General features: G+C 37.4%; 2 protein-coding genes across 2 annotated transcripts; both read left to right on the top strand.

Annotated features, from left to right (window-relative positions):
• The first annotated feature begins 11523 nt into the window (after positions 1–11523).
• sntg2 (syntrophin, gamma 2) lies at positions 11524–92836 on the top strand. The gene is made up of 17 exons (XM_062440682.1): positions 11524–11592; positions 31849–31986; positions 32085–32141; positions 32299–32356; positions 34005–34048; positions 34807–34848; positions 35932–36019; positions 38071–38165; positions 50607–50731; positions 61599–61728; positions 63663–63701; positions 65410–65526; positions 70443–70514; positions 70822–71031; positions 91663–91755; positions 92320–92430; positions 92708–92836. Exons 1-17 carry the CDS (start codon positions 11524–11526, stop codon positions 92834–92836), a joined length of 1617 nt encoding a protein of 538 aa, XP_062296666.1.
• A 6224-nt stretch (positions 92837–99060) lies between these two features.
• tpo (thyroid peroxidase) lies at positions 99061–123591 on the top strand. Its single transcript, XM_062439790.1, has 12 exons — positions 99061–99197; positions 99310–99470; positions 99728–99857; positions 100502–100631; positions 101467–101667; positions 102250–102741; positions 110418–110676; positions 112515–112685; positions 113939–114176; positions 114341–114549; positions 114665–114838; positions 123530–123591. The coding sequence occupies exons 1-12, from the start codon at positions 99061–99063 to the stop codon at positions 123589–123591; spliced, it is 2364 nt and encodes a 787-aa protein (XP_062295774.1).
• Positions 123592–131399: the final 7808 nt, after the last annotated feature.

Genomic DNA, 131399 nt, shown 5'->3' with positions numbered 1-131399 from the left:
TGAGATTGGGGCACAGAATGAAATTTAATTAGCTAATTATAATATGGGAGAGGTGGCATTTAAAGCAGCCTGGAGGGGAATGCTGGATAATGGTTGAGTGTTTTATCTGCAGAATTCAGCATTTCAATAAAAGGCTTTTAAACTCTAAAGAGAACCTGATATTAGTTGAGCTTTTGACAGTTTCCTATACTGTGTGCAGTTTTTAAGAAAGATGCACGTTTTCTCTTTCCAGGATGGAAGTGTTTATTAGCAGGGAGCTGACAGTGTATAAAAACAGAACAGGCAGCATATAATTAAGAAAACCTAAACATCTTCCTCTAAACCAAAATGTGCCCAAAGGACACAGTGAGTCAATAAAAAATCGTAGTGAAACAGCCAGAGAAAAGGCTTCACTGTTTTATTAAGGAGCCACTTTTTAATACGACCATTTATAAAGAATTTATAAGCTGTGTCTTTATTGGCATGAATAAATCTACTATGCTTAAGATCAGTTATAAGCTGCTAATTAGAGCTTTGGGCTCGCCAAGTCAGGAACAAGAATCTAAAGCCATGCTGAGCAACTCTGTGAGACTATATTTAGACACAGATATTTCACTTAAAACCACAAATACCACCTGCTGGTGACATTAGTGGAAACCTCAGGTGGTCACCAAGGCGATTCAGATTCATTGTCTGGGAACCACACATATTAAATTTTTTGCCAGTCCAGGTAGTAAAGGTTAAGATGTTTAAAAAAAATCCCAAATAAAAACAAAATGTTGACTTAAACGCTGTAGAAGAAAATCATCAGTGCCGTAGGATAGGATACCAAATTTCATGCCAATTCGTTCAACAGCTGTGAAGACATTTCAATAAAAAACAGAAATGTCCACCTGCTGCTGATGCACTAGAGAAACAGTCAGGGGATCATGAGAAAGTATAAGGATTCATTCTCCGGGGATCATTATTGTCTCTTCACAATGTATGGCAGTTAATGATTGAGATGTGTCAGCCTGACTGACATTTACATTTACATTTATTCATTTGGCAGACGCTTTTGGCCAAAGCAACGTACAAATGAGGTACAAGCTTGAGTAGATGAAGGAGAAGCCTTTGAGAATAAATGTCTTGCACTTAATTCCACGTTCCACCTGACACAAGAGACACATGACCTGCAGCTGTAATCGTTATATGTGCCTATAGCTTTTTAATTCATAGAATGTATTTTTCTATAAAAAAACAAAAAACTCTTTATTAATGACTTATCAACATTCTTAACTGCAGACTTAATGGTGTATGCGAGAAACCTAGGAGCTTTACCAAGCTTCATATTACCAAATAGAGAAGAAAAACATACACATCTGCTTTATAACTAATCTAATAAGCATTAGTGCTGGGTATTGTTTAAAAAATTACAATACCAGTACCAATCCAAGTATCCTTAAAGTGATACAGATACCAATTGAGTACTTCACTTGATACCCATCATATGAATAGAAGTATTAAACTGCATAAAATGCCACCACTCCTCCACATCATTAGATTTTTACACTAATGCATTTTGAAAGTTCTCCAATTATTCATTTTTAATAATCGATATAGCCAATGGTTATTACATATAAACCCTTTATAATGGCTGCTCTGTTATAAGTGGTGCCACAAGTTTCTTACTTTTTGTTCTTTTAGTTTTAATATGACATTACCCATTTCCCTGACTTTATTTTAAACATCTTTAATTATATTTCATCACACACAATTGAGAATATTCAATGATTTTTCATGTTAAGATGAACAAAGATACCAGCTGAATCTGGAGCTGACAGCAATAGATTAAGACAAAAACACACTGCTCAGGAAAAGAAGAGCAAAGGTTCAAAGGTATTAACCCCTCATTTAAAACATCAAGGTGAGTGATTCTAATTGTTACCGATTCATTCTTTACTTATGAATATTCTACAAAAACACTATTCTCTTCCTCTGCACAGCTCCACTCAGCCCAAAATACATCCACACAAGAAGCATTCATCACGTTTCTTCTATTACCTTAACAAACCTGAAGATTTCAGCTTTTACTGTCGTTCCAGAAAATTCCATTTGAGGGAAGAATATTTTTCATATCTAATTATCACCCTCATATGAAAGTCCTCATTAGCCTAATGATGCAGAAGAAAAGAGCAAAAACATGACACCTTTAAGAATGTTTGAAACCTCTTCAAAGCTGTCTTCTAAGCCTTGCCCTACAGAGCAAATGTGCCCAAGTGGGACAATAAAGACTGAACTGCATTAAATTGAATACCACAGAGCGCCGGTATGATGTACAGCAACTAAACTGCCTTAATACAAATGAGTAGATGGAGATTTGAGCTACTTTTTGATTGAGGTTCTAATTGCTTGTTCCACTTCATCAGCTTTACCTTTATTTTAATAATTTGATGTAAGAACATGGCTGAAATGTTGAAAGGAGAAGCTGCTAGTTAGTATAATAATCTCAATGTGGCCTTTTTTTCCTAGTGTTCAGTCAGTGATTCTCTGTTTGAGCTGTGAAATTCTGCCTCACACAGTAGACAGAAATGGCTTAAAATGATTGTGTTTTATTCAAATAATGCACTATTCACCCTGAACACTGTCGAAATTTAAATATCTTTTATTATCAGTGCATGTCTATGTTTGGTTTGCAGTGGAACAAAACAAAGAAGTTGTGCAAATAATTGAATTCATGCTTATTCTACAAAGACATTCAAAAATAGCCCGGACATTGTAAGAAATAATTCATTTTTAGTGATAGTTTAAGCAGACTATTGTGTTTTAATTAGCATCAAAGGTGTTTTCAATATTTTAATCACTCATGCAGCCAGTTTAAAAGAAGAAAATTAGTCACACAGTTTTGTGCCATTGTGTTCATCACATTGAACATGGAAAACAGAAGGAAAACTAGAGAGTGTTCCTGTGACCACTGTTGCCAATATTATTAAGAGGTTTAAGGTCCATGGAACTGTAGCCAACACTTCTGGACGTGGTCACAAAAGGAAAACTGGCCCAAGATTGAACAGGAGGAATGCTCGAATGGTCGAGAAAGAACCATGGACCACTTTAATCCAGATCCAAGCTGACCGTCAAGTTTAAAGTACAATAGTTTGAAGTCGCACCATCCATCGCTGTCTGGTTGAAAATGGTAGAAGACCTATGAAGACCCCACTTCCAAGAGGGAGACAAGCCAGACTGGACTTTGCCAAAATGCATGTTGACAAGCCACAGTCCTTCTGGGAGAATGTGCTTTGGACAGATGAAACAAAATTGGAGCTTTTTGTGAAATTACACCAACCCTATATTTGCAGAAGAAAATATGAAGGCTTCAAAGAAAAGAACACTATGCCTACCGTGAAACATAGAGGAGGCTCAGTGCCTTTTTAGCCCTTGAAGACATTCCTGGTGCATCTATTTTATAATATATGCCAAAATATATATATACATATATAACCCAACCCCTCCACCCCTCCCCCTCAAAAAAATAGCCTTATAGCCAATCAAAATCCAGTCATGTTTTCCTTCTGTAGAACAAAATATGACGTGTGCTTATTGAGGCTTGATCCAACCAATATAACCAATAGTCTCATGACATCAATCCATTAATATCCTCTACTTTTAGCAGCACAAACCTAAGCTTCATTACAACATGCCCACTTTTCAACATTCAAATCAAAATCCAAAGTTATGTCCAGCCTGTCTATCCTGTTCCATTCAGAAATTCATCACAATGTGGAAGTTAGAAAGTCTCGAAATGCCATTCCATCTTACTTTAAAACAGTTTTAAACCATGTATGAGATAGTGTATTATTTGACTTAACATTTTGATATTAGGAATGTTTCACTGGACATTGTGAAACAGTGAAGAAGAGCCAATCGTCCAATCCACTGAGCTCGCTCTCTACCATGTTGAGCTCTGCCGTCAGCACTCCCTCAGTATTGGCAGACACACACTGTTTCGAAACAGTCGATTCTTTCTGGAAATTACAAGCCTGTAGGACCAGAAGGCATGTCACACCGATGACCGCTCTCACCTGTGGCACTTGTCAGACTTATCTCTAGCAGCGAGAGATAAAGTGTGTGGGTTCACCCAAACAAATCACACTCCATCACGGGAGAAACACACATGAACACACACATACGCTCTATTTTGCATTGTAGTGTACAAGAGCCAATTTCAGCAAAGGTAGCAGGGGTGCAATGAAGTCTTGCCTGAATCTCCATTTGCAAATGTCATATGTACAAGTGGATTCTATTCTCTTACCCACAGCATTAATAAAATGAAGTCAAAGATGCAGCATTAACATCTTCACACATTAGCTACGGTTTTAACCCCCAAAAACTGCTTTGCCTTTGTTTTCAGACTAATTCATCCAGACTGGTGTCTTAGTTAAACATTTCTCAAGGCACAATGTGAACTTTAGATATGTCTGCTATTTCGCAGCTTGTTCAGTGACCTAAGATTATTCCGATTTATGTAAACAGGGATGTGAGGTATTTTAGCCCTGGGACTATTTGAATTAGACACCATATGGGCCAATCATCACTTTTAAAAGGAAGATGAAAATGCAACAGGGGTGATTGTTCTTGATTAAGACAGAACATACTTATGTCTAGCTTTGGCTGTTACTGTACTATATTTTATTATGCATTTTAAATAAAGCAACACCTTAAGACTCAGCTAGAATCAGTGTTAGGTGTAGCAACATTGTTTGTCTTTGTCTTGGATTCAGGATCCTGTTGAGAACTCATTAAATGGCATAACCAGACACTGCATGGGGGGCTACAAGGCCTCACATTTAGCTTTTAAATCAGCTTTGAAGAAATTCCCCCTACGTTTTCAATGACCCCAGAGTGCATAAACAATCCCTCCTAAAATAAAAAAAAAACAAATGAATGCAGCCAGGAGATTGCTTGGTCTTAATTCTCTTAGACCTCAGTGCAGCATTTGAGATCTGATTATGAAATTTTAATCGACTCACATAAGCACTAAGGTGGGTATCTGGCTCAGCACTGAGCTGTCTTAGATCCCATCTTTCTAATAGACCTTTGTCTGTTAGACAGTACATCTATGAGCACAGAGCTCCCACTGAGCTCAATTCCAGGTCCTGTCCCTTTGTCCCTCTACAATACAAGAAACGTGTCTCTTCATTGGTATGAAGACAGTACCAATTTATACAAGCTGTCACAGCTTAGTTACCCAGACACAAAACCCACACCTGGAGTGGATGTCTGGATGGAAGAAAATACTAAAAAAAACAATCTCTCATACCTCTTGCTTAAATCATATTTGAAAAAATTGTAGTTTCAGTTCTGGCCTTTTTTTTTACCTTGTAAAGGTCACCTGTAATATGTTTTAGTAATGCCTATTTTGTGAAGGACACATACTGACTGATACAGAGTTAAAGCTAGAAGATAACAATGTTAACTTATTTATCATGGTGTTGATATTATTATATTTTTGTTGTGTTTTGGAAGTAGACATTTTTTGTCCTATATTTCTGTTTTTCCATTTTGCTGATTTCCATCATACTTTCACTGTAGAGCAATATGCTTCACTGGAGTTCTTCGTCCTTGCAGCAAATAATTTGTAGCTCATAAATGTATGTGGATAGCATTAAAAACATAAGATGCAGAAAATATGGTTAGAAAAGAAAAGATGAGCACAACAGTTGAGTCATTTATTATGTAAAGTCGCCTTTAGGAATTTATTCCAAAGTGTTGGTGTCCTGTTGGTGAAAACCTTGTACGCTTCCCTTTAAAGTTTTTATGTATTTACTGTCAGATGATTCAGTTTTTAAGGGCTGCACATTAGTAATAAGTAATATGTGCTTTTGAAGGTTATTTTGACGTAGGAAAGAGACGACAAGATAAGACAGGACAGATATATGACAAAGGTCCCAGTGCAGATTTGAATTTGGAGCAACATGAGTTCATGGTTGCAACTTAGCAGACAGACTCATCACCAGGAAGCCATCCAAATCCATCTGTACTGACAAACACATATCAATAATGAAACCAATGGGAGATGGAGGGATGATTTCCTCTGTTAGCGTCAGTTAAAATCCCGACAGCTGCCAGATGTTGGAGAGGAATTTGACTTGAGCATGAATACAAAGTTACAGTAGTGTAAAATAAATATGATCCCATGAGACTTCTGAATGGTGAAATTGCTTTGGTTTGTACTTCAGTTTGTAACTTAAGTGCACACACACACACACACACACACACACACACACACACACACACACACACACACACACACACACACACACACACACACACACACACACACACACACACAAACACACACACACATATGCACCTCTCTTTTCTGTTTCTGAAGTTCTAAAGGATTTTATTTTGATAGCTGATGGCGTTATGGGACAGGAATTGTACTTTTAAGAATGTATGCCAGAAAAGGGCCTGCTTTGATTTAGTAGTTTGGTTCAATTAAAAATGATTTGCAATATTGCAGAAAAAAAGAGAACAGAATGGAACAAGGCTTTTGTTACATCTGTCTCAAAAACCACAAATTAAAACCATCTGGGTTGAAACAAGCGTTTCCTAACACACCCTATGTCCATATGGTACTATCAAATGTATGAGGTGGTGGAACAAGATGATTGACTCAAGGCCCAAATATGAAATTCCACAAGCAAAAAATAATTTCTTAGTAATTTTCCGTCTTTGCATTTCCTTCCCATATATACTTATGGACACTATATTATGGCTATGACAAAGATTAAATGAATACTATTTCAGTTTTGAGATAAGATTTCACTGTACATTCGTGATGAATAGGATGAAAAATGTGGCCGAGAGCGAACGTAAGAATGCGAGGAAAGTAAAGGACCTTCGGCTGAACTTTAAGGAACCCTGCCCCTGTTACTGTCTGCAGAGGAATCATGCCTGCCCAATTTGAGCAGAAAAGGTTATACAGTGTGAGAAAGATAGAGGCTGAACTTACAGCTGAATTAACAGCAGCGCCCTTGATGCTGAAGCGAGGAATTCAGTCAGAAGAAGAACAAGTACTACTTTATTGATCCCTGTGGGGAAATTGATCCTCTGCATTTGATCCATCCAATACACACACACACTAGGGCAGCCGCAGTGCAGTGCCCTGGGATGAACTCCAGTTCTTTTGCCAGTGCCTTGGTCAGGAGCACTGACAGGAGCATTAACCCGAATACACATGTTGATGGTGGGAGGAAACCATACAAACACAGAAAGAACATGGCAAGGCTGGGTTTCAAACCTAGGACCTCCTTGCTTAGTGATATCCACTGAGCCACCATGCTGCCATAAAATATGAAGGGATTAAAATGTACTTATTTCTTAACAGTTGCAACTATAATCAACCCCATTTTTGGTATCGTTTCAGCTTTTACAAGTGAAAATTACAAGTCATGGTCAGCAGTTCTCCTCACCTGCTTTCTCTGGAGGAAAACTTTAATACTTCATGGACAGCGGCTTCTGCAAGATATTCCAATTTCACAATTTAGTGGGAACAAGAACACCACCAAGGGGGCGTGCTTCATAAGAATCATGGCACATAGTCAGCAGAAACTGGCCCACTACGATGTCTGAATGAGGTTAGTATCCCGAGGAAACTTGTTGTCAACATTTCTAGTGAAATATTATTTTCCTAACCAGAAGTGAAGTCTCTGGTATGTAAAACACAACCCAAGAAAAGTGAGCATTTTATGGATATTTTATAGATATATCAGAGAAAGAAAAGTCACTTTGAAGCTTTGACACAAGGTTTTCAAAGCTTCACAGAAGTTAAAGATGCAAGAGAAAGATGCAGAGCAATACGCTTCCAGCTCAGAGAGGCCGACAGTGCTTTAAAAATAACTGATTGATGGTCGAACATACGGAAGTCTTTCTTTCCACTCTGTAGAGCTGAACCCAGATGCCAGAACTAGATCATACTAAAATATCATTTTCCTTTTATGATGAGGGAATTATGAAAGTTTCCTTTCATTAAAGTTTCATCTCCTGTTTTGGTTTGAATTTGGACTCTTTCATAGATTTAAAAAGACTGAACTCAGATGCCCTCATAATTGAACGATTCACGGATTTTCTTGAATCCTTGAAATTAATAATTCTGGTAATTTACCATTAAAGTTGCTGGCAACTTGGAGGGTCTGTACAATACCACTCTGAATAAAGGAAACATGGCACTGATGAAACTAAGGTGCCTCAAAAACGTTATTCTGTATTTTGATTGTAAAATCAAATAATAATAATAATTGATCATTAATAAATATATATATATATATATATATATATATATATATATATATATATATATATATATATATATATATATATTTAAATATATATATATAAATATATATATATATATATATATACTCTATATAAACATATATATATGTATATAGTATATAGAAGTAGCCTACAGTTTACAGAATATATATTTCGACAAAATAAAATCATACATAAACACATGCATTTGTATTATCACAGTTACTCATGTTTTATACGTTGTTGGGAATAAATAACACTTTTATTATGTTCAAATTGTGAGAACTGTCTTTGGCCAATCTAGCAGTTCATTAAAACATATGCACACACAACACTAACAGTATGAATATTGCAAATATTAAAACAATACACAAAATTTAAGCTCAAACACTTTGAACTTTGTACCCTCACTTGACTAATGAAAGTGTCACTTCTTATACATTTTAAAGGAATAGCTTGAAGTTTTTGGAAATGTAATTAATAATATTTACTTTCTTGCTGCCAATTACATCAGGAAATTGATACCACTCTGTTAAATATGAGGCCACAGCTGGTTAGATTAGTTTATCTTAAAAACTGGGAACACATGGAAACAGCTAGCCAGGGTTTGCAGAGCTCATTAACTAACACGTTATATCCTCTATCTGTTTGCTTAATCCATATAAAAATCTTGCAGTGTCAAAACGTCATGTTGTGTGTTGGGCGAAAGCTTGATATCTTAATATAATATGTTAGTGGTAGAGACGCTGGTAGACCTGTGTATTGTGTTATAGTTGGACAAAGCCAGGCTAGCTGATCCCAACTGCCATAGCTTTTTACGCTAAACTAAGCTAACTGGGTGCTGGCCATAGCTCTGTATTTTATGGTACGTTCCATTTGTACTCTGAAGTCAGAATGTCCAAGTTCACAGTTGGAAATTTCAACTAAAATTCCTCCTGAAGTCGGATTTCCGACTCGGAAGGTTGGACGAATGTCACCAGCCCCCAACCTCAAAATCCAATATGGTAGCCCTGTGCATCAACAGTGTGAAAGTTGTAGTAATATCCTGTATATTAGCAGTTTTGTCCTATTTGTGTTTCATTAAATCAGTCATACACACAGCACTGTCCTACTTCTATCTGTGGTAGTGTTGCTATGCTGTTTGTAAGTGGAAAAAACAGCAAAATGCGTTTTTTTAACTGGTGCTGCTATCAATGGCTAACATGGCTAGAACTGGTTTTATTTACTTTTATGGAACTATTCAAACTCAGGTATTACGTCATTCCCAGCTCCGACTTCCAACTTCCAAAGGTAAATGGAACGCAGCACAACATACAGACATGAAAGTGGCATGAAAGCAAATAAGTGTATGTCTCAAAATGTTGTGGCCTCATTTCCTTTTGTTTTGAAAGGTTTTTAGAGTAATGCTATTGCATTTGTCCTGAAGTCCTTAACATTCATTCAAGCAGAAAATGGCCAGTACAGGAGAGCAAACAAAATCACTCGGTCAAAGCAGCAATCAAATGACTACTGGTGCTGAGAATGAGCCATTCTTAACGGCCCCTCCTGTTGCAAAAAAAATCCATGTGTGCTTTGTGTCTCTGCAGTGCTTTGTTTCAGTTGCTTGTGGTACTTAGTGGTTATTTTTGCTTTTTCCCATTTAGACACAAAGTTCACGTTACTGTGTAGAAATATATTCGACATGAGCTGTTTAATTTATTGAATGGTACATGGTACATAGATTTTTAAAATCTTTCTTTCCTTGGCCCTGACTTTTGAGCTCTCTATCAACCACTGAATTTGTTTTTACCTGTGCACCTCTGCTCTGTGCGTATAACTACAATTCAAGGTTGAGTACTGATTCCAACAAGGTCTGCCTGCTATATTTGCAGTAGCCAAAAATCAGTTGTGGATAGGTTCTGCTCAAATCCGTGACCCGTGCTATAAAAAAAAAAGTCGTCTCATCAGATTCAGCAGAAAAAAGTATCATTTCATTATGCTGTCATTTCAAACAAGATGCTGAGTGGCTGCTGAGTGGATGCCTGTTATTGTAGTGTGATGCTTAAGGAGCATTCCTGACAACCACACCTGCTCCAGTCCTCTGATGATACTTTTTCACTCTGTCTGATCATAGTGCTATGCATGAATGGCAACATACAGTATACTACACTATAGTTTTCCATCATTAACCCTCCCAGATGTGCACAAAAGCTCTAAACCAGAGTATAAAAAAATGATGATAGGCCTGCAATTCAAAGTGAAACCATCTCTCAGGCACTGCATGCTCTTTCGGTCTCTATTTATAACCCATCTACTGTATTGCTCCTGACAGTGGTGGTTATTGCAAGAGGTATCATATTCTGTGTATGAACCCTTCTGTCTATACTGCTAAAATCCAATGTAAGCCTGGTGCAGCCGGATCTGAGTCTGAAGGTTGTAGGAGTCAGACAGCACCCGTTCCCTCAGGCCAGCTTTAGTATGAGGAGTCAGTAGTAAGACACCAGCTCAGAAAAAAATCATCTCTGACCCATCACCCCCCCCACCCCACCCCCCCGCCACCCAACCCCCCCCCCCCCCCCCCCCCCCCCCCCCCCCCCCCGCCAGGAAAATGAGCAAGGCCTCAAGCACTGCCTTTAAGGCTTACACAGAAATTAATTTGTATCCATTAAGGTTGCACACTTGCAAGCCTCACCTGCACACAGAGTTAAGGGACTGGGTGTAGCTTCATATTGATTTCATGTTTTGTAGCAGTGAATGCATTTAGAGATGGTAATGTATCCCACCACTACTACATTGCCTCTACTACTGCCACTCCTAGCACCAATTACTCTCAACTGCTGTCATGACAAATAGGCCCATGTGCATAATCTATACTGGCTAAACACCACATATATGCCCTCAGAATTGAAACACCAGTGAATGGGTTAACGCGCTTTGCTTTGACGCAGGAATGGTTAATAGGAGGACAGGCAGCAGGTGGAGAGAGGCGTGCAGACTGATGAGCAGCAGAGGAGCCAGTGTGTGCAAAGCTGAGCCGTGGAGAAATAAGCAACGATTTGCCATAACTAATTTGTCCCTGCAGCCGGTGAAACACTTGTAAATTGCAGGATACAGAAAGCTTTAACAAAAGCCTGACAGAGCTTATAGGCATGGTTTCTCTGTCTGCCTCTGTCGTTGAACGGGACGCCGGCGCATAACGCTCATTGCTGGATAAATGACTTGAGAAACTCTCGTCGAAGTCAGCGGACAGAGAAAGCGGTTTGATGGGAAATGAATGTGCCCGGGAAACAGCAACCGGAGCTGATCGAGCGACCCGCCAGTCTTTTGGTTCCAACTTCGGCAAGTAAACCTGTTTTATTTAATGTGTACAATAAACTTAAACAGCTGACCAGGTCGCCTTTTTCGACCTCAATGAGATGTGTGATGTGCAGGGGTCGTTAGTAAAAGCATACACGCAGTTTTGTTCTTTGATGTGGAGGAAACGCCAAACTGCATTTAAAAAAACGCTTGTTATGTGTTCCCTCGTTTATAAATAATTGTACATACCTTGCATGCTTTGAGATAATTGTTTCCCTGAACCATTAACGGCATTTACTCAGTTCGGCATACATTGTTTACATGATGATGCTCTTACTTTAACAAATTAATAACTTTTAAACGGCGTTTCGCAGTCCGCCGTCATTCAAATAACGTTACACCGCGCAGGGCGGGGAGCAAACAACGCATATGCTTATACAAGTTTAGATAAGATTTCGTTGGAACACGGCGCCTCATTTATCATATTGTATACGCCGAATTTACCAGAAGACCACAAGTATCTATTAAAAGCTTTTTCCCCTGCTCTGCGAGTAATGTAAATTTGCCCATAAGCGAGAATATATTAAAGTGGCAGATGTGTGAATGGAGGCTGGTATGACGCTCTTTTCATACGCTGTGACGTTTGAGTAGTTGTGCTCCACAGACACAGGCTCAACATAACTTTACATTATTATTATTATTCCTAAACCTCCAATTTGAAGATTGACATTATTAATAATTATTATTATTGATTATTCTGGCTTCTGTGATCAAAATCACAGCTATTCAATAAGTAACTGATTAATTAATTGCCTGCTTGTACTGAAACTGCTTTTGTGTATATTACATTCACTATGTTTTTCATAGTCAGGCACAGACATATGAGTTGAGCTTTCCTAAAGAACTTAATGTTTAACTGGGTATTGTGGTTATGCATCATCAATAAAAACACAAATAATTTAAACCTTTTTAATATCTTACAGGCCTATAACCTTTTTAACATTTGTATTTGCTTTATGCAAGGCTGCTGAACTCAAAATGCAACATATGACATTTGTTACTGAGCATTTAATCAAGCACAGTCTAATTAACTGAGCATAACTATTTTTGATTCAGCTAAGGATTGTATACCACATTACACTTGATAATGAAGATGACAATCTACTTGCTTATCTCTTCATAGACACCTTTCATTGGCTTATCTTTTCATGTAAAGTTATGTAAAGTTCTGAATAGCTTCAGTTGAAACATGCTGTATATCCTTTTGGGCTATATATGACCCCTCATTCTCTGCATGGTACTCAGCTGTCATCTCTTATTGCTTCCACTGGACACATAGCACCTTTAATTTCATCAGTCCCCGGAGTCCCGCATTGTGTGCACTTTCCGTTCACCAAGCATTTGCTTTTAACACTGGATACGTGAGTCTCAAGGCACTCAAGTCTGCAGTCTAATTCTGCTTAGTGTGTGTTCACTTTTCACACATATCCCACTCTCTATTTACCGAAGACTGATGGCTGAAATTACACAGTAAGCAGAGTTTTCCTGTTGCAGTAGGCTTTCGCTCCGTCATGGTTATTTGTGAACAGATGGTGTGCAGTTTGAAGGTGTTAACGATGGACTTTTGCATGAAGTTTTAAAAAGAAATGCTTTAATTAGGCTTTGAGGTTAAGGTTTAAATTGCTGTTGTTGGGAATCACTGATAAATTACAGACATGGACGAAATAATTGCATTTTATTAAAAATAATACACCATTCACCATGAACAGTGTTGAAATTAAAGGCTGTTTCATTCTCAGTGCATGTCTATGTTTGGTTTGCAGTGGAACAAAGCAAAAAAGTTCATGCTTACTCTACAAAGACATTCAAAAATTATTGATACCCTTTGGAAGTTGTAAGAAATAATTAAATGGTAGTGATAGTTTAAGCAGACTTAACAGACTGTTTTAATTAGCGAAGATGTTTCCAATCTTTTAATCACTCATGCAGCCAGTTTAAAAGAAGAAAATTAGTCACACAGTTTTGTGCCATTGTGTTCATCACATTGAACATGGAAAACAGAAGGAAAACTAGGGGGAGGTCTGAAGACATTAGAAAAAAGGTAACAGCCAAGCATGGTCAATGTAAAGGTTACAAGACCATCTCCAAAAAAGCTTGATGTTCCTGTGACCACTGTTGCCAATATTATTAAGAGCTTTAAGGCCCATGGAACTGTAGCCAACACCTCTGGAGGTGGTCAGAAGAGGAAAATTGGCCCAAGATTGAACAGAAGGATTGCTGAAATGGTCAAGAAAGAACAAGGAAAACAATCCAGATCCTAGCTGATCTTCAAGTTCCAGGTACAATGGTTTCAGGTCGCACCATCCATTGCTGTCTGAATGAAAATGGCCGAAGACCTAGGAAGACCCCACTTCTGAGAGAGAGACACAAAAAAGCCAGACTGGACTTTGCCGAAATGTATGCTGACAAGCCACAGTCCTTCTGGGAGAATGTGCTTTGGACAGATGAAACAAAATTAAGGCCTTGCTGCCTCAGGCACTGGGTGCCTTGAATCTGTGCAGGGCAGAATGAAATCACAAGACTGTCAAGGCATTCTGAGTGAAACATTCAGCCCAGTGTCAGAAAGCTGTGTCTTAGTCACAGGTCACGGGTCTTCCAGCAGGATAATAACCCCAAACATACATCAAAAAGCACTCAAGAGTGGATGAGAAGAAAATGTCGGACCATTCTGAAGTGGCCTTCTATGAGAACTGATTTGAATCCTATTGAACATGTGTGCAAAGAGCTGAACCTTCAATCAAAAGCAATCAACTGTGTAAACAGGCAGTCGCTGTTACCCAATTTACACTTGGCATTAAAATGTGATGTGTATCTGGATAAAGAAAAACGTGTGAATGCAGGCGTAAATGCACTCGGGACACATGGTGATCAGAGTGAGATGGGATCGGCCAGACCACATTTGCAGGTGAAAAGGCTTGCATTGTGATCGGACCTCAATCGGGTGTAAATGCAATCTGTACATCGTGACCACAATCATAAGAAAACAATCGTCCCACTAGTTTAAAAGGTCACCTAGCTCCACCTCTTCCTGCCAGCTGAAGCAAGCCCAGTAAAAGCTACAGATCAGTGTAAACTAGAAGTCTTTGCTCACAAAAAATGGTTTGGAAATGAATAACGTCGATTCATGACAGCAATTTCCTTCACCTGGGATGCAACATGTCTGACAGATCCACCATCCAATTTGCATATTGAGATTCGATCACAAGGGGGTCACAACTGAGAAAAAAAGAATACATTTTAATACCAGGTGTAAATGCAAGGACCCATGGACCAGATGCCATTCAGATACAGACCACATGTTAATAGCAGGTGTAAATGGGGTCAGAGGCATTACAAACTGTATCATAATTTACATAAACTACAGTTTTAGGGGGACAAACAATATAAAAATGTGTTTTCAGAGTTCTCAACATGAAAATTAGTTTTAAAAAAATCTGTTTTAATTTAATGGCATGTAGCTGTTCAGTTAGCAAACACTTGCATTATAACTAGACTAAATTTCAGTTTGAACTTATGAAGAGCTTGTGCATCCAGTCCCTACAGTACAGTTGCAGATTTATCTCCAGGATACGACTCAAACTTGTTGTGTTGCAACCGTGTTTTACATTAATAATTTCTCATGTTCAGACATCAAACACTGTCAGTCTTCCAGAGTAAGTATGACAGCTTCCCCTGTAAATAGTGTTAGCAAATATGTCAAATCATACTGACATCAAAATATGCACAATGATGGAACTATATATTATTCACACATAGCCTTGCATGACTACATGAACCATTGGTAATTCTGACTTGTTGGTCTCACATCACTACAAATGGGATTAAATAGAGAAGAATACAATATGGTCATCAAGCAGTCAAACGCTGGCCTGTCCCTTTCTAAACGCATAAAAATAAGTGACATGCATGTCATATAAAATTTCCAAACCCCTGTGGTCGCATGCCTGAGGATTTCTCTTGACAGGAGCTGCACAAGCATAATTATACCCCAGTGGAGTGTGAAAGTCGATGCTTTTGTATTCAGGAAGTCAATCATATTTTAACCAAATCAGTCCTGTTGGAGCATGAACAAGTATTCTCTTTAACTTTTCATTTTCCCAGAGCTGCTCATGTAATTGGAAGGGACACAAAACAATCAGACTTTATATTCTAAAACGGAAATTTGGTTTCTTTAAAAAAAGAGGTTATATTTAGTGTCTTTCATTGCCTGCGCAATATTCAATTTTGCTCCTATCAGCAGAGTCAGGCTCTTCAAGATGAATAGTATAATTTAATGACCCTAGAGTAAGAATGCACACATGGAGCACATGTTGTTGGACTTCTGTCTGACTCAGCGTTTCCCTGCTCTGCTGTAAAATGTTTAGTAATACGGTACAAGATCATTATATAGATATTATTTCCTGTCAGGTAGCTCCACAGTTTTAGTTTAATCTCTTTATGGCATATGAACTAATGGTAAGAACTCAAGGAACCCATGAGAGTTGTGAATTGAGCCAAAGGGCAGACTCCACTCTTATATCATAAATTTGTCTTTTTCCTAAGCTTATAATTAGTCCCTGTAGGAAGTGCTAAAAGACATATATAATACAGTATTATGCCCAGTAATATTCCATTATTCAACTAACTACAAAACCAGGCATTAATTAAAGTCTTAATTAGATGATGTTTTAATTTTTAAAAATGTCAAGAGGATATGTAGTGTCATAAATCCTGACACATCAAAACAAGTCGCTCTGTCACATGTTTAGAACCTTTCTTGAAATGTTTCCTTAGCAAATAAAAGGAAAGTAGTCCTCTGCATTATTAATACCCACAGCGTTTCATTAGCATTTTTATTTAGATTCAAGGCGGGAAACTTATGCATTTTAATGTCCTATTCATTTCCAAGTGTGAGATATAAAGAAATCTGCCTTGTCCCTTCACCAGCTGATAGGGAACAGGTGTGGACCCTTCACAGTTTGACACCAGTACAAACAATGCACTAAAGGCAATTGTTGCATATCGAACTGAGATTCATCCTTGAAATGGGAATAAAACATTTTTTGGAGATATAAACAGTCCTAGATTAGTTCCTCAAATTCTACACTGGCCCCAAATTACTCCTCCCATAGTGCCGACAGGAGGACTCCCAGGCCCCATTCAAACCCAGCTCCTAACTTTCACTGTATTGTTCAAATTGCATTTGTTATTTGATTGCGTCTGCGCCCGTATTGTACGTTTGAGAGAAAGAGAAGACGACACTCGCATGTCAAAAAGCAAAGGGAATTCTTAGAAAATTTGCAGACTAGTTAGAATAATTTCCTTCTTCCAGTCGATCATCTCTCGCTCTTACCACATGCAATAATCTCACACGTGTCGAACAGATTTGGGGAAGCAGTGGCTATCACACAGTCATCCGCTGCTGTTATTTGAGCGGTAAAGCTATTTGAGACAAGCCTATTCAAACAATGAATATACAATAGAGAGGAAATACATCAAGTGGTTTTCATTCCCCACGGAGCCACTCTGAGTGGAAGATTGAACAAGGATGATTGCGGAAGATATAATATCATATTTCTGTGAGTTGTGTGCATATGAGGATACTGTATAGATCCATCTATACAGCTTATTGACCTTCCAGGATATTGACATACAGCGTTGAACTGCATACAGCAGGTTTACTGATGCATAGGGAAATTATCTACTACTATTATACAGTAAAATACCTGCAGTCATTTCAATCAGCTTTTGTGATAACTCAGTTTAGCTTGAAGAACTGAAGTCCCACATCATTACACACCTACTTGCTTTCCTTGCAAATCCCACATTTTTAATCTCTGCTCACATACATGTGTATTTCTTAATTAGTAGGTCAACACACAGCATTTTCATCAGCCACATCCTTACATAAAGAACTCTTTTTTATATAAATTATGTATTTAAAAGCAGCTATAATCAATACTTTTTATAATAATAATGTATTATTAAGTAATGTGAGAAGTGTTGCTTGTAGTGATGAACCCACAGAGAATTATCAGCGACTCTGCAGCTCCCTTCGGCTTTAAGGAGCTTAATAGTGAGGTTCAGCTCATTGTTTAGTTGTCTGGCCCCAATTTTACTGATTTGGTTCACTCTCACCGTGTTGTTTTCGACCACATCAGGCAGCAGCTTTCAGTTGGAAAAAAAGCTCTAAAAACCCCACTGTATACTACATGCTCAACAGCAAGGGCAAACAGACAAAGTTAACAAATTATTCCCGAACATAGTGGAGCATTTAGCACCTAATGAGCCAGATATTTCCCTTAGGAGTTGGTAAGAGAGCAACAACAAAGCTAAAAGAGAGTGAATATTGAATTCAGGTGTACACAACTCCAAATAAAGAATAATGTTGCTCCGTAACTGCTGCAAATAAGCAACCGTTTGCTAACAAGTATAACATATCAACTGAAGAGGTGATGATATGTCGGTGTTGTGTTCATGACTCATTTCCGCTGCCCCCAAGTGGCCAAAAAAAATCGGTTAATGTAGATTTAAAGGAACAGTTTGACATTTTGGGAAATATACTCATTTGCTTCCATGCTGAGAGTGTGATGAGAAGATTGATGCCGTTCTCCACATGAGAGTGTAAAAATCTTCTCAAGTTACTCTCGGCAAGAAAGTGCATTATTTATTTATTTGCCAAAATGTCGAATGCTTCCTTAGCACAGGTTTTTACTCATTTTTGTGTTGTACTTTCAATTTAATGTCAGAAGAAATGGATTTAAGAACAAATGAGAACAGTATGGGCTGACGAATTGGCTCGTTGAAATAATAAATGAATAATAAAAGTTATTGTACATAATTTGGAACAACTGGCTGTAAATTAGAAAGGAGTAAAGTTGGGTAATAAAAAATATCTATCTTAAGTAACTGACTCATAAGAACATCAGATCTGGTGCGTTAACTGTAACACCAGTGTTACCAGTGTAAGCCTGTGTTTATTGTACCACAGTCAGAAGCTGCTGCAGGTCTACCCAGCATGTCTGAGTCTTAAGCTCTTAATATTTTCTAAATATTTTTAAAACAGCTTGTGGAGACATGCTGCTGCATTGATTCTGATATAACTTTATAAAGAGGCACATTCATTGCAATTTAGAATAGGTCCAAGCAGAAGAAACTGAATGTCAGACAGACATTATGTCACATTTGTCTCTTTACTGCAATAAGAGTACATTCTGATTGAAAGAAGTGAAAACAGTTCTCTAAAAGTGATAATTAGGAGCGTGGTAAAGATGATGGATTATGTTCATCACTGAAGCAGTGTCTCTAGGCTGTTTTTTTTAATGGATCTTTGAAAATCCATTTATTAAAAAAACCAAAAAAAAAAACCCTTTAAATTAAAACAGATTTTTTTTTTTTTAAATCTGCGGGGCAACATTTCTCGTTGGTACAGTCGAAACTACTTATAGTGAGTTTCAGTGATCAACTGCTTATATGGATCTAAATGCTTGGGCCAGAATCATTCCTATACAAATGCTGTTTATATTATTTATTTAATTATTGACAAATCATTTTTTACTTAACTCCCATGGTACACGTATGATATGTACCTACAGGCTGTGGTATCATTATTGTCTCACAGTAACGCGACTGCATCCAGCTGGTTACCTGAGGCTGGTGCTTCGTGCTCTCTGAAATCATGAGGAAAAAAAGTCATTTTCTCTGAATGAAAAACATAGTCTCCTCGAAGCTCAAGACAAATTGCTAAAAAAAGGCTAGCAAGTTGCAGCATTGAAACATTGATTTGAAACAGCTGTACTGTCAATTACATGGTAATCTACATAAAATAAATAAATAAAATTATTATAATAATGATCTACTTATAGTGATCAATTTGACCCCAACAGACATGATCACGATAAGCGGTTTCCACTGTACTTGCAAATGGTAATAAGAGGTAACTTTCCCATAAAGAGCATGTTTGCAACTTATGAAATGTGCATGTTGGCAAAAATGCAATCTCACAGATTGCAAAAACGTATGTGCCTGCACATTTGCAGTGTAAGCCAGACGCATATTAACTATTTGCAAATAAGCTGCAGTATGTCCCTTACCCCATTACATAGCTGGTAGTTGTTATAAATACAGGAAATACTTTGTAACTCTTTGCTCCAACAGGCGGCTTTCAGCTTGGATTTGAAATATGATAAATGATAAATTGCTCAACCTTTCTAAAAGAAATCCAAATTAGGTTTGATAACTTGACATTCTTGTATAACTGTAAAGCTGCTCATCCATTTCACTGCACACACGACCCTAGGGTATTTTTTAATTGACCCCGCTCCCCCCTCCATTTATAAAAAGAAAAAAAGAGTACGAGCATAAATAGAGTGCTGGGTTTTGCTTTTCATCTTGTGTTCTACATCTCAGTCAGATTTCAGATGTTATGAAGATTTTTTTTTTTTTTAAGATCCAGATGAAAGTGCTCTGCTTGACAGAAGTAGTAATTATGACACCTGCCAACATCATACAGCACTTGTCATACATGCAGCTTATTCATTTTCCATGTGAAGAAAATGTATTGTTGTAATGCTGCAGATGAATCCAACTGTCTACCTGTTTGTCCACTAGTTAACCATAATGAGACCAACAATAGCTAAAACGACGAGTTATTAATTTGCACAATAGTTTTTCCTTGCATTTGTGTATATATGTAACTATATGTTTTTTTATACTGTACAGTTTGATATTTCAGTCCAGTAAATATTTCATATTTATTAATAGCCTAATTTTGTGTTCAGACATGCAGCTAGAGAGAATGAAGTCTATATGAATAAGGAGAGTGAAGTGATGTCTGATGTCTGGCTACGGCTCTGAGACAGTTTCACTCACAGAAACCTATGAATCATGGGCTGGATTTGTGTGAAATCCATGGTGAAGGATTTGTTCATGTTAAACTGAACTGATGGAATTTAAGTGTAATTCCCTAGAAAGGAGTGTAAATGGATTAAAGCAATATTTTAAATGTAAAGAAAAACCTTTCTATATGTGCTGTTTTGATGACTTCTCTAGAAATGGTGTCAGATCTGGATGTAAAATGTGTGCGTCTGGAGATTGAGCTCTGCCTGTGTTTGTGTGTCTTTGTGACGTGACAGTCGTGGTGCTTTTCAAGGTTATCAGTGGAAAGTTCCCTTCCACCGCAGCCAAAGTGAACTCAAATGTCAACTATCATCGGGAAAGAGACACTGAGGAGGCAGAAATGTCTGGGTTATTAAAATATGCAGGGAAAATGCTAATTCATTAAATAACGGTATGTTATTTGATTTGCGTAAATAAGTACAAGCTATTATACCACACTAGCAACTGAGAAAGTCTAAATTCTTATAGCATACAGAACAGCATCTCACATCCTAATCATCATATTAAGCTCAAGACATTAATAATATGCCACAACAGGTCTGTGCCTAAATGATTTCAAAGTGAAACTGAACAAGTGAAAGTGAAAATACATATTTTTCAGAGAAGCCTAGATGTCTGATTAAGTTTGATTTTGAAGAGTAAAACACATGGCCAGAAAAATTCTCTTAATCCACAAAAATGAGATGCGAGCCCTGTTGACATCTCTTGTGTAGCCTGTCCTTTCATTAAGTTTATTTCATTAAGCATCAACTTTACAGCATACACAAATATGCATCACGCGAGCACAATAACTTGGGCTGAAACAGTGAGTCAGTTAATTGATTAGTCAATCCACATTGATAATTGATCAGTAATTCTTATATCAGTTATCATTCCCACATGCCCAACATTTGGTGGTTCCAGCCATAGACTGTATATAAAGGTTTTCACTGAACCTAGTTTGAATCCAAGAGTTGCTGCTTATGGTCGGCGCCATCTTTTTCATTTGGAGCCAAGACTTTCTTAATAAGGAACCACTCGGCAGTGCAAACTTGGGCTAAATTGAGTTACTTTTGCAAAATGTGCATTAGCAGGGCAGGTATTGTAACAATTAAACTTACTCAAACAGTGACAACAGTCCTATTGGACACCTCCAGAGTGCATCACCAATTAGTTGTATCCATTGACAGCTGCTGCTGTTTTTAAAAATATTCTATAGACTTTATACCCTCATAAAATGTTGAAGGTATTAATCTATGAAAAATAACCCAAGCCTAGCAATAATGCGCCAGAACATGTAAAAAAAAAAATGGCTCAAGCCCCCAAACAAAGATGTAAACAATGCATGTTGCATTTTTATAATAACATCTCTAAAATGACAGTATGAAATGTGAGAAGTATTGCACGAATGAACCAACAAAGAATTATAACTCTTATAACTCTGTAGCTCCCCGCGGTTTTAAGCATCTTCATAGTGAGTTCCAACTGTTTTGGCTCATTCTCACTGCTATTATAGTGTTGTTTTCAGTGCAAAAGCTCTAAAAACCAACTTAATACTACTTTTACAACAGAAAACATAAAATATACAACTAGCTGGTGAACATAGTAGACCATTAAGAAGTTAAAGAGCCAGATATTTTCCTCAGGAGTTGATAGAGAGCAAAAACTGACCTAAAGGAGACTGAATATTGGACTTTCATTCATCAGGAGGACAGAAACATGGCTCCAAATGAATTATAATGTTGCTCCCTATAACTGTTGGATTTGAATATATGCATCAGTTTATTAACATGTTAACAACAGTTTACCTCATCAACTTAAAAAGTAATATGTCAATACTGTGTTCATAAATTATTTCTGCTGCCCCCAAGTGGTCAACAATCAGTTGTTGCAGTTTTAATATGTGATGTGCGTCAATAGCGGTAGTTTCACTGGCCTTATTATATATTTCACTGCAGCCATGTCAGATTCTCATTAAATTTCCCATCCTTCTCGTGTTGAGTCAGACCCTATACACATAAGTCTATGAAATTTATGTCCCATCTATACTGAAAATTTCAATGAATACATATAAATGAAAAGCAAGCTAAAAGCATGGTACCCTACAGTGTCTATGGTTTGGGCTGTGAAAATGAAAACATACTGTGGTTTGAACCTCAGTGCTCCTTGGGGACAGTGGTGCCTCATTTCGAGTGAAGTCACTCAAATCGTCAATAAGAATGGCTCTTAACAGCAATTTTTGACTAGGAAAAAAGCATCCTGGTAGTCATGATCCACTGAGCATACAAGAATTTTTTCCACTTCAGTTGTGCCAAGCCAAGTAAGATCTCTCTCTGCTTCACCTCTTTCAACATTGAGAAGTGTACTTTAACCATCCCATCTGAGCCACACCTGTGATACACTAGTACAAACACTTTAAACAGTTGAGATGATTGCAGCTTCTATCTCACACAATTTAGAAAAGCTAGTGTTTCAGAAAATGATGACATTTTTCTTGAACCTTGTTTCTTTGATGCATCCTGTTGTAAAAAGAAAAAAGGTTGTCTGAACTTATGCTCTTTGCTGTGGCACAGCAGTTCTGTGCTGTTTTGTGCTTAAAGCAGTAATCCTATAGATATCAATGAAATGTGGTCAGCCGGACACAATGTAAATTACAGTGTGTGGGCCAGTGGTCTGTGTTAATTATATTGCTGGCAGGCTACCTGTCTTAGAGAAGTCTTAATCACTCGAATGTCCAACAAATTTACAAATTCTTTACTTGGAGAATTTGAAAAAGACTTTCTGTGTCATCATTCTGCATTGATTGTCTCTGTGTAACACATTTACAAGGTGAATTGTACACATTGATACTAAAACAATTGACTATAACAGGACAGGCTACTGCTGCAAACACCTGTAAACCTAAAATCATGCAGCTGTGATCAGAGCCCATGATGAGGACACAGTGCAAGTGGTATTTCATAGAATTTGAACAGCATAGTAAAAAGTATCCTGTGGTGATACTTGGCTGATGTTGGAGTTTTGATGTTTGCTCAAACGGCAGGAAATGTCTTGCATTTGCACCTCTGATCATCTCATTGTGCCTGCAAACCTTTGTGTTTGTTTTGCTTCACAATGAAAACTCTACAGTGAATATCTGGAAACATTTAACTGAAAAACAACAAAATGTGTTATGTGTATGTCGCTGTGTGGATTCTAGAGACTGCAACTATTTTAATCATGAATTCAATTTACAATTTCTCAATACGTTTTGTCCGACCAACAGTGCAAAACCTTAATACATTATACAGTCAATCCTCACATTTGACAAGCTAAAAGTGGATAATATTTGCCATTTTTGCTTGACAAATTACTGAAACGATGATCGTTTTTGTATCATTTTCAGTATACAGACATGTATTCAGTGCTCAGTAATTAAGAACACATAAATGTCAAACTGTTTCTTTTAAAAAAGCTCTCAAGTGTATAATGAATAGAATCAGTTGACTTGTTTAGCTTCTTATTTTATTGATCATCTCTCCTGGATGTGCAATTTCAGCCATGTGTCATTCAGTACTGTGAATAAAAGCATCAGTTGAATGAAAAGAAACAAACTCAAAAACCCAGCCTTGGCCATGTACTATCTCTATGAATTCAGAAATCTCCACAGTGGGTGTCCTTGAGTTGTTTGCTGTTCTTTAACTAACTCAAAAACTCCTGCTGAGATATGTTCATCTTATTATACTTGAAAATAACACAACTACTCACAAAGCCCTTAGTGCCTTGTTAAATGAGTATCCCCGTCAACTTGTCAATTCTCCAAGTTAATGTTGGAATTGTTTATTACAATTTTTTTTTTTCATATTCAGTAAAGTTCAGGCGCTCTTTGAAAATCTTTTAGACTTGGAATCATTTATAATTTAAACCGCTGTCTGAAATAAATTGCAGATATCAAGTGAGCCCCTATGCAATCCTTCTGACTGATGTTGTGATCTCTGTTTGAGTCCACTTGCCTACTGTGTGTGAGGATACCTCCTAACTTAACTAATTAACTATACATGTCCACCCTGTGGCATTATTTGTACTTTTGCGATCTCTAATATTTATAGACAACCCTTTAAAATGTAGGTTTGATTTTTCTACATATATTTTTTTTATACTACAGTGACCTTGCAAATCAAATGGAACAACTTGGCAGATTTTTTCATTTCCATGAACACCTTTTTAAATTGATTTGGTCTTTATTGTAGTGAGTATAATTTTAGTTTCAGACTAACAATGTCAGCACTGTAATTTGATTGGTGCTTTATCTGTGTGGACGAGCTCTAAAAATAGTTTCTAATAGCACTTCAATTCTAAAGCCTGACAGGCAGTTAAGGGGGTTGACATTGTTAACCATTGCTTTGTCACATATGTGATTTCAGCACCCAAATATTACTCTGTGACTTATTACTTTATTGTGCTGTGATTCATAGAGAGCATATGAAGCACTGAGATCATGGGACTCTGATAGTTTGATCATTTACATCCCCACATTAGTCATGATTACTCAAAAATGTTGAATGTTATAAAAGGACAGATGCTGCCAGTACATAACCAATGCCAAATGTGCTTGAAAAAGGAGAAAATACTTTTTGTATCAACAGTTCTAGACTATACAGGACTATGACTTGCTTCAGCAGTTAGGATACCTTGGTGGTTGGCAACACTGACCATCAGATGTGTATCAACTGCTGCCATGGGAAATGCCTGGTGCCCTGAAGATTAGATGCTGTTCCCACAAATATGTCCAAAAAAGCTTACTTGAAAAACCTACCTGAACCTGATGTAAAAAAGAGACCTGAAAGGAACTGAGGGGGATTAGAACCCAAAAAGACCCAAATAGAGACACAACACCAATACTGGCAGCAACATGATGCACGTGGTCCAAAAGAGTAACAATACAAGTAGTTAATTTTTTTTTCTGTTAACACAAATTTCTCTGCTGTGATAATTAAGACGCACAATTTGATCAGAGCTGATGGTGAATCTGCTCAGATCCACTCAGGTATAAGAGATATTAAGACGCCATATCCAATATTGGGCCTGTTGTGTCTTTGGTCAGGTCTTGGATACTAGGAACAAAGAAGATTTTTCTCTAATTTCTCTAATGTACGCTCTTTTGACACTCTTGACCTTTTGACTGAAGGTGATAAAATTATTTTTTCAAAAATTCTCACTTATTGGACTTAAAAAGGCAATAAGGTGACACATCACCTTGTTTTGATGTGTCAGGTGCCATTGATGATATTCATATTGAAATCAAAACACCACTTTGACATGGTGTTAAAAAACACAATGCACATTTTAACTTCACAATGATATTGTGTAGCTGTTATATAGGATTGCATTAGAGAATTTGCAAGTGTCACTCCCCACAGTTTTAAGGTTTTAAAGTGAAAAGACACCTTTTTGACCACAGAGAGCATCATGAATATGATATGCTGTCACAAGATTTTAACTCAATTGAGCTTTGATTATAATGCCAATACATGTGATTCTGCAGTGGCTATGTGATCTGAATGCTGAAGGTATTTTTTTTCATTGGAATAAAGAATTTCTGACAGACTGCTCTAAAGGGAATATGCAACCAGCGTGTGGTTTTTAACGAGATTGTTTTATGTACAGGTGTCCCACAAGGCTGCTTTATCCCCTCTATTGTTTTCAATCTACTCTAAAGAAATGAGGTAGACAGCACCGTATTTACTAGAAATGCTGATGATCTGGCCTAGACTGGTTTATGGTCCCACATGCCTGCACAGCCACACATGAACAAGCTGGCAGAAGATAAATGATAAGCCCAAGAGCTGATACTTTATTCGAGGACATCAGTTCCCACTTCCCACACACTTTCCCATATCATTTCCTTAGTGGCTCTGTCACTAAATACTTGAAAATATGTAAGCGAACCACGATTACCATCAACACCCACTACTACTGTACATTAAAATCAAAATAAAACTCAACCCAAAGGAATGAATCTGTTTTAGGTATTTACATACAGAGTCTCACTAAAGCTCATCCTGTCAGACTAGCAATGTGATTCATCCATTGAGCCAAGCAACATTTTCATAATTTCATAATTTGTACCATTGTTTTAGCAAGTAAGGTACATTGGTTAAGGATGAATTTCCCGGAGAATATGATGGATGTCTTGCACTGGAGCACTGATATCAAATGTAATGTCACTGGATACCCCTACTTTAAAGTTGTTGAAATACATATCGGTTATAATGATGCTGCAGCAATTCTACATTGTTTTCTCCTTTTTCAAAAAACAATTTTTATGGAAATAATGTCTAAGCCTCAAAACACTGTTGAATCCCAAACTTCTTGTATATAATTTGAATTTTAAATCAATGTTTGGAATAAAACACAATAATAATACATCTGTGGAATTAATTTGTTTAAACTTAAAGCCAAATGGGGCTCCCTCTAGCCTACTGGTTAAGAAACATACCTATTAATTAAAGGTGTAGTGTGTAGGATTTAGTGGCATCTAGTGGTAAGGTTGCAGATTGCAACCAATTGAATACCCCTTCTCTTCCCCTGTGGTGGGTGGATAAAAACGTGAAATGCCATCTTCAGAGACGGTGTTTTGGTTCGTTCTTTCTGGGCTACAGTAGAAACATGGGGGGTTCTGTGGAAGAGAAGCCACTCCCTTTTATAGATATAAGGGGCTCATTCTAAGGTAATGAAAACACTTTTCTTATTTTCAGGTGATTAAACACTAATTAAAACATACAAATATTATAATCAATTTCTGTCATGTCTGTTACAGTAGATACCACTAAATTCTAAACACTGCAACTTTAAAATACTGTCGCGTATTTTTTAATAACACATTGGAATATCATTAGGTCTGCGTCTACTTAGACAGCTTGTTTCCATATAACTAATCATATTGCTTAATTTTAAACCACATTTGCAGAAAACAGTAATGTCAGTGATGTTTGATCGTAGGCAGAGCAAACAGGCCCACTAACTAACAGCCGACAGCAGCCAGCAATACAACAAAAGAGCTACAGAATCTGAGCAGCAACCCACATTAGGTTTCCAGCTAAAGTCTCCTGCTTATCTAACTAACAAACCTGAACACACATGTTGTCCTGCACCTTAGCCTGTTGAATCAACCCCCAAACAAACATCCACTGGGGGAAAGTGTACTGCCAATGTCAGTTTGCAGGCAAGGTAGCTAATTAGCTGTAAACAGCATCTAAATATACAAAATAGTATTTTGGTCAATTTAAATGCTGGTGTGGTCATTAGTCTGCAATACTACTACTGCTAACAACACTCTTTCTCTCGTTCCCCTGCTGGGAGAACAAGCCTGCCAGCTGCTGTGAACACAGATACGCCGCTCCAGTTGCTAAGATATTTCTGAGATATTTTGTACTTATCAATTATATAAAGTATTAAACAGGACAATTGACTGGGAATTTCTACAGTTATCGAGCTACAGTTAGAAAGTGTTCTGGTGCCCAAATAAACTAGCTTATGGCTGTGCGATTGGTAATGCATGTATGAATGTTATTGTGATTTACTGTTGACAAGATTAAAGAAATGTCTTCTTCCAAAGTCTGCCTCATCAATAACAATAGCACAGTGACTGTGTATTGTAGTGTCTTATTATTTAGACTTAACAGCTCTGTCACTTGACAAGAAACAATATTGGCTACATTAGAGGTTTGGCAGTGATAAAAATAAAAAGTAATTAGAGGTGAAACTTTTTTAACATTACATGCAGTCAGGGAGACTGGCTTATGTTGCCTTTGTTGACTTGAACTTGAACTTGAACTTTGTGTACCATCAAACATTGAGACTTGTTTCGTGAATGCCGTATAGCCATTGTACTCCCCAGCAGCCCAATTTCCTCAAAGCCTCCACATGAAGCCTTAATTTACAGTCTGTCCTCTTTGGCAGGAATAGAGCACAACCTTCATCTCAAAGTCTTTTTAAAGGAGAATTGGTTGATCTCACTCAGACACTGATTGTCACCTTTTCGCACCCACTCTTGACTCCTCGAGTGCAGTTGTGTGCATCCTCTTTGAAAAGGTCAATCTTCTGCTATTCTGCTGAAATGTAGATAATGCCTACGAAAAGGACAACAAACCACAACTATTTGTATTCTTGTTCTTATTCTCATAATCATTGTCTTCTTGCCTTGCCCTGCTTTATTCTAAGAATTTCATCCAGGCAGTATTAAGTATTGATCACGACGGGCAGTGTAATTTATTATACATGAAATGTATTTTTAGAACATTTTGTAGCATATCAGTATTTGTGATAACCCCCTTTTTCTTGTCAAGTAGATTTAGTGAATATATCCAATCCCAAATTTCCTCAAATAAAAAATAATTTAGCAGCTTCTGCAGGTTTATACCTGCAACAGAGAATCTAAGCACAGTGTTTTTAATGGTATCTAAAAGATAATCTGGATAACTTCAATCTACTGTAAGTGCCAAAAATCAACACATGAAAAATGTTTTGTCCTTGTGAGTTTAGAGTGATTCCCTTTCCATAACACAATAGTGATTTTCAAGCCTTTAGTATTGATTTTACGTTCTGATGCTTTAATTAATTGAAAATACCACACAAACACCATTGCTTTGTGTAAAGCATTTCAAAAAAAGAGTTCAACTAGTACAGACACTTTGGGTGCACTACTTATTATCCAGTGCTGTAGGAGGTGTTTTATAATACTTCGACCGAAAGGGAAACCTACTGAGTAAAACCTGCTACATTATCAAATGAAAGAGGGGGTGGACACAATAACTAAAATACAGAAACATATTGCAGTGAATCATATCTTTGTGAGACTTATGATGCTCATGAATTCGATTGTATTTGTGTCACCTTCATTTTGTCCACTGCTTGTAAGGGGTTTCCTCACTTCACAGTTAAGTCACTTCAATTTGTTTGGCAATTGTTTTCCCCTCAAATACAGACTCTTTTCGTCAAGGTAATTTGTTTATGTCAGATCATCCATCAATCACATAGACTCCTCTGGCTCGATGTTGATGAAGCATGGGGAAATATGTAACTCAGCCTTCAGTCCTTGAATATAGAATTTTCAAGCATATGCCAACATACCACGGGAGGGGTTGAGGATGGGACTTGGAGAGTTTTTTTTTTGTCTGTATGATATCTGAGACATGATGGACTGGATTGTGACAAGCCTTGAGGGAAGAATGCATCTCACTGCTGTGTTATGCCATTTTTACAAGTGACGGAATAGAGGAGCTATTATTAGAGGTCACAATAAAATGACTCAGAGGGCTGCATCATGTGTGAAGCCTGGTCTCTGTTGACCTATTTTTACAGGCACCTACATCGGGCCAGACTACCCTGTAATGATGCCTTTCCAATCAGGGGGAACTTGTAAACTAGGGGGTACTTCTGCAGTTATTAAAGGGCATGTGAGAAGATTGAGGAGTAGATCAATCAGTTTAAACAGACTAAGAGTTTACAGCTATGCTAGCATCTCTGTCAGGTTGTACATGGACACAGCTGTGCTTTGAGCTAAATGTAATACAACAGAAGTAATAGAAAATGTTTTACTGCTGGACACAAGAGATCTCCTATTTCACTGTAAAGTCCATTCTCAGTGTTTTTTGCACTGGAGGCTTCAAGTTACTAAATCATACTTGTCTATGTTGATTATTGACCAGAATTGCCTTCCAAACCAGTTGTGTTGTAACAATTCACACTCATAGGCCCACCCCTTTATATTAGACTTTTACTAAACATAGAGACATTTTCTACACTCAGCAGATGAATGTGGAAAAAAGCCTTCTAGTGTCAAAATCTGCACATACATCGTTCTGCACAGTGAAGCTCAAATACCCAACTGTAGGGATAAGAAGAAAAATATGTTTTTTAGTGGAGGGGAAAATTTGATAGATTACAGATTGTCCCTGTGGTTTAGGGGCTAAGACGCCAACCATGAACATCCCAGGTTCAAATACAACAATTGTTGTATTTCTTCCTTGCCTCATCTCCTTTCATCTCTCTTTATTGCCTGAAATACCCCAGCAAAAATACTAAGACTTTGTTAGATCACCGAAGTTAGAATTTATCTTAAGGACATCAAGCAAATTTTCATTATGATTCATCCAATAGTTGTTGAGACAGTTCAATAAACCGTGAATATCTGTAGAAAATGTCATGACAATCTTTCTGATAGAACCCTTGAGCGACACCACCATGCATTATGATTTAGTAAAAAAGCATTTGTGTTTAGCAGGAGCATAAACACACAAATAGGTTTACAAGTTGGCATAACAGGAGACTAAACTTTATTATATTTACTGTCACAATAACCAACAAACTACCAGTAATGATAGGCTGACTGACTGTACAGAACGACTCCCACCAACTTCCATTTTAGGCCTTTATTAGATAGTAGAAAGATGACAGGAAATGAGTAAGAGAGAGCAGCAGTAGAGATCCCTGGGCCAGATCCAAACTCAATATGTTGCGGTTCATTGAGAGAGAGTGAAACCTCGTACAGAAGTGAGCAGAGAAGTCAAAATAGATAGCTAACAGTAATGGATAGATGGTTGAAATGTCAATCCTCTGCCACTCAAAGTAATAACAGTAGCATTGCAAAATTGAACAAACTGGAAAAAAGACCATTAAAAACTGAATGGAAAACAATATTGTAACAAAACACACTATTAGCTCATAAATAGTGTTTAACCAACAAATGAACACGTTTATTACTTGACAGGTGGTTTCAGCAAAGGAGCACTGATCTATTTGGGCTGTGGGGTACAACAGACAAAAAACAGTGCTATACAATCTGAAATATGACTGGCAGCATTTTATTATTTGAAAGAACTCCATCTGGCAGTCGTTCATGTAATCTCTAAACAAAAAGTTGGGGAAATTTCAAATTAATTAGTGCCCACAAGGGTCCATTTGTTTGACTTTAGATTGTTGGCTAACATTTTTGCTGGTTGTATGTGTAGCAGTGGAAAATCACAGAAGATAATAAGCATTCAGTTTGTCGGGGGGATTGAGCTACACTGTTTTTTTTTGTTTGACAGGTATTTATTGAATCTTCACCTACTGTAGTCGTAGTGCATAGTGTAATGTCTTTGCTGTGTCCTTTTTATCTGAATTGACTGTGGTCATTCCTGCCCTCAACATCAATTTGACAAGTGGAATTGCCTGAACTTACATATGCAACCATACAAGATCTGACACAAAGGTCTACACTTTCACAATGTCAAGCAAAACCAATTAACCTAAAACTAGACTACACAAATGACACATTGAGAAAAAAGAGGATTAAAATGTTCATTGCTTACATAATTGCTCTGCTTTGCTAAATATCAATGCTCTTCTCAATTCCAACAGACAAAATCTGGAATTGCTTTGCTGTACAATGAGGAGACCAATAATACCTATGATGTCTGCCTGAAACTGACCAAAGAGGTATTAACCATACAGAAGCTGGATGTGGTTTGCATAGGAGGAAGTGAATCCCAAGTAAATGTAAGTGCGCCTGAGGTGTGCATTTTTATTCATGCCCAGAATATTGTTTCAATGTTCACAATATCCTTTTGCCAATAAGAAACTCCCACTTTCTAAAGCACAGAACTGTTGTACTCCGAAGACAGGCGACTGGCGGTCTGGGCTTAAGCATCAAAGTAAGCAGAAAAGTTTTGATTATGGAGAGACTAAAGTGGAAATGAGAAAGCTTTGGGTTGGAAAGATGGCTGTTTGTCTGAGAAAGCAGATTTAGGAGCAAATTTCACTCCTGGAATTCAACAACATTCATCCTCATCTTTCTCTCCTGCTTTTCAGGGAGGTGCAGAGCACAATGTGCCTGTGGTTATTTCAAAGATTTTTAAAGATCAAGTAGGTAAGAAAAAAATTGTATGTCACTAATGTACTGTGGATATGGAAATGGTGTTCAATGCACTGTTAAATGTCATTAATCGAGTTCAGCGTTGAAATATTAATGAAAAAATGATGAAAGTGACACTCAATGTTTTACTTGTGACATTTAAATTCCCAGTGAAAGCATTTTGAGCATTAATATTTCCTGTAGAAGCAAGTATTAATATAGGACATAATCAAAGAAAAGATTAATAAAAGTGCAAATAAATGGGGTATCAGTTTTGGGATTTTTTTTCAATGTATTTATTTTTGGAATACTTGTATTTGCTTTGTTTCCCAAAGCTAGATGACAAGATTGATACCACTCTCGTGTGTTAAATTCAAAACTGGGGTCAGGACATGTTTAGCCTAGCTTAGCATAAAGACTAGAACTGCTAGCTTGACTCTGTTGAAAGTTAAAAAATACTAATGTATAAACGACACTATATGGTTTTAGTTGTTTTTTGGGGGTATTCCTTTATGAATGCTTGTTTATCATCCACACAGCATCTCCGGCTATAGCTCAGGTTGCCAGATGCTATCAGAAAACACAGGTTATTGTTTTGGTCTCTGTACAGGCACGATTGTACCAAACCTGGCAATCTCCCTGTGATGACAAGGCTTCGGGCTGCTAAACAGTCACTGCACCCAGCTTTTGTTTGCCATTAAACTATTAAAGATAGAAACTCCCCATTAAACCACAAATTGATGTTTTTACATTTTCTGTTAAAGCAAAGAGTCAGTTTTAATTTCATTTTGGATTGTGCTAAGCTAACACTTGGCCCCCCATTCCCTGTCTTTATGCTAAGCTAGGTTAAACATGTCCCGACCCCAGCTCCATATTATAAGAACAGATTTGAGAATGGTACAAAGTCTTAATCTCACTCTTGAGAAAGAAAGAAAAAATGTTATTTCTCAAAATGTTGAAGTATTGCATTAAAATGTGCTTTATTTGTTCAACTTATGTATACCTACTAGTAGACACTGAATAAATGTTGAGCTAACTTATTTTTGTATTCATTGTTAATTGGTTGTACAGGATACAGATTATTTGCAGGCAGGGGTAGGTATCCATAATCAGTGAGCCTTTCTCTAAAAGCTGTGGAAAGACAAAAACTGTGAAGAAATCACCAAATTATATGAGTAAATGGGACCATGCTGTTTTCTGGATGGAAAAAAAACAACTTTTAATCAAGTTTATCAGTTAAATTGTAAGAACTGATGACTTCTCAGTATCTTGCTAGGATGCATTATCAGAGTGTCATGTCAGTGAACCATTGCCCTGTAATTTGTCTTTTGCTCACATCCCCCTTAATACCTTTTTTGCATACGAGAGAATCATGTCTTCATATCCTCAGGGACGTTAAGACCCTTTTTCACAGAGCTTCACAAATCTTTTCACAACAGAGGTTTCATTGTTTTCCTCCCATGCTGCTGCAAATGAGTTTATATCCTGATTAGTTTCAAATTTCATGCTTTTCTGTGTTCTTTCTCTGAGCTGTAGGATGTTGCCCGAGATTAGTCAGACAGAGACACTGATTGCTATTTCCACCACATTACCATGTATGAAATGAGCAATTATTTTCTAATGGTTTCATTAACCTCTGACACTTGACAATTGTTGCCCGCAGCTGATCAGACGGGGAAGCTATTCGTTGGGGATGCTGTGTTGCAGGTTGGTACATCAGTTCATGACTTATTTGCTTCGAGCTTGATTCAGGTCACCGCCAAGAGTGGTGACTTGTTGCATCTTAATTTAAACCCTCTCGCATTTTGATAGACTGGGATTTCATTGAGGAAATAGAAAGAGAATCTTTTTGAACTTTGAACTGCATAATTCTAATCAAATGAGTCTTTTATGTCTGTATGCTCTTTTGAGGAGATACTATTGTGGTTAAACATATATATATATATATATATATATATATATATATATATATATGTATATACATACATACATACATACATACATACATACATACATACATACACTTCACCGTCATAGATTCTGTGGTAAATTAATCAAAGAGTTACCAATAAATAATTGCACTTGTTCATTAGAATAATTGCCCAAACCCACAAGTGTCTTGTATCTAGTAATGATATTCGTTTTAATATTTTAAAAAATTAATTTGAATCTGTCTGGCAGGATCACAGGTTTATTGGATGTGCTGTATAGCTAGAATATCAAGTAGATTCATTGAGTAGCCTAGCAATATTAACATTCATATTGGAAGTTATTATGAATTATATTATGAACTGAAATGCTATTGCTTCCACCAGAATATTGCATCTATTTACATACTTTAACCCATGGCAGGAGAAGCAACAAATGAGCATAGCGTAGCTAAATTACACACTTTCTCAACAACATATTTGTTTACCTTGCCTTACTTACTTTTACTTCTCTACTCTCTCTGTTGGTTTCTTTAGGTCAATGGCATAAATGTAGAGCATTGTACTCATGAGGAAGTTGTGAGTATATGTGTAATTAACTGTTGGAAAAAAGCCAATACCCTGCTCCATTGCATCAATCCTTCTCCCAGGTTTACACAAAGTCCCACTGGTTATCAACACAGATGTGGTCCTCAGCAATCTGAGTTGTCATCTTGGCAGGAGGCTGTTTTTCTTTTGCTTTACACTGTGACAAATTGAAAAGATTGTAAAGGAGTAGATCAGTATCAAAAGCTGCTGAGGAACAGAGGGCACCAATATTTGAGTTTTATGTGGACTATTTCTTGCTCAGTTTCTCTCTACAATTTAGGCTCTGTCTTTGTCATATATTTCTTTTATTCTGTGCCACCATCCCACCTCCCACACACACATACACACACACTCTTCTCATGCCTGTCATCTCCATCTCTTCGTGCAGCCCCAAACAGCTGTTCACTATATTCACCTCCAGAACGTCAAAACACATAATGAGCAGTTTCTCTTCTGAACAAAATAAAGAGCTTTTAATGGCAGCCTGTCACACTCTCAGTACTGACAGATGCTCAGGCTAAAGTAACAAGGGCAACCACACAATACTGGAGAGAATAGCACTGGATCTGGTAGCAGATGAGCCTTAACTGTGTGAAGAAATGACCCTCCATTTTAGATGTTACATTTAAGTGTCTTGTTTCACTTAAGTGTCGCATTTGTCATTAGTATCTGTTTTCCAGGTAGTTTTAGATAGACTGAAAGATGTAATATTTCATCCTGTACACCTAACCTTATTGAATGACTCTTTGAAACTGACATTAGATAATCAGACATTCACAGTGTAATTACTTTGTAGTGTCAGCTGTCGCTTTGCTGCCGCCTGTCATGAGAGAAATGCCTGCATTCAAGTTCTGCCTTTGATTATTTTAAGTGAAACCACATCAGTCAGGCTTTAACTTATGATTAGATATTCTTCACTCGTCTCTTGTTGCATTTTGTTTGCTCAGGCAGTGTACAGCTTGACATGAATGTGGCTTGTTTCATTTATTCGAGATTAATTTGATCTCGCTGCCTCACTGACAGTCACTCTCTCTCGCTTGCTATCTCCATCTCCATCTCTCTCACTCCTGTCAGGTTCACCTCTTGCGTACCGCAGGAGATGAGGTCACCATCACTGTTCGCTACCTGCGAGAAGTTCCATCGTTTTTAAAACTGCCTCTAGGTAAGAATCCTGTTTTTTGATGCTACATAAACCCCTAATAAACATTTGTATCTAGCATTTTTACACAATAAAAGGGATATACCACATTTATGGCATTGTCTTTTTGGTCAACTTAACCTTTCATAGCTGTTCAATACATGAGTGCTTATTTCAAAGTTATAAATTGTCATGCTCAGTGGCCTGAAGCGAACAGTAATGACAGCAACACCCCGACCCACAATTCTCTGTTCCTGTACTTGCCTTCAGCAGCTTGAAGTGATGAAAACATAGACACTAAAAGCATTCATGTGGAGTAAAAGGTGAGAAACGAGGTATGTGGGTGAGAAAGTGATAGTGAGCTAGAAAATGAGAATTGGGAGCAGCTCTGAAGACAAATTGGAATTTTAGAAAGTTTGGCAATTTCAAGGAACACTTTTTTTAATAGCTGGAACTACGCTAACTTTTTGCAGTTCTTTTTACATGAGAAGTAAATGCGATGGGTGATGGCAGACTGTAAAGAGTAAACAAATATTGCACAATTTGAGGAATGTCTGGTTACCTGAAAATCACATCTTCATGTTACCAATGGTGATTATGCACAACAAGCAAATTATGTACATGTACTAACAAATGTTTTGATGAGTAACACTGAATGTTAACACATTTTTGGTTTACAACAGAGTGCTATTAAGACCTTTTAGTGTCTACAGTATTATATCTTTTTGACCCCCAAAAAGTTAATGCCTAATGACTGTTTTTAATAACATCCTACTGTTCTTCTCAATAGAACTTGATTGGGTTATCCTTAGCTTGAGTTTTTCTTTGAGCATTCTCCATGGCAACTTAGCAAACTCACTGCTTTAAATACTAATTTGTGTCTCAAATGTTCAATTAACTAGATACGATTTCTTAAAAGACATTCATTTCTTTTGATGAAGAATTTATAAATGTTCAAGTATTTTTCAATTTAGTGGAACCACAACCTGTCATTTTTACATTTAGTTTTTCTTACAAATGTAATGACATCAAATGTGTTAATTAGTGAGCTTTAGAGGTACTGGTAGGAAAAACTAGGCTATCTATTTTTTCCCCTACTTAAAGTTTTCATGTTAGACTACTGCCTCCTTCTTTAGTTGTATATTTAATGGTCTCACGTATCTCAGCAAGAAAGCTAAAAACATAAAATGTTCTTGTAAATGCTCAGCAAATGTGTAGTTAACATAGTCGGCACAAATGTGATCGGGAACGTCATCATCTGCAGTACATGGGACTCGGCTTTGGCTTCAGATGTTCACAGTTGCACAAACATCCAGACTGCTGAGCCACCAATAATTGCTGTCTTATGAATTAGTTGTAAGCAAGCACCATGTCATACAAATTATTTCAGTCTCCACCAGCAAACATAATGATCATTTTGTACAATTTACCTAATTATGAAGAGCACACAGATGTAGAGAAATAATTAATACTAATAGATGTACATGAATATTTATAACTCAGTTGACAAACCACCATATTCTCACAAATTCAAAGTGCTGTGAGAAATCCAGCCCTGATTTCTTCTGGGTTTGTTAACATTCATAGGAAGGCGTCTGTGCGGAGATGCTCAGGTTTTGCTGTAGGGTGTTTGGCCGGTGAATCGTGTTTTGTTGCCGAAGAATGAAAGGTTCAGGTCGTATTCTCACTAAAGCTGTCCTTTGTTCTACTGTGGCACAAATGACAGCAGGAGAGGCCTGGAGCTGTTTGCCACACTTTACTGAGTGTGACCGAATCAGAAAGCAGGTCCTCTTAACGCCAAGCTAGTATCATATCAAACAGCAGCATTTGTCTCTTTTGGATGCTGTCCGTGATGTACTCCATGGCTTTGAGGCAGGGCAGCAGAATAAAGGCAATAATAATTTAACACAATGCGCTGGGCCACACTCTTTGAGGTTCATGTTGAACCCTTATTGTCTTTTGTTTCTGAAGAAATGAAAATAATAGACATGATATGAAGATGGACTAAATGTTTAACTGTCATTCTTCTGAAGCCTTTTTGTAACAAACATGAAAAGTTCTCCTCTCTTTCTCAGGTTCCCCTGGGCCGTCCACTGATCACAGTCGAGTATCCTCTCCACTCTTTGACAGTGGCTTACACTTAAATGGAAATGGAAATGGAAACAACACAGTAAGAAAGATTTATTTGATACTGTATGTTGAATATTGATTAGATCGTGTTTATCTTTCATATTCCCAAATGTTAACCTAAATCAATGTCCAACAATTTTAACTAAACGTTTTATACTTTTTAAAGTAGCATTAAGTTGCTTGACCCTCTACCAACATACTATTTACAGTATATATTTCTATCTGAATTAGTACAACCTCTTATGTATTCAATACTAATTTATTTGACACATAATTTAAATATGCTTTGAACCTACAGTTCAAAGTAAGCAAAGTAGCACCTTCAGTGTGTTTTACCTCTGTGAATTGTTAGCTTCAAGATTTTTGTGCACATACAGTATCATAGAAAACCATCTAAATAGTAACAAACTGTCACTTAAGTATTACAACAGCTGCGGTTACATTTTGAAAAACAACTGAACTAAAACTTAAGTCTTGACTTATTGTGTAATCCATTCAGAGAACGTTTTCTCTTGCTCAGAGCATGTCCTGGAGTGCCTATAAGTAAAAGACTGCATTGCATATCAGGCTTTCTCCAGTAACCCCTCAAACTAGCATAGCTTTGGGAGTATTTGTTTCTACTAAACTGTTTAATTAATATTTTTTGCCATGTCTGCACAATGGCCACATATTCAACAACTGATCAGTGTGGTTTGAAAGGCTCAGGTGAAATGGCCAGCATCTCTATTTGGCTCTCCTCACCAGATACAGCTAGCAGCTGCACAGTCCTTAGACTTTGTCATTTTAATAGAAAGTGTTCGGAAATGGTTAATCTGCATCTGCACCTGGAATGGCATCGGAATCCACATAATAAAAGACAATCATAGAACAAATGTGCCAGATTGTTTTTAATTCTAGGAAGTGCTATCGTTCATGAGAAAATAATTACAATGTTCAAACAATAGAGACCCTGTGCAATCACACTGGTTTTTCTATTATTCGGTCTGATTAGACCTCCACTCAAGTGAAGCTGGGCAGGTATTTATGTTATATCCCAGAGGCCCATTTACTATTAATAATGATAAAGATAAAGTTGTCCCACCCTAATAGGTGTAACAAAACTAACAGGATAGTCAGGGAGATGTCAGAACCCGTAGAGATGTCTAATTATGCACTGGGCAACAGCTTGTGACTTTGTAACACATAACTGTAGTGTGAGATAGTGTGGCTTTTTTCAATCATGAGTAGAGTAAATGATTACAATTTGAAATATAGTAATTACATTTTAGTTACTTTGACATTTTGAGGGGTTGGCTTGTCTTACCACTGTGTGTTCATTAGACGGGTGAGTCCAGTGCATATTTACTTGGAGCATGGGCTAGATGTGTGAGGGAAGGCACTTTTCTGTGCCAAAAGAGCAGAAAACATGTTAACATGTTACACTAGGAAGATCTGATCTGATCTGAATTCAATTTAGCTGCTTCTGCTGTTTCAGGGTCCTGATATTGTAAATGTGGTTGTCATGGTTTACTGGGACACTTTAATAGAACAGAGACATTATTAATGTCAATAGTAATACCTGTGCTTTTCCTACAGTGGTGGATCTGCTGTGGAAAAAGGCCTATTGTGCCTCCAATATAACTCCATATTTTCTCTTATTTAAATTATGTGTCTTGTTAGCTGGCTCACTAACCACTTATAAACCTAGCTTTGTTCAGAGTTGGAGGGTTTTTCAACCCTTTGGCTTGATTTGGGTTCATTGAGAACAGGAAATCTGCAGGGTTGCTTGCAGTCGCCAGGGCTGAAGTTAAGCTAGCTGTTTATGATTCAGTAAATGCCTTTAAAACTGCAGATTGGCTGCATGTTAAACCTCAATGTCTCCTTTTTCCATTTCTACATGGTCAACATGGTGTTAGAAGGAACCTTTGACATAGCTGGACTGAGCACCAAAGTAAAAAAAAACAATTACCTTTGCTGAGAGATTACTTAAACCATTAATGTTTAATTAGAAAGGTAATTGAATTATATTGACTCAGTTTCACTTTGCATTGGTGGGTATCTGTAGCAAAAATACTTCCAATCAACTCTGTTCACATGCTAGCGATGCTCTGTGTTTATCATCCCAGCTAGCTCTGCAGGGCTAACCACTAGCCAGGGAGCAGCAACACTATCAGCTGCAGCCTGAGCCTCTGCCTCTCTTTGTGGACTGTGGCTCATACAAATCCGCTTTGACTTTGACATGTTATTAAATGTGAAGTAATCCATAATGTCCTCTACGCATATATGCTAGGACGGTGTTTGGCTGTCCAAAATGCATGTTCCAGGCCTGATAGCTGGCTGCTGTGCAGCTGCTCCCCTGGCTGAGGGAGGAAAATTAAACTTATCTCAGCCAAACTCTCCCTGTTGTTCTTCAACCTTTCACTGATGGCAACATAGGGTCAAAGGGCAAGGGAAGTAAACTGGGCTGTTGGCTACACTGATACAGAGGGTATTGGCGAGTTTTGTGGATGAAGTGGACAGTGTAAACAACTAATGGACTAATACATGGTAACAAGTTGTAAAACCAGTAAATTATTCTTCAATTGGTAAACTAAATTAAATCTGTCCTTTGCAAATGGTCGGGCAATAATTATATCATAATATTATATATAATAATATTATCATTTTCCAAACTTTAATTGAAGCTGTATCATGATTACGTTTGTCCTGTTTTTTTGTGTGTTATCTAAATTAATGATCTCATGCTTATTCTAATTAGAAACCAACTAAATGAATCACCGAAGACTTGTTTAATATGTGTGAATAGTTATCTTAACTAACAGTGGAACACAGTCATTTGCATTTATTAATTTAATTATTGTGTGATTTTGCATATATCATGATTACATAATATTGATATTGGGAAAAAAAACATTCATACTGATGTAATGACATTGACTTGAGCCATTTCACCCATTTTTACAAAATCATCACTCATTTTTATGCATTAGATGGCTCTCAGTTATACATTTTAAATCATGCGTTAACTCCAAACTGAATTAGTCACTAGATTATTGAATGTTGAATGTGGAGATTCCCATTTTTGTTTATTAATTTAAATCTCACAGATGAAGCGACATTATTGTGATGTGATCTGTTCACACAGTAGCAATACTGTTGTGTCATCTCATACAACCACAGAACAGTTCCATCAGTTGCTGGGTTTTTTTTTAATGAAGGAAGGGTCAAAGGAAAGACCAAGCAGCCAGAATCATAACATTAGGTTCTACGTTAGCAGTTGGATCTGCTGAGCTTGTCTCATCTTTGAGTGGTGGTGGCTGTGATTACAGCGTACAGTATACTGTAGGGAATGATAGTCGGGTGTTGTACCAGTTGTGGGTTTCTGCTGATTCCACAGAGGAATGTTTCAATCTTATTGAAACACAATGTGACACAATCAGTTCACCGTCTGTATCAACAGGACAAATTCGGCAATATCTTTCTAAAACTCATAATAAATACTCCTCATTCCTTCGTAGAAGAATGCTCAAGTACAAATGTTTTGCTTGTGCTGCAGAACCTGTAATTAAGCGTTTGGAAAGCACATACATACCGGGCTTACTGTTGCTGTATTAGTCTACTGGCCAAGCGGTGCGCACTGTGCAAGTAGATGATTGAAAAACAATGTAAATGTTTAATTTTCTACCCAAAGCTCATATTTCACAGTTTTTAATGGTAACACCTGAGAAAATTGTGTATTAATATGGTCATCTATAATGTAAAGAGTAACCATAAAGACTATCTCTAGTTCGTCATTTCATATGCATTATTCAGATAGGGCATGAATGACAGCAGGTTGCCACTTTAACCTTTTATAGGTAATCTAGATTTAAAGTGTTTTCATTTAAATTCTTGGCAGGAGCTGGAGAAGGCACAGTGTCTTTGCGCACTGGACCTTTGCATGTTTTCTTTCCATTCCCAGTTTGTTCACATGGTTTATCTGAAGAAAGAAATAGACCCAGACCCATGCCTACCTATGCCAAAACAACTAAGTTATGACTCAGTGTGACATAATAGGTCAGCTGACGCGAGCTGGATCTTAACATTTAATTCTCTTGTTGAAAACTAGGTGGCTGACAAACACAATTAACCATGCAGTGATCTCACCCTAGAAACAAAATAGCAAAAGCTGGCCTCCAGTAAAGTTTTGCTCATGCCAAGTGAGATTCTTCTTGCCTCATAAATAAGAACTATGATGCGAGTTGTGAGAATTCTTCTCAGAATAATTGCTTGTTGTGTTGTTGTTTTTTTAGTGCAGTATAAGATGTGAAATCACTTTAATGTTCATACGATAATGATGGGCCTCCAGATAAAGGTTTGCAAGAAACTAGGGCAACCCATAACTTAATTTTACTCTCAAAAGACAAAAATGACATTGCATGCCATTAAGCAACTCTGTATCACATGAAATAGTCTGTAATGTAAAAGACCATTAAACCTGAGGTTGGGTGAGGTTTGATAGGATAATTGAACTGTTCTGGATAGTTATGAAGATTACCTTCTGAACAAAGGTTATGGTTTTGTCATCTGAAAAAAATTGGTCAGGAGGGGTTTTTTTGGCACAGATTGGTAGTTTTTCCAACTCAAGTTCTGGGCACATTTGAGGCTGCACTAATCAGTATTTTTGTATTAACAGTTGATCAATACACTACATATAGTTTGAAAGGGGTTACTCATAGTGACAAAGCCTTCCAAGAATTATGCTAATATGTGTCTGCTAGATGTGTAAATACATAACTATTTGCTGTTTTAAAGTGTTAAGTTGCTAGCCAACAAAGAGAGAGGCTTTGAAACGAGCTGATGATAGAATGTTTCTTTAGACTTGCTAGAGCTTATTGTTAGACCTCCTGGGTGCGAACTCTTATATTACTTTGACAAGTTATGTTGCAGGCCAACTTCCATGCCCAAGGCTGCGATGGGGATGTTTTATTTATTTATTTATACATATTTTTTGCCAACACAACCTTGATGATGTTCCACAACATCCACTTAAAGAAAGGAGCAGAATCCCTGAGACATTTTAAGCAATCACAAAGGTCTATGAGCAATTTTCTTTGCATTGCTGGGTCCATTTTGTTATTTCAAAAGGACAATTGTTACTACAGATGGCATAATTTCAGGAATTGGAATTAAATAGGATAAGACTAGGAATCATGTCTAAAGCATTAGCAATAAATGCTTGTATGATTTCTGTGAAACTGAGGTAGAGCTTCTTTCTAGACTCACCATTTTTTATTAACAATCATGTGGGGAGAAATGACAGAGAGTAAGAGACAGCAATTTCTCTACTGACAGCAGACCCAATAAACCCGAATGCAGCGCAGCCACAAGGGGCAAGGTGAAGTAAGGTGCGTGAGGCTCCCGTTTTCTTGACAGTAGAGACATTGCTTTTCTGAGGTTCATATCACTCTCTACACCTTTTAGGTTTAACGGGTAGATGCTAACAAGGCCAGCTGAGTACATTGGGAGGTGTGCTGTGGAAATGTAGGAACAGAAGTCAAAATAGAGGAGGCAAGTTGAAAAGTACCACAAAAAGTGAATTGCTCTATGGCTTCACAAAAGAACCCCCGCACAGTGACATGACAGCAAGAACAACACCATTAGTCATTAAATGTCACTAACCAAAACATACTGTAGTAATTAGTTTTTTCTTACATTTATCATTTAGTATATGACCTATAATATATGGTATACCTGTACTAAGTGAACACCCAGGACTCACCTACAATCAAAACCTAAAAAATATTTAGTTAATGGTGTTGAAATGCAAATTTGGTTTACAGTACATTCATTCTGTCCTTGTTTGTGCCAAGCACTGTTAAACCATTAGTCATTAATAATACTAATAATGCCCTGTGCTGTATCTTTGTGGGATGGCATTGATGGTCTGTCAGTCAATCCATCACTTTCATTGATGACTAATGACTTAAGTGACTTATGATTTGGGCTGGGTATTGGCAATACCTTTTTAAGCTATCGACCGAAATAAATCGATACCAAATAGCATCAAAATATCTCCTGTCAAACAATCCCTGCAATTGACCCTTTGTGCACCCAGAGCTAGAAAATATGACTATTTGTATGGACTTCCTCACAGCCAATCAACACAAGCGTTCATCAACTTAATGCAACAATGCTACAACCCATCTGTGGTGGTGAAGTCGCGGTGAATTAGGGTTAGCATGCTTAGCAGTTCAGCAGCCAAGATGCCACCTAAACGCTCTAAAGTGTGGCTACCCTACACGCCTGTTACACTGGATAAAAGCAAGTGCACAAAATATGTAATGGGTATTGAATGAAGTACTAAATTGGTATCAGTATCACATTAAGGGTACTTGGACTGGTACTGGTTTTGTATTTTTTTAAATGATACCCAGCCCAACTTATGATCTAGTGTCAGTAGTTGGTCAAAGTTTTTGAGAGATTGGCAGAGAATTTTGTACAGACATTCAGTGTTACCAAACAATGTATCCTAATGACTTTGGAGATCTCTTAACTTTTCGTCAGCACCACAAAGAAGTCCATAGGATGAATTGGAATAATGTTGGTGAATCTGACTTTCCATTTAGCACCATTATCATATCAAAATTTCAAACTGTCCAATTATGACAGTTACCTGCACAACTACTGGCATCCCCTGCAGCCCAGCTGTACTTTGTGTTTAATGCCAGTTAGCAAATGTTAGCATGCAAACATTATACCTGCTAATCATCAGCATATTAGCATTGTCATTATAAGCATGTTAGCCTGCTATCTGCATTTAACTGAAAGCAATCTACAACAGCCTTAGAGCAACTAGTCTGGCTGTAGAGTCTTGTTGAATCTTGGATTTTCATTCTGACTGCATCTTACTGACCACAATGTTTCTTGGTTTTTGTTCCAATGGGAGATCATTTAACAGAGTTTTTTCTTCTTCAAGCACTCAAACGACATGCTTATAATTCACTAATCTTTGTCTTCAGTACAGTCTCTTGACATCAAAATGACTGATATTGTTTTTATTTTATTTTACCTTGACCCATTTACCTTATGGATTCATTTATATCCTTTCAAATAATTATGCTTGCTTCATGTCTCCTCCGGAGTATCAGTATCTGTGAAGGAGTGGCTGACTGATCTGAAAAACAACACAGTGGCTTTAGTTCCTATTTTCCAGCTCCTCAGTAGAGGCAGGTGCTTTGTCAGAGTAATCCACTCTGACAGCCTGATAGTTTTCTATTTCCTGCCACCTCACCTACTCCCTGCAGAGCTCCACTTGAGTGTTAACTAAAACATTTTGTTCTTCGCTGAGATAAATGGAGAGAAGGATGATCATTTCTTTTGAAATGTAGTAATTACTGGTGTGCAGCTGACAGGGGTCTGCATGCCCCTTGTTGTAGTTCAGCAATGATGTGCCACTTACTTTGCAAAGGTATGCAGCTTTTCTCTGCTTTTCACCCTTGACTACATTACACCCAGAGGCTATGTTAATGCTCTGGTAATATGTTCAGCCATTTTGAACTCGGGGGAAGGCAGGTGATTTGGTTTTGTGTGATGAACACGCGCCTACCTGTACTATGCATATAATGATACTGATTGTTTGGCGTTGTTTGGGGGAGTATTGGGATCTTGGGCTGACAGATAATCTTTAGCTGCAGGAATGATTCACTGTTTGATGTTGCTAAAGCGTTACTCTTTTGATCCCTAAGCTTGTAACTCATTAGATAATGTGTAATGCATCTGTTCTTCATTAAGTGTAGTGTGATTTGCATTTAAATGTGGTGCTCTTCCAGCTATCAATGCTTTTGTCATATATTTTGCTTCAAGACCTTTAGAATGAATCTTCCTGATGTACTGCCATCAATCTCCTTGGGGGGTTTCATTAAATCTTTAAATTTAAAACCTTTGAGATGCATTTGGGGGGGGGGGGGGGGAATTGAGTTTTATGCTCTCATGCCGCAATCACAATTTTGACTTTATCAATAATAATATGAAAAATACTGATTCATTCTCCCAGTGAGTTTTTTATTCTAGTTATTTATTTGGTACCTGGCGTGTGTGTGTGTGTACATGGCACCCCTTGACAAACAGCATATTTTGGTGATTTTTCATTAAAAATATATAAATACAGCCTCTGTAGAATTGGAAGAACACAATAGTTTCTGCAAACATTAAACATCATTGTGCCTTGTGCAAAACTTTGGGCACCCTAAGAGTTCTGAAGGCTCAGATTCTTTTTCACAAGGTCTCAGACCTTAATCAGCTTGTTAGGCCTGAGGCACGTCAACAGTTGTCATTAGGAAATGTCAGCTGGTGCCAGTTTCAAAGCTTTACAAATCCTCTGAGTCTTCAAACCTTGTGCAAACACTCCGCAACCATGGGTTCCTCTAAGCAGCTGCGTAAGACTCTGAAAATGAAAGTTATTGATGCCCACAATGCAGGGGAAAGCTACAAGAAGATAGCGAAGCGTTGTCAGCTTACAGTTTCCACAGTGTGAAATGTAATTAAGAGATGGCAGTTGAAGGGAACTGTAGAGGTCACGATGAGATCTGGAAGATCAAGAGAACTCCTGGAGAGAACTGCTCATATGCTGGTCAGAAAAGCAAACTAAAACCCACATTTGACTGCAAAAAACGTATAATTTCACTTTCATATGTATAGCGTCAAATCCCAACAGAAGGTATCTTAAGGCACTTTTCACATAGAACAGGTGTAGACCGTGCTCTTTAATTTAAAGAGAGCCAACATTCCCACGTGAACAAGCACTTGGCTACAGCATAAAGGAAAAACTCCCCTTTAACACGAAGAAACCTCAAGCAGAACCGGGCTCTGGCATTGTTATCTGCCTTGACCGGCTATGTTGCGATAGAAAGAGGGAAGGAGAGACTAGCAGGAGAGAGAAAAGAGAGGGAGACAGCGAAGAATATAATAACAGTGACGATGATAATAGAAGTATAATTTATAACAATAATAATGATAATAGCAGTAGGTATGGGTGTTGAGCAGGACCTTGGGAAAGGAAGATGCAGGAAGATTTAGCAGAATCAAGAGTGATGGTGATTAACTATGCAGCACTGCTTACACAGACAAGACCTTTATGGTCAGTAGAAGAAAACCTTACCTGCATCCTTCTCATCATAAAATTCAACATCAGAAGAATGCAATGCAACATCTACAGAATCCTGATGTGTTTTGGAAACAGTGCTGTGGACTGATGAAGGTAAAACAGAATTCCTTGGTCACAATCAGCAGAAGTATGTTGGAGAAAAAAAAGAGCAGCATTTCATGAAAAGAACACCTTGACAACTGTTAAGCATGGGGGTGTATCCATTATTGCTTTGAGGTTGTGTTGCAGCCAGTTGTGCAGGAAACATTGCACTTGTGGATAAAAGAATGGATTCCACTCTGAAAGCAAGCGTCTGTAAAAAAGCTGAAAAGAGGATGGCTTCTACAACATGATAATGATCCTGAATACAGTTTGAAATCCACCATGGACTACCTCAAGAGACGCAAGCTGAAGATTTTGGATTGGCCCTCACAGTCTTAATCCTCACAGACCTCACTGTCTTAAACATAATTGAACATCTGCAGGTAGATGTGCATGCAATACACCCTAGGAATATTGCAGAACTAGAAGCCTTATGAAAGGAAAAATGGGAGAAAATCAAGAATAGAAGAACAGAAAGCCTTCTAGCTACAAAAAGCATTTGCAAGCTGATATCTGCCAGAGGAGGTGTTACTTAGTACTGACGTGTAAGGTGCCCAAAGTTTTGCACATGCCAAAATGTTATTGTTTCTTTCTTTAATTTATGACATTAAAAGTATCTATACATTGTTTGCTGATAGTGTGATTTTCCATATCCAAGAGAGGCTGTGTTTTCACTTTTTTAATTAAAACATCACTAAATTATGTTATTTGTCAACAGGTTCCCAAACACCTAGACACACTTTCTCATTCAAGTGTATGGGACGGTGTGTGTAAACTTTGTTATATATCAACAAAACAGGAAAAAAATAAATCTGATGTAAACCCCTGTATTATTAACCAATTAATAATTAAGGAAGAATTAATGCACTAAACCAAATTAAACGTGTATTTGAATGTTAACTGTATTATATAAAGTAGAAAAACAGATTAACTAAAAAAACTTCTTTTTTTTTCAGCCTGGAGTTGGTATTTCCTCCCATCTCCAGTGCGAATTACACCACTGAGTTTAGTTGACCAGTTTAGGTAACTGCACATGACAGGTGATTAGATGATGCAGCGTTTCCAGCAGTTTGCTGCAGTCTACTGTCCAGATCCTGGCTGCAGGCTGTTCTAGTTATTCCTTCCAACTCTCTGGAGGACACTCTGTAATAGAATTTCAGTTTGCAGAAAACATTTGGTGAAGAAATGAAACTTCTATGAGAGAGAATTCAATTTTATTTTGCAACGATATTAAAGCAGTATTGACATTTTAGTGATCGTGACATTACATTTTCCTTTTGTAAAGCATGTCTTCACTGTAACAACTTCATTCTGTTCCAGTTATACAAAAACCGTCAAGCCACTGTCCACAAAAACCTTTATCACAAAGGAGTTTGAATGTGAGACAGCTTTTACAAGCATATAGAGACACCTAACTATTGGACTCTTTATCCACCCATTATACTCTGAGCTGTAGACTGCTAATATGGCGAAAAGAAATGGGGGCTATTACAGTATTAGTGAATGGCTGTGAAGTGAAAACCTTGAGTATTGCTATCATCAGAAAGTACTCATAAACCAGCGCACAGCTATCACAAACAAAAGAATATTCCACATCACATTAACATCTTAATTATTGCTATAAGCCAGGCATTTTTAAGCTGTTATTTTAGATTTCTCTAATGCTCATAACCACCCATGAAAAGTCAAAATGCACCTGTGTGCTTCTTCCACAGTCAGCAGCTCATACTGCAGGCTCACAGTGTTCAAAAATGTATCAAAAGGAGCTTACAGAAACAAACGGCTGCAGCGATGAATGTCATCCATCAATGACTTCTTAACACCACAACACTCACTGCTGAGATCATATCAGAACCAGATTCACTCTATCATTAATGAAAGTCAAGAGGCATTTTGTGTTGCTGTTTTTTTCCACTCCTAGTACATTTTCTCTGGACCCACTTATGTGCATGAAGTGGAGAAATACACAGTTTCTACTTGTTAATGTATCTGTATGCAACGAAGGCACACATGCTTAAGGTTTTTGTGTATTGTCAGTATTGTTAATAGGTATTACTAAATGTCACTGTTTCTATGTATATTTATTCACCTCGTTTCAAAATACATATTAATATTTAATATTATTTTGTTCTTTATAATTATATTCAGTTAAATTACTATAGTAATTACTTTTCCTGCAGACCTGAGGAAGAGAAGATTTTTTTTTGTGACAGCTGCTGTAATAAGGAGCCATTTAAATAAACAAACAATTGATTTGGTTTCTCTTTCAAACTAAATAATGAATGTTGCCTTTTTTTTTCTTTCTTTTTTTTTTTGCCTTAGCTTGGTCCGTGGCCTGATTGGCCTAAATGAAACCAGGCTTCAGCTGATAATTATTTTCACTTTCAATTAATATGCCTATAATTTTTCTGATCAATATTATAGTGTAAGAAACAATGTCAAGAAAAAAAACAAAACAGTTTGTCTTCAAATGCCTTTTTTTGTTGGACTAACAACCCACAAACCTTAGAGATATTCAATTCATGTCTGCATCTTAAATGTGATGTTCACAAGATCCAGCAAATATATTTTCTGTTTTGCCTGATAAACATTTATCAATAACCAAATTTAACTAGCCACCTAATTACACAACTTTGCTGTGGCTTAACCTTCAGCTTCCATATTGAGGCCTCCTCCTGTATAAAGAAGAGGTGAGGAAAGTTGACCAATTATAATGTTTACAACAACAAACTGTGCAGTTTCATGCAGCTGTGACTCTGAAGCAAATAACTAAAATCACTGAAGAGGAGCTGCTGTATCTGAGCCATCAACACATGGTCGACATCCTTACATAACACCAGAGTGACTGCTGTTGAGCAGGATTAAAGCAAAGATCAAAGGATTGGAGATACGCCCTTTAACTCGCTGTGCAGAAGAAGAACATAAAATACTTTAGTACATGCATACATTTGATAAATAGAGAGAAAATTACAAGTAGGAAGCAGTGGAATTCTATGAGCTTGTGTTAGAAAAAAGCCTGCATAGAGCAGAAAGGAGCTTGTGAATGTATACAGTAGCAGATTAGAATTTAGCCATTAATGGTGATACAGTAGGTGCTGGTGTTATTAGTGGGAATTCCCAGAATCACATATCTGCACATATCTGACCAGCCCATGTACAGAATTCTTTGTGCATGCAAGTGGTGCAACTGTTGCTTCCAGACCACAAACTCAGTGATCAAAGGGACTTGGTGAAAGTAGCGGGTGGCTCATTGCATTGTTCATGTATTCCACACAGGCTCCATCACCCCCTTCGCCCTCAGCTAATGAACCAAAGTATGAGAAACGCTGGCTGGATGCCGTCTGCCTGCCCTTGTTGATGGCCAGAGTCTCCAGATACAAAGCTGGCACAGATAAATTAAGGTAAGGGTAATCCAGCATGATATAATTCACCTCTGAGGTCCACAGTTCACTGAGCGCAGTTGTTGGCTTAGCAAGCACTTTTCATTTAGGCGGGAGGATGTTAATGCCAATATCTATGCACAGGCATAAACGGCTTAAAAGGTCACCGCAGCTGTGAGGCTGTGGCTCAGAAGGTGTGACTGAGAACACTGGTCCAACTTGTAAATGCATTTTTTTATTATGCCTGTCCTTTTTTATATTGATTTTTCTGTGTTTACAGTTGTTTCACAATTGTTTTTCTTTAAGCCTTTTTCAATCAGCGTTTCCCTTTTCCAAGCATGTAGGGCAAAAATAATAAACTCAAAAGATTTTACAGAAATTTCAGGCTAATGAACACTCAATTCTTCAATCATACAATTTCCTTTATTTTCCTGGACTGTACCAACTGTTTTTCATCTAATGTTTCTCATAAGTGCATTATTAGATTTTGATTGTTTTTGTCATTATTTGTCACACATTTTCACACAGCCGTCTGCTGTGGGTGTCACTTATTAAATAGTTGTTATCAAAGTCTGTCAAGAAGATATTTTTCACACCTTTACTGTGAATAATTAGCAAGTTTAGTCGTGTAATCTTTTCTGGTCTCAACCTTCCTGTGACAGCCTTGTTTTCAAACTTACAAATAAAGTTCAAGTTTGATGCCATGAGTTTAAGTGCTTGTACATATTTTCTAAAAGCCTATGAATGACTGTTTCTTGCTAATAAGGAGCTTAATGAAACATTTAATTTAATCTTTTTTTAAATTGGTTTTCATTCAAATTGGAAATTATTCACCTCATTCAGTTTCCCTTATCATTCTTTGCACTCTTTAGGGTGTGTTTAGCTGCACAACTCGAGGATTGCAGACAGGTACATAATGATAAACAAATATTGGAGCTCTGCTCTGCACATTTAATTAAAGATTCTTATTAAACTTGTTTATTGGACACCTCTTTGGGTATTATCCCATTTTAAGCTCCGGGCAGCTGCCAAAGATAAGGAAAGTTGTATAATGCTACACTGCACTGGGGATGTCCTATTCACAGGAGGGTTAAGTGTTCAGAAGGGGAGATTCTTAAATAAAAAGTCTTAAACTTGTTTGTTTGTTTGCGTGTGTGTGTCTGTCAGCTAAAGCCTGCTGAATTGTTTTACTGTGGATAATACAGTAACATTCCATGTTAATATCATTTTAGCGAATACAGGTTTCAAAGAAATACAGGATAATTGATATTTTATTATAATTTCTTTTTTTAATCTTTTTTTCTGGGAACAAGACAAGCCATCAATTGTAATCACAGATGAAAATCTGGTGTGCTAACTTTGTACAGGAAGGGTATGTGTATGACAGTTCATAAAAAGAACTGACTTTTAATAATATATATAGTACCAGTCAAAAGTTTGGACACATTTTCTTATTCAGTTTAATGGGAAGGTGTTTTGACTGGTACTGTATATTTGAATGCCTTGTGCGGTCAAATAATGGGCACCTGTACAATACAGAATATTGCTATAGAATACAATGACTCTGCAATATGTTCAACTTTGACTCTTCCAGGAGGTGTCGAAACTACTTTATGGTTATTTCTGTTGCTATAGCCTGTTGTATTGTTTAAATATTCCACTAAATGTCCTTTAGTCGGTTTTGGTGACAGTCTCTAGATTAATTCTTTCTTTTTTTTTTACCAAGTTTTCCAAGTTACATAATTGTGTAGTGTTAAAAAATAACTGGTGAGCAATGTGCAGCAACTCTGTGGCCTTGTTTATACCTGTAAGTTGTCTAATTAGATCTTTAAAAAGTCACTTATCCGTATTTTGTCATGCATGTCAATGCTGAAATTGGTATTTAGCTTACCAAAGCTACAAGTTACTAATGGTCAGTTCTATTTAATAGTAGAACACCTCTTATGACACCTTCAAATCTATTCACAATGTGTTTCCTGCACACAAGGAAATGATAAACTCAGATATCACCAGTTTTAGGCTGGAAAAAATAAGTTACAATATAGAGATTTACATTGTGAAGGTAGCTTTGAAAGTTTTTTTAGTTTAAAGTACCATAATACTATACAAATTAAATTGTTAAATTATTTCTTTGGTCATTTAAGGACCTCATGAACTTTAAGTACATTTAAAACACATGTATAGTTTGATGAATAAGTATATTGAGTAATACCATTAAAACAAGTAGTTACTTTTCTGTGCTCATTTCTACTCTTTAACAAAAACACTCATTCTTTCTTTTAAGCCAATTATTCAATTACATGATAACACTGATCAATTAAAACAAATGAAGAAGAGCCCAATTCTACAATGTTATAAATACATATAAATTTGTAAAATTGCAATAAAAAGGTGTTAATCTATAATAATCTTACAGATATCACAAGAAAAACACCTGAAGTGAAATATTTATCCATGAGGTAACATAAGTTCATATAGTTACAGTAGTAGAGTAGCAGGCTAGTATCAGCCCATTTTGCCTGCAGCACAGCTTACATCACTGACTGAGGAGTGTTCAGATACCTCAGTAGAGAGTTTCTTTATAGAAGTAGAGACACTCTTTACTTTATTTTGGAAAAAAAAGCTACGCCAGTGCAAAAAAAAAATTCTATAAGATGTGTGGTCAAATCAAATCACAAGTATTCTGAGCTTAGTCAGACTAAACCTAATTAGGAAATGCAGGAATAGCAGAGTTCAGCCAATAACGATCCCTGGAGGCAGAGAGCAAGTCAATATCATAGTTTACTCTACAAAACATTGGTGACATATCAGAATGCACAAATACAGAACTAATCAATGAGGATGCTAACAGGGGTAAACAGCAGACTTTTCTTGATATAATTATCTCCACAAGACATAATCAGACTTGGTGTTTGCTACTTTAGGTTGATCATATGATAATTTTTCTGTCTAAAGGAAACTTGTTTTTTCTCATTAACAAATACAGAAACGTCACATTAATAACTTCCTCAACTCAACTAGAACATGGCTACAAACTGTAACAGGGTTATGTCATCATACCCTGAGTGACAATTCATTTAATTTTTTAATTTTGTTGAACACAAGGTCATTACAATAAATGCAGCATGCCTTTTAAAATTAAATTATGAATGAAATGAATATAATTAATATATTTTACATTTACAAATGCTGTTAAGTAGCCATAACATTTCTTGCTTCCTCTGTCTGAGCTCTGATCAGGATGCAAATATAAGCAACACTTAACTATAACAGTGTGGAAATAAACCTCTTCAGCCGTGCAAATAATACAATTGTTGACATAAATGTGAGGTCAAGTGCATATTCGTACCATTAATCACAAATCTGATTTGCATTCTGTTTCTTAATCAGCAAAGATGCAAATGTCATGAAACCTAGTTTCCTTATTTATTTTTTTTAATTTGCATCAGAAATAAAAGTTTTACACCAGAAATACATATGGAGCCTTGAAACCAACAAGTGTACTTGTAACTATGGTAGTTACTATTTATTATAACTTAACACACAATTAATAACTAACGGTATAATTTATGATATATTCATATATGTATTTACTGCCTTTTGTCAGTTTTGAGGTTCTAGATTTGTAGTTATATTTTCTTATTTTCATGTTAAATTATTTCATAAGAAAACAGTAAAGTAAAAACTAAAGGCAGATTTCTCATTTCCCTTACTTGCAGCTCATTTTATAAAATACATATTTGATATGTTGATCCAACCATTTGCATTTACAAATATAAAGAAAGGCTAACCTTGTGGTTGAATTTCACATCATTATCCGAAGTCAGTGTTAGAAAAGAGTTGCCTTCAAAATGTCGTGACAGTTTAAACAAAATCTGAACCGTTGAAACAAGCAAGTAATGCTGTATTAGCTTACATGGGGCCTGGATTAGGTCAGGCCAGAGCAGGTTTGTGTCTGGCATTTCTTTCTGCCTTTGTACATGCCACAATGTTACTGTCAGACAGTATGATTTCTGCAAAGCTTTTTTTTATCCTTGGTCAATAAAGCCAGAGAGTTACCCTGGCACATTTACCAGCTGGGTCGTACCAGACTTTAATTATCCAACAAAACATGGTAGACTTTGTGTCACTAAGCCACCTCTACACTGAGAAATTATTCCACGCTGAATAGTTTTGGAGTTTATCATTATCACTTTCAGTTGCAGGGTAAAGCCTAAGGAGCTGCCATCAGTGTTGATCAGAAGCTGTTGTTGACTCTAATAGTGAGGTGGACTGAGGTGGACCGTGTTGTTTTTGTTGTGTGTGAAAGGTTATCCAATGTTCCTGTGATTTTTGCTGAAACATGTGCTCCTAATTGGGATGACAAACAGTTTTTCTTCAAAGTTTTTCTTCCGATTACCCAATTTAAACCCTCTTCTGGTGGGGAATTGGGGAATTGTTCTTGTATTCATGGTTAAAAGAAGAAAAGAAAAAAAGTCGGCTGAAATAAGGCCATATGTATAGCTGACAGTGAAGAAGCAGAGAGCAGACGTTGTTTCCTTTCTTTGCAAGGTGTTAAACCAGCTCCTCGGCCTGACAGTGAGGTATTCTTAGCCTTTTGTTAAAGCTGTCAAAACGGATACATTTAAAAGGAATGAAAACTTGGAAGAGCTTTGCCTAACATGCTGTGTCACTGGCTGTTGTTTAATTTAAAACTGTTCAGAAATTTGCATACAGTATTAGCCATCAGTTATATACAAATTACTTTATTAAAAAAATATGATATTACACTACCATGATCTACTTCTACGCTTCTATTTCAGCCTTGTACTATTGGTTTGATCAGTGTCGTCGGTTCAGAGTTAAACTTTCATCTACAGCGTGCATTTCCTGGTAGGAAACCAAAAGCAAACACGTTTCTCGCATTAATTATGCTGAAAACGAAAGCCCCAAAGCTTGCCTTTTTCCCCGCCTCACTAATCATTAGACATGGCACATTTTCTCTCTTGTTGCCATTCACACTAAAACTAACAGCTGGATTCCTCTAAAAAACACTTTGCCTCATATTTTCTTCATGTATCATCCTGCATGTTGATTGGGTAATATGTCTCTGCTCTGTCTCAGTGGATTTATTACTGCCTAGTCAGCGGGCAAGGCACAATAATTTGGGCCGTTGGGAACGGTGCAGATGTATGAAAGAAACACACTCTCCCTAGATCCTATCTCTCAGTGAGGATTTCTGTCCTGTTCACTGAAGGTGGAAGGGCTTTAGCAGCTCCCTCTGACTGGGGTTGTGTTTTCATGACATTGATCCGCCAGCTGCCCGTTCCTTTGATTCATCTCTGCGTTTGGAGCTCTTCATTCATTGCACTTGCTTGCATTTCCCCCATTACTGCATGGTCTCAAAGGTTTTGCATTAACTGAAAGGGTTCTAAATGATGCACTGCAGATTCTGTAGTGTCGAACGTCATTTCATCAGCTGCTCACTTTATCTCTGCATGCAGCAGTAACTGAGAGTTGTGCATATTACAGATATTCTACTTTGCAAGACAAAATGTTAAAAAAAAAACTCAACATCCATTACAGATGCTTTACAGTTGTACAAATCACAGCAGAAAGTTAATTTTTGTCAGACACACACCGATGCAGAAAGAATTTGATTCTTGTTAAATCAGAAAAACAACATTTAAGTCAACTGAAATCACCCCTAGAGAGCCACCGGGTCAGTACACAGGCAGCGGAACATAAGATTTTAACAAGCCTATTGCAGATACAGTAGGAAGTCATGTTCACCAGAGGATTTGTTAGGAATGCTGACTTTGTAACATCTAACCTTGAGGAACTGGTGCTTGTGTGAGTGAGGGAGAACAGTTTGGTTTCGAAGCTGTCTTAGATGCTTTCTATTGTTTCCCTGTGTCTATTAGACTTCACCTCACGTACAGTACCTCAACATCTCCCCGTTTCTCATGTGCACTACCTCTTGTTTAAAATTTCTCCCAGCCCTTGAAACTTTTCTCTTAATGTTGCCGATTCTCCAGTTAGGCGCTACATGAAAGCTCATCCTTGTTTAGTGCTTCTTTTTGACAACTGTCGGTGAGGCTAAATGTCTCAGCAGCATGCAAATGCACTGAAATTAAGTCAAAAAGTATCAAATTTTACAGATGAGTGTGATCTTTCTCAGATGACCTCATCAACATCCCATCAGTTGAGAAATGTAATTGCGCCAGTAAAGTAGTGCACTTAACCTCAACATGATGCCAAGTACACAATAACTCTAAACTGTAAAGAAAAGAAAAAAAAGCTTAATTCATGTCAGGACTCATGAAAGACCATGTGTTGCAAAGGTATTCATTTATAATTATGTGTCAGTAACCCATCAAGATTATGAAAGAAGCTCTTCCATGTGTAATACAAGGCTTACCATCTTACTACTACAATCTCTTTTTCAACTGTACATTACTATGTTTTAATACGATTATCAGTGTTCGACTTGTTTGTAGCATAAATAGTGAACATTAATCCAGATTAAAAACATGGGCATTATACCTGTAAAATGTACCCCTATATAAAAAGCATGTACTTTTGTGTGCTTCAAGCTGAAACATTCTTAGTTGCTGGGCAACACAATTCGTGTGTGATCTGACAACTACGTCAAGTCATAATTAAATTATAAAAAAAGAGCAGAGGAGAATAACCTGCCAAAAAAAAAAGTTTTTGCCAAGTGCCTGAAGTGTAGGAAAGCTGTCTGTGGAAAATGTACAGTCAAGCTTCTGAATGTCTGAGTGTTTGAGGCACACGTATGATCAGATATGTTCAAATGAAGATGATTTAGCCTACTCATGAACGTTCACTATGTGTTATACACATTTTTACATAATTGATTATTAATTAATTTTTGTCTTGCCAAGGAAGTGATTTTTGTTTTTAGGCAATTTAACCCGTTGCCTTACTCTGTTTTTTATGAATGGAAACAAAAGATAAATCTACATTTGTGTTATGATGTTATAAATGAAAAAAAACCTTTATGGTTATCTCAAATTTCTTTGTGATTTTCTCTTATTCACACACTGTTGAAATGCCTAATTTAATAATTGATTAGGTGAAATTGTGCGCTTTGTCATTAAATCACCCCTGAGTGCGGTGGTTGTTTATTGTTATTATTATGGCTTGTTATTGTCCATTTTAAGTATTTAGGTTACTTTAGTTATTTAAATTAACATGGGTTATCTCATTATGTGATTAATTAAATGTGTGTCTATGTGCGTGTGGGCACAGGGAGAGGAGGGGGGCGTGTGTGTGTGAGTGGGGTGTTCAGGAGCGTGGGGGGTTCAAGGTGACGGACTCACGTCTCGTCACACAAGAACAGGATGCAGATACGGGGGACCGTTTCCGCTGGGCAAAATGGCGCAAGGGCACCCACTCGTGGTCAAAGCTCCAAAACACACCCGCTCAGAAGCAAAACACGTGGCGAATGAATGAGGCTAGGATGTAGCTTAGCTTTTATTATATGTTGCCTCACCAACACCTGAGTGGTGTGGGATGTGAATATGTACACAATAGGGGTGTCACGATTCTCCAAATCCTTAATTCGATTTTATTTCAATTTTAAGGTCACGATTCGATTCGAGTCCTAGCTGTATCCTAACATTAGCATCTCTGGTGCTACAAATACCCCCATAGCGCTAATTATTGCTTTAGTGCAGACATCCCAACTCTCCCAGAGTGTCCTGCATATCGATAGCGGCTCCCTGACGTCCGCAAATTATACATATCTCCCGGAATCTGCAGCGAGCGAGCAAGAGCGCGCACTAGAGAGTGTCAGCGCGCGCACGTGTGTTTGTGTGACTATCAGTGCAGCGCATGTGAGAGCAAAGCGTCCTTATAGCTCTGTGTTGCTGCTTATTAGACCAATCACACACCCCACCGGACCGACAACCAGTTTGAGTTTGGTTGATGTGTCTCCTCTATCAGCGGTTGCCATGGCTTTAATTTACCGGCTGCAGGTTCAGGTTAGAGGACATAATGTTGACTGGCCACATTTCAACCAGGCGGGGAGTTCCGGTCCTCTGAAATGATGCCAACGCGGAAGTAACTTAAAACTGAATTCTATCAAAAGGCCACCAGGGGGCGACCGTTTTGGTGTCAAAAGATTTCCGTCTCTATACAAGTCAATGGAGAATTCACCAACCTCTCACTTGATTTATAACCTCAGTAAACCTTTTCAAAATGTGTTTATGGTCTCAATCGCTAGTTTAAAGCCTTCTTCAATGCAGTATGATGTTCATTTGTGAAATTTTGGCCTCCCTGATTTTATATTTGACGATAAAACAAGGTCTGCATAAGGGCGTGGCTACGTCGTGATTGACAGGTTGATTGGTTCACAGGTTTAGGAGGGCGCCTCTTGCTCCTCCTGATGCCCATATAAGTAGAATCCATGTTGTTTTTTTACCCGGCATGCACCGGAAATTTTCAAGATGGCACTGCCCAGATCCGAAACTATTCGCTTCCAAGCAGCAGTCCACAAACCAATGGGTGACGTCACGGATGTTACGTCCATTTTATATACAGTCTATGATTTCAAAACGTGTGTTTTTTTCCCCTCTTGACTCGCCTGCAGGACGTGACATTGGGGGCGTGGCTACATCCTTGATTCCTCCGTTGATTTCGAAGGTCGAGATCGTGAGGTTATTTCAATCGATACTCGATTTACAATCGAGATCGTGACACCCCTAGTAAACAAAGACTCAGGGAGACAAAACACAAGCTTAAGCAGCAATACAAAATAATACTAAACTAGTATTATACACACACTAATAACTGTCGCCCAGACGACAACCTCTTACTGTCCGAAGGCGAGTGGGTTTTCAAGGTCCGCTAGCGTGTGTCGGTCCGTCGGGCTAACAGCGTTGATTTTGGTTCTCTCTGGGCGGAAGAATCAACAATCTCGTGTGAATGAAACATCCACCGGCTTTTCGTGGGAATGAAATATCCACGGGCTCTTCGTGGGAATGAAACATCCTAAGGCTCTTCGTGGGACTGAAACATCCACGGGCTCTTCGTGGTAATGAAATATCCACGGGCTCTTCGTGGGAATGAAACATCCACGGGCTCTTCGTTGGAATGAAACATCCACGGGCTCTTCGTGGGAATGAATCATCCACGGTTTCAAAAACAGGGATTAATCCAGCGTTTTCTTCAACAAGCAATCATACAGTGCTAGTCGAAAGCTAACAGTGTTTCAGGATCCTTTTACTGTTACCTTTCCGTCAAACAGCTGAAATCTCCTCTCGTCCAGCGAGGTAGAGATGCTCCGGAGGTGGGGGAAGGGTCAACACGTGTTCGTACTTTCTTTCAGTCTCCCGCTTAGCGGAGGGACGAACGTCTATCCAGCGGAATGAACGATGAACGACATTGTTTACTGTGCACAACTGAGTTTTAACGGCTCGGGTGACATCAGCGGCTGGAAGTGACGTCAGGTGCCTCACAGCCAATCAGGGAAGAGAATTCTGGGAATTTGAGTTCAGCCTGACTCTACCTTAGATTAATTAGCTGCGCAGTACTTGGTAGCCTTGTCTGCCTAAATGAAAAAAACCTAGTAGGCTATTTGCAGTATATTAAATTGTTTTTGACCTAATTATTTTGCACTGAAATGACACACTCAAGTCTGTCGGCTCTGACAGCATTGCATCACGTGCACCTGTGCAATATCATAGCCTATGATTTCCGAAAATAGTACTATGTCAACTAGTGATATCAGCACAAGAATTGTTGAGGAACTAAAACATTGAAATATGCCAATTCTGATATGTTCATATAGCCTACTTAAAACAGATGGGGCAACATAAAGCAGACAAGTTAGCTTACCGTTTTTAGGTGATATGCCATGTTCAAACATCCCAACCTGCAGAAAGTCATTTCAGGGAGATCCATTCCGAGGGGGGGGGGTTACACTAGGTGTCTGTCCGGGGGCGGGGGGTGCGGTCAGTGTAATAAGCGGCAACACAGAGTTATAAGGACGCTTTGCTCTCACACACGCTGCATTTATAGTCACACAAACACACACGCGCGTGCGCTGTCACTCTTTGGTGCGCGCTCTTGGTCATTCACTCCAGATTCCGGGAGAATACGTCTCATTTGCGTGCGTCCGTTATCTATTTTTGTAAAATGCTGCCACACTGCCGATGTCTTTGACATGGTAGAGGAGGACTGACTGTAAATTAGACGCAAGAACGCAATTAAGTAAATATTCAGCAAACCACCAGGCCAAGGCCTTCTAGTACTTTATTCAATCTGTCTCCAGTGGGTTGGGCTAATCCAAAAAAAGTGAAAACAAGGGGGGTGTTCTGAAGACAGACTGTTACCTGTGAAACAGGGGTGCTCTGAAAACATCCCCATTAGCAATTAGTGCTTTCCACCTGATGAAATTAACACAGCAAAAAATCGACCAATCAGAATTTTGGTCGAGCCAGAACGTATCGACCAATAAATCGACTAGTCGACTGGGAGATTACATCCCTAATTGGTTAACTATGGCCTTAAGGCCCCACATCCCCACAGTAAAGTCCAGGCCCAACAGTACTGATGGTCATGCAAAGTGATACACGGGAACCATACGAAAACCAAATCGCAGTTGATGATTAAACAAACTCATTTTTTGACTGTACACTTTGTGAAAACAATGCCTTTGAATGGTACATTTTAGTACATTTAGTAATAGAAATACGGTAGCCAGCTGCACGGGTAAATTTTACCCGTTGGCGGTTTTAGGTATACAGGGAGTCCTTGTTGGTTCTAGTCTTAAGTAACTTGACAAGCAGAAGTAAGGAGCTGCTCCAGCTTCGCTTTGTGTGATATGCTTTCAAATCTTCTTGAGCACTTCTGTCTAATTTTGACCTCTATGTTCCTCCAGGTCCAACTGTTTTGAAGTCTTTGCCTTGGATGGAGCCAGCACCAATATTCTTCAATTTTGCACTGCAGCAGAAAGCACAGACTGGCTCCAAGCAATATCTACAAATATCAATGACTTGACACTAGAGAATGTAAGTCCATGTCTAAATATGAGAGGCTCATCCCCATGAGTCTTCATTTAAAATGAATACAAAGAGAGAAACTGTAATTTTTGCATATATGTAATAATTTAAAAATGTGAGAAAATCCAGTAACTTAAAAGGGCATAATTTAAGTAGTATTACATAACTAGGTCACTGCCTAGCAGCATTTTAAAATATGATTCCTTACATGATTGTTTACGATTGTTATTTAAAGTAATCTCAAGGGGCAGATTTTAAATTTACAATCAATAAAAAATGTAGCCCGTTTTTTCCCCCTTTTAACAACTTGTGATTTAATTGATAGCACCAACTTAATAGGAAACACAATTAAACATGTTTTAAAGATGTTTTGCCCACAGTGGTTACATGTATTTTTCCTCTTTTAATTTTTTCGGGGCTACACAGACTACAGTGTAACATGGTTTTAATAGGCCCTTCCTGACAAGCACTCATTGAGTGGCTCAGTGGCACCTCTCCCCCTCTGCTGACAAAAAGAGGCTCTCTCATACCTAATTAATGACTGCTAAGTAGTCATTCGACATGTGCACTTCTCTCTCTCATTTCCTCCTATTTCACTTTGATTATCACACTGATGATGTGATGCATTTTTGGTAAGGATGCAGACGCACCCATGCTCGTCGATTGCACAGCTGCCTTTTTTAAAAAGTGTGATTAATTCATGCTTGCATCACGTAATTAGGGACATGGAGTGTGATTGCTAAATGGCCAATCAGGATGTAATTGTGTGCCTGCTTTAAGAGAGCGGAACTTTTGTTTTAATGACCTACAATCTTTAAATAGACTCTGTGACACCCTTGGGGTCCCTCATGTGTTTTTCATCTGGATGACTGTCATCTGACATGATGAAGAATTATGTGATGCTACTTGGGTTGTTTGATGTTCTTTTGAAAAGGCATAAGCAAAAAGAATAGTACTGGTCGTTAAGGAATCCAGGTGATTCAAGGTTTCTATTTGTACCTAAATTGTAATAAGTTAGGAGGAACCACCATTCTGTGCACTCAATATCAAAATGTTTTACAATGGTTTGTACATTTTTTTCTAGCTGAGCAATTATTCGTTCGAGAGAAACTTGTACACATTTTTTTTCCAAGACATACATTAGAAGTGGTTAAAAAAAAAGTACTAGTTTCACTGATTTTTACAGGTTTTTAACCAAAAGTTTAATAGTTTTGGAACATCCTGCTGCCAGAATATATTCTCTTAACCCTTCAAATTCTCAGTAATTTTTAAAACAATGCATCACTGATTTTGGACAGTGGCAGACGAAAGCAGACTTCTAAATTCTAGCCAGCAATCATTGATTTTGCCAGCAGACATTACAACTGCTGCTGACTGATTTGATCAGCTGTAGCTACCTAATTGAGATACATAGCTAATAAAAGGTAGATTCTTGAGAAAGATTGTTGATATTTGAACTAAAGTCCCAAAGAAATACACCCGTCCTTTCATGCTTCTTCATAAACTCTGCCCCCAAATTCATGGAAGCGCATTGCCAAGGGAACGACCAAAAGAGAAATATGGCAGAATTCAGAGCTACGTGTCAACTGTAGAGTCACTTCAGTTCTTCTCACACATTATTATGAGTGAATAAATGTTTGATTTCACGTGAGTCTGTCCACACTTTCTGCCTCTCTGCGGCCTCCACACTTCTCACTCGACCTGCGTTAAGGTTCAAAAAATTTGACAGAACATTAAACATTCTTCTATCTGTATCTGCTATGCTTCTTAGACTTACCTGCAGACTTGGTCCAGGAGCAGCAATGGTTTACATTTGGTGTGATGTTGTGTGTGTTATTACTATCTCAACAATCTCATTCACAGTTGTTTTAAGGATCAATGTATATTTTGTAATGATTTTTGTAATTGAATATTTGATTGTTTTCTTTTTATTTCTCTCATAGATAAAGATAATCAATAAGTACTGCTCTTCGGATGATCAGGTATGGCAACTCTGGCCTAACTCAACAACATACCAGTACAATATATTTTTTTCAAAGCAGATTTTTGTGGCAGTTTTGTAATTCCACTCTGACAAAGAAGAACAAGACAAAAATCTCTTGCAGTATTGTCACACTTTTTTAATGCTCAGCGCATGGTACACAGAACAAAGTTAGTTTGTGGTGTGCACACAGATAAAAAATGTTCACACCATCATACATTGGAACTTTTCCCTCTTGTCAAGGCTGCTTCTCTATCTAAGGTACTGTGGCAATCTTGCCACCCTCTGATACATCATTTTAACCATGGCCTTTCTAAAGAGTGAGCACATTCTCTGCTCACATTTCCAAAGACCAAGATATCTTTTGTCACTCCATGAACCTAAAGTTGTCTCAATTCTTCTCAATGATCCAAGTGGAAATTAACATGATTACATGTGCAGTAAATGTATTCAGATGTGCAATAAACATATTCACAATTTATTATACATATAGTATGTGTAATTTTCCTTACAAGTTGCATAATTGCAACAAACACAATAGTCTGATATCACTGCAGATAGTTATAGAGAAGTACCCTAGATTCTCACTATATCATTTAAAATTAGTGGTGTAATGTCTCACTATGGCATGGATTGACATTTAACATTTAATATGATACAGATATCCATGGTGTCCAGACAATGAATACTGATGCTATTTGGTGATCCACCGCCTTTTTATCTAGCGGTATCATCAGGTCAAAATGTATTTTGTCCAATAGCCTACTTTGGTTTATGATCAGATACCAGAACATTCCCAACAGCCTCAACTGTATTTTGTATTTAGTGTATTTAGTGCAAATGTTATCATGCAAACATTTTAAACTAATATGGTGGACATTATCGACATTATACCTGAGAAACATAAACATGGTAGCGTTGTCATTGTGCGCATGTTAGCATGCTGATGTTAGCATGTTAGCTCAAAACACAGCTGTGCCAAAGTACAGCTTTACAGGGCAACTAGCATGGCTGTAGACTCTTGATAACATTGTCCCCATTAGGAGCTATCATGGACATATGCTGGTTTAGAAGTAGTTTTCAAATTGCTTCCCATGGAGATGTCTTTACAAGCTAGCTTCCAACTCCTCTGTAGGAAATGGTAAAGAGGTGTACAGAATTGCGTCATCAGCATACAACTGCAGCTGCTGTAGCAGCCCTGGACTATATGGTAATAACAAAATAAATAGTTATTCATGCCGATGAAACACTTCATTGGCATTTATCACTGAGACGACCATAGTTGTGTCATGCTTTTAATCAGTTTGAGTAAAATTTCATTCATACTCTAGGTGAGATGGTATTTTCAGAAAGAAATCAAGACAAGCATGCAGCCATTGATACATTGTTAATCGCAAGATGTAGGAGTGAATGTAGCAGATGAAGCAGTATAGTACATACAGCATTGATATGCTGCTTAGAGGAAAGCAGAGAAACTTCCCAAGTCAATCTAGGGTAGATCAAAGCTAAATTGTTGCATTGCAGCTGAGACTGCAGCACCACTACAGTGGGGTATCTTTTAAGTGTATCTTTTGGAAGCTGCCTCACTGCAGCTCTTGTTTAATGCATTTTCTCTGACAGTGCACTTTTTTAAGTACAGATTTCTATTGTGTATTATTCTCACAATTTTAAATGGTAAAATAGTGTTAATCTCACCTTTTCATCTGCAGATTGTTCACATGGGCTGGGCAAGTGAAAGCACTGAGGGCAACGCTGCTGGTCGAACTTCAGCATTCAAGTTTCTGGCACTGAGAGGACCATATTTTTATATCTTCAGAAGTCCCCCGGTAATTAATATTTGATCATTTTCTTTTTACATTTGTCCTGTATGATTTGGGGTCAGTGAAAGTGAGTGAGTTTAGTGCTGTGGCATAAGTCTGAGTGAGATCTTTATCTTTGAAACAAACAATATGAAATGATTTTGTCCAAAATCTGATGGCTGTCACACCCAAAAAACAGGTGCATGATGATTACCCTGGATTCTGCTCAGCATAAGAATGTGTTCAACGGCTTTTTGAATTTGTTTTTGCTCACTGATCTGCAATTGTGCCACACTGTGCTGCGTGGTTTGTGTTTTTTGAAAGAGGTTGGCAGCATCTCTAAAATACTGTATGCTTCAGTTATAATTGAATAAGCGAAGACAAGCATGCTGTAGCTGGTGATGAATTTGTATTTGTTGTATTTATGTCTAACTGTTAGGTGTTAGTGTAACAAGATATGTACTAGAAAGATACATATTTTTTTACAGTTAGGATGTGCTTAAGCCAGATTTGACTTTCACCATGTCTGAGGTTAAAGTATGAAATCAAGGATGAATCTTCTGTGATGTTGGGCCTCAAAGCTGCAATAATTATTTCAGCTAGCACTAAATTTAGACTGAAAAGCTGCAAAAATATTATATATTTAATATAGCATTACCTTACATTGTAACTGTAGCTATAATCAAACACATGCATTCTTCCCTTGTTGACATTAAAAATGGTATTCCTCACCATGACAATACTGATACAATACAGCAGGTGAAAGATGCAGCTTATTGGCATCATCAAAGCATGCATCCTCACAGTAATTAATGCCCTCAAGGATATTATAGTCTTCATAAAATGGATACAACACATGTAGAATACATTTTATTTGTTCTTTTAATGAGCTTAATTAGCTTGTGTAGGCTTATGCCAGTACTTTTTTTTGGATTATAGCTTCTGATGCCTTGCTTCTGTGCCAGGTGTGGAAAAGCCTGCAGGTTTTGCACAATAACATCTCAACTGACACTGAAATTCTTTTAAGGTTTAGTTTTGTCAGGAGACTTCTGAGACAGTATGTTACCTACAATATATCTATTCTATAATAAACATTGATCCAACAGATGAAATGTACATTGAAAATGAGACTTTATTGCATATTTTTTAAAGGTTTCCTCTATCCTCTTATCTGAGATAAATCAGAACACTAGCAATTTGATGGTATGTAATACAGTTCCAGTTTCAGCTCAATATGTTCCTGCCTGACTACAAGGAGTAGTAAACAAAGGATGTAGCCTTTTGTTCTGTTTGTCTGTGATATGACATAAGCTCTATTTTCCCATTAGTATAAAAAACACTACAGACCAAAATGTGCCTCTTTCATCTTCTCTGTTTTGCAAGTGTTTTTGCAGGTCAGTCACATTCACTCTGTGGACACACTCATTTGCAGTGCCAGGGTGGGGTGTGCACATAATGACTTGTTCAGTCTATCTTTTAGAGAAGGCCTGCCTTAGAGGGGTTTCGGTTAATTTTGCTTTTAATAGACTGACACCCATTAACTGGTAACTACCTGGTTAGTTTGTAAGAAAAGTTATGTTGTAGCTTTTGTTTGTGAGAGCTGTCCAGCAGTCAGTGGACAGAGCTTGTTTGTCTACCCTGGCCAGCTTGACTTTTAGTTTATCTTCCTTCACAACAATAGTATCGGCTGTTAATGGATCCCTAGTTGACATCCCTAGTTGGAAGGCTTTTGTCACCAACCCTCTCTTCTCATTTAGACTTTATAAACTTTAATAATTGGAGGAATTCACTATCTGAATGGTTTAATGTGCCTTCCAGTTCAGCATCTTCTTTGGCCTCCCTACCTGTCAAATCAGAGAATTGCACAATGATGATGAAAATGATAGGTATATATATATTTCAGACTCACCATGTCACCATGATTCAGGCTTAAGAGCCACCCCCTAAGTAGACTCTTAGCCCAGGCAGAATAGCTTGATAGCGTAAGATGGAGCTCACAGGGTCTCTCCACACTAATGTTAACACTTTGCACACACTAGGGCTCCATGATCGGCCAGACAAAAAGTAATTTTTTTTTTGGTTGTTTTCTGCCACCCGTTCCCATTGACATGCCACTGACAACAGCCTCTTTAGAGAAGATAAAATTGCTTCATCAAACCAGGATAATGCCCTTGACGTAGGTGAACATCAGTTGTGTGTCTGCTAGAAACTAGTGCATTGCATCCTGAGTTCTGTCTCCTGCAGTCTGCTAGAGTCTCTAGTAGTGGATCATAGATGAGCTCCTCTTGTGTAGCGTATTTTACGGTTGTCTGAATGACAATTCCCACATCACTGCTGTGTGTAAGATTACAGATGGTCACTCCAGTTGTTTGTTGTCTTGGCAGGGACAAGAGTCTGGTCTTGTTTAAGAACAGACTCTCAAACTGGGTTTGTGGAGGCAGTGGGCTGTCTTTCATTCTAGTAGGGGCATGACTACAGCACAGGGAGAACTGTTACTGCTGGAGATTTGTCTAACAGTAACTGCATTTTCCCTCAGTTAACAATGTTCTGTTAAAAAAGTTTAACCCGTATTCAAAACATAAAGTAACGTGCATATTCACAAAGGATGTAATCTGCTTTATAAATACTGTCTTTTCTAAACCATCATCAACCTTCTACAAAGGTCTAACATAGGGGGAACGGCCTTAATTAACCAAATATGGTTAGAGAAAGTTCCCTAAATGCTGCAGGAAATATAAGTGGTGTCTCCTTTAGGGTTAAATGAAAAATACCTTTTTGTGCCTTTTAGTTGTGGTTTAGCAAAAAAGATTTAAAAAAAAAAAATAAAAAACTTCAGCCTGGCAGTCGATAAGGGAGGCAGTATTCCTTACCTGATATAGACCAGTCACTTGGGACCAACGAATCAGTTTGACAAAGTGTTAGTGACAGAAGTCATCAGCCATACTTTTAACAGATAACATTAAACAGAATGGATTTGTTGCAGAGTGACTGGAGTCACGATTCAACAAACTGAAGGCATTATGCAGCTGGTGGGTTGTGAAATGCCAGACCTTTCCTCCGGCTTTTGTTGAAATATGGCAGTAGCCAATATCCCTTAGGTAGAGAAGACTTGTGTATTCACCAGAATTGACGCATGTGGCTTAATGACACACACCTCGGTAAACAAAAATGACTGAGTTGGTCTCAGTTAAGAAGTTAGTGTGTGTGCTTGCTGCTTATGCTGTAAGCTTCTATCACAGCCTTTTATTTGAACCTTCTGAGACTTTAAGGTAGAGCAAGGTTTATCTTGTTCAGATTTTTACTATGAAAATGTTACAGTAAAGTTTCTACTAGAGCCGCAAAGATTAGTCAATTAATCAATTAACTATTTTGATAATTAAGTTATAATTTTTTGTCTTTTTTATGTCAAATTTCTCTGATTCCAGCTTCATAACTGTGAACTTTTTCTTGCTTCTTTAGTCTTGGATGCTAGAAGGTGAAAATCTTTGGGTTGTGGACTATTGTTTGAGACAAAACGAGACATTTCAAGTTGTATCGTTGACTTTGGAAAATGGGGATGAACTTTTGACATTTCATAGAACAAACTACTAATCAAGAAAATTATTGACAGGTTAATCAAGTACAAAAAAAAAAATACTTGCAGGTTTTGTTACTATAAAGACTGGCCATGTTTACATGCATACAGAAACATTTAAATAAGAGCAATTGCTTGTTCCATTTACATGTGCACCTCTAAGAGGGCTACCTCTTCAGCATCCCTCCATAAAGACTAGGCTACAGAAAGCTCACATTCCAATGTCCCCTTCAGGGTTAGTGCAATCTGCCATCAAGTATGTGTTTTATTGGTATTTCCAAAAATGTGAAACGTGTTCCTGAGGTTTACCAACCATGTTCTACAGTGAGTTTCTACTACAGCACTCACACTTGAAGTTAAACCTTCAGTATTTCAGCAAAGATGAACGATGATTTAGCATCAACAGCGGTTGTTAGCACAGAAACGAACTATAGCTTCCTCTAAAGTGTGTTGTACATGTATGTAATTGTAACTTGGCTTCTTTCATATCCATCATTTCCATTGTGTCTGCCATTGTCATCTTCTAATGACATTGCTCTGCTTTTTTAGCTGTAATCTCATTCCCTCCTCTGTCCTGCTGTTTTTACAGCCATGTCTGAACTATCTGGAGTCACTCAGCTCGCCCACTAACTCACGTCATAGGCCCCAGCAGGATAAACTCAATACTAAAAATGAATAGCTCTGTATATCTATTCTATCTCCCAGTAAGATGTGACAGTGAGCCAGCATGCACAATTCAAACATTCATTTTATTATTTAAACCTGTGATTTTCCTGCTGTGAGATGTCCAGATGGCCTTTATGGTCAAGCTGGTGATCTTTTATCTATGATGGTCTATGATTGTAGCAGTGCTTGTTAAAGGCAGCTAAAAGAAAGAGCCTTTAAATAAACAACGATATTACACAGTTTCACCAACCCTGACAAAAGAAACTTGACTAGGATTATGCTCCAGGGCTGGATTCTTAGTAATTAACATTAGTATATATTTAAAAGTGATTTATGATTTAGGGTTTCTCACTTCTGAAACAAAATCTGGAAGAAGTCTCTCTAAAGTAAAAACAAATTGATGGGTGATCTTCAATTTAATGTGTCTGCCCTTGAGCCATGATCCTGTACATGCCCTGTTTGTTGTGTTACTCTGAGACTGTACACCATGTATACTTGTTACACTACTGGAATGTAACAAAATGGCAAATCTGTTTTGTTCAGATACTGGCAGTTATCCAGGTATTCACTAAACTTCCTGTGTAACATTCATTTGCATTCAGTATTTGGATATGGATGTGCTGCTAACAAGTGCAAAATAAAAAGAAAATTGTTTTGATGCTCGCTGCTTGCTCTTCGTCTCACCTTGATGTTTATTTCTCAGATCAGTGCCGCTGACTGGGGACAAGCTGAAACAACATATAACCTCTATGAGGTTCTTTTCAAGGTTCACAAGGTATGTTAAGAGCAGGGTGCTGTGATGTGCATGAGGGCTGTTAGAATTTGTTATCACTGCAGTTTTCAACTCAGTATAGATGGCTGCCTTTTGTAGCAGATAAAGCCGTGTTGCTGTGAGCCTACTAAACAAGGCTTTCTTGGCCTTGGGTGATATTCCTCATCCACAAACCAGATGGGATAGACTTTCATATAAATGGAGAATTAAGAAATGTACTCTATATTTCACTCACTAAATGAAGCACTAAAAATGAAGAGACAGCAAAACCTATTTCCCAAGATGTAATACTTAAAATGTTGTGTTACAGCTGTGGATGGCAGAGGACTGCTGGCTCCAGGCAAGGCTCTACTTAGGGCTGGAGCATTCACCTGAGCAGCAGGACAATGACTCTCTGTGCTTCAGTATTCTGGTCGGCCACGGCCAGAGTCATACCTTCAGGGTAGAGCTGGCCACTGACCTTGCGATCTGGGAGAAGTCATTCCAAACAGCTGTTTTCTTGGAAGTGCAGCGAATACGAGTGAGTATTTTCACATGTGATATGTTACTGAAGTAAAACTTTCTGGGTTCCACTCTGATTAAGTGGCTTTGTAAAGCAGAATAACATTTCACAACACCCTTTCCCAACCTTAAAGACGCCAAATGTGGCATTTAATGTCGGTTGCAATGGAGACCATAATCCTCATCTCCCTATCTAAAGCTGCATTGTGTGCCTTTGTTTTTTAGAGTCTGGTAGTAGATTAATCAGCATCAACAGCTCGAGATAATAGCTAATGTGCATTCTCTGCTGAATGCAAAGGCTGACAGTCTCAATAAAGAAAAAACTAAAAGCAGAGCAGTATAAGGTTATAAGTTCTTGTATATAATTGCATTAAGATGTACTGTAAGTGTTCTTATTATTGTGTCCAATCCTGCACACATTGGTTTAGTTGATATAAAATGTGTCATCCAAGTGATCCCCCAATAGCTGCTGCACAAGGGTCCATATAAAAAAATACACATACGTACAGTAGTCACAATACAATTCAATACTACTCGCACACAACTCACAGTTAAATAATGACAATAAAATGCAACACCCAACAGCTACACTCATTTAAACATTTACTTATCCGATGATGATGACATGATATCCATATGATACTTACAGTGTAACATTTGGTACAACATTAAATACAGCACAAGAAAGCATAGACAAGCGCGCCGAAAATAATTAGTACTATAATATAAAGAAAAACTATCATAATAATAATAATGACTAAAAAGCAAAAGTGGTTTAACAAAATCTAAAGTCTCTTTCCTGAGGATGGTTTTGAATATTTTAAAACTGGACACTTTTTAAATAATCTGTCAAGGGATTGAATTACTCTTGCTCAATATAAGCTGATATATGATTTTTTTTCTATACATACTTAAAGGTCTGTTTTTGTACAAAATGTATGGGGTCTTTATTGTTATTGTTTCTGATAAACACAAGTAATTGCTGCAGTAATTTCACCAGTAAACCATGAGAGACCTCCCGTGAAAAATCATGTGATCTGCTCTTCTTTAAATTGCCCAAAAACTGCTGAGTAGAATGTAACAAGGATAAAAGACAAGGACTAATTCACTCATTTTACTGTATCTTGTGTCAAATATTTGTAATAATACAATACAATTCTATTGGTTTTAGCCGCGTCTAAAACAATTTTATTATTAGTGCCACGGGTGCTACGCCCCGAGGCACTCCCCTCTGCAGTATTACTGCTGAGGGGAGTGCCTCGGAGCGAAGCCCCGAGGCATCTCTTATTCTTCACCATACTTATTAATTAGTGCCACGGGTGCTACGCTCCGAGGCATCTATTAATCTTCGCCATACTTATTATTAGTGCCACGGGTGCTACGCTCCGAGGCACTCCCCTCAGCAGTAATACTGCAGAGGGGAGTGCCTCGGGGCGAAGCCCCGAGGCATCTCTTAATATTGCTCAAACTTATTATTCTTATTCTTCCGCCAAATTTCGGCGCGTAACTCCTCCCACAGCTTTGAGAAAACCCCGACAATATATACATCAAAATGTGCGGCTCGATCGGGAGATGGGTGCTATTATTCAGAATGTCCAGAATCCAATTTTTCCCAGAGTTATTCCCAAAATACCGGGAAATTTCTCCATTGAAAATGAATGGGAATTTTTTTTTAAAACCACAAAATTTCACCTTTTTTCAGAGTCACCTAGCTCACTCATACCTGTACGTAGAAATGTGATTCAAACTTTAAAACGGAGGAAAACTTGTGCTCTCTCCAAAACACCAAACTGTTTTTACATAACATGTAAACTTTTCAAACTATGAGCAGTCAAACGAGGAGTGGAAATCACTTTTTCTTCAAAGTTAAAGTGGAAGCGTCAGTTAGCTTGAGTGTGAGAAGCAGTAAAATATGAACTTAATTTTTATTTTTAACTCGAGCTCAAGGCCAAACCGTGAAAAGGAGACAAATAATTTTTTGTCAAAATGTAGACATAGGTGTTGGGATTCATTAAATGTGACATTGACAGGCGAGGTCTGCACAAAATTTAAACGGGGGGGCCGAGACCGGCGGCAATACCTGTCTTGCTCCCCATTGACTGTAATGTAATCGTCTGTTTTTTTTCAAAAGAATCTCACTCTGTCTTCGCACTGAGCTTACGCGCTCATTTTAAGGAGTATCTGAATAAAATAAACACTGTCAGAATCTGCCGGCTTCTGTGTCTGTCACGGTGTTTTCGGTTTTTGGACAGGAGTTACGGTTTTCTCACAGTTTGCAATTGTTCGGGACCTTGTCAGAAGCCAAATTCTGAGGCATTTTGAGAATTTTTTCCAAGCAGATTCTCAAATCACCATAGCAACCGTAGAACCTCTGCTGACCTTGACAGCCTGTTGCTGGGCGGAAACTGACCTACTTTTCTGTGATTGGCTGATTCCTGTCTGTCTATTTTGTCAGTTAACCAAGCTGGCTCTCAGCAATAGCATCCATGTTTAGGGTAGAGGTGGTGACTTTGATTAACAGTTGACACTCTGTAGGGGGCGGGGCTTCCGCGGACTCGGTGGGAACGCCCACAGCTGCCATGTTTAGGGTAGAGATAGTGACTTTGATTGACAGGTGACACTGGGTAGGGGGCGGGGCTTCAGAGAATTTGGCGGGAACGCCCACAGAGACAGAGGCGGATTTTTACACAACTTTGAAGCCTAATTTCACATATTTAGCCATTTTTTTAATCATTCACATTTGGCAGGGTGGTTAACAACACACTCTTCTGTGGCATGTCAATTCAGAACACATATTTATTCTTTCTTTACAGGGACTTTAATTAGTTTAAATAAATATTATTTATGCTTAAATATGATTAACTGGAATATTGGAATTTAAATACTGGAATATTTCCAATCAATTTCCAAGAAGAATTCCAGTCATAAAAAACTATAATAAAATCTAATCTCTTAATGATAAGATTTACTTATTAATTTCATAACAGTGATGTTCCTGTCTGTGAAAAAAATGAAGTAGACTTTAATTAATTAGTTTAAATACATATTATTTATGCTTAAATATTTTATTTATTAATTTACTTAATATTTTCAGTTATGTTAAGTTGAGAATAAAGTACATTACACCTGATACTGACTAGTAAGTTGTACTTAATACTCAAAACCAGAATATGATCAGGGTGACCTTTGAACACTGGAAATAAATCGTGTACTCGTTCCGGACGCAGTCCCGTGGCACTCAAAATTTCCCTGGAATTTTCTAGTTTGTTATTATTATTTGTACAATTTGGCTGATAAAATAACATTTTTGCAGATTAGTGGACATAAGAACTTGATTAGGACGATGGGAAACAATAAATAACCATAAAATAAGGAGACAGTGACATAAATGTAACATATCCGTTTTGTTTTAGTTCGTGTTTAGTCAAGATTTCTAATGAATAATACTGTCAGCGTAAAATGTTATTTTAGATGTTGCTTTAATCAGTACTGTCCTTCCTACCAATTTAATGCTTCAACAGTGAGAAGTGTTTTCTGTTGACACAGTATGGGTTTTTTGCTGCTTTAAATTTTGCTTATTAAGGAATTAATTGCATTTAAAATTGGAAGTTGGGCAACACTGTTTTCCATAAATGTTATTGTTACTTTAAATGCCTTTAGCTTGAATAACTTAAAGAATTAGTCCTCACCTCAATGAGCCATTAAATTGCCTCTTAAGCAAATACAGTACGTTAAAAGTGTAAGGGCGATCAACTCTTGTGGAGAGTGCATTGTTAAGCATTTCTCAGTAGCTTCTGTCTCATGTCTGTCAAGAGAGTCCGCTTCCAAACCCGACACACAAATACATAATTGGAAAACTCAACAAAGGATAAATTCAGGCTTTATTTTCCTAGTTTCTGCCATCCTCATGTCAGATTTTGTTAAAAATGTCATTACTTACTTCACTATGCTTCCGTTTACTGCCCAACACACACTTACAGGGCCAGTTGAATCATAACAACACAACAAGATATCACTCCAATACTACTCTGACTGAATACTAGATGTTCTTTAAATACAGCAGGGAAATACTTCCTTGTGATAGATACAAGTAAAATATGTGTGATTTTTTTTTAAGGCTCCGTTATGACTCACCAGGCATTATAAATGTAGGAGGTACATTACAACAAGTGTAAACATTTTAAGGAATCCACATAAGTCGACAGCCTGATGTTTTCAGTATGTAATTATATTGTTACTATCAGTTGTTCTGGAGATGAAGGTGTGAATGGAAGTAGGCCTACTGCATATTTGTCTTTACCACCAGAACACAGTAGAACAGCTGACACATATAAAATAATCCTAAATAAGGATCAAGGATATTAAATGCATATTTAACAGAGTATTATATAATAACTGACATAGTGAGAACTGTTCAGCTGCCGGCAGCTATGAAAAATGAGTAATTGCACTCTGTTTTTTGGGTTGAACTGTTGTTGCCCATGTTAAGTGTACCAAACAGGAGAGCTCTGAGAAAATTGAAGCTACAAGTAGGCTTACGGTTAAAAGGCACATTTTTGCAAATGGTTAAGTCATGTCAAGTAACCACAACATCCCTGGTTCCTTTCCAGCTGGGGACTTTTGTTTCATGTTAACTAATTTCTCTCCACTTGTCTCCTGTCTGCTTCTTCACTATTGACTGTCCAATGAAGGTAAAAATGCCAATAGAATAACCTTAAAAAAGGCAAAGTTTTAACATAATCAATCATCATAGTACTAAAAGCAGCAGAAACAAGACATACAATTGTCCTTGCACCAAGAACTGATGTAATTTAAAGGCATACTATGTAGGATTTGCCGGTGTTTGCAACAAACAAAACTATCAACATGGCTTCCAACGGCCATGAAGACTTGGATACCAGACCAGGATAAACCAAAACTATTAAAAACATTCCTGAGAGGTGGGAACATTTCTGTTTAAAGAAAAACTGGACTTCTTGTACAACAGCTATGTATGTAAAGAAAGTGGAGAGCATGGCAGTATTTCTTCTCAGTTGGAAAAAATGTACCCAAACCAACTACAACCAGATGGATGGAGTCTAGATAGTTTGGTGATCCACTACCCAGAGGACATGACCAATGAAGCACGGAAGAAGAAATACAGAAGCAATCTGCTCAGAGGTGACAGAGCAGTAATCACAGACCTGTTGTTCTTTACGGAGCACCCAAAAGCTTGGCATTCCACTCTCTGTGAGCAATATAATGAACCTACAATGACTGGCAACAATGCTTTCAACAGCTATGCACAGATACTGTATCAAAATTCAACATCAATTTCTACAACGCAGGCACAGTGATTGTTTGAGGGTCTCAGACAAAGAGTTTGAAAAAGACTTCAGCAGACAGAAGACTCTGCCTTTAACAACAGCACTCACAGTTCCATCAAATTTAAACACCCAGCCTGCAGCTATGAGAGCTGCGGCTCTTAGCAGATTCACCCTCCTAGCCTTCAGCTCCCAGCACTACTGCTCCAGCATCCCATGTCCACACAGCCTCCGGCACTTCTCCATATGCCTGCTTTAACAGCTGTCACACACCCAGTGTCAGTGCAGTGCTTTTTAGGAGTGTCTCTCCCTCCTACAAGTGGAAATAATAGAATTCAAAAAGAACAAACTGAAACAATTTCACAGCTAAAAGATGAAATGGAACTTTTTAAAGAAGAAACAAATGCTGCTGCTGGACAGTTGAGAAAAAGTATGAGCGTGCTTCATATAGTTTATGAAAATTTTAGACATGAACTATGTCAGGTGAGAAAGGATATAGAGCAGAGAGACACATTTCTTATCAATCTGGAGGAGAAGCTGCTTAGGATGGAAGCAACAGAGCAGCACCCTCAAAGTCAGATTAGAGACACAGACTCACAGACTGTCCAAGGCAGGCAGGCAAAACCACAACCAGGTCTCCATAGTCCTCCACAGATTGGCCCCAGCAGCCAGGCAGCACCACAGCCCTCCAAAAGATAACACGGCCCCTCCAGCCTTACACACAGCCCCTTGCCCAGCCAGAGTAGAGCCAATCAGGAATAGGGACCAATCAGCAGCACCCTAAAACTGCAATCCTTATTGACTCCAATGGCACATTACTGGAACACAGAAAACTTTGCCCTTGTCAGAGTGTGGGGACGTTTTTGTGCCCTCATCCTGACAAAGCCCTCCAACTCCTCTGTCATGACCACCTGGGAAACACTGACAACATCATCATCCACAAAGGAACTATCGACCCATGCCATAAGGCAGAAAGGGTGTCAGAGGCCATCATCGAGGTGGCTCATAAAAGCATACAGGGAGTTTCTTAAGGCCAACATCACCATCTCTTCACTGCTGCCACAGATTGACTTCCCCTGGGACCTGATACACAACAACATAAACACAGTGATCACTTACGAGTGTGCAATACTAAACATTGTTAACATTGTCCATCACCCCACTCTGACATATGAACCACTGTATGACCACGTCCACCTGGTCTGGGATCATGTCTAGATGTTTGCTGTGGACCTGAAAAGGACAACAGTCAACAAAGAGGCCCCCAGGCCTACAGTCCACCACAGAACCACTACAGCTCAACAATGGACGCCAGCACACACCATACTGGCCAAGGGAAAAGAGACTTCTATCAGCCCAGCCTGCCAGAGTCCAGCCAATGAGAACCCAGCCTACCATAGCCCAGCCTGCTAGAGCCCAGCCAACTGGAGCCCAAACCGTCATAACCCCACTCGCTATAATTCATGCAGGCAATGGTGCCAGACCTAGAGAACCGACATTTCGAGCAGCGTACTATGCAGAAATACAGCCTTACTGTACATGGTTTAAGCCTTGCCACCCACTTAGGATGCAGCCTACCTATGTATAGGTAGGGGGCAACCATTCCAACATCAGAGAGGTGAAACAACAACAAAAAAAATATATAGGCTGTTGCCTGCTATTTAGTTCCCAATTGTACTCTGTACTTTTTGTATTTAATCACTATTGCTTCGAATTTAAAATTAAACATACCATTGTATTTGCCATTATATATGATCCATGTTTGTAATTAATTGTTAATGAAATCTGTATCTGTTAGTTCATGGAAGATTCAGGGTCTGTACTTCTCGGCTTTTGGACGGAAAAGCAGAGAATTCATATCTATCATTAAAAATTAAGGTATTGTTGTGTTATTAGAAACATGGTGACGAGACAACATAGACACCCATTGTCCCTCAAACTATAGACAGATATTACTACCATCCCTCAAACAAAAATACATACATATGCCTCAGTAAAGATTCAGGTGGCGTTATTGTGTGGTATAAAGAGGACTTATCATCTCATCTAAAAATAATTTAAAAAGCAAGACACACATCTAGCTTAAGTCAAACAAAAATATTGCAAAATGTGATAATGATCTGTGCATATGTGTGGCTTGAACAGGATGTGAGCCTGACATAGTGGGTCCTGCTGGTAACAGCCACATCTTCAGATAGCCCTCTCTACACCTCAACACCAACACCAGCCACAGACACAGTCAAGACTATGATGTGAACAAAATGGGGAAAGAGCTATTGAATATTTGTCAGCCCTTATATGTTTAATGGCAGGGTGAAACGGGATTCTTGAGGATTCTTGGGGGACTTCAGCTCTTGAGACTAGTGTAGTCGACTACGCCATCACTGACCTGTACCCCTCCCTCATCAGTACATTCGCTGTCAGACCACAGACCTTATTATCAGATCATTGCCAGATAAATGTATGTATAAAGCCAACTGCACATAAGAAAATAACAGAAGCTGAGCCTTGTAAATTACATAAAATAAATAAGCCATATAATTGGACTCCTGATGGTGAAGTTAGATTTAAAATGTTATGACTTCACCTGAATTCACTGGTATGATTAACACATTTCTCTCTGTATAGTTTCAACCAAATCAATTAAACATGGCTGTTGCAAAAATAAATCATATATTATTATAAATCAGCCATTAAATCAGGTCTCGCTCAGAACAGCTGAACTTTTAGACACTGAAAAAGCAAGAGTGCTATGGCAAGGACTGTAAAAATGATGAATGAATGATGAAAAATCAATGAAAGAAAAAAACAATACGTCAGTCCAACCAACTGTCAGTCACAAAACACAGACCTGCGGCAAGATTATGCTGAAACGCTGAGAGAATGCAAACAGATAATAAGACAAGAAAAAAGCATCATGATCAGAAAATAACAGATATTAAGGAGTCCATTGATCAAAATCAGTTCGGGGAGAGATGGAACAGCTTGAACAACAAAAACGACAACCAGACCCTACAAAATCGTAATATTTGGAAAATAATTTTTTAAAAACTATATGAGCAAATTTCATCTAACATTCTCAATCATGAACAGAAACAAATTAAGCCCTGCTTCAGTTGTTCACTTTCGTTCTTCAATCACGTATAGTTTTTGAGCTGGGATCCTATTTCATCAGTATGTTATAAAATTCTCCAGATTGGTCTAAAGGGAAACATTATGGTCCAGTTAAGTCAGTGTATGTCAGTAATAAGTGTGGAGTAAAACATAGCAACAGAACTACAGATCTCTTCGCTCTCTGGCACAAGTTCCTTTGGGACATGTCAAAATCGACTTTTGCTATTTTAACGACGGTAAAATGATGTATGCGCCAGGGTGAATGGTCCAAAAGGGTTGGAATTAAGTCCCTTCATTAATCATAGGTGTGTTTTGGGCGTAACACGCGGTAAACCAATCAATGTTATCTCCCATTCCCTTTAAAAGCCAGGAGTGCCGTCACTTTTGCCGATTGGTATTTTAATGGCGCATTTGTCAAGCAATGCATTTCGAGCATAACACATGAGTTACTTTTGCTGAAAAGAAAGTTGGCTGATGAGCTGCTAACCCGACGTGTCATTCATAAAAAGGAAGAATATGGAGATATAAGCGACCAGTCTGATGAATGTGTAAGGGTGTGTGTGGTTATACTGTAGCAACCTGGTGTCATCAGCTGATTTAATAAACAGTGAGCGGCTGTGCATAATGGCACTGCGTTCTGTGCAGCATCTCAGAGGCTGCACATTTATCAAACATATCCTACAGTATAAACAGCTGTGGATAACAGACACTGTGAGAATCACCCACATTCATTAACAGATTAATACATGATGTTCAAATGCTTTTCTTGTTGATAAAATCACCACGTGGCAGCGGAGCGGCTTTCCTCCAGAAGCAGACATGGGATCTGAGATCCATTTTCCACAAAAACACCAACAACTCACTTTTTGCTACATATTTTCGAGACTCAGCTGCACACCACACAGACACCGGGGGCTTTGTTTTTGTTTATTTATCTTTTAATTACAGTTTTAGTTCTCTTTTAAATCGTTTTGTTCAGTCATGGAGTAACAAGTTAACTCAGCAGGGTTTTAATTGTTGAAAGTATCTAAACCTGATCAATGTCATCTCAAGAATATGTGTTAAATATTGTTCAAAAACTGTTTTAATCATGTTAACCTTTTATACAGTTGTGAAGACTGTCCGCTGCAGCACTCTCCAGAAGGTGCAGAAACACCCCCCCCCCCCCCCCCCCCTTCCCAAACAAAATACACAGTAGTGGAAGGCTCATTGTCATTTAATCTGTTATTTTTACAATTAATTAAATCTGATAAACATTATGACTATCCAATATAACATCTATTTTTTAATATGTTGATGTAATACTTTTATTTTACTTTTTATTTTTGTGTGCTGCTGCCTGTCCCTGTGTGTGTAACAGGCAGAGTGTACGTTCATTGTGCACCCACCTATTAAAATCTTGATAATGCGCCCTTAAAATAACACTGAAATATGCCCCAGTGACTTCAGACCTGATTTTTGTTGGTCAGTCGCTTTTCTCTGCCTTAAAATAGCAACGCGCCACCAATGCACCTGGCCACACCTCATTTTGAGACCAACACGCCCATGGGCGCACAGACAGGAGCAAGTGCATTTGCTATTTAGAAAACGTGGGCGCAGGACGGGAAAGTGACAACTGTGTCGGTCTGAAACTATCGAAGACACATGCGTCGCGCCCGCCATCCGCTGTGCGCCGGGTGCAAGATGGGGCCCTGGGTGTCCACAGTCTAGCCATAGAGAAAGGAAGTCATAGCTACTGACTGTGAAAAGAGTCTGTGGTCACTGTATAACAGGTGAGGTAGAGGCAGAGACGCACTTCCTCTTAAAATGTGACAAATTCACAATATCGGAATTGAATATTTTAAGAAATTTGATTTGTTAATCCCAAACTTGAGAACAAAGCACAAAGCTAAAGGATTGTGAAAAGCATAAGATTTTACCAGGAGAGAGACACAATATGTGACTGCATGTCACAAAGTGAAGGACGCATAATTTAAAACATCATTGAATGTGACAAATACTTATCTTGATGTAGTCTATTGCACATATGGTTATTTTATTTTATTTATTGTTTTTGTATTATCATAATAAAAGTTTCTAGGCTTTGTCAACATTGCAGCTTTAGTGACCTACAGATTGAATGACGAGAGCAAGCGACCCTGATACAAACAAAGCAGTGACTCAGATGAATTTAATTAGTTTAATTGTTTCACAGTTGTTATGTTCTAAAGCACAAACACCCCCACAAATCAGCACAACCCTGTACAAAGGTGCTACATTGTCTGATTTTGTGTGAATACAAAGCTTCATCTTGTCTGCTGTGACCTCTCTGCTCTAGCTCAGCCCTGCTCTCAGTCAAGCATGAATTATTGAATCAATAATAAACTGTTTCTGTCCTTTTGTACTAGATACTCTGAAAGACAGTTACATGCTGTCCTTTTTTTTTACACAATAGTTTACTTAACATTTCATCCAATGCCTACAAATAGGCATTTAATGTCAAACATTATCAGCTCCATCATCCAAGATAAATGTAGAAAGCCCCCAAACATCTATCTATGTAGACTAATCAAGACTGGTTAGAGGGCTGTTAAAAAGTAATTGCTCTAATACAATACACAGAGTTATATCTGAATTATATAATATTTAATGTCAACTTCTGCCTTGTGGATCTATAAAGTCATATACTATTGGATGCCATTAAAGTTTCTATTATAGAAAGAAAGCCGCTGAAGAGTTCTACCAATATCGAAAACAATAAAAGGCTATGGAAAACCGTTTACAACCCACCTATAAAAAGAAGTTCAACTTAATAAATTCAATGTATAACAAGACATAACAACTCCCTGAAAAGAAACCTATCTACTACAGTATAAAGCTGCTTTTGCCTGTGTGTTTGTGTCACATTCAACACAGTCAGATACCAATCTAGGACTAACTCCAAAGCTTTTTTCTATCTGAGGAATATTACTTAACCAACACACATTTTACTTCAAACCGAGCGTGAGATCATTACTCATGCATTAATTTCATCCAACTTGAACTACTGCAACTCCCCTTTTAGTCAATTTTGCAACACGTCTGTAGATTGACAAGTTCTCTAGAAATGTTCATATATGGCGCTTTTCCATTATACAGTTCTAGCTCGGCTCAGTTTGGTGCCAGGCACGTCGTTTTCCATGACTTCATAGTACCTCCTCAACGTGGGCGGGGTCGTCATAGCACGGCTGCGCAAAACTGCTGTGACTTTGTTTATACACGACACAAACATATAAACAATGGAGGACATCGAGGCAATGGTGTACTTGTTGCTGTATGTGGCTTTTTGCCACAAACAAAGCAAGAGAAGAGAAACGAATCGCTGTAACACTGTTGCCGGTATTTAAAAATGCTGGGTTTGATTCTTGTGTGGGACGTCGAGCTCATGACTCTTCCAGTGACGACACTCTCTGACCAATCAGTGGCCGGCAGTCTGTTGATGTCACATTTTAGTATCAGCTCAGCTCGCTTGGAACCTCGGCAGAGCAGGTACTTAAAAAGTACCAGATACTATCCCTAATGGGAAGCAAAAGTGCTAGAACTGTATAATGGAAAAGCCCCATTATACATAAAAATAATTGTACAATTACAAATTTACATTGGGTATCCACTGTAAATAAGCTTAATCATAAATACAATTATTTTTCCTTGATGAAAACACAACTCAGGTCACTCCAAGGAATTACGTCTCTGTGTGTAATATCATCTGCTTCTCATCCATTGAGCCGTGGAAGTTTACATGTACCCACAATCACACATAATAGTCAGGAATTAAGAAAGTATGCCACATGTCAGGTCAAACTCTTCATGAAATGGCCAGCGGTGCCTTTTATAGTTTTACCCCATCCGCACCCTTTCACCCCTCAAGTGCAGCCAACCAAAGATAAAGGCTAAAAACGTTATGAAGCCTCAGGGCTTCGGTGCTCAGGACCCTTAAGTAGGGACATTTATAAATATTACAAAGCAGAGCACCTGTCAGAAGATATTTGAATCACCAGCAAAATGAAATCCTTTCCGGGTCATCATGGGAGCAAGTTATAATTAAATGGCCTTTTTAATTTTACCAGTTGTCCTTTTTAACAGTATATGTTAGTGTTATACAAATAGACAGCATGGTTGTCTCTGGCACAGGACACTAGCTGTTTAGCAAAAAGCATCAATCTAAAAGTCTTGGGAGCCATGTATAATCCCTTTATGTTCAGTGGGCTCATGTGGTCACTGTGAGTTTAGAATCATACTTCCAGCAGACTCAATTACATTCTCCAGTTAATTCTGCCGATACTAATTCCTAGGGCTTAGAAATGAAGGGGGGACCTGTATGTTTTAATAAATACACTAAATCAACTTTTACTATTGAACTAAAAGCATATAAATGAAATTAATAATATCTCTGACACTTGGTTTACCGTTGCTGCCTTTTTCTGGTGTGCAACATTTTGGGTTTTGATGTGTTTTTTAAATTTATTTATTTATTTTTTTTACACCAGTGCTCAGATTGTCTGACTGATGTTAGCAAATGAGTTTCTTTGTGTAGTTAGTTGATAAATCTCTATTCCATCTGAGAACTTACTGTTAATGTATTGCTGCTTTGATGATGGTCTGATTGGATTATCTTCATTCCATGATGCGTTAGTCATCAATGGGAGTGGTGCCTTCCAGAGTGTCAAAGTGGCGAAACAAGTACAACAGAAATCCCCTTAATAAATACAATCTTTAACATCAAGGAAGGCCTTGCTACATCTCATCCACTAAGTGGGGGACAGTCCTAAGTTTCACTGAAAAGTTTAGGGAAGCAGCTGTGCACTGCTCTGTGTCAGAGGTGAGGAATTTAACCTAACATTTACCCAACCAGTCAGTTTGTCCTCATCTTTGTAAAAAAAAAACTGAAACATACAGTTGGAAAAAACTTTTTTTTAAAACATAAATCTCATCTCAATGTGGCTTGTCCAGATTACTTTTCAAATGTGTAATGGCCTCATTGCTGCCTCCTGATGACAATGGGTGGAAAACACATTGTAACCATGGTCACTGAAAGCTGCAACCCAACTGAGATAGACATTGCACTAGAATTTACAGGGACTTCACACCAAAGGCAACATTGTTTAGAGCATGGTCAAGTCCAACTGAAGGTTCCACTAATTGAACTCTGACGGCATGCAGACCTTCACAACACATCTCCAATGGAATTGTGACATTGACTTGGGGTGGAAGTTGTTGTGGCGACAATGTTATTGTAGTGAGGAATGGTGGAAAAGTTTATTCTGTGCATCGCTGAATTTAGGGAGCTGTGTAACTCTGCACTGAGATCAGGTAAATATCAGGTAAAAATCTAAGGTAAAGCTCAAAGATGGAGATACCAGATTAGATATTGTAATTGTTTACATTCCATTATAGTCTGTAGTGTCCTAGAAAAAGCTTCAAGGGTAAGGATAAAATGGGTGAATATGCAAATTTACATTGGGTTAACATCCTCATCAGTGAGCTGCACATAGCCTTTTCCTAAAGCTTTTCAAAGGGAAGTAAGGTATTTCTTCAACTTGTATGAGAAAAAAATAATTACCCAGTAATTATTATCACTATCACTGCTCAAAAATATAAAAAAATAAAAGGCAGTTTCTAGTTCACGTGCATGCTGTGAGTGAGAACAATGTTAACTGAAAATATTCCACCTGTGACCACAACACAGTGCAGTAGCGCACTGTCATTATAACAAGAAGAGTCACTGAACAAAATATTTAATTCATGTGTTGACTTAGTAGCTACACTTACAAAATCAGAACACGTTGTATTTCCCTGTTCAAGGCTGCTTGTGGCTAAGCAGTGTATACTGTGATTTTCATAAGCGCTATGGCACAAACGAACCAGGGTTGTATACTGATTTTATGATGGGGCATTTCACAATGCTTTGTTAATACTCTATATGCAGTCATTTAGAAAAATGATCTCAAACAGTTTCCCACAGCACAGGACTCATGAGAGGCCTTCAACATATAATTTATGTTTCCATAGACTTATCATAGCAATGAAAGCTACTTTGATGTAGCGGAGTGTTACATTGTCAGTAATATAGAAGAGATTAAAATGCAGCACTGTTGAACTATAACAGTAACAGTGAAAATATACAAAAATTATGATGGATGGTGACATCTGTTGTTGGTACATAAATTGTTGTCAATGGGAAGCCTCCAGCTGATTACCAGTTCAAGAGGATAATGATTTTTTTGGAAAAGTTCAATTACATGCTTTGCAAAATCCGTAGTTAAAAAAAATGGATTAACAGATCTGCTGTATGAGGCATCCATATTATGAAAATAAAAAAATCACCACAATTTACTTAACTGCGATAGTTCAATGGTAGCTTTACAACCGTAACTAGGCACGGCAGGTTTGTCAAGCTTTGGATCTCCACATGTTGACGCATCAGGCATGAGGCCAGACTGTCTTGCCTAGAGTGACACTTGGCATTCAAAGAGTCTGGAAGGTTGTATCTTGTTTTGTAGCCTTTCCAAAAAAAAAAACAACCTGAAATGAAAACACATAAGCATATATTTGTTCTAACATGAACTGCAATCTTACTACCTACAGTGGTAAGCTAATGTTACTTCCGAGGCCAAGAGTTTGCATAATATCAGTTTTCTACATTTGTTTATGGGATTACAGGTTATGTAAAATAATTAAAATGTCCACGACAAGCTCATTGTTTTGTGCTTCCTCAAGTGAAAGGTTGTGGATGCTATCAGACATAAGATAACGTCACCTGTTTCTGTATTTCAATATTTTACGGACCAGTAACTCGTGATAATGTCAATTTAAGCTTAATTAGCAATCTTGTTTTGTAGACAACTGATCAAATCTGACGGGTACAGTTGTCATTTCTGCCAGGAAACTAAAGGGTTGTTGGCTTCAAATTATAGGTCTGCTTCAAATCTAAACTGAATTACCAATTGTTTAAAAAAATAAGTTTGCATGGTAAGTCTTATGTGCTTATCATTGTAAACTGCATTATGTGCCGTACAAGAACAGAATGTTTGACAGGCAAATAATCAGTAAATAAGAAGAGCAGGGCTCAAGATACAGTTAATGCATTCCCATAATAGTTGCATAGAACAGTGGACTGAAGATGTATGGTAATAAGTGTAAGAGACCTTTATAGTCATAAGGCTAAATGCATGAATGACAATGAAACTTTCAACTTCAACTTTCATTCTCATTTGCATTTGCAATTTTGGATTTTGCTGCTGAGCACATCTTGACTGCCAGACACTTGCCAAGCTTTCATAAAAAAATTCAGTCTAGTATGTTATCATTAATGGGAATGTTAATGGCAGATGATTTGTTGGTGAAAGGTACCATAATAAGTAATGCCATATTAAGATTAGATTGTTAACTTGGCAGTGGACTATTCAGAAGCTGGACATTAATTAGATTGTCCAGGTCTTGTTTCCTCTTGGCACCTTGTGCTACATAATACTGTAAATGGAACCAGCACAGCAGGATGATAAAGAGAGATAGGAATCCTGTACACAGCTGAGGAAAGTAGAAGCAAGTCAAAGAGGTTGGAGTTGAGGGTTTAGATCATGTTAACTTACCAACATTGGTTACTGGTGCCAACATGGACATGTCCATGCATTAACTTGGGGTGTTTTGAGGTTAAAGGCTGCGGGCTAGATGAAGAAAGGGCACATTAACTTCCTTCTCATTACTGTAACAATATCAAATCACAATGCAGAACTCCTCTGCTGCACTAGGCAACATTAGCTTCAAAGGGTAATTATATATGCAGGGGTGTTTGATGCTGCAGTCACATAGTTAACTCTTAGCCAGCAAATGGGGCTGAATCCACTCTGTATGTCTGTGCCAACTGCCAAGTTGCAAGTGACATGAACAGTGTGAAATGCAGAGTGAGCAGACTGATACCCATCTGCAGCAACGTCTGATGTCAAACTACCCTTTGCATGTGGTTTAAATGTGTTGGCAAATGTTTTGATTCCAGATTTAATTTAAGGAAGTCTGATTGCAGTCTAGTGTGTCAAAATATGACTTCTGGATATGTTAGAATGACTTGTGTATTGTAAATACAGGCAAACCACTGATTGACCAACACCAGTAATCGAAAACAGTGTTTAATAATGTTCTTCACACTTCTTATGTAGTCAGGGTTGCATCTTCCCTATAACTATAAAAGCAAACAGTATGAAATATGATAATGTAAACATTTTTTCAGTGATGCAAATGTGGGACACTATCCCATGAGAAACCAATGAAAGGGATGAAGGATTTAAATTTGCTTGTGATTCTCTGTTCTCCGGCCAATTAGGCTAACTTCCTATGGCTTCTGAGGAACAGTCAGCACAGACCAACTAGGGCTAACCTTCAAATTGATGGGATGTAGGCACTAAATATACATTGATGATGGAGTAGAAGTAGTGGGTACAACTGACAAAAGTTGTCCTACTGTAATTTCCCAGCTTGGGATCAATAAAGTATATCTATCTAAGTATATCTATCTATCTATATACTTCTCTTATCCTCCCATGTTGCTCTTCTCTTTTTGCTCTCTTTTTTTTTGGAGATGATGAAAGACAACATGGCATTGATAGGGTCTTTTACTTCACAGCAAGCAGTCCAGTTGTGTCATTTTTCATTTTTATCCATTTTTATCCTAGTAGCTAAAGTGGCATACACACATGCAGTGCAATTTTGTGATATCCTGTTTTTTCCTTGTGATATTCTGCACTGCAGATAACTGATAAACAGATGTTACTGTAAGAAAATTATGTAAATATCAACCAAGTAAACCGTAACATTTTCCAACCCAGTAAGCCAAGTAATTTTGCCCACATTAGTCAAATCTTCACATCACATTACATCCAATGAGAGTGTTTTGTACAAAGCTGGAAGTAATATGCCTTTTTTGTAGTGAGGCACAAAGTAATTGGTATGGCGGTCAGGACAGTGGATGGATGTGTAGCACGTCTGAGTTTCATGTGAGAGAGTTTGAATCCTGCCACAGATCAACTTTTTCCTTGTTTTATTAACCAAAACCACATTCTTTATTCTTACGCAAAGATTTAGTTGCCTTTCCCTAACAATTCCTTAATAGTTGTTATGCATATAATTATATGAGGAGCTTGATACCTCTCTCAATGTTACAAGGAGGATGGGTTAACAGTTCTTACATGTAGCCCTTTGGTAGTCGAGTGGTTACCGCGCATGTCACATAATCACAGCGTCCGTGGTTTGATTCCACCGAGGGACCTTTGCTGCAGTTCATTCTGCTCTCTCTTTCTCTATCAAAATTGTAGCATCTATTACTTTCTTTACCTTAAGGTGGCACAACTTGGCACGTCTCCATTTGCTGCTTCTGTTACGTTTCTTGCAATCAAATAATACTGGCATCAATTCCACTGTATTCAGCAATAAAAAAAACGATTTGAATTGCAAAGTTTTTGTTAAATACAGAAATAGACACTTTACATTTCATTGTATCAACAGGTCAGAAAAAGTCCAGCCCAGGTAACTCATGAGTTGTAATACTGCACACACTCAAAAAGCAAGCATTTGATTGACAGCATTGGGCAGGATGAGGAAGATTTCACACCAACCCAACCAATTGATTTTTACACAATGTATCTATGGATGAAATCAGGTTATTTATGTATATAGTTAGATGTAACTTTAAAGAGAAACTTAACACCAGCTGAAAGCCTTTGGCTGACCTCCAGTGGTTGTAGTTCGTCCCTTGCCACAGTACACCCTGACATCACTGTTGGGTGCATTAACAGATGTAACAGAAATGACCTCTGACCCCTCTGAATCACACCCAGTAGTGATGCAGGGTGAGATCAGAGGTGTGAGGGATTGGAAGTTCTTAACCAGAAGTGGTCAGTGAAATGGTACCTTTCAGCTTGATAAGTTACTCCGGACTTTGCAGTCTCTGTTGCTGATTTCAAAGAATGTGACTGCAGGTGTAAAATCCCAGAGTCCTTATAACACACATGCGCACTTACAAGTTCTTCCTTTACACCTGTCCTCGGTTTTATAACATTCCTCTCATGCCCTTACTTTTGTCAGACTTAGCTAAGGAGATTTTCTTTAAAATATATTTCATGTTGCATTCCATGTTGCTAATTCCCACAGAAAAATCCCTTCCAATTAGAGAAGTGTAGTCACTGCTCACCCTGTCACAACACAGTCTTACATTGGATGACAGCAAGAACTTAAAGGCTGGCCTTCCACTGTTTCTTATCCCCGTCACAGCTGAATTCACGACACCACTAAAGACAAGGGGGGGCTGAGGTCTGTGAGCAGAAAACACTTCCAGCAAAAAGGACTGTGCAATCCCATGCCACATTCACTGCACACTGCACTCTATAATTAAAATCACCATGTCCCTGCTGTGTTCTCAAGTGAGAGAAAAAAATATAACATAAATAAAATCTGAGCAGTTGCACTTCTTGGTATTCCAACTGAGTGGACGACACAACACACAAATTAAGTCATGTGGCAAGAAAAGGCTTCAGAAAGATATTGCTCCTGAGAGACTGGAAAGCTTTACACATCAGTGCTTTCAAAAGACCTGTGAAAAGTATTGTGAGACACATGCTTGTTTGTGTTGCAGCAGCAAAATGAATGTTAAAGATTCATGGCTTCCAAAATGGCTTTCCTATGTTGTGTGCCTTGACATTATCAGGAAGCTACACAGGATGCTGCTTTTGCCAGCAACTCATGCAAGATTAAAAAAAAAAATCTGATTTGTTCTTATCAAATCTTCCAAGCATCACGTGTCATACGGACACTTAACAAGAACCAGCCACATACAGAGTGTACATATCAGCAAAGTAATACTGTGAGTATATAACAATCATTTTAAAAGCACCCAAAGCTGTATGTGAGGATTCACATGACACAATATTGTTTCATAATAGACCAAGTTGTTCTTACTCTGGGAGCTTGATGAGGCAGTGGATGGAAATTTGATTACACTGATTGCTCTTTATAAAATTGGTTCTCACATTGTTTCTTCCTTTTGATATCCAGGCAGTAAAAATGACACATAAAGTAGCCATATCATTAAATCTATGACTGATCAGCAAGCTGTACTGTATGTCTGCATTTGCTACTAAAACTAATTAAAATGAAAATTAGAAAGTCTACATGTTGTGGATTCTTAATTAGAGGAGTAAGAGGCAGATGGTAACATTGTGAACATCAATATCCAGAAATCCTAGAACTTGGTATCAGTTAACGGCCTTTAATTTGTTATTTATGGGTACCAAACTATGATTTCTGATGCTTTATAATATTTCAACACCAAAGGGACAATAGAGGAAAAGATGACATCAAGATCATACTTGGCCAAGTGTATTGGCTACATTATTGGACATGTTATTGATGAACAGTTTACACTGCCACCATTTCAGTTTAACATTTTCTGTTGGAAAACAAAATCCAACACTGACACAATAATTTGACTTTGCCCATAACTTGTGATTGCTATATAAATGATCCAATAGGGCAAAACCATGAAACGCTCTTTGTTTGTGGGGTTAAGATTTTACGGGCCAGTGTATTTGATTTTGAGTTAGTTTCTTCTAGTCTTTGTAAAATTTTAGTTTAGTTGTTGTGTTTTATTCTAGTCTCATTAAACATATCTAATTATTTTGAGGCCACAGTTGACAGCATCCTTGCTGTGTACACAAAAGGCTTTTATCAACTTTCTTTCCACATATGCACCAGTACTCCCCAAGACCTGTAATCCCTTTGATGTGTAAAAACAGCGCAGTTCCCCTTTAATCAAGACTGCATTTCATTGTGGTTTGCCAGTTCTGAGGTCCTGCTGTTGTACACTGTGGCTTACTGACACAACTAAATTGAACGGAGCCATCTTAATGATATTAGTTACACCTGCATTTTTCACTGCCATGACAAGTCAAAGTCTGTAGGGAGAAAAGCCTATTCACTGTGATCTTAAAAATGACAGTAAATGAGGGCTAACATTGAGATGCGTGATGAATACTATATTAGTTATAAATGAAATCTGCTAGTAAGAGTGGACTGCATTTACTGCCACAAATGAAAAAATATGAGCCATGATTTATTTATATGCAGCGCAACCATACTAATGATATGTAATGTGATGTTTGTTTCTGCTATCTACACTAAATACATTCTTTCAATAACAGTGTTAATGGATATAAATTCTCTCTCATCAGTCTAAAAGCTACATGTGCAGCAGCCAGGGGAATGTACTGTGCTTCACCATAGATTTTGGATCAGGCTTCACTTGCTCAGAAGGCACCTCAAAGGTAAAGTTTTTGTTGATATGTTGGTTCCGTGTTGTTCTTACCCTAATAGCCCCTTAGACTGCAGTTTGATATCTTTATCTACTGTACTGACACACTGTCTTTGCCCTGATGCTTCTGATGTTACGTTTTCAATGTATTTGAAAATGTATATTAAGTATTTCTGAAATTGCCACACTTCACAAAAAATATATGAAAGCCGCTCAAATGTTCCTAATTTTTCACTTTCCAGAATAATTGGTGATTACTGTTTTATAGTGGATGGTATTCTATTGTTATTTAAGGTATATTATGAGATTATTTTAGCAGCCTTTCAACAGTAAGTGTTGAGTCATCTCTACAGTGACTAGTTTTTATGTTCATTGAATCAGTACAGGAATGTTACAGCACTCATTTCCAGAGTAGTAATGTGCTTTTGTTATAAATTATACATTTCCTCTAAGTACTATTGCACATTAAAATGTCAGTTCTTGATCATGCAAGTCTCTGTAGTAAGACATGGTATTTAAATGTGCTCATTATTGAAATCCCTGTGCTGTGTTTTATAATCCTTTGCTTTCCTTGTAGACGGTACTGTGGCGATACAAGTTCTCTCAACTTAAAGGCTCCTCTGATGATGGGAAAACCAGGGTAAAACTTCTGTTCAAGAACGCTGAAAGCAATCAAATAGAAATGAAGGTAATAAGTTCTTCAAAATTAAAGATATATATTGACATAATAAATTGAAGTGGGACTATTTTGTAGCTTGCAGCAACCATTGGTATTAGTTAGTACATACTCATTGGTATAAGTGAGTACATACTACATACAGTTAACAGGCAAATGTATCTCCATCTAGTGGATAAAATGTATGATGAAGCTAACTACATTTTTTTTTTTTTTTTAAAGAGATCTTAAGTTTAGAAATGAAGTCATTTATTGATGTGTGTCTCTGTCCTTCATTTGTATTTTCCAGGAGCTAGAGTTTGCTAATCTAACTGCGGTCCTCCACTGTATACATTCTTTTATCGCTGCCAAAGTGGCCTCCATGGACCCTCTCTTTATGTGCAGTCAAAGCTTCCCTGGAAATTACATGAACAGTTAAGAAGACATGTCTTCATCGTCATGTGCACCTGAGGCCAAAATCAGCGGTATTTTATGCACAAAGCCAATTGATATGTATATCTTGTTCTTGCTATTTTTGTATGAACTACTGAAAAAGAAACATTTGTAAAAGACTATAGAAGTACAACAATGTATCAATAAATGATGGAAGGAAGATGTTATTTAAATTTTTGACAATTAGAAAAGTTGTTTTAGGTTTGCAAACAAAATCTGAACAGATTTAAAGTTTGTACATTTCTTTAATATTTTTTCCTTCATTTCATAATGGACACGGATTCTGATAGGAGGTGTCTTGTCTACTCTTGTCACTTTGAAAAGTAGCACCCATGCTACCACACTGTGTGTAACTGCCATACAACTGACAACATGACACGAATCAGCAAATACAGCAACTGCCAGTGTTTTTAGCAAAAAGTGAAGAATTTACATTTAGAGAGTTAGTACATTTTAAATGAGGAAATCTGATGCTGGCTTTCTTTCATGGGGAAAATTTAAATTTTCCACACCTTTGGCGGGGATTCTCTTTCCTATAAATTCACGGTTAAGAAGTTATAAAAAAGAAACCTTTCTCTGTTCCCACCTTGTCTGCTTTACTCAATTTTTTTGTCATGTCTGTGAAGAAGTAGAAGAAATAAACACTATACAGTGTAATACAGTCTAATAAGCCTCCAAATAACCATTGAATTGGGTCAACACCTCTCTGGCATGGTCTCAACTAGATTTAAACATAAGCTTCGCAGAGAAACACTGACTGTAGGGCTACTTTATTGGCTTGGATTAAATTGTAATTTTGTGTGGTATTGTGTCAGTTGTTTGTATCTAATATAGACAAAATGCCAGTTTCAAATCTCTAATGAGGACATTTCACTGGAATGTGACATTTCAGCTTCAAAGTACCCACTTTCATCACTTCCCAATCTTACATTGGAAGAATACTGTATGCCTTCAGTTGTAATGATTTTAATGTGATAAATAAACTGTTCAAAAGCACAATTCCTTATTATGAGACAGCTTTCTGTGGATTTGTGTGTTTACTTTGAAAAAGGTGGGGTGGGTGCAATCAGTCGATATTACTTTAGCATCTGCTTGCCCAGTTGTCAAACTGGTACTTTGTTGTTTAGCTCAATTTCAGAATCCTATTTTGTAGCTGAAGTTTACTTCCTTTACCAAAAAAATAATGTTTACTCGAGATTGATTTTACTGGATGAGCCTGTATGAATCATTAATTGTTATTTGTATACACTGTTTTCCACACTAGCTGCTTACCTAAAATCTGCAATATCTACTGGCCTGACAAAATCTTAAATAAAGAACTGTATAAGAAGACACACAGCATGAACATGTCCCTTCAAAAAAAAGCTACACAGGTTACAAAGGCTCAGTCATATCCTGAGGACGCCCAGTGTGAAGACCCCCAGTTGCCTTGAGATTGACCCTGACTGGGAGGAGAGGGCGAGGCAGACTGAAAACCACCTGAAAAAGGACAGTGATGATGGAACTCGAAGAGATGGGTCTCTCATGGGGCAAACCACAGGCCAAAACACAAGGAAGGGTTCAGTGATGGTGTGTAATCGCAGCCTTATCTCCCAGCTGGGGCAAAGAAGATAAGTAAGTGAGAAAGTTGATCTTAAAAGAAAACCCTCAGGACACATTAACCCTTTTTTCCAATGTTTACCTTTTAACCCTTTTCTGTCATTTTGGAATGGATGCCTCTATATGGCCTTGTTGCTGCCAATTGTTAGCATGGGAACGAGCTCCCTTTGACATGAGTCACCAGCTGCTCTTGTCACTGAAAGGATCCTTACCTGGGAGGCATATTCCACACAGATGTAAATGCTGTATCCCACAGCTCCACACAGGCAACATGAACCAAAAGGGTGTGTTGCTGTTGCATGATGAGGGACATGATCCCTCACCAGCTTCCCATTGGTGAGTGATCACAGGTAGTGTTTGATGGTTACCTGGCCAAGCTGGAAGCATTGCTGCAGACTGGCTTTTTTTTTTTGTTTTGTTTTGCTTTTTTAACCGAAATGCATCAGTTCTCTGTACATATTTGCATATTGGGCAGGAAATGCCAAGTCCTGCCACCAGCAATGTAGAGAAGTGTGAAATCATTTTGGAAATAATTCAATTTGATAAACATTCAACTGTGTGACAGTGTCGGTGGTATTTCACTGCCTTGTGTCACATGAAAACGTGAGCCCAGAGTTAATACATTTCATACGAGTAGCTCAAAAAGTTGATCATGTCACTGGATTAGATTTAATAAAATCTGTCTGATGGGTTCATTACTCACCTGTTGTCCCGGTTAATTTTAACACTGAGTATCAGTTCATAATCTCAATCTTAATTTCTTACGCACAACTAAAATCAAATAATTTAAATAAAGTAGGACACACTTTTAAATAGTCCGTTTTAATTTATTGAGATTCTCCTCACATTAGATCAGTCTGTCAAATATCTTTCTCCTCATATTTTGAAAATATGTTTAACAAACCTATTTTTTACCTAAACCTCAGCACTCCTCCTCTTGGGGCATTGGACATTAATTAATGCTTCAGTGGCAAAATAATTTTTAAAAACTATCACTTATGTAGTTTGCATCAGATTCCAAATATTGGGCAAGCCATATGTCCAAGGCAATTTTGTCTCGCCACAAGACTATAGCCAGGATTTTACAAATGCAGAGGTCACCAGCCCTAATTCCAGGAGAAAAAACACCCACCTTAAGAAATGTTTTACTCTGTAAATTGTCTATTTTCTTTCTTTTACATTTCATGTTAATTTTAATATTAAAATATATTTTTGCTTTAACTTTTTCTCAATACATGATGATCTTTGCTGTTTCAAAGTATCACAATGCAAATCCCTAAACTCATTTTTCAGCCTAAAACTGGTCAAATCTACTTTAATGACCATTAGTAGCCTGTAGTACTAACTTGTACTACTAAAGTGACTTTTTAAAGACCTCATTAGACAACTTAGGGGTAAAAAACAAGGCCACAGAGTTGCTGCATATTGCCAGTCAGATACTTTTAAACACTTGAAACACAAAATTATGCAACTTGGAAAACTTTGTAGAAAAAAGGTCATCTAGGGACTGTAACCAAAACTGACTAAATGACACTTAGTGGGATATTTAAATAACTACACAATAGGGTATAGTGGCAGAAATTACCATAAAGTGGCTTCAACACCTCCTGAGACAAAGTTGAATTTATTGCATAGTCATAGTATTTGATAGCAATATTCTGTATTGCACAGGTGCCCATTATTTGACTGCACAAGGCATTCAGATATACAGTATGAGTCAAAACACTTTCCCATTCCCATTAAATTAAATAATATAATGTGTCCAAACTTTTAACGGGTACTGTATGCCATAAAGTTTCCTCACTCGCTACATTCTTCAGAAACTCTAGATCTATTTCGTGAAAAGTTTGAGTTTTAACAGTTTTGCGTTGAAGCTGAACCAGGCACCGTGACAGCAAGACTGCAAAAAGGGCTACAACTGAGATGATCTTTAGCCCGCTGCTGAAGTCACTGCCGGCTGCTGCCACACACACAGCATCATGAAGTTGCATCAGCACCATGTCAAGCATGAATTTCAAGTGTACTGCTCAAATATCAATGGGCCGTGACTCTCCCAGTTGACTCCACTGGCAGCACTGGACCCTGAATGCAAACTAAAGTATTTGTGATGAGGAGAAGTTTTTTGGGCAACTTCAAGACCGCTGTGGTGGTCCTAATCCCTCTATGTCTAAAACTTTACAAAACAGACCCTGGAGGATGGACACACAGGGAGGAAAGCAGGACCATGGACCCATTAAAAGACTGTACTGCCTGTTGCTGATACAGTGTTCATTCATTGAAACAGTTATGTATTTAAGTAAAGTTTGACAGAAAGGGTAGTGACAAACCCTGTCTGATGAGTAATGTCTTGACTGGCTGAAAAACCATGACAAATAATGGAAGGTGACACAAGAAGTTAAAGCAAAGAAACCATAATTTATTTGTGTTAACTCTCTGCACCTGTCCCAACATGACTGGCATCCACCTGCAGCTTGAATGGCTTCTCCACACAGGGCATGGCCAGCAAAGGAACACTACATGAAACGGCCTTGATGTTCCAGAAAGCCTGCTGACAAACAGGAGACATACATATTTAACACGTGTCTTTAACAAATCAGTGAGAGGCGTACCCACAGAAATAAAATTCTTACAGAACCTTTGATAGTACCCTTCCTTCCCCAAAAACTGTATTAGACGCGAGAGGTCCCATGTTCATATCTCGGACAAGCCCCCAGTTTGTCTTGACAACCTGAAAAAACATGACAAATACTGGGAGGCGACACAAGAAGTTAAAGTAAGAAAACTATAATTGATTTGAATTAACCCTCAAAAAATGTCAGTGGTAAATAGGTAGTGTTAGTGTGTATTCATGGTGGTCACAATAATTATACTCAAACATAGTGTTTTCAGATTGAGGTCTATGAAGAGGGCTTTCATATAACAAAATTTAAAGCGATGGATAAAAACAATACTCTCTGGTCAGGTCTCTGTTGTCTTATGTGACAGCATCTATGCTGGATCCAGGATTAAAAGTGTACACTTGAATCAAAAAACAGAATGCTTCGAGTTCACAGTGAATATTCAGCCCCTTGTGTAACAAAAGACAATGTTTCCCCCTAATCTTGTACCTGATGACAACCCTGGCAACACACACCCAGACAAGATTCCTTGCTCAGGTGTCTTACCTTTATGGAGGGGTCCTTGGAAGTATACAGAAAACACAGTTATGTACGTCATGGGCAGCCCTGACCTAACAAAGACTAACCCCCTCAGTGCTTATTCAAATCAGCCAACCAAGGAAAAGAGAACCACTGGATTTCTGAATTACTCTCATGTGGGATGGTTTACTTAACCTTGGTGAGGGCTCCATGCTGTACCTGAATATAAAAGGAAAGGTTAGACAGTGCACACAGCACTTAAGTCATAAGAGTTACTCTGTAAAAACTTTGTCTCATATTGTAAAAATACTGCTCACAAAGAATGGCTTATTTCAGTTTACTTGTGCATGTGATGTTCTGCATTATTTTCCCATGTTTTTCAACTGATGATGTAAGACAACTCAATTGTAAGTAAATCTTTTTTTATGTACATTCTTTTCCTGAAATTTATTTCTAAAATATGTGATATTATATGATAAAAGTTGAAGTATAAGTAATGGTGGGATTGATTGAAATACAAGCTACTTTAGGATAAATATCATAATCATGATCATATTTTGTAAATTACATTTGATTATCTCATATGCTCTGTAAATCTGTTGAGGAAAAATACCTATATAAAAATGCTCATAGGGTTGTGGACGTATTTATGTGTCATGAACTGAAGGCATGTTCAATTTGTTTCATTTTGAAATTCAGATTTTTTGTTTCTCTTTAAAGCAAGTCAGCAGATGTACTACCAAATCCAACAGAGTGCCATACAAGTGAAAATGCTGTTATTTAAAATGCTACATGTTGCAAAAGTGTTGACTGTTATAGTTTTTATAAAGTCCAAAATAAAAGTTCTGATTCTGTAGAAAAATAACCTGTGTAAGTGATATATTATTAGATAAATATTACTGATGTATGAATGCTTAAGTTGTATTTTACTGTTGTATCTTGTCAAGGTAAAGTTAGTTTTAACTATACTTTATACACATAGTTTAATCCAGTTTCCAGTCTAGAAGTTAGGCCCCCCTCACATTGACACAAGATACTGAGGGTCATAATATAAGTAGGGTAGGAAAAAGAAGAAAAATCTGCCACATACATTTGTATTTACTTATTTAACCCTTTCCTGTATTTTGTTTTTTTTTGTATGAAATATTGGATAATTTAACTTTCTTGGAGCTTCAAACCGATTATTAAATACCACTGTTGAATCACTCTTTGATGGAATTTCTAACATTTCATAGACGTCAGACAAAGGGTCACAAACCAAGATAACTGAGAACACCTAGTTTATTCAATGCATTGTATTCTATAAGCTCTTCCTATGTTTTCTTAATGTCAATCTGAGAAGTAACCTTAGCTGTCAGTAAACATAGTAGAGTCTCTCTAAAATGTAATGTAATGTAAGAAAGTAGAGACTTCAAATCTTTCCTTTCCACTATTGTATACAGTTGATGTTGTTGTCACAGATTAAGCTTGTGTAATGCTATTCCAACTGATTTTTATGCTGTTGTGTGTCATCACATATCTTCCAGCCACCTCTATCAGAAAATTGCTTATCGCATCATGTCAGGAAAGTCTTCAAATTGTAGATGAGGCCATATTCCACTCCACACAACGGTAATGAACTATTAAATTAATTCTTATCTTGTCTGCCTCTGTTTTCAATTAAACAATACCTGTTCAAGAAGCGACAGAAGAAACCAACGCTTTCCTTTCCTTCTATGAATAGACGAAGCATCCCCTCATCTTCAACGCATGTGTTTATATTCCTTCGACAAACTGAGCCAGAGACCCTGGAGATTTCCAGAGCTGCAGAGATTTTTCAAACAACTCTGCAAGTCCTAAAAAACAGAGCAAGACAGAGATATAAAAGGGATGTCACAGCACCAGGTAGAATTGCTTTCCTTCATTAAATCCATAGGATCTTACTTTGAGGAAACCTCAAGTCAAAACAATCCACAACAACACCAAAATCTGTAACTGGTCCATTCCCACTTTTCTTACCATTTTAAGAGTCTATCAAAACACTGCATAACTTAAAGGTATTCAGCTTGTCGCCAAATTCCTCATAAAGGAAATTTAAAGTTGTATGGGGAATATGCTCTTTTCCCTTTTTTGGGGTTAACTTTACTATGTCATCATGTTAGAATTGCTCTCATGGAAGGATGTGGAGCTCATTGCAGAGCTGTCGCAGTGTCCTCCTCCAACACATCCATCCATCTGTCAGCACAGTCATCACGACAAGTACCGCTCCATATCTGGCCTCTGCAATAACAGGTAGCTAACTGATATCTTACCTTGTCTTCATACTCTTTATTGCTGTTTTACTAATATATATCCTTATTACCTAAAGTTTTTATATAGTGCCAGCACTTTCAATGTTGTATTATGTCTTAATAGTTTTGCTTTTTTATTCTGCCTTGCTGCAAAAGAATTTCTTCTTGTAAGACAATAAAGTTCTGAACTGAACTGAATTTGTATCAGTCACAGAAGCAAGGCTGACGACATTAAAGAACATATACTAGAGACTGTATCAAATCAAATAATACAGACAGATTATTTCCTTTAAATGCAAAGTAAATCACATGCTTTGATGTTTTGCTCTCGATACAAGCATTGGTCCAAAAAATAGTGATTTTGCAGCCTGTGACTTTTTCTGTTATTATTATTATCATATTTATATTAGAATAGGTATTATTCATTTGCAAATCTTTTACAGTACAGTATTTTATCTTTCCCACATACAAACCAACATTTTCATGAATTATCTACACACTGAATCACTATTGTATCAGTCAGTATTTAAGAGTATTTGATATTAATTAGACTTTGGGGGGGTATTGCATTTCAAACTGACTTTTTTGTTGCTGCTATTTTGCATTGTAGTATTTTTGGACAAGCGTCATGATTCTTTTTGTCAGGGAAAATCCTCTCTGGGGAGCAGCCAACACTGCCTTGGTCAGATGGCTTCCAGCTGAATATGAAGACAGAGAGAGAGAACCCAAGGGCTGGAACCAAGGACGGCTCCATAATGGATTCCGACTTCCCCAGGTAATCTACAAAATACTGGTCCGAGGGACACAAAAGTCTTGGTGGAGAAATTAGAAATGAAACGAGCTCACCCTGCGAAACCAAGTTAATGTATTATTCGATTTATTTTTGTAACCTGTTTTACAGCAGATAAAGTCCACAGCAATTTAGGAACAGCACAACTGTGTGTGAGATGACACAGATTGCAGATGCATTTGAATATTGTGGCCTGTGCTTTAAAAGACACTCTTTCCATAGCTTAAAGGGAGTTAGTTTCCAGTCATGTGGATACACATTATTTCTTTCAAACAGCAGATGAAATTGTGATGCTGATATTTGCATTCAATTTCAGTCTTAATGTATGCACTCATTACTCAGACTGAGGTCCTTTTAGTGGAAGAACTCATCAAATATGCATCACTTGTATCCAGCCTGCAGTTTACCTCCACATAGCTATAATTTACTAATGTGTATGAGATATACATAATACACTTTGATCCTGACTACTCCCTTTGTTATAAAATGGGGTTGTATAAATAATATCTTGGACACATATCAGCTGCCAAAGTCTGTTTTTTGGATAAATTTGAATATGAAAGAAAATAAGCTTTCAAGAACATTTGACAGTTTACATTGACAAGAAAACAAGAAAACTATCATCCACCTTAACCACTTGTCCCACTGGGACACAATAGGCCTTCCGAGGGAATATGGTCATATCTGTCACTGATTTTTTTTTAAATGAAATACTTACTGATAAGTGGCAAGTCTCCACAGAAACGCTTGGATAAAAATGTAGTTGTACATTTGAAAACGTGTTACATACTGTCAATCAAAATACTCTCTATGTCAACAGCCACGGGAGGTCAGCCAGAAAATACTGAGGAGCACTTTTAAATGGAAAGATGATGCCTATTCTAACTTGTTGGTGGAATGGGGCCAGTACATTGACCATGACATAACCTTTACCCCTCAAAGCACTGGCAATGCTGCTTTTTCAAGAAGAGAAGACTGTTTAAACACCTGTAAAAATGTCCATCCATGCTTTCCCATTGAGGTAAACCAAAAGCACAACTGACTTTCTATCTTTTGCTTCCCACTATCTTGCTTCCTCACTTAATACAGTCTTGCATTTCAAAGTATTACTTGGGCATTTATTCTCTTTCTTGTTGATAGATAAGACAATTGATAGTACTCTAATAAATGTCAGTTTAATATGAAGCTACAGCACTGTACTGTACAGCAGCTTAGTTTAGCTTAGCTTAGAAAGAAACTGACTTTCTGGAGTCTTGTCATCACTGTGACGTTGCCAGGAATCCACTTTTCTATTTCATTTTTACTCTTCAGATTTTGTACAGATAAAACAAACAAGATATAACGTAAATTAGTGAGCTTCAGCGATGCTGGTGGATGGATTGCCTGAACCAGGATTCACCCCCATTTCCAGTCTTTGTGCTAAGCCAAGTTAAAAGGCTACTCTCTCTAGCTTTATACAAAATATAAGAGCAGTTTCAATCCTCTCACCAACTCTGCAAGAAAAAACTAATATTTGCTAACAAATGCTTTTGATAGATGGATCAAAAGTAGTTTAAGTTTATTTTGAGGCATCTTGTCATAAATTCTTTTGTCTTCTCTACAGACAGGTGACATGGTCTCTGGTGCACAAGGCTGCATGCCTTTTCATCGGTCCACACCAGCCTGTTTTACCAATTTTGGGTCAGATATTAGACAAGCTCTGCAGCGACAACAGATGAATGCCATCACATCGTTCATGGATGCTTCGGTTGTGTATGGTCACACTCCAAAACTGGAGAGCTCCCTCCGTGACCTTTCCAGCATAAATGGGAAACTTGCCATCAATAATCAATTCAAGGATCCTAAAGGAAGACCCTACCTTCCTTACGTACCAACTGTGCCGTCAGCCTGCCACCAGGATCTGCACGGTGAGAGAGTGGAGTGTTTCAGTGCTGGAGACAGTCGGGTCAACGAGGGTCTGCCTCTGACCACTTTGCATACGTTGTGGCTGAGGGAACACAATCGAATTGCAGAGGCACTGAAACACCTCAATGATCACTGGAGCCCGGAGACTGTATACCAAGAAACCCGCAAGATTATTGGAGCTCTGCACCAGGTTTGTAACAGTAACTCATATTTTTGAAGTATGCCGAAAATAAAACCTAATTGAGCCAATTGAAAACTGCACTGTGCAGACATGTCAGCTCATGCTCTATACCACATTTTGCTATTGACATTCCTAAACAGGTCAAAAAATGTCAATACCTCTCAGCCTTTCAGATCATTACTTCAAATTTCTAGTTTTGTAGTTCAATAATATTAAAACCCAAAGACATTCAGTTTACTACCATAAAAGGCTAGAAACCCTCAAATATTCAAATTTGTGAAGCTGGAACCAGTACAATTTCCAAATTTGTCTAAAAATGAATTGTCAAAATATCTGAAGATTATTCTTCTGTTGATTGACTAATCCAATAATTACTAACTTTTTTACTTTCTGTAGCTGAAACAAAGTATCATCTGCATCTGCATTATCAAAAATTCCTCAGTATTCATCAAAACATTGGTCTGAAATTAAGCTACAGTAACTGACTTAATGACTGAATGAATGAGTAGTTTGGTTAGGTACTGTATTAATAAATGCAGAACAGCCTCTGTAATTCCGTTCAGGTTCTCTTTCCATCCAGAAAACATCACCTGAGGTTCTCACAGAGCAAACACTTTTGTTTGTTTTTCAACCTGCTTCCCATGTGGTTTTATTTACAGTATAGGGACAGCATACAAATAATGTATAGTTCTCTATACAGCTGCAACTAGCTGTAGAGTAGTTCCCTGCTGCAACCACTGACGTCATCAACCACTGACATCAATGGTCCTTTTCAGTGACATTGCAGTCAGTCCATATTTTTCTGGAATCACTGTGCTGCAGTAAGTTCCACCTTGACCTGGTTTTGTTGGACTTCAAACAGAGCAGCAGACATGCAAATGATTCTCCATCGAAACACCATAAAAAGGCTGGAATATCAAATTTCATAGTGGTATTGTAAATGCAAAGTGTGATTCTTGGCTAACAAGAAATGGTGAGAAATCAAATAGAAGCTGTAGTCTGGTGGGCAGAGGTAATTCAGGACCAGTAATAGCAGTCTTTAGAACCAGAAAAATGGGTTGAATGAATACTGACTTATTTTTACCCTACAAACTCAAGCCCCATTACTGGTAGGTAATGTTTTCGGAAGATTGAAGACACATCTGTATGATAAAAAACAAGGCCAAAGTGATTCAGAACTATAAAGTTTCTATTGAGTAACACAAATGATACCTGAAGGGACACAAACTAATCTATTTGTAAGTGTCGAGCCTTCATCATCTGCAGATGGGCATTTTGCGATGTTGTTGAAGAAGAGAAAACAGTGGAGTGTTGTTCATCTGTGGTTTAAAAGAAAATATATTGTTTCTATTATGAAGCAAATTGTGACTCAGGGTTATTAATGATCATAAAGCTGTTTTACAGATACAGGAATAATTCTTGCATTTATTGCTGTAAGCTACAAAAAAGCTTTACAAACACCAGAATACCAAGACTTATTCCATCCGAGTTTTAAAGATTAATCATGATTTAAATACTTCACAACAACAATCTCAGCTGTTCTGGAGCCTCTGATCGTATCACATGATCTTCATCAGATGCCCACTTGTCATAGAACTGATGAGTTGCACTTAAGCTTTTAAGCCAACATGGACGAGAATATCTCACTGTGCTCTGAAAAGTTTTGCATGGAAATCCGCATTTCCATGACAACCAACAAACTCCATCTGCTGAGGAAGATCAAATGATATGATCAAAAGCACCAGAACAGTTATTGTGATAACATTGTTTCTAAGGTCAGGAGTGTTACTTTTAAATCTTTGAAAACAGTCTTTTGGATAAATAATAAATTGGCTGATTTTTGTCGTAATAAAGACATTCTTATAAACACTTATTATAGTGAGCGAGGAACATAAAATGTGTAAACGAGTAACAACTGACATATAGGTTGAGCTGATGAAGAGTGAAAGACTCCTTTGCTTCACTGCAACAACTCCTAAAAAAATGTTAAGTTCTTAGTGTAGGAAATGAGTGGCTACTGGATTTACAGCGTAAAAGTGGACTTATCAACTTAAAAGTAATAGTATGTCACTTAGCCATTGACATTTGCTTCTTTTTTTCTTGTCTATGATCAAAAACAAAACAAAAAATGACAACTTCAGTGGTTTGATACTGTATGTGTATCTTTGAATGCTTTCTGCACTTGCTGCTCTCTAGCTAATATCCATTTGAACCAGGAAGCTGCTAATGCGTCTCTGTTTCACTCAGTGCAAAACCGAGACACATTTCTGCTAGTATGACACAAGGCTTTTCATAACTGGGCAGGTGTCTGAGCCAAGTAGACAAACTGTCAGAGTTTGAGTGTGCCAGTCAAGTCATAATCCTTCATCATATAAACACTGCCTCTGTGCAAAGAAAATACTCACACTTTAAACCACTTTGCACAAACAAGTATTTCTCTCTTCTTGTACAATTTTCTGCATTTGTTTTTGAATGTAGGAGGTTAGCTGCTGTTCCCTTTTTTTGTAGCTGTTACCATTTTGGTAGCAATGGATGGCTGGCAGGCTGTTTCCATGTGCAACAATGACTGATTGAACTTAATTTTTTATAGCATCTGTTACTATTAGATGTTGGCGTGGAGCTTTATTAATGGTGAAGAGAGTGTCTGCTGCAAACATTATGCATGAAATCTAATGAACAAAATATAATATGTTTTAATACAGATTATTCATGGTGTCCAGTGAGGAGGAGCAGTGACCCTAGTGCTAAACTGTAAAATTTCTAAAGCATTTCCTGAGGGGAATAAAAATAAGTCAGTAATCTTTCAGATTTCAGGGGCTGACATTTGACTACAGCAGCCGATTAACACCTGCCATTTTCAGGTGACTCCTCGACAATGCCAGAGGAAAGAGATTTACAATATTAAAAAGAGAGGGCTCTAAGGGGGAGGGCTTCTTGAAATAATTTGTGAGGATGAGGTATAAACGGCAGGTAAAGGATTTACACACTGTAGTTGTAACCACGACCAGCTTGGAAAATCCCTATTTTGAAAGTGGAGTGAAATATGAGGCACAATCTGGTTTTACCAGTTTCTAAACCAGCAGACTGAAATCTATTTTTTGATAGCAAAAGAATTACTAAGTACTAAAGATTACTGTCTGTTTTTGTTTCTTAACCCTTCAATACTGTTCAGGGTCAAATTTCACCTATTTTTATACCAGACATCAGTAAAAAGAATATGGTTTTTTTTTTTCTTTTAGCCTGAAATTTGATGAACTTAACATACAATGAAGGAAATATATCCAACACATATTCATCCAAAATGTCAAAAATATTCATTCTTCACATTTATTATCATTTGTTGAAATAGTTTCTCCTGTTTTATGAAACATTGGACCATTATATAGTGTTTTCATATAGATTCCCCCCATAAAAAAAAACAAAAAATCAACTCTTTCTGCTCTCTGAAAGCTTCATTAAGGATACATCTCACATTTATCTGTGACTGATGAGGTATTTATGAATGATTTGTGCTTCAGAGGTTTGTTATTGAGATTAATTGTGAGGAAATTCTGTGACGGATCAGAATATGAACAGTATGTGAGGGTTAAGATTGGATGTTATTCAATATGTGTGAATACAGAATTTAGCTGTACTTTATTTCCCAGTTATCAGTAGGTTGAAAAAGCTGTGATTACTACAGCTCCACTTACTATTAAAGTAAAACAATTTTAAATAAAACATGCTTCAGTGTCTCTTGCCTTAGCTAAACACATATTAAACATGCAGCTTCAGTGTAGAGATAAATGAAAGCAAACGTAAATATTTCTAGGGTGCACAGTACATTCAGTGAGCCATAGTAATCATATCAATTGTCAGTTAGATGAGTCCCACACTCGATATTATCTTGAATAAACACCTCCTGTTCTTCTGTGAATTGAATCGTTTTTGCACACAATATTAGTGCAGGAAAGGCCATGCCAAAGAACTGGAAATACCATAGAAGAATAATGGGGAATTCATTCTGTAAGACAAATAGATACCTAGTGAATATTATTTGTTAGTTTGGAGTAAGATTCAGCAATGTTATATGTCACATTTACATGAAACATTGAGTCTTGCTCATAATTAATGTGATAAAGCAACTTCCACATTTAGATGAGTGTGACAAAGTCTGTCTTGACTCTAGTTGTATTATTTGAATTAGAGCTTTGGGTGACTGTTAGTCAGTTTTGTTTATTTGCTACATTGAGCAATAGGCTAATTTAAAGAAGCAGATACATTTTTTAATGGTACGTAACGCGGCGGTGATTTTCAGACCCGCCCATTAAATCCAGACACAGAAATCTTGAAACACAGTTTGTGAAGCCTAGCTCCACAATCCAAATCTAAATGGTTGAAATGCTTTCTACACATTTTTTAGAAATACATTTATGACCTATTTAATGTGTTTAGAAGAAAATGTCTGAATTCACTTTACACGGTCTTTAAAGAAGATGCATTTGTGTTGACAGTTTAGTACCCTGTTATTTTATAAACATAATAAAATATAAGATGGTTAAGACAAACCAATGGTTGACAAATTAAAGGAAAAACTGGTAGAGGTCTGAATGCTTGAATGAGGGGATGCAGTGGCTCTGCTATGCTGTGAGGGGCATTTTGCTGGCATGGTTTGGATCTACTTGTCAAGAGAAGGCCTGTAAATCAGTACAAAAGTTGTTCTGAGTGAATATGCTGTGAAGAAACATTTCTATCTTGATGGGAGTGGTCTTTTCCAGGATGACAGTGACTCCATCCATAGTGGCACGAGAGGTCACTGAATGGTTTGATGAGTATGAAAACGATGTGTCACCAGATCTTTACACAATTTAACACCTATTGAACATTTTGAACCATTGTGTTAGACCGTGTTTGTCATATGGTTCAATCCCAACAACCAAGCCCCCCATTTAAATTCTCAGGAAAGTGACTCCGGCAAACAAGCTCACACAAGGCAACTATAATGTACGATGCAGTTTTTATACTGCATCATTCTTGTCACTGTAGAAGCACTATTCTAATGCATCAAAATATGTGCAATGCCAGTAATTGCCAGCCAGAAGAAAAGCGCTTCCAGGCCAAGGGTGCATGCAATTAGCCAGGAAATGAAGCATAACAGTTCAAAAGGTTGAAAGGGTGGTGCTATGAGATGGATGCTAGTGGACGTGTAATTGTTTAATGTCTAACTGTGTGTCAGATACCACTCTAACTATCGACAGTAAGTTAGTGATATATTTTTTGCTGTTACAGGATTAACAAAGAGAGAGAAGCTATGTTTAAATGCACTGACATCTTTATTCAAGGAACCTGTGTTTGGTAGGGACTTGTAAATGTCATAACTAAACTGGGTTAGCACAGCCCAGATAAGCTTATATTGTACTTCAATTAGGAGGAAACACTTAAAAAGGTTACTGTAGGTAACCATTTTAGTCCATTAACACATGTTTTTACTGCATAAACCTGCATCTGCATAGCATTATATTTAGTCATTATATTACATTCAAGTGTCAGCAAAAAAAAAAGTTTTTATTATCTACATGACCTATTTCCCAAGTATAAAAAGCAATCACAACCTACAGTCTAGTCAGTAATGGAGGGCAGGGGGGGAGCAGACAGGTGAAACTACTCATACTTTCACTCCAACTGACTCTAGGGTCAGCCACTTGAAAACAGTGGGGCAGGAGGGGGGGTTGCTCTACAAGACTTGTAGAAAAATAAATGTAAAAGGTAAGAAGCCATTTCAATACAGTGAGAAACTATTATGTCCAGGAAACAGGAAATAAAACTGGTCAACTAACAACATCTGGTGTCAGGCTGACTTGCATCTCAAACATAGCGTTCTGTTGTCAAGTATGTTGCTTTGTGTAGAGACATATCTTTATGTTCTCTTTGGTTTTTTAAATTGTCTGGACAAAGCAGGAAAATTACTAAACAGTTATAATTGATTATAGTATAATTAACAGTTTAAAGGACCAGACCTGTTAAGTTTGTTGTGTTTTATTTAATGTTTCGTTTTAGAGACTCAGCTGCAGAAGAGCATTGCATTTATGCATTGCATTTCATATGCTTCCAAAAAGTTAAGACCAAATGATAAACAGTAAATAGAGTGGACATTGAATGGAAACTAATGGCTGTCCAGAGGGGTAGAAATATATCTAAAACCCTATTGTGTGTTGGTAAAATTGTTGCCAAAAAATGTAGGTGGATGTTTTGCAGGTAATGCACTAACTAGGAAATGTAGTTCCTTTCAGTTCAATGGAGCATTTCAGCATCTTTCAGCTCTTTATTTTGATTTTACAGTCCACTTCTGTACTGTTTTAAGTTCACTCTCACCTATTTGGTATTGTTTCTAAATGCAGCAGGCAGCTATTTTCAGCCAAAAATCTCAAAAACCCCACTGTACAATACCTACCTGCCCAGCTGATAGATAGGTAAAGCTGGCGACTAGCTAGTGAAAAAAGTGGAGCATTTAGATGCTAAAATGTCAGGTATTTCTCTTCAGAGCTTACTGTAGAGCAAAAAAGAGGTAGAATGAGACTGAATAATGGAGTTACTGTATTATTCCACATCAACTGTTTGCCAGCAAGTTCACAATATCAAGGTGAAAATGGTCAGTGTTGTATTTACACTTACAGCTGGTTTCTGCTGCCCACAAGTGGCCAACATATCTTTAAGCCATTTTAATTATGTCATAAATAGCCTCCTGATAAATAGACAGACTGTAGATCTCAGAAATTGCAGTCTGGTGTTCCTCAAATGTGACCAGAATTAACTCTTGTCACTTGTCAGTGTTCACATTTGGCATGTTGCTGAATAGCTTGTGCAGAATGTTGTTTGCAGCTTACAAATACACAATAAGCATACAATAGAATATTATTGTTATAATCACTGTCTGTAGGTTGCCAGCTGGACTGATTTTAACTGTATTTGCTTGGTTGGTTTTCAGTCAGACTACAGTCTGAAACCTTTGCTATTCAGTCTATTGTTTAAATTGAACTTTGGTGAGTTAAGTTCTCCAGTCTTTGCAATCATTAATTCTTTAACAAGTTCATTTTAAACTGATTGCCCTTACATTCTATTTCAAACAACTGTAGTCACATTCTTCCGAACCAAACAGTCAATTCTCGGAGGTGTGTGTGTGTGTGTGTGTGTGTGTGTGTGTGTGTGTGTGTGTGTGTGTGTGTGTGTGTGTGTGTGTGTGTGTGTGTGTGTGTGTGTGTGTGCGTGCGTGGGTGCGTCCGTGCGTGCGTGTGTGCATGCGTGCGTGTGTTTGCATCTCCTTGTATATGTATATTATGTGTTGAGATTAAGGTGGTGAACCAAAAATAAATAAATAGTAATGATAACAGATGAAATTCTCTGCAGTGAACTGTGAACAAATGTGCAATCATATTTCTAAACTCAGGATGTTACAAAAATCATATGGGAATTTCTTTTAGCTGCATGCATACACATTCAGGAAATATTATTAATAATGTCAGGAAATGAGCAGGAAATGTTGCGTTTTTGTCTTGCCATTGTAATATTCTTATTCTGTGATGTAAAATGTGTGGTTTTAAAATACACGAGTGATGCATGCAAACCTTAGATTTTGATTTTCTTTCATGACTATCCTAAGAGATTCTTTTTGCTTCTTTATGATCTCTGATTTCTTTTTTGACTCCAAGATCATAACCATGAGAGATTATGTTCCAAAAATTATTGGTGCAGAGTCTTTTGAACAATACATTGGACCCTATGGGGGATATGATCCAACTATGGACCCCTCAGCCTCCAATGTGTTTGCAACTGCTGCATTCCGGTTCGGCCACAGCACCATCTCTCCAATCCTCAGGAGACTGAATGAGAGCTTCCAGGAACATGAGCACATCCCCCACTTGAGACTGCACAACACTTTCTTTAGTCCATGGAGAATTGTCAAAGAAGGTCAGTACACTCTTATGAAGCTGCCTATTGGAACTAATAATGTATCCTGCCAGCACACTTAACATAAGTGTTAAAAAGAGTGGAGGGAAGGAAAAGATTCTCACGTTTATATTTAGGTCAGCTTCAATATTGAAAGTCTCTCTTAAGCGTTATAATTTGTTGGATGCAAATCAAGTGACTTGCGTACGTAAGAATATAACTGAATAGAAACTGAGTAGTGAGAGACATACTTTTATGGAGTATGAAACGTGCTCACGTATGTTATATCTAATACATAACCCCAACAGCGTGCTCAAGGTCCCAGGAGACTCATTAAAGGAGGAACAATAATCCGTTTTACAGACTACAGGATTCTTTGCGATTAATTATGGTTGTATTACTTAATATATAGACATGTGTAAGACCACTTCATCTGTCCTGCACAAAAGTGGGAAAGATGTAATTATAGCTTACAAATTAAGAAATTATGTCTCAGACAGTAATTATTATTGGAACAGTAGGCACAAATAAACAAATTGTTTGCTGAACTCCTCCATTTACTTATCTACCTACATTTACTCAGGTAGTTATACTTACTTCTACTCCACTTAAACTCCAAGACAATTATTGTACTTTTTGCTCCACTACATTTATTTGACAGCTGTAGTTACAAGTTACATTGCAGATGAAGGAAGATCTTAAATCAGTGATCAGTTTATAAAATATGATGCATGGCTATATGAAACTACCCAACAGTACATGGAGTAGTTACAATTTGCTCCTTTTTAATCAGTTCCAACATTAAAATGATGCTTTTTTTTGTTTTTTACAAATAATGTAATATATTATATATAACATCACACTGACAGGGGACATTCAGGAAGCACTTTTACAATGAATCCAGGACATACAATTGTAAAATAAATGACTTTATACTGTTGTATTGGTACTTTTACTTGTGTAAATGATGTGAATAACAATGCTCCAGCACCACCTCACACCACTGCATAGCAACTATACTCAGCCCTGGCAGGTCTGTCAAATTTTGGATCTTTCCATGTTGAACCAGGCTTTAATAACAGCGATAGTGTTATGTGAAGATTTTAGAGGGTTATCTTTTATTTTAAGCTTTTTCAGGAACAAAAGCAAATCTGTAAGGAATGGACAATCTCAGAACAAATTGCCCAGAACAAAGTCTAGTCCCCAGCTTCACAGCTCCATTGTCACTTTACCACAGCACAGTCCTGCATTACTGCAGGACTGTGCTAATCAACAGTCAATCACACAAGAGGAAGATACCAAATACTTAAACACAAATGGATGGATCAATCCAGCTCTTTCTTTGTGAGTACCATTGGTCTTGGAGGTGCTGCTCCTCATCCCATCTGTGCACTCAACTGCAAATCACTTTAGTGCACATTGGAAATCACAGTCCAAAGAAGTTAAAGGAAAACACTATTTACACAAAATTATTATTAAAACACTATTTATACAAAAGGCACAATAAGTTGAAAACAGCTCCGTTGCACAGTGCATCATCTTTGTTTCTGCAATGCAATTGTTTTACTCGAGACTATGAATAAGAGAGGTTAAAGGTGCCAGCACATACAGTACACACCTACACACAGTGATCACTCTACATCCATTCTGTCTCTGTGAATACAACTTTATTCATTTTTGATGTGGGCAGTGTATATGATGTAGATGTAAAATATTTTTTAAAACTGTTTAATCTCAGCATTGTTTAGAAAAATCTCACGTCAATCGATTATCATACTTAATATAGTTGCAAACCTCCAGTGGCTTTGTACTTTATATTGACTGTGAGCTAGTTTAAGTAAGACTGTTTTTGTGTGTAGGTGGAATTGAACCAATCCTGAGAGGTACGATTGGAACTGCAGCAGCAGCTGTTAACACAAATATGTTGCTGACAGAGGAGCTAACAGAGAGTCTGGTCGTCCTTAAAATTCCACAGCACATGGACCTGGCTTCTCTGAACCTGCAGAGAGGACGAGATCACGCTCTTCCAGGTAAGTCCTGGCTGAGAGTCAGCGCCATTCAATACCATTCATTGAAGGCTGTCAAATTAGAGTGACAAAACAATGCCCTGTTGAATCCTAAAAGTTTAAAAATAAGTTTTTTTGTTATTCCTTGTCTTAAAACTCTTCAGGGCATAATGCTTGTACGGTTCCAACTAACTACTAACCTGTAATCTGTCAATCAAACCACCCACAAGCAAGGGTTTTTTTTACAACCATTAGCCATTATTTAAATGGGCAACGCCCAGTCCTAGTATGCTCCTCATGTTTCTTAATACTGTTTACAGTCATGCCTGGGAACTGAACTGAACAATGCAGTACCAACCCTGTGCATAGTTTTATCACTCAATGATCAGAAGACCCCACACCAGGGTTACAGCTTGATTTTTTTCTTTACATTTGAGTGCTAAAGAGCACAAACTATTATTGCCTGCACAGCATTGCAGTCAGTACAATGATTTACTGAAACAAGACTCTAGTGTTTGTTAACCTTTCACTGTCCCTTCAAATTACAACGTTAAACAATTAATACCTCATATTGTGTAAACACATTAAAATGTATCTTAGAATGTCCAAGGAATATCCTGACATTAAGGGGAAATAAACATATTTGCTTTCTTGCCTAAAGTTACATGAGAAGATTGATTCCATCCTGTATGATAAATATGAAGCTACAGCCAGCAGCTGGTTAGCATAGGTTAGCATAAAGACTGTGAACAGGGGAAGCATCTATTCTTGCTCTGTCTGAATCTAGCAGCACCTCGAAAGCTCACTAATTAACATGTTATATCTTGTTTGTTTACTGTGTATAAAAAAGTAGTGAAAAATCAGTTTTAGCGGGAGTTATAGCCCAGACTATTTCTTGGCTTGGAGCAGTGACTTCTTGGAGTTGTGCCATCACCACAAGGTTTCCCAGCAACCAGGGTAGATTCCAGGAAGCCACTGCCCCCAGCCAAGAATTAGTCCGGTACATAAACACCCATTAAACCATAATTTTGTGTTTTTACACTTGGTTTACACATGTTTTTTGTTGGCTAGAAGTGTCTTCCCTATGTCTTTATGCTAAGCTAAACTAATTGGCTGTGAACTGTAGTTATATATTTTTTGCACAGACATGAGAATGATTTTTCACCTAACTCTAAGCAAGAAAGCAAACAAGGCTATTTCAATTAATTATAAATGTTTCTTTAAAATGCAAACAAATATGCTCTATTAAATGATACCGTGTTGACATACATTTTCAGGATACAATGACTGGAGAGCATTCTGTGGACTGAAGCGCATTAATACACTAGATGACTTGAAAGAGGTTGTAAGACATGGCAGTGTTGCTGAGAAGATACTAAAAATATACAAAAGTCCTGACAATATTGATGTATGGCTTGGAGGACTTGTCGAAAACCTGGTGCCAGGCTCAAGGACTGGTCCCCTCTTCGCTTGCCTGATTGGAAAGCAGATGAAAGCACTTCGCGAGGGTGATAGGTGAGATTTACAAAAAATGTATGTATCCGTGATATTCATGACTTTATACCTTGATGGAACATTTTCAATAAAATTTCTTGGTCTTCCTTTGGGGGCTTTAGTCCAAAACATATTTATTGAAAGATTCGATTATGAATGGAAAGATCATTCTTTCTGTTTTACAGGTTTTGGTGGGAGGCTGAAGGTATGTTCACAAAACAACAGAAGGCTGAGCTTTTAAAAGGGTCTGTATCTCAGATCATCTGTGACAACAGCGACATAAGGGAAGTCCCTCCTGATTCCTTCAGGTATGGGAAATACCCTTCTGATTACCTCTCTTGTGACCACATACCATCAATGAATTTGGAAGCTTGGAGAGAGGAGAAGAGCCAAGGTGGGCTTAGGAAACTGTTGGGCTACTTACTACAAGTAAAACACATCAACAGTCCTTTGAATTTGATCATTCAACTGCATATTAATGTGAAAAAACTTTTATCACTCAATTCCAGACTTGGAACAGTGTGGTTCTCCAAGAAAGATAAAAAATGGGGATTTCGTATTGTCTTCCACATCCGGCAAATTGGTTGCTTTGTACTCCTGTTACCATGGTTTCAAATTAAAGGGTGTCACTGCAATAGTTTGTGAGGGAAATAAGTGGAGTGACAAACCCCCACAATGTACAGGTATGTGAACTATTTTTGGCATGGATTCGTTCCATAACCTCTGTTTAATGTGACTATCTCATGTGGTTTGTGTGGAGTAGTTTAACATGAAAGGGAGATTCAACTGTTAGCTGCTTAAAAATCATATTATTATTGTATTAAGGGCTGAACATTCAAATATATCCATCACATTAGCTTTGCAAATCCTTTTTTTGCACCACAGACATGCCCCTGCACATATCCATCCTTGGACATACATTAGTGAAGTGTTCCTCTCTGACTGGACCTTTACTGCTATCTGCTGGTAGTGATGGAGAAAAACATTCAGATCAGAAAAGTATAGGGAATAGGGTGCCTTTACAACACAAATGATTAAATTGCACTTTTTTAAAAATCCAATGAATGAGACAATGAATGCCGCCAATTTTACATTTGGGCAAGAAGTTTTTAAATTAATTTATCCTATCCTATCAAGCATCCATTTTTGTCAGAGGAATACAAAAACAACCCTGCAGACTTCTGAAAAGTTTGTGTCGATGGTGTGTTCAGGTGTTTGTGGAAATGTGAGAAAAAATCCATAAGTCAGTTAATTGGTCTTAAAACCATGGCGACTTCTTTCCATTCATTGAAAAGAAAACAAATCTAAGATATTTTGTTTAATTTTGATAATATACAAAATGAATAATATTTAGAAACTGTTCTGAGAACACCTTTATATAATTCTTTGAAAATGTTCTCATATTTCTGAGAAGACTTCCCCTGTGATCATGAGAAAATTATACAACAAATCTTAACATTTCATTTATATAATTGTAATAGAATGATATAATTATTCAATTATATAAGTGTGGAAAAAGACTTGTAAAAACAAACAAAGCATTTTCACTATGATGACACAGCCAGGTTTCATTAGTTTGTACTTGACATTGACACTTGATTGATGTCATTATTAGAGCATTGCTTGGACACCGCAAATAATTGATTGTTCTGGTTCTCACACAAAGCTCCTTTTAATAAACAGTACTTGTGGTTGCTCTAGCAGCCTGTCACTTCAAATTCATCCTTTCATTCATTGAACCTTTATTTACTGTATAGGGTAGTCCAGTGAGAGCAGAATCCTTGTTCTGCATGGGACAATGAAAAAAAAAATATCACCAATCAAAACAAATCAAAAATAAATATTTAGACAACCATTATAATTTAAAAATGCAAATATGAGATACAGTGGTCAAAGAATAAGAGCAGGTATAAACCAGCAGTGATTGTTTTAATGCAACAATTAGGGATAAAAACCAAGTTAACTGCAAGATCTTTACTTCCTTCAGATCTGATCATACTAGGTACATGTTCAATAAGTGATGGACTCAATTAAAACTTTTATCAATCAGCCAGTTTGAAGTCCATTCATGTCAGTCACTTTACAGCAAACATTATTAATGTCTCCAACTTTATTATGTGTGTAATCATTGGTGTTTAACAGCTGGCATGCAATAAACTTGTACCCAAGGACTTTTGAAGGGTCGATAATGAATTGTATATAATCATAATATAATCAAAATTGTTTTTTTTCAAAATTAAAAAATAATTTCTCATAATAAGAAAAAAATTGTCATATCTACCTGATAGTTGAAAGTTAGGTTTCTGATAATGACAGGCCAGTCAACAAAGTTACACATTGAAAAAGTCAAAAAGTCAAGCAGCTTGTCTACCTCGCAATAGTTCAACATTTTTGGAGATATGCTTATTTACCTTCTTGGCCAGAGTTAGAGAACAGGATCATTACTACTCTCATTTCTGTCTGTCTTGGAGTGTTCTTTTGTCTTCATGGTGTTATTGAGTTGCACTGAACTCAGGCGATCTCCATTTCCCTATTTGTGAGACTACTAGCACCAATTGGCTGGACCTCTATTGTATTAGGTCAGTCACTTTAAAGGGGGTGAATTTTTATGCAATCACTTACTTTAAATTATATATTTTTAATTAATTAACATTACTTTATAGAAATCTGTTTTCATTTTGACATTAAAGAGTTGTTTTTTGTAAATTCTTTTTAAAAACACATTTTAAAAGCCAAATTACATTGACCATGATTTCATTTATAAAAGCAATAAAAGGGGAAAACCTTCAAGGGGGTAAATACTTTTTATAGGCACTTTAAATCATCCAATCTGCATCATATTTATCACGCTTGATAAGAGTCCCAGCCTAAACACATTTATGAGTCAGAATTGAATTATAGTCATATTGGCACCTATTGGAAACAGTAAGTCAGCCTCATATGACGAACATCATCCAATTTTCATGAAATGTACCTGTGTTACGTGTTTTCTACACATAATATACAGCAACATGATCTATAATTAATGGGTGTTTTCTAGTACTACATAGTGGACAAAGAAACTGTTCTTTAACTTCTTGCAACATCCAATAAGAGCCTAGGCCTAAAGACATCTAAATTCCACTATAAAAGCCCTTCAACTGTGCCAAACCCCAACACTCGCAAAGGTTTGAGGGCCTGTTCATCACTGCTTGTAGCTTTAATTGTATTTGTGTCATTAAGACGTGAACATTATTTAAAATAAATATGTATAATTATACTGATAGAAGCTTTTCAATTGTTGCGGCTCTGTCATGAAAGTTTTCAGTCATGTTGCTCAAACAACAAACTGAAAGAAGCACAGAGCTGCAGAATCTCAGAGGAGATTTGACTTAACAACAGACAGTATTATTATACATGTAGGTTTGTAGCATTTATTGTGACAGTCTATGAAATATACATTTTATGTATTAATTGTGGTCTGAGATTTATAATTAAGTGGTAGGGAAAATAAATGTAAAAATCAGAGAAAAGTCAGCACATGCATCTTCAGTAAAGTGAATATTTTGGAGTCAGGCCCTTTATGTGTTTGTACACTTGTGCATATGAAAGACAAAAGAGGGATGGACTGTAATAACAAGGGTGTTGCAAAGGGTTAACACCCAATTTATCTGACATGGAATCCATTGGATCCTACATCCAATAGATTCCATGTCAGATAAATTGGGTGTTAACTTGATGAGAGGACATGTCAGAAAGTTATATGAAAGTATGCAAGAAAGGGTGTGAGACTGTAAACACAACACTTCATGGAATGGAATGGTTGACTGCCACTGACTGGGTTCATGTGGGGTTAAAATAACCAATGACCAAAGTAACCATAACTATGTAGTCTTTTTTCTTTTTCTTTCTTTTTTTTCATTTTTTACAGGGAATCATCACTGAGTTGTTGGCAATGCAGCGGACACATAATTGTTCCATAGTTTCATGATTTTGCTGATTGTGTTTTGAGACACAAAATAAGTAACTTTTTCAAGTTTAACTTTTATGTCCATACCGCTTATCCTACAGAGGATTGAGGTGGGTCTGGAGCCAATCCCTGCTGTCATTGGGTGAGAGGCAGGGTACACCCCAGACAGTTTGCTAGTTCTTCACAGGGCTAACCTGCATGTCTTGGTCTGTGGGAGGAAGCTGGAGTATCTGGAGAGAACCCTCACAGGCACGACGACAACATGCGTCCGGCAGGTTCAAACTCAGAACCCTCTTGCTGTGAGGCGACAGTGCTAGCCACTGCACCCCCATGCCACCTGTATATATTTATTCGATTTTTTAATTTAATGGTAACTCACTTAAGGGTCTATTGTAGCTTGTTTAACATTTGATTGACTTTTATTCCCTCTTTAATTACAATATTTTACTAAATGAGTTGAATTAAACTTACACCCCAAACGGAATCAAAACACTGTATTAGCAATCAATTTGCACTGCACATTGTTATGTGACATGAATTGAAATCATTTTTTAATCCCAGCTTTTACTGGTCTGAACATAACAGTATTCCTCTTGATTGATATCAACTTCTGAGTGCAACTTAAAAAACCCACATTTTCAAATAAATCACTTTTCTAATACAGTTCTCATTTGCTTAACTTTGCAGTAAATATTTTTTTTACTTTAGGAAAGTTACCAACAAAGAGGCAGCAACATGAGTCAAGGGTTGACTTTAACAACAATAAAGTGCCTTTCATTTTTGAAATCTTGCCAAAATAGTTACACCTATGCAGAAAAAAGGAAATCATCATAGTGCTAAGAGCAAGTCACACTGTGCTACCTGACAGAATAACCTGATAACCATGTAACTTAGGTAACAGAAAAATATGTACTGTATGTTGTAAGGAAGTATGGCTATTTGATGCTATTATTTGATGTGTCACTGAGCTAAGCACCACAACTTGAATCCATTTTAAGGTAACCCTATCCTGCCAAAGTGAAAGATAGGTTTAATAATTCAAGTTAGATGAGTTTTGAATTCCTAGAACTAAAATAAGAGTTTGAAAATGCAGTGGATTGAGTTTCACAAATGGATCAAATTCAAAACAGTGTCCTCTTGAAGGATAGGTTCGCACATTTTTAAGTCAAAACAACAGTCAGGTGCCCGTATAAACATTGAAATAGGTTTTGTTTGCTGTAGACATTCATTCTTCCTGGCCATTACAAGATCCCGTCCAAACGCTTTTACAAAGTGACAGTGGAAAAAGTTCTTGTTTTTAGAAAAATGTATTTAAAGGTTTTTCTGAAGATAAAATGAGACTTCAGCCATCCGAGTTAATCAAATAAAGTGGATATCTTTCACAGTTAAAATCTTTTGCTTCAAAGGTTACCCAAACATTTGACATTGTAAAAAATTATTAGTGTGTTATTAGTGTAAATTTGATCTTGTAACATTGGAGGGAATCTCAAAGTAAAAAAGATATAAGTCATAGACAAGGAGTTTTTCTGGACTCAAAATTCATCCCATCACAGTAAAACACCCAAGTTGCGATACGGATGCCAGTACCCATTCTTTGTCCTCTTGCGTGACTGGTCTTTTGATTCCAATAATCATATAAAAAAGGTTATAAAATGAGATTGTGTTTCAATGTAACAGCCTTTTATTAGCACGATTCATTTATAGAACACCGTTAAGCTTTTAAAAACTCATGGTATACTGTCAGCCTCCAAGCGTATAGTGCTCTGGATACCAATATTTTAATGCCTCAGAAAGGTTCCCTGACACCTCAAAGCTGTCTTGGGTGACACACTTGAGGGAAAAAAAGGTTCCCACAAGGGTCCACTGTAAAGTCACTGTTACTCAAGCCAATAATCTACCGTGCTCTGCAGCTTGTACAGATGTCTCATGCAATAGAGCAACTGATCATATATTTGTACATAAACATGAAAAGAAAAATGTAAAGTTTGTTTTATAATAATAGACAATACTTATTTCCTTTTAGTGTCACAAAATCAAGAATGGATAATTAAATAAAAGTGGGGTCATTTAAAGTCATACTTTATACACACTATTAATACCTTTTAACAGTAACAGTCAATCTCTACAGGCTGGACACATTGCTGTCAGACTTGCCCTATCCCCTCTACAAAAATACAAGCTGTAGTCATCTTACATCAGCGTTAGTTACAATGGTTTTCTGACAATAATGTTGTTATGGTAGAGCAAATTAAAAAAACATCCATAGACGCTTGAATCACAACTGCAGCATAATCCACTTTGCTCATTTTCCCATTTGTATGCTTCCAAAATAAATCCTCATTTGAAAAAAAAAGAAAAGAAAAGAAAATAGCTTATCAATGTAATGCTACTCTCACATTAGGATTGAATTTGTCTCTTTTGAGAGACTAATAGAAATTCATTAATAGTATTTATGGTGCAGGTTGCATAGTCAGGAAATCAGAAACAGCATACAACTGATATTGTGTTACATTATACAATATATTTGATCAAGTATCAATAATTCAGGATTATCTATTAGCAATCAACACATTTTTATATAAAGCATAATAAAATAGCTAATGTCACTTTAAGCAAATATTCCGCCCATTCTGTGTTTGAAAAGCATCATTACATAGTTACATCGAATTAGTTTTTTTGGGGGGGGGGGTTTTACCAGTTACACTACTAAGAGAATATTGTGTAGGTATAATGATAACAATAATCTTTATCTACTCTATATACTACTTCTGTTCTAAAACAAATTATCAAAGTGCTTAACAGATGAAAAATAGAAAGATAATGAATGAAAATTACATAAAGTTAGACTTAAGTGAACCATTAATCTCCATATACTTCAGTGATGGAAAATCTATTGTAATGAAATGTGTTAATGTGTAAAGTGTAATATAGTGACGTGACATGGTAACATAACATAACAACATAAGATTCCTTTCACTTTGTTTTGAACTTGAAAAGTCTAGAATGGAAAATTCTACAATGTACCTCCAGAGGTACATAAGTACCACACCTAGTCCTACTTTTTATGACCTTGTATGCTTATCAAACCTCAGTACTGTACATTTCACTGACTGTTCTGGTTTGACTGCAGTTGCTGTGTAAGGGTGTGTCCAACACATTGGAGTTAGAGGCATCATTAAGGTGGTGCCATAGTGGAATGTTGATAGGTGTATTTTTTGTTTGACAGCCAGGTTTGCTGTATCTAATATGACAGTTAGTCCTGCTTTAAACACTTTTAATATTTTACAAGTTTCCAAAGTTTGTTTTTTGTTTTTTTACACATCATGATTCCTTCATATGTGGGGCAGTTTTTTCTCCCATATCACTTTGTCTATTTGAATGAATTCAACAACTGTCAGTCAGAGACATTGTTGTGATGAATGTGAGAAATGAAAATGTTCTGTGATCTTTATCTGCTCAGGGAGGACATATGTCACCTTAAACTTCTGGCCTATTTTAGAGTCCCAAACACCATGGCCATGACAGCTGCTCCAGTGAACTGTAGTCCTGGACACAGCAGTGCACCCTGGAGACAAATACTCATATATGGGTCAATGACGTGACTATGACATTTTCAGTCTAACTGCATTTTCTTTCAGTTAGAAAAAGGTTTAAATTGATTTAAAAAACACCATATATATGTATAGTACCTTTCCTTTATATGTAATCACTTTAACTTTTCAAAAACCACAAGTTATTAGTAATTTTTCTGTTATTTAAAGTGACAAAACATCATGTGGTGCGACCAATAATACCAATAACTGTATTAAATTCAGTGTAAAATATCACTTTTAATATTAATCACTGATACAGTATGCTTAACTGAATTGTATTTAAAAAAAATGTTTAATCATTTTTAAGCAATTTAGAGGAAAAATAAGTCTTACATACATTTCAGAAGGCAACTGTGACATCATAGAACATAAATATTAGATTATTATTTACAAAAACTTAAAAGACATGCAAATAATTTGTTTCGAAACACTTAAATTCATTAATTTTAAGATAGATCATGGTCGCACCACATGACTTTTTTAAGGTCCGTTCTAATTCATCGAGATGGGAAAACACATAAAACACCTAATTTACTATTTTAATATGTATTTATGTGTACTCAACCTTTCTTAATGTTTGAATTACTGCAATAGATATTCCCATATTTATTATTTTTAAATAAATCCTTATAAGTCATTGACCCATATATAACACTGAAGCTCATCACCCTGGTTGTACCAGTTGTGCTAAATGAGCAACCAGCCTTGGGGCAGATTTGTTTTAATGTGGTATTTCTCAGAGATGCTCTGGTGGCAAGCGTACATGACTCACTGAGTTACATTTCAATGCATGAATCACTAATGAAAATGTTTGTACTAAGTAAAAACAGGGCAGGGTGACACTCAGTTCTATTCATTACATTTCTTTCACCTAACAGGTTATCTTAAACTACTGTATAGAATCATTTCTTGAAGAAAATGACTTTATATATACAATGCAATAGCACTGGAGTTTGTACTGTATTTATACATTTGTGAATGGCATAAATTATTATTAATAAATCAATATGTTTTCTAAGACTTAAATTTATCCTTTTCTAATTAAGAAAATCACTCAGCTATGCCCTCAATATGTATTGTGTGCCAACGCAAACATGGCGAAGGATTTCTGCTCTGTTAACAACAAGAACTATAATTTCCTTCTGCACAGCATGAAGACCAACTGTAAGATCTGCTTAAATGTTAAAATAGGTGAATTAAGCAAAAAATACAGAGAACTTATTTTATACTAGTACCACAATTTGTTTACTGCTCTTTAATTTCAAATATGAATGATATGCATGAACGAAGACCATAATGGACGTTCTATGGAGACTATTTAAGAAAGGGAGAGGAATTTATCTCTTTTTTTAATTTTCCAGTATCCATATCCATGCTTGCCCAATATGGTAAATAGTACTTTATGGGGACTTAGGCACCCCCGACCAGTAGTATCAAACAAAGGCACCAAAGATTGCTCTTCTGAGCATTTCATCATGATTCTAACATATTCTTATTGGTGCTCAGTGTGGGAAAATAAACCTTTGAGCAGCAAGTCATCAGCACAACAGCAGCTGCAGTTTTCTTTCTGTGTCCAAATACTAATAGCCAGTCATTGCCATGCACTCAGAAGCATTTTCATAGTCACTACAGCCCAATACACAACTAGGAATAAACAACAACAATTAGAAGAAAACAAATGCTTCATGTGGCAGTTGTTCATATAAATCATTAATGAAGTGCAAGCCATTATACCAATGTAGAAAACATTGATTAAAAATAAAGTGTATTTGGTCTGTCAGATGGACACTGAGAAATATAAGGCTGAAGTGTGTCCTGTGTACTGTTGACAGGGTGTTATGGAAAGAGTTCAGGGACATCAAAGACGGCGGTCCGATTCCCTACCACCAGTTAACTTTTGGTTTATCTTAAGTATAAAGGCAAACTCTCCCTGACCTCAACCATGATGGTGATGTTTATCTAACCTTACCCATGATGTTGGTTGTTCTGAAAGGCACAAATTATCTATTTTTTCATTCAAATATGAGGAACTATTGTACGAAGCATTTGCATTTCTATAAACAACAACAGCAATAATAATGACAAGTGAGTCACAAGCTTTCACAGTGTACCAAATTCCCGAGACATGTGTGCATGCTTTTGTTACAGCTTTTGACTTCTTGCACTTGAGCTATGATTTGTTTGCTCCACCCAATATATAACTGCCTCACCTCCAACTGCAATTCTCACTTTTCCTTGATACTGCAAAGGAGTTAGAGAGGTGAGCTCAACCTGTTGTGCATCTATCATCTACCAGTTTGTCTGATATAATCTGTTATCCCTGATCGTCTTTAAAGTTGCTGTACTGAAATAGAATAATTTGAAATCTTTTTTTTATTGTTTAGGAATTGGTAAAATAATATCTAGGATCATTTTAACAGTTCATTTTCTAAATGGTTGTAGTTCACAAGGCAAGTCTTGCAATCAGTATTGTTGCCTAATATGACTTAAGTGGTGAGTGAGCTCAATTAGCCATTCAAAATATCGATCCATCAAATTTTGCTACCTTCGTGTTTAGTGTATATATATATATATATATATATATATATATACGAAAATGTAACTACAGTTGAAATATTAAAACTGAGATATGTGAAAAGAATAGTAAATTAAAATATGGGTGCTACCATTTGAGATTAAACGATTGTATTTTTTGCACATTAGATTTGATTTTTTATTGATTTTGGAATTTCTGACATTAAAAATAGAGTTACCTGTTGGTTATAATGCAATGCAATACTCAAAATGTTTCTTTTTTGTGATTACTACCTTAATTGTTTGTGCATAAATTGACTACATATTTAAGTTTTGAGGCTGTACTTGTTGCTGTCATGCATTATACTGAAAGTTGTCACTAATATTTTGCCCACATTGTTTTCATACAACACCAGAATGTACAGTACCAAAATTATTGTTGGTGTTATTCCAAGATTATTTTTTTCCTCAACATTCAAAACTGCTGAGGTATGCACATGAAGTACCTCTGACTGAGATTACTTTCGTTTTTTGTAGTATTCTTCTTCTTCTCAAACGGCAAAAAAAATAAATAAAAGATCACTTATGGTGTCCGAATAAAACTTGTAGTATTCTTCTTCTTCTCAAACGGCAAAAAAAATTAATAAAAGATCACTTATGGTGTCCGAATAAAACAGTGAACAGAGCACTGTTTTCACAATGGTGGGCCCCAGAACTGTAGTGTTGCTACTCTCAACTCTCGGAATTGGTAAGTTTCCCTTTTATTATTGTACTTTACCAAAATTCAGATGAGGACCACTTACTGTTTTGTGGTAGGCTACACATGATATTTAAATAAGAAATGCATTATTTTTTTTCATTCCATCAGTGTGTATATCAACACTGGTTTCTGCAACCGTAAGTCTATTTTCTTTTTTCTTTTTTGCATCACTACAAGTAACACTTAGTTTTGTGTATCTCATCAGTATAGCAGTATAGTATCAACATATTGAATAAATGTGTGTTATTTTATTTTGTTTTCCAGTCAAATACAACATCAGGTAAGGAGAAACCTAAAATGTTTACAATTTTATGATAAAAAAAAGATTACTGCTAAATATACAGGAGTGTATAAATCATAATGTTATTTCTAAATAATGATTGATATTTTGATATTTGTAGGGCCAGGTCAACTGACATCTGAAAACAGGTCAGATTCAAATTTTAAATAAAACTGTTAAAATTGTTATTAATGTTTAACCTAAGACTTTAGAATATAATTCTTTACTTTAGTAAACAATTAGTGTTCAAGGTTTAATTTCTGTTCCACCATTCTATTTCATCTTAAAGGAAAGCAGCTACTCCAAGCAATGGTTTCCAGGAAACTTGCCAAGCAGAAAATCTACAAGATGCAACTCACAGAGTAAGTATTTCAGAAGTAACAAAGACAGAAAAAACAGAACAGAAAACAGAAAAAATCATAATGCCCCTCAAATTAATTAATCTAGGTAACTCTCGAAGATCACCTGTGCTGTTTTGATAAACCACGCCACCTTGTGTCCAGTTGCTAACATTAACCCAGACCAGTCACCTGATGATGTGTATTACTTCTTCTTGTATTCTTCCCAGATTTCTGCTGCAGTAGACTCACTGTCCAGTGGAATATTCTGTAAACGCAGTAAAAATGCAAGTTTACCAGCAGACAAGTCCAGGGAATTGGAACAACATCTCAGACGGATTGTGGAGTCCACTCTAAAAGTCTTCTCTGACCTGGTAAAAAAAAATGTGGTTAGGGTTTAGCATTTAGCAAGTTTCTACACATTTGTATAACATATATATTTTTTATTTTTTGGAATTAAATTAAGTGTTATCACTGACAAATGAAGTCTCGGTGTCCAACGAGCCCATTCAAACATATTCACCTTCTTACATTTCCATGGAACATCAAATATTAGCAAATGCTTGCAAGAATGAATTTGATTTGCTTAAATAATATCCAATTTTATACTCAAGGGTGACTAAAGCAGGGGCATAATCTAATAAATGTGGAATCACTGTGTTCCTACAAAATCATAAATAGTGTTGTGGCATCATGCTTTTGGGTCAATTTCTAATTTAAATCAGGTATGGCCACATTCATAAGTGCGGAATTAAAGATTTTGTTTCTGTATTTTGCATAGAAAACATGAATAACTTTGAGTAAATTGTGTGTAATGCTGTATACTAAATTATAAATCAAACAATTCAGGAGTGATGCATATTGACTCTTAAGTCATAATGTTTGGCAGTGGGCTAACACTATTGTTTACCAATACTAAGTAACTACATTTCCTAATAGCAAGCTCACTAATATGCTGATATGAAAAATGTGTATTATTGCTTTTGGAAAATGGTTGATTAAAACTTTGTTTTTTAACAGGGCACAAATGAGTCTAGAGTCAATATTCTAGACATATTTGGAGTTTTGGACAGTCTAAGACTGGGTAACCACACTGACTCTAGATTCATCAGACTGTGGTTCTCAATAAAGATGGCTCCACTTTTGCCATATGTTGACAAAAACTTCCTGGTCCATCTGAGCAGTCAGAACTTCTCGTGCAGTTCTTTCCAAGAAATGTAAGTGAACATGTTCCGTCTTACCTTCAGAATCCTCCTTAAAAGCTTATGCAATTGGGAGAAAGGAGAACCCTGCATAAATGACATGCAATGACCGTTAGATGAATGTCTTTGGGAATGTTACTTCTTTATCAACAGGTTAACCTCTATTGCTGTTACAAAATAACATGTTTCAAACATATCAAAGAAGGAGATGAAACATACAAACTGGCATTTTTAAAGAAGGGGTAGGACCAGGTCCTGAACGAGTTCAGTAATGCATAGAAATGAAGAAAGCAAAAGGCGTTCAAAAACACTTACTTTCTCTTTTTAATGTTCATTTCTTATGACTTATGATATACTACACTTATTTGTTCTTGTGAGAGAAAGTATAATTGAAGTGTATTTTCAAGGATTGAGACAATGAGCAACGAAGTGGAGACTTCTCAAGGAATTGAGAGAGAGCTAATCTACGTACACTTCATTCACGTCTACCTATCAAGAAAGAACTTACCAGGTAAAAAGATTTGAATATGTGATAAATTGTGTGAAATGAAAATTAATTAAAGGGTGTATAATATTGATCTTATGCATTTCTGCAACAGGGAAATGCTCCCACTCTGTAATTTTGTCTTTTAACTTCCTACAGCTAGGATCTGTTGCATTGTGCCTCACTGACATCTGCTGTTTGTAATCAACTTGCACCTATATCTAAAGTCATGTCTGACCAGTTTTATAAAATAACAAGAAACTTATTATACAGCTTTATTTTTTTTTCTTTATTATCTTCATTATTTTTCTTTATTTTTTCCACATAGCACTGGGTTGAGCTTGTAACATACTGTTATCTGTTATAATAGTCATAGTGACTGGTCACAATGCGTTTTGTTATGTGTATATTCAATAATATGACTTAATATAACACAAGTGTTAATATTTCAGCATTTTTTCATTCAAAGCACATATTAAATTACTTTGCAATAACATTTTATTTTACATAGTTGGGTGAGTCTTTTAATTTATTATATAGTGTGCAAACTATCTGTCTAACTATCATGGCATTTGAGGGAACTCACATTTTTTGGGGCAGAGGGCATGCAAGTGCTTCAAAGAGGACTGATGATAAATCAGCTAATAAGCACATAAAACCTCCACATGGGTAGGTTATCAAAACAAAATATTGTGTGGGGGCACAGTATACTGCAAAGTGACATACTACATCCCAAAGTTTATCAGCAGGAAAAATGAGACACAGATAGGTCAAGCTGTGGAGCAGTTACCCCAATCTCCATCTTTATTTTGTCGTCTTGTCCTGAATTGTCACTCCAGGTGTTAGTGGGTCCGACAGTCGTCCCGGCAGCATGTGCAGGCTCAGTATCAGTTTCGTCAAGCTTTCATTTGTGGTATAAGACCCTACTGGCTCCAGTTTTCAGAGTCGATTGACTCTTGTTGACATGACTTGTTGAAAAAATTAAAAATGTAGATTCGGCTCACAGACTGAGTGACCCAAGAAAGGTTTTTTTTTTTAAATATTTCAGTTAAACTGAGTGAAGTATATGTTATAGCACTGCCACACTTCCATGGTGATGGCAAGAAAAGCAGGCATGCCAGTATCTTCATTAAAGTGAATTAGTGATGAATAACTCTCATGCCTGAATTATACATTCATAATGGACTAATTCAATGCATTTTCCATGATCATGAAAATACAGAAAAAAATTAAATGCATGGCAAAAACAACATTGGGAAAAATCTTTTCTCTGAAGTGTAGTTGGCACACTGCTCATTAGGTAGCATCAGAGCTCTGCAAAGTTTCGAGAGTATCTTTGCACCAGAGATCTGAAATATGTGGAAGATATCTCCTGCTATTTGGATATGGTTTGTCAAATTTAGCAAATAAGAAGCTGTATTAAAATGATCAGGACCAAGACTTTTCACTTTTATGTGCAATGGCTAACAATAAAAAATGGACAATTAGAGAAAAAAGTGGAAATGTATGACTGACCAGTCAGAATATAATATAGTTGGAATTTAAAAAGTATTTTAATGTTTAAATATTTTGAAATAATTTACAGAGCCAGGATGCATACAAAATATGAATGGAAGTGAAGAATGGTTGCAGAGAAACCTTGGACATTTTTTGATGTTTGCAAGTCTTCAGGAACTTAGGGAAATTAACAACAAATTCGTGGCTGTAAGTAGTATACCATTTTGTGATGTTAAACATCTAACATTTTATATGGCATCATACTTATCTTTCTAAAAGTCATAATGTATTGGTTAAAAAAAAACAATTGTGTTATGAATCCGCAGAAAGAGGTTTTGGAACTGCTTTCTATAAAGCAGAAGGCTGAGCTGATCCTAGATCCAGACAGCGGCGCTTTGGAGGATGAGGCCACCATAAAGGAGGTGTTCAAGAGCTTGACAGAGTCCCCTGATAATGAGCAGCTCGTTCAGTTTTTCCAGGCTTTTACAAACATCAACAAGCAGGTAAGTGCTTCATTTTGAGATTGCTAAATTTACCATGAGCTTGGTTGACAAGTAAGCCATGCCATGCAAATATTGTCCTGGGCTCAAGGAATTGTTGCAGAGGCTAACAAGGGGCCAAGATTGGACTGAAAATGATAAGTTTCCGATAATGCTTGTTGAATGAATTGGTGCCTACGATGCCTTGAGAAATACAGCTGATACGCTTAAGTACAAAGATGCTTCACCAGGCTTGCGCTCATTTCTACAATGATTTCAGAAGGGTAAAATGTCAACCCCGAACTGACAGATGAATCCCTTTTATTTACAGAGAAACATCACCATCATAACAAATCCAGGGGTGCGAGACATCATCTTCAATCTGACCTTGACAGCCCTTGCTCCTGAATTTAAAGACTTTCAGCCTGTAGACTTTGAGCTGTGGTTCCAGGTTAACTTGGCTCCTGTGATGGCAAGCATTCATCCTGGCATTTTGGTGGTGATCCCCCGTGACATCAGCTGTGCATCCTACGCAGCCATGTAAGAGATGATGTGTTTTGTGGTCCACAGGCATTTTGGGGAGGCATCATATAAAACTGTGGCTCAAGACAAGTCCTAATCATTTCTGTTTTCTTCCTTCAGACTCACTGGACTTCGGCAAAGTTTGAAATCCCTGCCACCGCACATTTCACAGGGTGTGAGATCAAGCGTTGAGGCACTCCAGGAGACATTCAAACGTAGGCGACGAAACGCTCTGCTGGCAATATCATTCAAAAAAGCAGATTAGCACTACTGTAATGACTTTGTATTGATGCCATGCTTCCTTTTCAATTTGCTTTCAAACAGGTTGCTCGGTTCCAGATTCCTTCAGGGTAAGTTCATTTCTATGACTACATTACATGGATGATGTGATTTCCACGACAATTTACAAGCCAAATTTGGCACATTAAATCTGTTAACGAGGCTGTGTTAAGGTATTTTCAATTAAAGTAGCTGTTGCCACTAGACTAAAAATTGTGCTTTGCCCTCCTCCAGTGCAAGGACAGCCATGTTAATGGTAAGTCTGTAACATACAAGAAATGTCAAGTTTGATGACAACATTGTATTCTGAAGGTAGAAATATCTGACACGAATATTGTCTTTTCACAGAGGACCTAATCTGTGGTGCAGTCGAGAGGTAGGTGAACTACTGTTGTGTTCAGTTGTAGATTTACATAGGTAAAGTTGTTTTACACAGTCGAACTCGGGTTACAATGGTTTCCTTTTTATTGTGTTCCTTAGCTCACAACTTGAACAAACCCTGGCAAACGACAATTCCTCTGAGGCCCTGTGCAATTTCACCATCAAAGAGCATGCCTGTTCCTCGGTAAGGCTGTTTCATGCAATCTGTGAATGGCAGAGAAGCATTTGGCCCTTTGCCGCATTGCCATCTTGAGACAAATTTCCATATGTTCTGAGAGATGTTGCTTTCTTCCTTGTCTGACTTTTCCAAGGCTAAGCATCTGACATCCAGCAATTTGGTCGCACTGATGAACTGCTCACTGGAAAGCCAAACTACATACCCCGTAGAGGTCTGGAAGCTTTTCTTCCAAAAGGCTTCTATTGCACTTGACCAGGCTCTTACATCATTCGCCAGCACGGTAAATCCAAAACCACAATTTTGCAAAACTGGCATTCCCCTGTGTGAATTCTGTGTCAAACCGACATGATTTTTCCAATTTTAGGCCCCCAACAAAAGCAGCCCATCCTTGTCACATGCTCTTGAGGCTCTTGGAGAGTTGAGAATTGCCAACTTCAGCCAGGCTCAACTGCAGAACGATGCCTTTGTCAGCAGCTGGTTCCAGACAAACCTTCGTCCGTTTCTGGCATCTCCATCCAACAACTTCCTTTTCTGCCTCAGCTCCAAGGACTTCAGCTGCCAAACATACCACACTGTGTAAGCAAATATGTGATATATTGCTCCATTGTGGGACAAGATTGCTTTGGAACCTACAGTGTTGTAGTTGTTTGGATGTTAAAAGCCTTTCTTTTTTTTATTCTTCAAATGTTAGCATCAAGGCATTTGGCAGCCAAAGGGCATCCATGGACAGAGAAGGACAGCAAGCAGTCTTCACTCATTTCATCAAACCATTCCTTTCACGGAATGAC

This window comes from Scomber scombrus, chromosome 19 (assembly GCF_963691925.1).
Source record: "Scomber scombrus chromosome 19, fScoSco1.1, whole genome shotgun sequence".
Taxonomy (NCBI): Eukaryota; Metazoa; Chordata; class Actinopteri; order Scombriformes; family Scombridae; genus Scomber; species Scomber scombrus.
This window is presented reverse-complemented; position numbering and strand designations above follow the sequence as displayed.

Excerpts from the sequence above, each read along its gene's own strand:
- sntg2 (XM_062440682.1), top strand. The coding sequence starts at position 11,524 with ATGAATGTGCCCGGGAAACAGCAACCGGAGCTGATCGAGCGACCCGCC. Across the intron at positions 32,357-34,004 it reads GATTTTTAAAGATCAAGTAG|CTGATCAGACGGGGAAGCTA; the intron begins GTAAGAAAAAAA and ends TGTTGCCCGCAG. Across the intron at positions 50,732-61,598 it reads GCTGGCACAGATAAATTAAG|GTCCAACTGTTTTGAAGTCT; the intron begins GTAAGGGTAATC and ends ATGTTCCTCCAG.
- tpo (XM_062439790.1), top strand. The coding sequence starts at position 99,061 with ATGCTATTCCAACTGATTTTTATGCTGTTGTGTGTCATCACATATCTT. Across the intron at positions 110,677-112,514 it reads ATGGAGAATTGTCAAAGAAG|GTGGAATTGAACCAATCCTG; the intron begins GTCAGTACACTC and ends TTTTGTGTGTAG. Across the intron at positions 112,686-113,938 it reads ACGAGATCACGCTCTTCCAG|GATACAATGACTGGAGAGCA; the intron begins GTAAGTCCTGGC and ends ATACATTTTCAG.